Genomic DNA, 144,179 nt, shown 5'->3' with positions numbered 1-144,179 from the left:
AAAGTCTTCAAGAAAGTTGAGGAGAAAGGACTACCTCCCAAATCTATAAGCTCATTATGATCCTGATGCCAAAACCAGATGAAAACATTACAAGGAAACTAAAGATGAATATCCTTTATGAACATGTAAAAATTCCTAACAAAATTTTAGCAGGTCAAATCTGAAAATAAACCAAATAGGGTTTATTCCAGGGATGCCTGCTTAGTTTAAGATTTGAAAATTAACCAGCGTAATTCTCCTTATTCACAGCTCAAAAAGGCAAAACCACATGATCATCTGAATTGGTGCAGAAAAAATGTTTAGTAAAATACATCATCCATTTCTGATAAAAACTTCCAGTAATCTAAGAATAGAAGTGAACTTCAAAGGAGATGATGAGTTGGTTTACTACTGGACTAGGAAAGCTCTTTATCTCTAGGGATACCTGGATGTCTGGTTTGTGACTTTTAGATCATATAAAGGCATCCAGAGATTATTGCATGTTGTTTTAAGGTCTGAAACTCTCCTGATGACCCTAACGGTCAGTTGCTTTAGTGATGTTTGCAACTGGTATAACCACTTTGACAAGACTGCTTGACCAGTTAAATGGCCAACAAAAGGTTCTGAGGGAACTGTCCTGAAGCCAAAATTCCTTGCACAAATGAGCTTGTTCCAGAGAGAGACATAGGATGGTACATGTGTGGTATATGCATATGAATAGTAGCCCTGGGGAACTCCCTTGTGGAATATCTTTCAGACACCTGCTGCTTGCCTGCAGTCTCTTCTTGCTTTTATACCTTATCCTTTGCCTCTAAGAAATAGTTTCACATCCGTGTTCTCTGTTGAGTCTGGTTGAATCTTTCAAATACCAAAATGGGCAAAATCTTTGAAACTGGAAAAAGGGCATTTATGAAAAGCTAGTAGCTTATACCTGATAGTGAAAGACTGAATGCTTTACCTCTAAGATTAGAAACAAAGCAAGGTGGCACATTATCATTATTTGTAATCAACATTCTACTGGATATTCTAGCCTGTGCACTCAATAGAAAAAGAAATGAAAGGCAATCATCTTTGTAGGAAACCCTACAAAATCTACAAAGAAAGCTATCAGAACTAGTAAATGAATTTAACAAAAATGCAAGGATACAGATGAATTTACAAAATTAATTATATTTTTATTAGTGAACAATTGGAAATTGAAATTATGAAAATAATGCCACTTACAATAATATCAAATATATGGAATATTTAGGTAGAAATTTGACAAAAGAGGTGCGAGTTCTATACACAAAAATTACAAAACCCACCTGGGATAATATATCTGAAAAATGGAGAAATATCTTACATTCATAATTTGGATAACTCAGTTATTGTTAAGACATCGATTTTCTGCAAATTCTTACTTAGATTCAATGTAATCCCAATCAAAATCTCAGTAGACTTTATTTTAGAAATTAACAATTTGTTTCTAAAATTTATGTGAAATTATAAAACATTTGATTTTCAAAAGACAGTGTTACAGAAACAAAAAGGCAAGAAAAGGCCTGGGGAAAATATATGCAAGACCTATATCTAAGAAAGAATTTTTGTCTTGAATATATAAAAAATTAACCTAATTCAATTAATTAGAAGATAATGCAGCTTAAAAATGGGTAAAAGATTTTAACAGACTTTCTTGTTTTGATTTTTATCTTTTCATGTGGGTGAGCCCTGCATAGCCTACATTTATTTGAGCTACCAGCACCAATCATAGTTAGTAAAGATGTTTTACATATGTCTAAACCTATTGAGAAGAATTTAAATGAAAACTGCTGCCATAAAATTTGAACTTTTTTCTGCAGTCTTTATGAAAGTTATCAATGGAATAAACTTATGTGAATATTCAGACTACTGAATACAGCAGTTATGAAATGCTGTAACATTCTTCCTGTTCAATTTTGGTGCCTTTTTTGTTTGATAGTCTAGACATAGCCTGTGTTTCTTAGACATGTTTATAAATGGATTGGAAAGGTGGTCTAAATAAAGGCATTACTGAAATACAAAGCATCTTTTTGTTATACATTGTTGTTATTAAGAAAAGATTCCAAAAGAGCGCTTCTGGCAATGAGTCATATATTCTGACAGATGTTTTCTACAGATGAGAGGTCAGCTCCACCTTTCCCAAAAATGTAAGTTTTAGGAGAGGTCTTTCTTACAGAGCCCTTGGGAAATAAGTTGTAGTGTGGACTGTGTTTCTTAAAACAACTTCTATTGTGTTTGAAATCTAATGGCAAAGGTTTTTTCTGGTAAATAAATGATTTTGAAACTTTAAAACTTTCAACATATTTTGCTCCTTGATTCCAAACTACAGCCTTGCAAGAGAACTTAAAAATAAAGGAATGAGAGAACACTAAGAAAGCTAATTTTACCTTATGAATGTGACACTGAGTGTGAAGACAAAGATTCTTTGTGTCTTAAAATATGGAAGAGGCTTAAGAAATTTCCTGATTAAATCTCCTTTTTTCATAGATAAGGAAACTGAAGCCTGGAGTGGGTAGGTATATGGAGCTAGGAGTGGAAACCAAGCCATAATGCTACTTCTAGTCCAGTGTTCTTCCCATTATACTTTCTGGAATGACAGAAGGAAATAATCTCTGACAACATAATTAAGAGGTCAAATAACTTGCCCAAGGTTAGAGAGCTAGTAAGTGGCAATGCTGGGACAAGAACTTAGCTATCTGAGAACCCAAAGCCCATTATTTATACTATACAATTATATTCTTTATATATTGTTATAAAACCAATTGAAATGTGTTTTTGTTAAAATATATTTGAGTTTCATGAAAGAAGCTTTCTGGTTTGGCTCATCATTGTATTTAGCATATTATAAATATTCAATAAATATTGGATATTCATTCATCAATTCACATATATTGATTCTAATGTACATAATGTTTAACCTGATTGTATACCAACTATTCACTTAGAAGACAATGGACATTTGTGTTGGCTATAATTCTCTGACACCAAGAATTATCTCCTCTGAAACTCTCTTAGAGATACCTTTTTTATGACCCAAGATGCTCTGGACTAGTGAAAGAAGTATCTAGCTCATCTAATTTACTCATAGAAAAAAATAATAAAAGAATGGTATAGATTCCTATTAATATATGCAGATAGACCTATTCAACTCTATTTACTGATTTCATTTTCCTAGAGGAATGAAGAGAGATTGGGCTGAAAGAAAGATGAGAAAATGAGTGAAGGAAATTTTCCCTGTATAAATACATTTATCTTGATTCACTTAGTAATTCGGGATTTGCTCCTTGAACATCTGTCTCCAACTACAATTTCTCATTTCCTATTCATTTTTTTTTAATTCCTCAGTTCTGATTTTTAAAAATATGTTCACTGCAATCTGATTATTGCCTATAAATCTAGTCCTAAGCTCCCATTATAACTATCATATTTAATATCAATATAAAGTTTTGAAAAAGTATTTTGTAGGGAGAGAACATAGCGGATATACTTGTTCATACATGTCTCCCATAAATATACTAAAAATCAGCTGTGCCTTAAAAATATAGCATATGAAGAACTGCATAAAACAGTACTTTTGGCAATTTTTAAATTCTTTGTAAGTACTTCAATTATGTCTGCCAAGTACTTTTAAAATTTCCTTTAGCATACTGCAGTGATTAAGAGCAGACAGTACAAGGCTGACATATTTTACATGTTTTTAAAGTCTAGCATGTGTGTGTTGTAAGTTCATTGTAATTGTATGTGCATTTGGATAAATGAAGTCTAATTCTCTATGTAGTCTTTGCTTAATTACAATCCAAAAAAGAAAATCGACTGTGGCTGCTTTAATATATTTTTAATCATTCCAAGAACAATTACTTAAGACATAAAGTTTAAAAAATATATTCAAACAGAAGAATAAATTTTATCTTAATAAATTATACCAAAGATGTCAGCAACATATTAATAAATAGCTCTTACATATAATATTTAATAAAATCTGTGACATAAAACTTAGTAATTTCCAAAATAATTTAGTAAAATTAAGTAAATAAAATGACAAAGGAAATGAAGTTGCAAATTAATGTAATATGAAATGTAAATAGCCAGCAAACAGTTTCAGTTTGTTTCAGTGTCAGTAAACAATAAAATGAGGGAAAAATATCATAGTACCTCCATTCAAAGTTTAGTAAAACAACTAAATAGAATTAGGTATTGAACTTTAAATCTACACATTATAATTTTTTAAGCGGAAAAAAAGACCCAAACCAATGTGCGCAGTGTGATTCCAATTTGTAAACTAAGAAACTAATCAATGAATATAATAAATGTATCAAAGTGAATATGTGCATATGTGTAACTATATGGAAGCCAGAAAAACATATTTAGCAAATTCAGTAGTGGTTACTTATGAGGGATGGATTTGACCAAGTCAAACATAAGAATAACTTTCCTGTGTAAATTAGAAAGAAAAATTGTGAAGTAATTGGTGATTTCCTTTTTTCTGACTCCCAGTTTAAAATGTAAGAGAAAGGAAAGATGATGGTACACTGGCTATTAATGTATAGATTTATAGCAATAAATATCATCTGCTCTATTAAATAAAATCAAGGAATTCTGTATATGTGGGGGAACCAAAGAAAATAAGTATTTGGACTACGGCCCAGGTAGAATTAGCCCTACTGGAAACTGCTAGTCTCTGGAAACTAGTTAGATATCTATGATGATATTTCTTTGGAATCAAGCTTACTAGGCAAAGTTTTCAACACGATATATTAAGTGATAGGCAAAATACGGCACCCGAGAGTTAAGAATATCAGTCAGTAAGCAAAGATGTAAGTATTTACAGAGTTAGCACCAAAGAGCTACTGCTAGTTAGAAACTCTAACCACTGGGTTAAGTTATTTTACAGGTCTCCATGACCTTGGATATGAGTGGGAAACAAGACAGGATATCAGGGTATAACATAGTGTACTACCCAGCTATTGAAATAAGGATAAGGGATGAGAAGACACAGTCCCAAAGAACAAGACAAAGACCACAGTAAGACCAGGTAAAGTATTAATTTGATGTTGAGATTCTGAGCTCCATACTCAGAAGGCCTGTCTGGAACAGAACAGGTAGATAATGCACTTGAATAAGATCTAGCTTACATCTTTCCTCACAATTTGACTTTACCACCAATAAAATATGAATTATTTTTCTTTCTGTCATCAAAAAATGGACACTTCCATTTTCCTATTATTCCCAATGGCACCATAATTTTTTAGTCCACTAGTCTCAAAATTTAGGGTTGTCTATAACTTTTTCTCCTCTACCGACTTCTACATATCTTGAAACCATAACCGAAGTCCACATGTCTTTATTTCATTCTAATTACTAAAAGAGTCTTCTATCCTTTTCCTGATCAACCCTCCACAGAAGTGTCAAGAAAATTTTTTTCATGTTAAATCTTTCTTACAAAGTCTCTATTAGGGTTCCCAAGAATACTAGCTGTGATGAAATATTGTTTCTCAGAAAGCCACACTCCCTGACTCTCCCTTCTCGGATGGTTTGCATTGCCACTAGTTTGGATAATTTTCCACTTTAACTCCAGAAACTGAGAAAAGTTTTCCTCAAAGCATAACAAAACAGAGTGGTTAAGATCATAGACTCTAAAACAGGACTCAATTGGTTTTGCAATTCGCATCTACCACATTTCAGCTATATGACTTTAGACATGTGATTTAATCAATGAAGCCTAGGTTTACTTATTCATATGACAAGCATGATAATATTTTATGAAATTTTTACAATTCAATGTTATCTTCCATATAACATTTGTTGTTATTGCTTTGGCACATAAATATTAACAATCATCATTATAATTCCTCAAAATGACAGCATTTTTTTCTTTTGTTTTTTTACCAGTGTATGCATGAAGCCTTTTAAAAGTACACAGAATATTTTTGTTCATGGGAAGAATATTCTGATCTATACTATATAAAAAGAAATAACCGACTGATACGAAGTATCAGTAACTTTTAAAATGCTTTCCTCCTCTTTAAGCTCTTCTTGCTTTTCCAGCGTCCCATAAACCTGTGGTTCTTTCCACAGTCTGGTCTTTTTGGTGAAAAGCCTTCCTTGGAAACTTGTCCATCCAAGAGTACACCTCTTTCTTACCAAAAGAAAATCAAAGTACATAGATATCTATCTATATTCTGGAACTCTTTATTATTCTTCCTAATTAAGGACAGTGTTATTTTAGTGAACCCAAACTAGCTAAGGTAAATGAACGTTTCGGATAAATACAGGGGAATCTCCCCAACTAATTCGAACGGAATTTAGCAAGGACTCCCAGAAATTAGAGAGTCACCAGGATCCTGCCCATGGGTTGCTCCTTCAACTCCAGGCTGTTGAGGCTGTGCTCATTAAACCGAACTTCTTTAAGTGACAAGGGTCCAGGCGGGGGCTGCAGTGGGCAGCACTGAAGTTGCCTCTGCTTGGTGAGGTTCCTAGGACTAAGAGCTACCAACAGCCTGGGCCTGAGGGTTGTCCCGTCTCTTCAAAGGTGGGTAAGCCGGCCTTCGCTTCTGCACAGAGCAGCTGGCGCAGGAAAACTGGTCTTCAGGACGTAGTGCGTCGACTGGCTCACTTCACATGTTCGGCGGCCTGAGAGGAACAGTAATACTCCTTGTGGGCGATGAGGGTGGACAGACAGCAGTACTTGTGGTCCCCTCGTTGGTAGTCTGGACGCCTTTGTCCAAACGGAAAGGGGGCGTCGTCAGCAAGGACGGCAGCGCGTTCGGGCGCTGGTGAGATGCTGTGGGCTGAGTTGGTGGCGGCAGACCCGGGTAGACAGGACGTGGGCTGCCATCTACCAGGCCCAGGGGCCACTCCTTCAGCGCTTGGTCTTTGAGGTTGTCCCAGGGGCCGCCAAGCCCGGCGCGTGAGGGTGGGCCGCAGAGAACGGCTTCCGGCGGGGGGGATTTTCCCCGACCCCAGCAGGCAGCGCGCCAGGCGGAAGTGACCCCTGAGGTCTCCGGGCCATGCCAGTCCGGGGCTGTAGGAGCACTCAAAGCCTGCCAAGATGTGGGTGAAGGCGCGCAGAGGCTGCGGCGGGGAGGAGCATGAGAACTTCTTGTGCGCCAGGTAGGCCTCTGGGCTGTGGAAGTTGGTGCAGTCGTGGTAGTCGGACAGGGCAAGCAGGCCACGCGCGGTCACCGAGGCGAGGCCGGCGTGCGGCAGTTACCTGCTCCGGTGGATTAGGTCCGCTTCCGCCTCCAGGCTGCGGCGACCGGAATCACCCTGGTCAGTCTCTCTTACCTTTTAGTCACTCATTCTAGCGTATGCTCATTAAGCCAAATAGTACATTTAATTTGCAGCCAGATTTCTCTGTTTAATTATCAGCTTCCACATTGCTGAAATTGGCCGCCAGCCCTCAGAATAGATAGCCTTAGGTTTCAGTGTCCAACACCCTCTGAATATCAGTGGCACATTAGCAGCAGTCTCTTTTCCCTTAACCCCCACTAACACCAAAGTTAACGTCTCAAGAGAAGCGTCACTAATTACGCAGTCATAAGGCACTAAAGTGCTATTATCTGTTATTGTTACTGAAGTGCTATTATCTCTTCTATTGTTGTAGTATCTTTTTAACATTTAACATGGATATAGGGCCTATTTCAGATCACATATTCTATGCAAGGGAGAGTTGAGTTTAGAGCAATGGGAATTTAGTAAGAAAATACCAGGAATTAAAAAAAAATTAGGGGAATTGGTTATCTGTTCTGTACTCATTTTCTTTGACCACATGCCTCAGCCTCCAGGGGTGGAGGGAAGGCTTTCCAAAATAAAGACTGAATAGGATTCCGGTATTCTTTTCAAGACAGAGTCACACATTGATGGTAAGAATACAATGATTTCGTCTCTTCCACTTGGTCCTCATAGGCATAATTGACTAGCCGCATTCCCAAACTAAAACAGAAGGAAAGAATAATCTTCAAATGCATCATTCTTTCCACATTTGACTAGTCAGTATGTATTGAGCATGCAGCATCCCCTTGCCTTGCAAGTTGTGTGCAGAAATGATGTTGCAGAGCAAATAAAGGGTCAGGCCATTCTGGTATTTCACCTGAAAAGGTGGAAAGTAGAGATGGTCAGGTCCAGCCACACATTAGAATCAGATGGGAGGTTTTATAACCTACTGTGGCCCAAGATCCACCCCTGACCAATTTAATCAGAATCTTTGGTTATGGGTTCACACATTGGTATTTTTTTCAAAAGTTACCCTGGTGATTCTCATGTGTAGCCAGGTTTGAGAAGCATAGGCTAGCCCTTAGGGAAATAAAAGTTATTAAGAACACATGGGAAGCAGAGTCTAGCCAGCTGGATATACTTCTCCAACCTTAAATTTTTTTTTTTTCCAGAAAAACCCAAGTATTTAAGAAACCATGGAAAATAGGGCTAAGTGGGCAGCCTGGTTACTTCATAGGTAGGGCTATCACTCAATCGTAGTTCCCAAAGCTGTGTTCTCTACCTCAGGCATGGGGCAGAAGCTACTAAATTCAAACTTCACTGTTCTAGATTACACACTTTGTTTAGATAAAAAGAAAAAAGCAAAGCATGTTATTCTTACGAGGCCATTGTATGTAGCTAGATTTAGTTATAAACTAATGTTATTGATACTAAGAATTTTTAGGAACTGCTATCAAGATATAAGAAGGGGAAGGAACACTGAATGATAATTGTCATCTGAGTTATAATGCTATTTTTTTTTTCAAAGAGTGGACTTAGGTCTCTTAAACTACCTCTCAGTTTCCTTGTTTCTAAAGTTACTGAGTTGATTTCTTTTTTTTTTTTTTTTTTAAAGATTTTATTTATTTATTTGAGAGAGCGAGAATGAGAGAGAGTACATGAGAGGGGGGAGGGTCAGAGAGAGAAGCAGGCTCCTCGCCGAGCAGGGAGCCCGATGCGGGACTCGATCCCGGGACTCCAGGATCATGACCTGAGCCGAAGGCAGTCGCTTAACCAACTGAGCCACCCAGGCGCCCCTGAGTTGATTTCTTTTTTTTTTTGTTCTATCATCCAGTCCATTCACTTACTCAGTGAACTTATACTGATCAACAGTCTCTAGTCCAGTGCTAGGGTTACTAAATGGATCAGGTATGCATTCTGATAGAGGGGTTCAAGAGATCAAGAAAGAGTTCTCATAGGAGTGTCATTTTAGTATTTACTAAAAAATGAGTGAGGATGCTCTAAGCCTATGAGTTTGGGGGATTGGAGTGTGTGGGGGAGGGAGCGAGAGAGCAGGAAGGAGAGAGAGTGCAAGTGAGCTCAAGATCTTTAAAATAACTGTCCTCTGTTCAGTGTAGCTGAATTTCAAGTTTGGGTAGAGAAGTAGGGTTATGAAGTCTTGTCATGAGGGAGTGTTGTTGAGGACCAGTGTGTATTTTTATGCAGCAATGGAGAGGTAAACCCCTTACAAAGATCAATCTGATAACTGTGGGAAGGATGTATTGAAGAATGGTGAGACTGAAGTTAGGAGGATAGGGAGGGGAGCCATACCCAGAGGATAAATTATGAAAGTCAAATTCTAAGTTACAGAGAGAATGAAAAAATTGAACAGAGAACCTCCAAAAAAAAAAAATACCTACAAAGTTTTTTAATGGCAAATTCAGAGCACAATTAATACATACATATATAAATATTTAGAACTTTGAAGCCAAATTTCCATTACCGTCTTTTAATTACCAGTGGAAAGATTATATTAATGTGAGAATGAATAGACCTATAGGAAGGTTGACTAATAGTACTGGGTTTGAAGATACCCACAAATTTTTAAACAGCTCTATACATCTTTACTTATCTCATCTCTAACATAGCCCTGGGGATTTTTGGAAAAATAGCATGTAATGTCAACTCTGTACTTAAACTGTAACAATCAAACCCTTGGGAACTATCAAGTTATCAGTCTTTACTACTGAAAACATAACACAGTTTAAGTAGAGCTACTCTAAATGGTTCAGATTACATTTAAGTAATATTTTGAGTGAGATGAAGACAGAGAGATTTTCACCCAAACGACTAGTTTGAATTGCCTACATTTGTGTCCCAGATTGTTTTTTGTGAAGTCAACCAAGGGTATAAAAAGCTTCCTTTCCCAAAAAGGAAAAGGCCTTTATATTGCTGAGGTCTGGACAAGTGCAAACTGAATACTTTTTCTTGCTAAAAGCAAAAAAATTGGAACATTATTTGTGGGGCTTTAAACTTCTTTGTAAAGTTTTTAAAGAAGTCAACCAAATAGAGCTTTATGATCCAACAAATATTCTTTTCATTCATTTCATTTGTAATACATAATGGAGATTATATATGAAAGAAGAAATACCTTGAGGCAAATGACAAATGTGTACAACTTTTTGTTGTTTATGCATATAAGCAAATTATCTTTTTCAATCTTTAGAATAGATTCAAGTACCAAAGCCGATTTGATTACCCATGGGGAAGCATTTGTGTTTCACCTTGAAAACTTGCTCACCCTTCAGCCTCACAGTTTGGGGTGGTTCTAGAGTTTGCATAGCCTCTTCTGCTTTTCTAATTGTGTAGTGAAAAGAGAGACATGTTGGGCCCCAGAAGGACATTTATTTCAAAATGCTCAAATAATTTCTCTGCTTCTGTCAGAAGAGGAGGAGAAAGAGGAAGAAGAAGACAAGGAGAGAAGGAAATGAGAAGGGAGCCAGCTGTTAGTTTTGGAAAGAGAAGGTTATATATACCACATACCAGCGACAGATTTTAATGTCTTTTAACTAAAGCAAGGGCTCCAACGCAAAATGTAGCATAGCGTGCTTCCCATTCTATAGGCTCGAAACCAAATAACTGTATGAAAACATCTTGTGATAATGCTTTAATGATTTAGTAATAAGTTTTATTTCATTTATTTTCAAGTATCACAAGAGAAAAATAAAGACTAACTTTCTAGGCCTTTAAATGTCCAGCTCATATCTGTACTAGCATAAAAGATAGGATTTTTCTGGATCCTAGAGAAGGCCAATGATACGTAAAATATTTACTGCATGACATACCATCATACTTAGAAAGACATGGACAAACTCTGAGCATAGTATATTGTCCTGGAGAAATGTTGGTTGTGATAAAAATAACTGAATTTTCAAATATTAATTGATCTAGGAAACTATTTTTGTATGACATGTAGATCTCTACATATTCATGGATTATGTGACTACATATTTTCAACTAACTGGAAACCACCTACATCATTTATTATGAGGCCATAGAGAAAATATAAAATGGTGAGTTCAAAATAAAATGTTTCATATTAGACACAACTGCATATTACATGATTTAAGAAATTATTTTGGTTATTTATAGTCAAGAGACTTTTAGAATCTCTTTTTCATTGCAGTTTAAACTGCAACTGATAGATGGCGCTGACAGGATGTGATTCAGTGTCACAGATGAACACGCTGCAGTTTTTTTCTCAGAATTTCAAAAGCTAGTTTCATATTAGCAGAATCTGTCAGAGGAATGTTCTTAGGTTTTAAACATACTGAGAATCGATTTTCCAAGTAATTCTCAGAAACGTCATTGTATTTTGTGAAGTACTTTTGGTGGGCTGTTATTCCTGGTACTTAAGATACCTAAATCTGGTGTTCCTGATAGACTTTTAACTTCTCCAACACTTAAGCATATTTTCCAGTTTTTCCTTTTTTTTAAGTTCTGTTTTGTTTTTGTATTGTCCCTACATCTGGGTTTCAGTGGTGTACCATATAGGTGTGGATCATATAGTAGTCTCCTTAGGAAACATGGCCTTTCTTGTGTGTAAGTCTATTTTGTTCCCAGTACAACTTTTTCATTCCAGAACATCTAAACCTTTAAAATCATGCAGGGCTAAATAATAATAATAATAATAATAATAATAATAAACTCTGGTACAGCATTCTTTTTTTTATCACCTTTCAGCCACATAACTGCTTAAGACTATCTTGCTCACTTGCTTGAGAGGTTAATAAATAATTTTAAAGTATAAGTGAAGGGAATCTGAAGTTTGTGGCAAAAGCAGGTAATTCAGAGGGAAAAAAAAAAGAAGAGGAACAAAACAAGGAAATATATCTTTCAGGTTTAATTTCCTTAGTGGTAGAGTGGTAGAGTCAGCCATTTTTATGGTTCAGTCAACACAAGTTCAAAACATCTGGCCACTGGAAAAATAGGGATTTTCCACATCTGCATATTATGGGTCATTTCATAACAACAACAACAATAATAAGACACTCCTTAGAAGTTTTTTCCTAGATATACTGTTAATATAAATTAAGATGTAATTATCTGCAGAAGTTATACCCTGTTGTTTTTTATTCTCTATTTAAAATATAATTTTAAAATAATGTACATGTATAATTAGCAAAATGTCTTTGTTCAAAGGATTACAAAGTTAAGAGGGCTCTTCTCTCACCTAAGAATGACCATTTTCTAGTAATTATGGCTGAAAAATTTCACAAAGTCTAAAATGTGTAGTTTTTAGATTGATACTCCATATTAAAAGCAAATAAGGAATATTCTTAAAGATAGTATCTCCAGCTTCTCTTTTTTCTATAAAGATTACATGGTATTTAATATAGGCTGTGTATAAATTGGGCACCCAAGAAGCATTCTAAGTTTGAGGCATTAAAATCTATACCATTTTAATGTAAATTTTAGTATTTTTAATTTAAAAAATAGAGTTTAACATCTTGACTTTTTAGATTTTAAAATTCAGCTCTGGGAGATTTCTAAGTATTTATTTCTTGCCAAAAATATGAAAATAGAAAAAGGAGCAATGTTTAAAAAAAATTTTATCATTTAAATTAAGTATGTCATTAGAATATTTTCTTTGCCTCTGTAGATTACTTTAATTTCCAGCTATAACCCAAATACTCAAAATGCATTGTATCATGTGGAAGTGTGACTCAGTTAAATATGTCATCTTTAGCATCTGCTACATTGAAAGAAATGTTGTATGGTGTGAAGTGATGGGTCATATTCACTACTGAGAACTGTATGGAAATTAAAATTCCCTTAGGGAGGCAAGAATTCGGGAATCCAAATATATGTCCTCCTGACATCAGGATACAAGTGTGGGAAAGAATGAGACAGTAGTCCTAGAGCCTGTGCTGCTTTGATGACAGAGAAGCATGATCATTTTGACTGGATTTAATCAAGTCAGTGGCTTTTAGTCACTCATGAGGTTTTTACTTTTTTTCTGTTATAATACAGTTTATTTGGGGGAAAATATCTATATGCATATGTATGTATTGAGTATATACATATATATTTACATATGTATTTAGAGTATTTATTTAGAGTTCTAGAATATCAGAGGTCTAAATTATTCCAAGACTATTTGAAGATTTTGTCATCATGGTGATGGTATTTGTAAACTATGAACATTGAGATTATCCTGACTGTCAGATGCCATGTCACAAACCTGAATGAGCTTTTTTTGTCCAATAATGAACATTTTACAACTCCAGGATTGGGTCTTTTTAAGATAATTTGTCTTTCTAGAAATACTGTTTAAAACAGTGAATATTCTACTTATAGAAAACTAGAAGTAAGTATCTGAATAAATGAAATTATATGGGAAAATGCAATTGTTTAGAAACTGGTTCTCAAAGTAAATATTTTCAAGAGCCATATGTTACTATATGAAAATAGCTAAGATTGGATGATAGCCAGATTATTACTTTGTAAACAATAGGCTGGTATCATATTGTTAAATACCTCCAATTTTGATGATAATTTTTTTAGATAGAAGTTGCCAAAATAAAAGCTTTTATGCTCACCTAATGAGGTCAAGAAAATACTTCTCTGTAGTATCAAGTACAATATTACAGATATAAATGTTGAATTTTTATTTTTTGTTTTTTTAAAGATTTTATTTATTTCAGAGAGAGAGAGAAAGTGCATGCACAAGTGTGGGGGGGGGGGCGAGTGGCAGAGGGAGAGGGAAAAGCAGACTCCCTGCTAAATAGGGAGCCCAATGTCGGACTCGAACCTGGGACCCTGGGATCATGACCTGAGCCAAAGGCAGATGCTTAACTGACTGAGCCACCCAGGCGCCCCTATATAAATGTTAAATTTTTAAGGTGTTATGAGAAATGCCAAACATTTTTAAACCAAACTCTTTCATATTAAAATATTGTATATTCAGATATGTAAATTTAAAGTCAAAACAATTAGAATTTGACAAAACGTCAGAAATTCAGCTTATTGCTTCCAGCTGTGCACTGTAGTTCTTCTACTATATCCTATTATTTTGCCTTAAATCATTCCTTTCTTAAAATAAACTAAACCTTTATGAGTGTTTTCAATTAAAATATGCATTGACAAAAATTAAATCTTAATAGTATAGATAACATTAAATATTATAACATTCTATTTCTGTGGTATTATAGAGATTTTTAAATATGTATTTTTTATTGATGTGAAAATTAAATTTGTGTGATAGCAGTAAAATGTCTCTTAACATTTCCCTGTATCTAAAGCTGGACTCAGAAATAATTTTTTTGGTATAGTGTCTTTTTCAAATACAGGCTTGCTTCAAATTAGGAAGGCATCTTATGAATTTAAAATAAATCTTATGAAAATTGCATAGGAAGAAAGTCCCTTTCAGATCATGTCATTTTCTATTTATTATTCTTTTGGCAAAAATCTTTAGTACTCTTCCAGTTTATATTCTACTTTGAGGTATAGGTGTGTATACTCCCTACACCTTTATTAGTAAGGAAGAGTGTGTGTGTGTGTGTGTGTGTGTGCGTGCAACCTAATTCTTAAGAAAAATGAAAGGTTCTTGGTTTCTATCTCTAGAAAGACAGATATCTCTAGATGTGAGATATAAGACATGTATTAGATACAAGATATGTATCAGTTACAAGATATAGATATCTCTGTCTCTTCTCTATATGTGTAAGCATGTATCTATAGAGAGATCTCTGTGTGTATTCATAACTGTCTAGGTAGAGAATATTTGTTTTAATAATTAAGATATAAGTTATCTATGTCTCAAAAGTAAGAAAACCTTACCCCACTACATGTAATTGGAGAAGTCATAGTAAGTCAATAGTGGTGATTAAAAGAATTAAAATTCATTCTTTGCCATTTTATGGGAAGCGAACATTTTATCTAAGTTGAAAAATGAGTAATTCCGACATACATAATTTAATCCCACCCCTATTCAAATAATCACCAATTTAAGAAGCTTGTGGTCCTTTAAGGAACCTTTTATTCTCCTTTGCTTGCAAATTGGAATACATCCTTATAGTGTTTTAATGAATATCTGTTGAACAAATGAATAAAAGCAATGTTGTCAGTGGTGGTTGTATTTCTATACTGACCCACAATGTTCTTTTTAGCCTCGGTATTGTGCATAAAGAATAACATTGCAAAAAAATTAAAAGGAATATCCAGTCAAAATTTTATGTTCAGTGGCCCCAGTCACACCCCAGCCCTGACACTGGAATAAGAACACTCTGCCTGGTTGCAGTATTTGGCATTTCATGAGCTCTAAGCTACTGCTGGTGGCGCTACATCTGGGACAAGGGGTATGGAGGGGCTGGGGAAGAAGTGGAGATGTGGATTGGGGATAAAGGCTCTAGTAGGAGCACACTTCTCGGTCCAGGAGTCTTTCTTTCATCCTTTTTGTGTTCCTTTGAGGCATGAATTTGGCTGCATGATTACCCTCTGTTGGTTTTGCCTGTTCACACCAGACTCTTTAATTCTGTCTCCTTCCATGAACAGAATGAAGTCAGCTGTGTCTTTTTTTTCTCTCTTGTTTTTGAAGAACACAGAAGCCCACTGATGTTTTGAAAATCTTCATACTTACTGATTAACAAATGGAGAAAAAGGGCTGTGTAGGAAGGGCTCCATTTTTATCTTCTACTCTCCCCCTTTTTTTCGTTTGTCTTACTCATTAAGAATATAGAGACATGCAAGCACATGGAAATAATAATTATAAATGGTGCAGAAACTTGAGATGAGGTTCCTGTGGAGGATCCTGTGTTCTCAGAGGCACTCTGACTGGCAGCAAACCCGATTGCTTCTTTTTGTCTCTTGGAGCATCACCTCTGAAGCAAGAATGATGGAATGAGATCCATATTCTCATGGGCATGCTCTCCTCACCTTCATTCTGCCCTTTGTCACTCTCAGTCCTTACATGGTAAATTCTGCCCTTTCCCAGAATTGGAGGAAAATAAATGTGACCATCCAGAAATTAGATGAAGTGAGAAATGTAACTGGGGTAAAAGGAAGCACAACGTAGATATAATAGTGTGTTTGTGTAGAAGTATATAGATATTCTAGGAAATATCAGAACTTGAGGTGATAAGATAGAAAGCTGTCAAGTATAATAGGGAAGAAAGGTCTGGAAATCCCCTGGAATATCATTTTGGAAGGGGAAAAGATTTTCCAAATCCCTAGGCTAGAATGCTATTAATTCTTTATGACATTTAGCTTTAAGGGACATATTTAAATTGGATTGATGCAAATTGAGAATGCGTCTCCACTTTTAATTGTGCACCGATTTCCTTTATCAAAATCACCTTTGTTTTCAGGCACATTAGATCCAAATATGTTCACAGAAAGTTTCGAAAGTGTGTGAACTCCCAAAAATAACACAAAAATTAGAACATAACGTGTCAGCATAAAGTGATGAATCTGCACATTGGCAGAACCGCGATATTACAATAGTCAAACATTCTTACTTGAAAAGTTAATGATTTTTCCCATGTGACAAATTTGAGTTTTACTTCTAAAAATATTTATTTTCATCTTCATTTGTCCATACCTTTAGCACTACCCCTGCCACCAAATTCAAAGTTACTTTAGTAAAAGAAATTTGTCAAATTAATGCTTATAGTTAATCTCAGAAGTACAGAATCCCTGTATGCATTGAAAGTGTGAGACTTTTCTTCTCCTTGAAATAAGTTCTGGGATGTAGTTTAAGGAACACACGTCCTATATTACTAACTTTCCAATGCATATCAGTTTGTACCTAAGAAGTAACATCAGTCCCTTCTCATTTTAGAATGACTGCAATCCAGTTCATTCTCATTGTTACAACTGTAATAAATATCATTTTTAATGTTATCACCATGATACAATGTGGATAAAAGGAATATTAAGATAACATTATGTGAAAAAGTTTCACAGATCAATGGTCTGACTAATTCTTACTAGAGTTTATACCATACACACAGTGTGTGTGTGTGTGTGTGTGTGTGTGTAAAATAAAGGCTGGTTCTCCACCTCAAATTTATCTCATAGTACAATGGCTCCCCTAAGAGGGTTATAATATTCCATTGACTGCTTTGTGGATTCATTTTCTGTGAGTTATTTCTGGCCAGTGGAAAGCACGCAGTTAACTTTTGGGTATTATTCAAGCAGACACTCTACGATTTTACCAGAGATTGTTTCTGTAGGAATAAATCTGTGTACTATTTGTCTAGTCAAAAACAGAGTATGCTGACATGGAATCACTGGGGGACTGGAAAATGGATCGGGTTGAAGGGAAAGAGAAAGGGGAAATCTGCTTATTTTAATAATATACCTAGGATAGAAAAAAATTGTTCTTTTATGCCCCCAAAAAGGAAAAGTTATTGAAATAATGTGTGCGCATGGAGCTCTATCCACCAAAACTGTAATCAGTGTAACTTCTCCACACACATATTTAACTCTCTTTTCTATATCACATAAGTTTTTTGTCAGTGATATTTGTTCCTCTAATTTCTGGGTGTATTTCATCATTTTAAATACTACCTTATGCTTGATTTCGGAAGATAAATAAATATGCAGTTCTCAAAGTCCTGGAAAAAAAAAATTCTTTAACTCCTCATCACTTACATGGAAAAAGATCATGTGTATGCACATAGGCATGTATGCACCTAGGTGCCCACACACACGCATACGCACACACACTCTCATCAGAGCTTTTGACTTTTCGTCCTAAGAACGCGCAGTGAAAAGAATGTTACTTGGTTACTGAGGAAAAGACATTTAATGTATTACAGTATCAGACAATGACTCTTAATCCTTCACACCACACATCTTTTTATGATAAATGTGCATTTTTCACATTTAAATGTTTACCTTCTAAGAGAAGCCCCTAGCCTTAGAACTTTTTTAGCAGTAATGCTTAAAGTTAGTATATAGAGATTGATATATAAATTATTAAAATTAGAGGCTGAGGGGCGCCTGGGTGGCTCAGTTGGTTAGGCGACTGCCTTCGGCTCAGGTCATGATCCCGGAGTCCCGGGATCGAGTCCCGCATCGGGCTCCCTGCTCAGCAGGGAGTCTGCTTCTCCCTCTGACCCTCCTCCCTCTCATGCTCTCTGTCTCTCATTCTCTCTCTCGCAAATAAATAAAATCTTAAAAAAAAAAAATTAGAGGCTGAATGAGCATAGTAGGTATTTCTTTTCCATGTTTTCCTTTCTCTCAGCATTTCTGTAAACCAGTGGCTTGGGCTTTTATGCCATCCTATTGACAGACAGCATTTTGTTTGTTCAGGTGTAGGTGTGAATTTGTCTAATTAATAATTACTAATACTACTCGAGTTAATAGTCACTATTTTTCCAGTAAGATATAATTTAAAATGTAATAGGGAAATGTTTCTTCTGGTTCCTATAAAAGTGTTCTCTTGTATATTTGTCTGATGTCTTTATAAAGGGTATTCTTTTCATGAACATTCTTGATTATTTGGCCTTGATAGCTGTTGCTAATGTTAACTTTGCTTTGCATTTTAAAAATAAATGTAATGAAACTTTAAAAGTGTTTATCACAAAAGACACAGGTCACAAAAGGAACATTAAAACCTTAATATAACTGAACCTCCATATACAAAAAAATGAATCTAGATATAGACCTTACATCCCTCACAAAAATTAACTCAAAATGGATCACAGTACTAAATCTAAAATGCAGAATTGGATGATGAGCTTGGGTCCAGGGATGGCTTTTTAGCTACAACACCAAGGGCACAGTCCAGGAAAGGAAGTTTTGATATGCTGGACCTCACTGAAATGAAAAAAACTTCTGCTCTTTGAACAAGAATGTTAAGAGAATGAGAAGGCAAGCCACAGACAGGGAGAAAACATTTGTAAAAAGACAAATCAGGTAAAGCACTGTTGTCCAAAATATACAAAGAATCTTAAAACTCAACAATAAGAAAATAAACTAATTAATGAGCCAGAGACCTAAACAAACACCTGACCAAAGAAGATGGCAAATAGGCATAGAAAAAGATGAAAAGAAACTCTGCATCATAAATCACTAGGGAATTAGAAAACCAACAATGAGATCCCACTGCACAGTTATTGGAATGGCCAAAGTACCAAATGCTGGCAAGAATATGAAACAACAGAAACTCTCATCACAAAATGGTATAGCCACTTGGGAAGACAGTTTGGCAGCTTCTTTCACAACTAAACATAGTCTTACTGTGTGATCCAGCAATCACACTCGTTGGTATTTACTAAGAGGAAAATTTATGTCCACACAGAAACCTGCACACAGATGTTTATAGCATTTTTATTTGTAACTGCCAAAACTTGGAAGCAACCAAGATGTCCTTCAGAAAATGAACAAACTGTGATACATCCAAACAATGGAATATTATTTTATTCAGTGCTAAAAATAAATGAGCTATCAAGCCATGAAAAGACATGGAGGAACTTTATGTATTACTAAGTCAAATTCAATCTGAAAAGTTTGCATATAGAATAATTCCACCTGTATAATATTCTAGAAAAGGTGAAACAGATGATTTTTAGGGCAGTGAAACTGTTCTGTATGATATCGTAATGGTGGATACATGCCATTGTACATTTGTCAAAACTCACAGAATATGCAACACCAAGAGAGAGCCTTAAGGTAAGCTATGGACTTTGGGTGATGACGTGTTAATGTAGGTTCCTCATTGTACCAACCTGGTGGGGGTCGTTGTTAGTGGGGAAGGCTGTGTGTTATGGAGGCAGGGATTTAATGGGAACTCTATACTTGTTGCTCAGTTTTCTACGAACCTAAAAAATAAAGTCTGTTTAAAAACCAGAACAAAACAAAACCTTAGTACTGTGTTTTATTTAAGAAACCAGGTGAACCTACTAAATCATTTTTCAAAGCTGATAACCAGGATAGGGCAAATTCTGTTTGATTTGTAATGCTTTCTTTCGCTGTCCCTTCCTTTTCATTTTGGAAACTGCTAATCAACAAGGAAAAAAGGCATAAAAGAAAATCAGTGAGTTTAGATTTTTCAAAATTAGGTGGTTGACATTTAGCTGAAATAAGCACAAATTTAAAAGTTAGAAGTTTACAGGCCTCAAAACTGTCTAATACTGAGATACAGGAGATGTATCTGATATCTAAATGTGGTTGAAGTCCATTTATCTTTTCATAACGATTTTCCATAACAGGTTTTGAATTTTAAAAATTCACCAGTTGATTTATTTTGATTCTTTTCCTTTTTTTTGTTTTTGTTTTGATTTGTTTTTTGCAGGGTAGAGACAGCTAGCTATTCAGCATATAAACTTCTTCTTCTATTTCAGAATCTCTAATACTGCAACCTCTAATCATTAATATCCATTCATAGACTTCCCAAACAGAGTTCAAAATCCATGACTAATATAAATGAAACTTGGACGGATGACTAGGCAAACCCCTTCCATCATGAGAAACAATAATAGCAAGGATTCAATACATTTCAGTTAAATTAATATGTGAATGTCCTAGAGGAATTATGAATGGATATTCCCAAAGGGTTTCCTTAAATTAACCTGAGAATCTTCATTTAACATATAAAGTTTTTTTAACCTGTAAGATGAAAAAATAATGACATTTTCTTATTATTAATGGTGAATTTTATGATGGTAAAATTTATATTAATAATACTCAACATGCAATATTCTAGGAACGATTCCATTTGTAATTCTTTTAAAAATCCCGCTGCTGAATGAAATGGGAACTGTTATAACCACAATTTTCCTGCAGCACTGTAGTATGAATGGTCTTTTTCTAAGTAGCATTTCCATTACATGGATTGAATTTTAAACAGTTTTTTTCAGTGACCAATCAGACATTATAAAATAGTTATGCTACTGACTTGGTATGTGTTCAATGTCAAGCCACTTTTTTCCATTGAAAGCTTGAGAAGATTGTAAAACCATTAAAAAATTTAAACTTGTGGCTCAAAGGGACTTTCTACAGTTAGACTGCTTTTAATTTTCTTATTCTATTTGGTGAACGCCTGCCTTTCCTTGAATACTGAACCAGAGTAAAACTTACTGCTGGATTCTTTTAGCATTTTTATATTAGAGCTCAGATAAAATAGTAACTCTTTTATATTTTAAATATTTGTATAAAGAAAAGAACTATTTACAGTTAGGCTTTACATATTCATAAATATATACCGTGAGACCCTATTAAAAAAAATACGCATTCAGTTACTTACGGTAAAGGAGTATTATTTAAAGAAGACATGACCTTGGGCAGAAGACATGAACAGACATTTTTCCAAAGAAGACATCCAAATGGCCAACAGACACATGAAAAAGTACTCAATATCGCTCGGCATCAGGGAAATCCAAATCAAAACCTCAATGAGATACCACCTCACACCAGTCAGAATGGCTAAAATTAACAAGTCAGGAAACGACAGATGTTGGCGGAGATGCGGAGAAAGGGGAACCCTCCTACACTGTTGGTGGGAATGCAAGCTGGTGCAGCCACTCTGGAAAACTGTATGGAGGTTCCTCAAAAAGTTGAAAACAGAGCTACCATATGATCCAGCAATTGCACTACTGGGTATTTATCCCAAAGATACAAAAGTAGGGATCCGAAGGGGTACGTGCACCCCGATGTTTATAGCAGCAATGTCTACAATAGCCAAACTGTGGAAAGAGCCAAGATGTCCATCGACTGATGAATGGATAAAGAAGAAGTGGTATATATATACAGTGGAATATTATGCAGCCATCAAAAGGAATGAGATCTTGCCATTTGCAACGACGTGGATGGAACTGGAGGGTATTATGTTGAGTGAAATAAGTCAAACAGAGAAAGACATGTATCATATGATCTCACTGATATGAGGAATTCTTAATCTCAGGCAACAAACTGAGGGTTGCTGGAGTGGGGGGTGGGGTGGGAAGGATGGGGTGACTAGGTGATAGACACTGGGGAGGGTATGTGCTCTGGTAAGCGCTGTGAATTGTGCAAGACTTGAATCTCAGATCTGTACCTCTGAAACAAATAATGCAATATATGTTAAGAAAAAAAAAAATAAGAAGAAGGTAGCGGGAGGGGAAGAATGAAGCGGGGGAAATCGGAGGGGTAGACGAACCATGAGAGACGATGGACTCTGAAAAACAAACGGAGGGTTCTAGGGGGGGGGGTGGGAGGATGGGTTAGCCTGGTGGTGGGTATTGAGGAGGGCACATTCTGCATGGAGCACTGGGTGTTATGCACAAACAATGAATCATGGAACACTTCATCTAAAACTAATGATGTAATGTATGGGGATTAACATAAGAATAAAAAAAAAAAAAAAGACATGACTTGCCCTATTCATTGAAAATGTCAGAAGTTCTGGAAGAGTAATTTAAGATGTAGTAGCCTGATACTACTATCAGTATGCTCACTTTTGAGCACTGCATTGGATAAAAATTCCTGTAAAGGCTGACACTATTATTTACCTTTGTATAGCAACACCTCCTATAGAGTTCAGCACACAGTAGGCAATTAATAGCTATTGAATTGAAATAACCATCCTTTGAAACAGCCTTTTTCGTCAACTAATTCTGAGTACTGACTGTATCAGACACTCTTTTTAGGTGCTTAGCATTCAGAGGTGAAAAACATAGTCTCATCTTCAAAAACTCACAACTTAGTAGAAGAGAAAGACATGTAATAGATGTGGCAAGTGATATGCTAGAGGATTCTCAGCTCAGACTTCACATTGGAATCACCTGAGAAATTTTAAAAAGTTCCCTTTTCCAGACTTCATTCCAGACCAACTGAATCCGGATATTTGGGAGCGGTTTCAGGTCATTAGTTTTTTGAAATGCTCTACCAAGTAATCCAGTGTTCAGGAGGTTGAGAGGTACTGTGCTTGAAGTAAGCAAGGTCATAAGAAAGTGTTCCTAATTCAGCCTGGTAGAATCAGGAACATTTATTAAGAAAAGTTTAAGGAATACTTAAGATGAGTCAAATAGAGACATGGTGGAGGGCATTCTTGGAAAGGTGAAAATACGGCTAATGGGGAGAAAGAGCATGACACATTTAGGAAACGAGGTAGTTTGTCATGATTAGTATTTAGAGTATGTGTATATGAATCTGGGGCTATAACATGCAAAAATTAGATATGTTACGTGAAGGGAACATGTGTTGACTCTTACTATTCCTTATATTCCAGATAATTATTCCCCACATATCAGTAAGCCTATTGTAGTAATTTCATTCCTTCTGTAATAATTGGCTCAGGAGTAAGTAGATGTAAACAAGTCGAAATCAGTGAGAAACTTACTCTAGCTCCATGGAAAAGAAAAATAGTTTTTCTCCAACTAGATGAATGGTGGGAATTATGTTCCACAGTTACTGCTGGAAGTCTCTTGCAACTGTGAAAGGAGCCAGATTGAGAATCATTAGCTGATACAAGGCGGAGTCAAAAACCTGAAAAGTGGAGCTGGAACCCGAGCCAGAGCCCACCGTGTCTCTAAACTGGTATGTGAAATTTAAAATGTCTTCTTATTAAGCCACTTTAAGTCTAGGTTTCTTGTGCCAAGTTCATCCAATTAATTCATCAAGGCAAAAGATTTTCATTTTGAAGATAAAAAGGAGATAATATGCCAATTTAGGGAGAGAATTTTTAAAGGAGAGGAAAACAACATTGTTCTACCTTAAAATGAAATGGTATTTTTCTATATATGCCAGGCATTGTGTGTGTTCCTCACACATGCATAAAAAATTTACAAACAGATTTGGGTTTTATTCTTCTGACAACAGTACATAGGTTGGACTTGATAAGGCATACACTAGAAACAAAAGAACTTAGAAGTTATTTTATAAACTATGCAATATAGATGATTTTCAAGGGAAGGCGAAAGTCCAAACTATTTAGGAGATAGAATTGGTAAGATTTGACAGTTACTAGAACTTTATGGCTCAGAGAAATGGAAAATTCTAGAATAAATTATCTCCTGGAAATACTTGACTATGTCTAAGTGAGAATGGATTGAACTGAATGTGAAACACTGTCCGATTGGCCCTGGTTTTTGTCATGAACTTAAGTTGGACAAAGCAAATGCTACAGGAATGAAGTAACTCAAATTTTCTCCTTACTCTGTTGCATAAAGTGAGGGCTCACAATTATACATTGTAATTCAGAAGATTTCATTTAACAAAGAAAATGCATTTTATACAGACTTCATTGGAATTCCAGGGAGACCAGACCCTAAAATCTTCCTATTGAGCAGGTATTGTAAATAAAAGCGAAATGCCTTGTACCTATTTTACTTAAAGTATGTGAGCTCTGGTAGTCTTGTTATATCATGTATTACACTTAGAATTTTATTTCAAAGGGTGTAAAACTATTGTGTATATTTTTCACTAGCCTCAGTCCCCCAGCTTTCATTTTTCACGCACTTTTTGTTTAAATGGGAATTTTCCTTCTGTAGGAATTTTTATTGCCTTCAGTGAATGAGGTACAAATAGTGTACTTCATTGGTATGTATTTCTTCTCATATGTAAGTTTCCGTAGCTGTAATTATATTCTGTACCTTTATATTATACATATCATACATGGTCAAATATCGACTTATTTAGCATTAACAGCACAGAGACATTGGTATTTTTTATCAATATTTTCTCTTCCAAATTCTGTTGGTATTAATGAATGGCATTTTTGAAATCCAGTCCAGGATATTGCATCTATCACATTACTGCATTTTTGAAGTTAATACAATTTAAGTAGCAGAGCTAAAACAGGTACACCTGAAAGAATGTGCCTAAAAGCCAAATTATTTTTTTAAAGATTTTATATGGATTTTCATCTTTTCAAAAGCTAGAAATCAGAGAGTCCTCAAATTCACTAAAGTAACATTTGGAATATACATTTTTCAATTAATTTTCAAGTTAAATTATACTATGACTCAACACTAAGGCAGCTTTTAAACCAAATCAGGTATTTTAAAGAACTGTTAAAAATGAGAAAGTATGCAGATGATGCTTATTGCTTGTTTAATGCTTGAGGGTCTACAGGAGGTACAGAACAATGGTTAACAATTATTGAGCACTTACTCTCTGCCAAATACTGTTCCATTTACCTGACATGGAATAATTCATTAAATCCTCACTCCAGTAATACTTCATGTATTATTATTTTCACTTTGCAGATGAGGAAATTGAAGTGCAAAGAGATGGAGTAGTTTGCCCAAGCTAGAATGCAATAAGGCCATGTTACAAATTTAGACTCTTAAGTCCTTTGCTGCCAAATGTATTAATCTGCTGCTTCCCAGAGGAATCTAAGGAGATAAGACAGCTTAACTGAAACAACTAGGCTGAAACACTTTCCAGTTCCATCATATCAATCATAAATGCTGTAAATACATAGAAAAAGTAAAAATTAGTGAAGGCTTTGCAGAAGGCATGGATTGCAGTTTGAAAGTATTAGGCATTAATGTGGTCCTCGACTCCAAATGCTATGCAAAGTTGTTTGAACTATTAACGTCTCATTGATGCGATGATTCAGAAATAACTATACTCTATGTTAGAGTTTTCTTTTCTTTTCTTTTTTTTTTCTTTTTGAGAAGCAATAGACGATATATGTAGAAGACTAAGTAAATAACATATGATTTAGGTTTCCTGGCAAAAGTGAGTATCGGACTGGGCCTTTAAGGACTTAGAGAGAAAAAGAAAAAAGAAAAGAGGGAGGGGAAAGAGTGAGAAGAAATGGATATATTGCTGTATCTCTGAGCTGTATCCATCTAGGATGATAGACGCATTCTTGTCTTTTAATGGGATAGACACAGAAACTTTGCTAAAACTCCATTTATGGAGATTGAAGTGTATTAAGCTTGATTTGAACTCTCCTTTTGAAAAAAGGATATTTATTTTGTTTTTCCATTGCAAAGTATGCCAGATATAATTATCTCCTTAAAGATTAAGAACAACCTTGTTTCTGTGATGTCAAAAAAAAAGGCGGGGGGAGGGCTTACTAGGTCAAATAAACATTTCTGAGGGGGCAAATAATCAATAAGAAACCATTTGATTCACCAAACTACCATTTATGCCTGACTATAAGGTCATTTTTGCTATAGAAAGATGCAAAATAAAGATTTTGGCCATTTTGGTTATATAAACTGTAGGGAATATAGGCAAATAGTCCTATGTCTATGTTATTTAATGTGTCAGTTTTCAAAAACATTAAATTATGTAGTGTGTAAAATAGTATATGGTTTAGAAATGTTGTTTTTTTCCATTTTCTACTTTTACGGAATACTTTTCATTCACTATATTGGATTGGATATTGTCCCTCCAGAATTCATGTCTGCCCAGAACCTCAGAATGTGACGTTATTTGGAAATAGGGTATTTATAGATGTGGTAATTAAAATGAGGTCATATTAGATTTGAGTGGGCTCTAAATCCAATATAACTGATGTCCTTATAAGAAAAAAAAAAAGACACAGTGAACGAGGCCAGGTAATGATGGAGGCAGGGATAATGCACCTACAAAGAACTCCAAGGATTGCTGGCAACCACCAGAGGGTAGGGAGAAGCAAAAAAGGATCCTTCCCTAGTACTTTCAGAAGGAGCATGGCCCCGCTCTACCTTGATTTTGGACTCTTAGTTTCCAGAACTGTGAGAGAATAAATACCTATTGTTTTAAACTACTCAGTTTTTGGTAATTTGTTATGGCAGTCTAGGAATACATTTGCACTAATACATTTACACTCTTAATACACACTTCACCATTCATGCATTCTTATATACTGGAGTCATGTTTTGAATTTTCCAAAACAGTTGTCAATAGTACATAATCCACACTACGTTCAACACTGTTTGAGACACAGTGCTTTTTAAAACTGTGTTAATTCTTTCATACAAAATTTTGTCTTGTTTGTACCATTTGCAAAATACTAAAACAGATTATTTTATTTTTCCTAGAAGTGTGTATGCTTGATCTCACAACTTAGTTAAATCTTTAAAAGACTTCTTTACAGAAAGATGAAGTATGATTTAAGGTTGACAAAGCATGGTGTAGATTTGTATGAAAGAGAGAATCTTAAAAATTCATAACCGGAAGTGAAGTGCAAAGCACTTTCTTCTGGTAGGTGTCTAAAAATTGCAAGCTTAATGACTTCCTGAGATCTTTTTTTTTTTTTTAAATAAGAGACGGAGGGGGAAGGGACAGAGGGAGAGGAAGAGAGAGAATCTTAAGCAAGCTCCATGCCTGGTGTGGAGCCCGATGTGGGGCTCAATCTCACAACACTGAGATCATGACCTGAGCTGAAATCAAGAGTAGGATGCTTAACGGACTAAGTCACTGGGGTGCCCCAAATTCCTGAGGTATTAATGAGAGTCACTTAGTTGATTTTCTTTACCAAGTTCTTATGGGTCAGAATCGTGATGTCCCTATTTTGATTACACTATTACATCTTATAAAATTAGTAATTGTATTATTTATTACTTATTATAGTATTTATTGTAGAACTCATTGCAGATACTTAAGGAGAATGTTGTATATCAAACACAAGCATCCTAAAATGGTAAAGTTGAGAGAGAAGTATACCTGGAAAAGAGAAACTAAAGCCTCTAATATTCCTTATTATTAATAAATTCTTAATTATGCTTTAATACCAAAGTGAGGGGCGCCCGGGTGGCTCAGTTGTTAAGTGTCTACCTTCAGCTCAGGTCATGATCCCAGGGTCCTGGGATCGAGCCCCTCATTGGGCTCCCTGCTCAGCAGGAAGCTTGCTTCTCCCTCTCCCATTCCCCTGCTTGTGTTCCCTCTCTCGCTATGTCTCTCTGTCCAAAAAATAAATAAAATCTAAAAAAAAAAAAAAAATACCGAAGTGATACTTTATTAAAACTCTGCAATCCCATCCCATTGTATAGAAGAAATATGGTGACTTTTTTTTTTTAAGATTTTATTTATTTATTTGAGAGAGAGAATGAGATAGAGAGCATGAGAAAGGGGAGGGTCAGAAGGAGAAACAGACTCCCTGCTGAGCAGGGAGCCCGATGCGGGACTCGATCCCGGGACTCCAGGATCATGACCTGAGCCGAAGGCAGTCGCTTAACCAACTGAGCCACCCAGGCGCCCCGAAATATGGTGACTTTTAATATGTTTTATAAGTGGCACACTTCTCTCTTTCTTCATTTAAAGTAAACTCATCACCTAGTCACCTTCTCTGACTTCCAAAAATATTCTTGTTTCCAGACAGAGGATCATAGAGGAAGGGAGGGAAAAATGAAACAAGATGAAACCAGAGAGGGAGACAAACCATAAGAGACTCTTAATCTCAGGAAACAAACTGAGTGTTGCTGGAGTGGAGAGGGGTGGGAGGGATGGGGTGGCTGAGTGATGGACATTGGGGAAGGTATGTGTTGGGGTGAGTGCTGTGTATTGTGTAAGACTGATGAATCACAGACCTGTACCCCTGAAACAAATAATACATTATATGTTAATTAAAAAAATTTTTAAAAATGCAAAAGATAAAAAAAATTCTTGTTTCCATAATTTTTGCCTTTTCCAACTAGTTCTCAATTATCCACTCAATACATATTGGTATGTATTGAGTGATGGCAACATAATCAGTTTTCTAACTTTAACTTCTTAGAAGTTGCTTCTTTCTTAGGAAAAAGCAAACAAACACAAACACTTCCTCTATCTTTGCTTCTCCTTTAGGTAACTGCACTTTTTTTTTTTCTGGCTCATATACAGATTTTTGAAAAATACTGCATCCATTTCATCTTTTCCTGTTGCATTCTGGATCCCCTGATACTCTGATGAAGCATTCTCTATGCTGTTAACCATATCTTTCTCTTAGTCTTTTTTTTTTTTCCAAATATTATCTTCCACAATAGCTCTATTCTACTTGAAACTATTCATCACCCATTTATGGAATTTTTCTTTTCTCTTGGCTTTCAGGATAATGTACTTGTTTGCCACTTGCCTCTCTGATAATTCATCTGAAGTCTTTTCAAGCCTTCTTTATGGTTTTCAATCCTTTTCTAAGTACAAGGCTACCACCACAAGGCTGAGCTATTATTTTTATATTGTTACCTTTTATACTACCTTAGAAAGCTCATGCATAATCATAGTTTCAGTGATCACTTGGCAAGCAAGCCTTACTTTTATCCTTCTAATGCAAGCTCCAGTACATCTAATAAAGGGATCTTTTCAATAATGAAACATTAGCTTTTTTCCATGTATTTAATGTAAAACTAACCACCTTCTTCTCTAGATGGAATGTTTCTGATTCTGTCAACTATGACATTCTACTAGTCCCAAAAGGGTGGACACCATGGCTATCAATAACAACTTCTTTTATACTAAAATATATTCAGGTGAAAATTCCTGTCTATCTAACTTGCTGCCCCAAACAATGTATAGACATTCCCTCTAAATGGAATTCTAAGCTCCCTTCAGATTTATGCTACTTCATCTTCTTACAAGGGGGCCTTTGCAAGCCACTCTAATACATAAAGCCTTTTTTCTTTACATTCACAAATTATAGAAGAATATATGTTTTTATATATCCTTATATTATTCCCTATCTGCTTCATCTGTATAAATCTTGTCGTGCTAAAAGTAAGCATGTTTTCACAGGACAGAAATCTTTCTATACTTTGTAATATTTCCTTTATGACTGAGCACTTCTTTGGAGTTATTTGGAATTTTATTATATCCTATTGAATTTATTTGATGGTTAACAATTTTTTAGCTAAACTAGATAAGTGTTTAGTAATTAAAACTGAAATGTTTTAGTACAGAATGAACAATTATTTATATATATTTATTTAAAAGCATAAGATCCAGTGGAAAAAGGTGAAGCAGAAGAATATATCTATAACAGTATTAAAAAAAAAACAAAAAACAAAAACCTAGCTGGTTGTCATTTATTTCAAACAAGAGTTGATAACCAAATGCTGGCAAATGTAAGAATCTGTGTGTCCTTTAGTGCCTATTTAAGCAAGTGTTGATCCCTGTTTTAAAATGTATTAAAAATATATTTTTATTTCAAGGTTTATTTTTTTCTTCTTTTTTTATTATTTAAGTTCTAGTTAGTTAACATACAGTGTAATATTAGTTTCAGGTATACAATATAGTGGGGATTCAATATTTCTGTACAGTGTTTGTTGTCATTTTGAACCTGAGTATTTTTTTTTTACTATAGAATCAAATTATTATGATTAACTTGATGGTTTTCATTTGCACTAAACATGGTAATAGAATATACATGCTTTATATGTACATTATCTCTCAGATGAACCAGTATTACTTGTGCTCACAAATGTAAAAAATGGTTTTCATTTTATTTCAGTTAACAATTCCTGCTCAGTATTGACATTTTCATTAAAAGTGTAATTTGCTCTTTTGGCACATAGTTAATATTGTTTTGCAGATTATATAATTGTTAAAATCTATGATGCTAAGAAAACAACAATTGTGGACATTTGTAGTAAACATGTGCTCTTAAAATGCAAATATCACTTAAGTCTAATCTAAAGTGCCTGAAATAGAAAAATTATTCTTAATAAGAAAATCTTGTACGAGGGGTGCCTGGGTGGCTCAGTCAGTTAAGCATCCCACTCTTAATTTCTGCTCAGGTCATGATGTCAGGGTTGTAAGATGAGCCCTGCCTTGGGCTCTGTGCTGGTTATGGAGATTAAGATTCTCTTAAGATTCTTTCTCTTCCTCTCCCTCTGCCTCCCCACCGCCACTTGCTCACTCACTCTCTAGAAAAAAAATAAAAAATAAAATCTTGTAGCAAATACTGTACAAGTCTTTTATGTGCTCAATCTCATTTAATCCTAACTACAGTGCTTCTATTTACAGAAAAGAAACTGAGGCTCAAAGAAGTTACTTCTCCAAGGTCATTTGATATTAAATAATGGAACAGAAATTCAGTCCTTGTTTTATCTGATTTTACAGCCCATGTAGAACATGTCACACTTGTTCAGATTTTCAGTGAAGACTTATTGACATAATGTTAATTTTTAAAAATAAACATTGTATCATATTCATATTCTTGACACCTCCTTCAGAAATGCCGAGCTGATGGCAAATTTTAGTGTGTAAATTTATTGCAATCAACTTTGGACCCAAGCCATATCTGACCTATTAAAATTGAAATATATGGGCTATTTTAGAGCCAAATATTCCCATCATTGTGTCATGTATATTTAAAAACAAAACAAACAAACAAAAACTATTACCACAGCTGCACTTTGTCAAATATAATAAATTTTTTGAATGGGAGCAAAATAAGTCAAGATAAAAGGAGAGATACACTACTGACATTTATCAGATAAATAAAATGATGTATTTTTTTTCTCCATCTAGCACACATTTTGTAGCTATGGAATCTTGAACCTCTTCTCCTTTAAACCACAGTTTTTCCCACAAACCTTTCTGTTTTATCATTTTATAATGAATAAAATATATATCCACAAGAGATCATGAAACAAACTCTTCTTAGTATACAGGTTAATTATGTTTATAAGAAAATGCTTACTTATGTATGATTTATTTTAACATGAATTAAAATGGTCCTTTAAAGTATTAGATGCTTTAGTAGATTATAGAACTTTGAGGTAATATAATAATTTATAGCCAATGGAAAATATTTGCTATGAAACTTCCTTAAGTATAGGTCATAATAGTGCCTCACTAATACATATTTGCAAGGAGACTTTTATGGACAGTTACTTTTAGTTAACCCTGGTTATACAAAATAAAAGAACAATCTTTTAAAGATTTAAGGGGACAATAAAATATTAACATTTCACAAATACATTTTGATATGAATTAGGGCAGTCCACTTTTCTCAATTTTCAGATTAGTCCTTTGAAGACGCAAACATGTTAGGGGCGCCTGGATGGTGCCGTCTTTAAGCTACCTACTCTTGGTTTCAGTTCAGGTCTGATCACAGCGTCATGAGGTCAGGTTCTGCAGTCAGCACAGAGTCAGCTTGAGTTTCTCTCTCTTTCTCCCTATGCCGCTCCCCACCTGCTCTTTTTCTCTTTCTCTCTCTCAAATAAGTAAATAAATCTTTTTTAAAAAGATGTAAACATGTATTAACTGAGACAACCTAGAAATTCTGAGTCAAATTATTAACAGCAGAATTAACTTTATAATTGAATTAAATATAAAACAAATTTTGCTTTAAAATTTTCAACTGGGAAACCTGCATATTAAAAATGAGCATTTTTTCTTTTTTTTTTTTTTAAAGATTTATTCACTCTAGAGAGAGAAAGCACGAATGGGGAGAGGGGCAGAAGGAGAGGGAGAGAGAATCCTCAAGTAGATCCCCCTGCTGAGCACAGAGCCTGGTGCTGGCTCGATCCCAGGACTCTGAGATCATGACTTGAGCCAAAATCAAGAAGCTTAACTGACTGAGCCACCCAAGTGCCCCCCCCAAAATAAACATTTAAAAATAAAATATGTGTGCAGTAATAGCAATGGGGTAGAAGACAGTCAATTTGGGGCATTTGTATCTGATAATCAAGTGATATGTTGCAGGTGCTTCAATAATTACACTTTTATTATTCCCAGATAAAATTCCTTTTATACACACATCAGATAGCCCTTGTGGTTGTATACATGTGCCCTTATATATGAGCTTGACTATGGTGTCAATACTAAGTGATGTCACAATTTTGGTGGGGGCCAGAGCTATGTGAAAGTCCTCAGCAAAGGCAAGCACCATACAAGGAGTTGCTTTGACTGCCACTTGTGGCCTGGCTGGATACAGATCTGATGGGATTTGGAGGAAAAGTCATGATGAATGAATAATGAACACTTTAGTTGGTATATTTCTTGTTTTTCCATCTGTACATTCAAAGCTAGAGAACAATAGTGGGTCTGTTATCTTAAAGAAATTCTTACAACAATTTTTTCATCAAAATGTAACCATGCCCACTTTTAAAAATATATTTTGTACCTCAGTAAGGAATGTTGGAAAATAAAGAATTGTGCTAACATTTTTGAGGGACATTCATCTAGATTTCGTGAATTCCTATATTTATGAATGCCATTTATATTCATAGTTCCTCCCTCCACAGCTAACAATATATGTAACTAAAAGTGAGAGAAACCTCTTTAGAACCTTAATGATCCTGGGGTGCCTGGGTGGCTCAGTCGTTAGGCGTCTGCCTTCGGCTCGGGTCATGATCCCAGGGTCCTGGGATAGAGCCCTGCATCAGGCTCCTTGCTCCGCGGGTGGCCTGCGTCTCCCTCTCCCACTCCCCCTGCTTGTGTTCCCTCTCTCACTGTGTCTCTCTCTGTCAAATAAATAAAATCTTAAAAAAAAAAAATCCTTAATGAGAGTTTGAAATGGATAATAATGAAATAATAGCAAACATCAGTGTTGCTTTGAAATAGATTTGTTGGCTCTCTGAGATTTAAATTTTCTAACAGCCCATTAACAAATTACTAATTTAATTTAGAACTTTATGGATCATTCATAAGTTGTCAATAGCCTTTTTGTATCCTTTATATAAAGAGATTGAACTAGATGAGCTCTAAAGTCTCTTCCATTTCTAAGATTTGTTTTTAATTTTACATTTCAGTGCATTTCCACCATGGTTTAATCTCTGATAATGCCAAGGGTATTTTGATTTTAAAGATACCAATAATAATATCTAAGTCATGTGCTAGAGAGAGAGGAGGATAAGGATGACGGTGAGCAAGAGAAAGGATGTTTCTTTACTGCCAATGAATGTTAAACTGTGTTTTCTTGTTCAACATTCTCAGTAGCAAGTAAGGAAAGAAATTTTGGTTATATGTTAGAAATGTGCTATTTTGCATTGTTAACCTATTTCCCAAAATGATATTAACCAGGAGAAAAGGTAACATTTTGAAACTCTGTGTGAAAATCTCAAGACATTGAAACTCTGTAAACTTCTGCTTTAACACTGTAGCAACTCATGCTTCTTGGATAATAGAAGGTGTCATATGATACCCTGAACTTTTTCTTGCCATACCTTAATATGAGAACACCTTCTGTTCTGACCTTCACTAAAGATTAAACCTTGCCATTGCCCTCCCCCCCCAAAAAAATTCCCCCACCCAATCTCTACTTTCACACATGGGAGAAGAATCAGTTTCAAATTTACTATAACTCAAACCATTAAGGACTTTATTTGTCCAAGACAACACCTTAGTTTATACTCCAGATACTGCTAAGCCTCCAGCGGAAACTCTGAGCCTTAGGTGTAATGCACTCCATATGCTTCAACATACTGCATAGGCAGACAATTGGATCTTTCACATTTGAGTTGGTTCACATAAGTTGCAAATTGGAGATAGCACAATAATAGAAGTTTAAAGCAATGGATGTTACTTAAGAATAGTAGTTTCTAAGGCAGAGATACAACAAATATAATCTGTGCATTTGACATACACTACTAGCCAATCACTAATTATGGAATGATTATGTCTATACATAATGGAGTTATTTAACATATATATGTTTTATTCAAACCACAAAGGCTTTTTCTACTTCATAGGACACCTTTTAATTATATAGAAATAAAAATGTCATTTTCTTTCTTTCTTTTTTTTCTTTTTAAAGATTTTGTTTGACAGAGAAACAGTGAGAAATGGAACACAAGCAGGGGGAGTGGGAGAGGGAGAACCAGGCTTCCTGCATAGCAGGAACCCAGTGCGGGGCTCGATCCCAGGACCCTGGGATCATGACCTGAGCCGAAGGCAGACGCTTAATAGCTGAGCACCCAGCCACCCAAAATGTCATTTTCTTGACTATAAAATTGATATATATTCATTACTCAAAATTAGAAGACAGCTTTAAGACCAGCTAGAGATAACAGTAAACTGTCATTCTGAGTATGTCTTTTGATATCACATATGTGCAAATCTGTGATCTACGTAACAAATATAGTATAGACATAACAAGATGTATGATGTGATTTATTTGGATCATCTTTTACATGTTTGTAACCTGTTTTTTCTTGCATTATATCATAACTGACTTTCTATACTCTTATTTTAGAACATGATTTTTAATAGTTGCACTGTATTTATCATAATTTGCCATAAAGCATTTAATCAATTTTTATTATTTAATATATATTTTCAATACAGTACATGTTGTTTCAGAGACTTGGCTATACACAAACTTTTTGATATATCTGATTATATATATAAATCTTGAATTAACTTTGAATACATTCATCTGGAAGTGTAGAATCAAAAATTAACATTTTATGTATTGCTAGTTTCATCTTGGCTATCTGTTTTAATTATATAAGTCTATCAGGGAAAGACGTGTATCATATGATCTCACTGATATGAGGAATTCTTAATCTCAGGAAGCAAACTGAGGGTTGCTGGAGTGGTGGGGGGTGGGAAGGATGGGGTGGCTGGGTGATAGACATTGGGGAGGGTATGTGCTATGGTGAGCACTGTGAATTGTGCAAGACTGTTGAATCACAGACCTGTACCTCTGAAACAAATAATATATGTTAAAAAAAAAAAAGTAGGAAGGGACAAAATTCAAGGGGGAGAAATCGGAGGGGGAGACCAACCATGAGAGACTATGGACTCTGAGAAACAAACTGAGGGTTCTAGAGGGGAGGGGGTTGGGGGGGGATGGGTTAGCCTGGTGATGGGTATTAAAGAGGGCACGTATTGAATGGAGCACTGGGTGTTATATGCAAACAATCATGGAACACTACATCAAAAACTAATGATGTAATGTATGGTGATTAACATAATAAAAAAAAGTAAAAAAAAAATTATACTCTTACCAGTAGTGTATGAGATGTATTATTTCTCTAAATTCTTGTCACCATAACCAATTTGTTTTTTAAACTTTGTCATTTTGGTAGGTAGAAAATGCTATCTTTTTTAACGTGTATTTTCATTATAAGTAAACATGTAGTATTTTATATTTCTTGATCATATATATTTCTTCCTTGATAATTTAGCAGTGTGTGTCCTTTCTCCTTTTCCCATTTGATAATCTGTTTTTCTAGCACTGAATTCTCTAGGGGTTAGATCCTTTTAATTTTATTTGTTTGTTTCAAGTTTTTATTTAAATTCTAGTTAGTTAACATATAGTGTAGTATTGGTTTCAGGAGTAGAATTTAGTGATTCATCACTTACATGTAACACCCAGTAGTCATCACAACAAGATCCTTTTTAGATTCTATTAAATAGCATTGTGCTGTTCAGACCTTATGGAGATGTTTCTCACAGCTTTTTTTTTTCTAATTTGGATTCTTGATAAATACGGGATTATAATATTAAAATATTATCCACTAAAAATATTTCTGCAATTATAGTTTTTGGCAATCTAACCTTACATGTTTTTTAAAAAATTAGAAAATCTGAAGAAATTGAAAACTAGACACTTGAAGACTGAAATAAAAGAAAGTAATGTGGCTCAAATATTTGCCCCTGGAATATGACTCTCAAATGAATTAATGGACCAGGGAAACACAGGTATGGTATTTCACGGGACATTTTATCAGACTGATTGTATGTATTAAAGATGAGTGGTTTTTCAGGTTGTCTCCCTAGAACCCTTTGTTTCTTTGTAGGTGCCACACACACAGTGGTAGGTGAGAAGAGAAAACACTAGGCAGGGGGTACCAGGTCCCCTTTACCTGTATATGCCATAACTGTTGTGCTTCTCACTGGTCACTTTATAGAGCTGTATTTTTGTAATGAGTCCTTTTTTAAAAAGAGAATTTATCTGGTAATTAAGATTTACTGCTCCAGAAAGTTTTCATATCTTTATGTGAAATTATCTTGTTATATCAGGTTTTACTATAAATCACCACAAAACCTTTCAAGAACTAGGAAGAGATTCAGTTCTAAAATAAAATGGATTTTATTTTTTATTTTTTTTTAAGATTTAATTTATTTACTTGACAGAGAGAGAGAGAGAGATCACAAGTAGGCAGACAGGCAGGCAGAGGGAGAGGGAGAAGCAGGCTACCTGCTGAGCATGGAGCCCGATACGGGGCTCGATCCCAGGACGGTGGGATCATGACCTGAGCTGAAGGCAGACACTTTACCGGCTGAGCCAGCCAGGTGCCCCTAAAATAAAATGGAATTCAATCAGCATAATAAGAGATAGCATTCATATATGTTTCCTAAGCTATATCAGATTATTCAGGTATAGATGATATAGCAGTATCTGGACATTACCCATGTAACAATTAACTTTTAGCATAGTTTATATATACCAAATATTTGAATCAAGCATAAGTACATAGATATTAAATTTTAAGTTCTAGGTGTTACTTGTTTCAGGGATATTGTTTCATTGTTATTATGTCTTATTGTTTGGAGTTGAGAAAATTACATATTTCAACAGAATTGAGAGTAGGATTAATTCAATTGTTACTATACCACTAAAAATTTCTTATTAAAGAAGTGTTCATTACCTCTGAAACAAATGTTAGATCCAATAAAGCCTAAAATAAAAGATGCCAAATAAATTTACTCCAAGGTACTATAATTAAGCAGTGTCATTAGCTTCTTTCTTATTTCTTAATAGTCCTTTTGGCCATAATGAAGAATTTCTGTCACTCATCCCAGTATGAGTTTTAATCATATTTTGAAGGAAATAGAAGAATCAGGTGAAAAGTGTACAGCCTGAATGTATGACCATTATTTACAAAATGTTGAGATAATTAAGGTGCAGTTATCATTAGCATGGTTTTTACTCATTCAACGAACATTTATGGAATTTTGTTCTAGGATAAGATGTCAGATATTATTAAAGTGTTAATTGGGGGAAAAGTGGAATGAATGGCTAGATATAAGTAAATACTCCCAAATTTTCTTACAGGGACTCCTTTTTAGACAGTGCAAGATCCTCAAGACAGATGATAATGAAAATTATCATAATAATATTTGTCATTTGTAGACATACTTAATAGACTTAGGTTGATTTGCTGGATTATATCATTTGTCAGTGTGAAACTATAGAAATAAATATCTTTATTTAGAGATGAGGAAACCTAGGTACAAAAAAGTTAATCTTGCCATGATCAAAGTGCTATTAAGTGACAAAAACAAAACACAACCCAGGGTATCATCTTCAGAGTCTATTCTGTGAACCATTACAGAATGGACAGTATTGATTGAAAATAACAATATCTGACAGTGAATGAATCTCATTTACACAGAGATTTGTGTCACATTATGACTGTAGACATTTGAAGGCAAATTGCCCCAAAGAATTTGAACTGTTGTCATTACATATGGACATGAATGTTCTAATTCCAATGAAAATTAGTAATAGATCTCTGCTCTAGAGCAAAAATCAGAGCAAAATATACAAAAAACAAAACTGAAGCTGGGTTGAGCATTTATCAGTTAAATTTTCTTTGCAGTTATATTGCAGATATACTTTTCTGATAGCAACTTCATGGGTACTAAAGCCTAATGATAAAGTGAAACTTACAGATCTAAGTGCTCTGGTGAGTAGAATTATTGAGTGTTTACTCTGTGCCAGATACTTTGTTGGAAAACACCAACATAATATGCCAAGAAGACTCCAGGAATATATTGTTTAGTGGTGTGAATTAGGCCTATTAGGAGCAAATTGAAGTTTGCTAACTCCTGATGTGGCCGAAACATTTACTGCTCACAAAAGAGCCATATGCTTTAGAATATTTCCCAGTCCCCTTACAGGTCTATCAGGCTTGGTTCTGGCCTACAAGCTATTCACATGTATTATCTCTGCATCAAAGTATGTAAGACCACGTATATAATCCTCCACATCTCTTTTCCCCTGCTGTGGTATTTTGGAGAAACATGTTGAGGTGACTAATTCACAAAATCACTTGCTAAGTGGAGAGCCAACCATCTTGTATCAGAATTTGTAGGAATAAGAAATAAACTTTTGTTAAGGTTTAAGATATAGAGCTTAACCCATTGTGACTGCATCATCTAGTCCATCATGGATAATACACATGGCTCTTCTTTTTTTGCAAAGACTATTGCTAAATGAACTCTTCCAAGCTTATCAACAGTTAGTTAATAATGATGCTCCTGATGCACAAAGGAATAGCTGAATGTCTTCAAATAGGATGTTTTGCCACTCCAGGAATTTCCTGTGTTTCCTTGAGATTTTGTTCGGGAGGTTTCCATGTGTGGTACCACATTGTGAAATTCCTAATCAGGGGGTCAAGAGGATCAATTTACAGAGATATTTCAGATCCTACATCATTTTGACAGATAGATATGTAATTTGGTACCTATTTGCAAGGAGGTGGGGAATGAGAGAAAAATTTAGGTAGCATCCTCTAGATCAGTGCTATTCAAGAGAAATACAATGCAAGTCACATATGTAATTTTATTTTTTTTACATATGTAATTTTAAATGTTCTAGTAGCTACATTTAAAAAGTAGAAAGAAAATTAACTTCAGTAACATACTTTTAGTCCAGTGTATCCAACAATTATTTTAATTGCAAACAGTTATTAATTTCACATGAAGTCTTTGAAATCATGTGAATTAATCTCACGTGAAGTCTTTTAATCTTAAAGCACATCTTAATTTGGATGAGTTACATTTCAGATGCTCAACAGCCACATGATGATGTATTCAACACTGCAGCTGTAGATGCATTTTAAATTTATTCCACTTTTTGTTAGGCATCTTATTAGGTACACTCACAACCTTGTCATATTTGTTCATTATAATATTCTTTTGCATTAGTAAATAAATGAATGCACTCACAGAGTTAGAAAGTGACAGAACTAAGGTTCAAAGCAGCCCTCCCTCCTGCCTCTGGAGATAGAGCAGTGCGCAGGGCGAGTAGAGTACCATTGGGAGTCCTGTGTAATCCAAGCAACAAGGGCGAGAGCCCCAGTTAAAGTAATGGCATTGGTGATGTAGAGAAGGATGGAGTTAATGAATATTCAAGTAGAATTGGGACTACTCTACTTGATGATTGATTGCATATTGGGGAGGGGTAGAGAGGGAGGTGCTTGTTGGGGGTGGGTTCTTCTAACTTAAACAACCAATTTGTCAGATGCTGTTTAGAGAGGGACTGACATGAGCCTTTTAATCTGAAGTAGGATTTAGCAATTTTTGATCACTGAAATTGCCTGTACAGTGCAAGGATTACCCACTTTTTTTTTGTTTTAACCATGTCTATATTACGTTTGGTCACAAATGCCAGAAGATAATGGCATCTGCTAACTATTTTTTTTAAAAATGAGTCTACATAAGGAACTACACATGGATTGGCGAGTCTTTAACATTATTATAGAAAGAGGAACACCAACAGCTAATTCAACAACCTCAGATATACAGAGTGTAACATTTACTAGCTTTTGTGTGCTTCTTTATGTCTTTTAAAAAGATATTCAGCTTTGTCACCACACATAAAACAGTGGAGATTTTTACAGAGTTTTCTAATTATGTGTTTATCTTTGGGCCTGAAAGAACGATTCCAAGTGTTGCTACCTGGGCATTTGTCTTGGCAAAGTCTATCAGATGATGATATGTCACATACTTTGGAAAATCTGATCTTAAAAATGCAAAGGGACTCAGCTTTTTACTCTGATCCAATCATATTTTCACTTAAACAGTATAGGATACAAGATTTGACTAAGAACAAAACTTGTAGGTATCCGGGCATTACATAAGCTATTGACAGGTAATGCTGGTCCACAGATGAGAACTGTTATGAAACAAAATGTAACAATTATCCTGAAAACTCATAATTGTGCCATTTTTATTTCTCTGTATTTACTACATCATGGAAATATTAAAGTTGTTTTCAATAAGTAGAGGTGTTACTATATTTGATTATGGGTGAAATTTATTTAAATTGACTTTGATATGTCTTCATAGAAACATTAACCTCACTGCACCCAGCACACATAATCATAATCAGATCACTACAGATGCTCTAAATTAGAGGAAAGAACTGTCAGGTTTCCCATTACTGTGTAGCCTACTTTCAAGATCAGTAGTAAGTTTTACTGTATTTTATCATAAAGTATTCCAAGATTGTTTTGACTTTTTTAGTCATAGCTCTGTGTCCCTATTCATGATTTATCCCTCAAGAGTTCGTCATTAGAAACATGGAGTTGGACCAAGGTGGTTCCTGCCTCTCTGAGATTATTAGGCAAGAATCATGCAAAAGAATAGGTCAAGTAGGAGGAAAGAATCTTCTGAGGTCACTCTGTGTTGAAGAAGTTGCATCTACTATTTATACATTCTTGCCTAATACAGAGAAAGCTTCACTTTGATCACACGTCTCCTTAGTTGGTGACAATTGTTAGCTGATGGTATGAGTAAATGCCTTATGCTGGGCCCTTGGGCTCAGAACTGATACTCCTTTTGAGTTCTGGTTAGTTTTTGATTCTGTTGGATTCCCTTGTACTTTGAAGTGCTCAAAAATGCAGTTGGCCCAATAGGTTTCTTTTTTTTTTCTTTTTTCTCAGCCACTGAAAGCTTTTGAAAACCAGTTTATTCTCTTCCCATATACTGTTACCCCAACTTAGCAGGATTCATTCTCTAAAAATAAATAAAATTTAGAAAAACAATTGACTACAATGAGTTTCAGATTACAGATTTGTAAGAAGGCAGTGATTCAGAATTTCAGACACTCAGTAGCTTGCACATGTCCAAGCATTGACCCCATCTTTACCTAACTTTCACATTATGCTTATGTGATTACTTGAAACTTTCTCAGAACAGTATTTTGTTAGTATTTCTTTTATCAAAAATATGTATGTCCATTTAAACATAAACCTATGTGATTACTTATTTTTTTAAAATTCCAGTTAAACTAAAACATGTACCTGGGATCTTTTTACCATTATTATAAGTGAATGTGGCTTATGACTTACATATTTGTATTATCAAATATAGAACTGTTTTTCATATATTTCAGCTTGTCTTATTTCTTTATCTTTTCATCTACTAAACCTTCTTCTGGTTTTCCCTTGGCCTATTTTGTGCTTCTATCATCATTTAAATTCCTTAGTCAAGTGAGACATAAGCAGATAGTTGTCATTTAATCATTTTCATTGTCATTTTGATCCATTTTCATGTGGCCATTTCCTTGTATAAAAATACTCTATATTCTCAAAATCCTTTATAAATCTGAGTTTATCGAGGTACTAATATTAAATCCTTAAAATATTTTATTATAAGAGAGCATGTGTTTCACCTTAACTTTCTATTTTGTTTGGTACACAAGCACATTTTTCCTTTATTCCTACAAACAGAAGTGTTGATATCAAAGGCAGCTGGTGTTTCTTTGCTGAGTCAATCATATAAAACTAGAATGTGACATTAAATATTTTGGGAGAGCTATACCAACCCAGCTAAAACACAGAGATTTTTTAGTGATTCAAATCATAAACCCAAGCTCAAAATGAAAGAACCACCTTAAGAATAAAACATGCTACAAATTGATGAGGCATGAAAAATAAAAACACATAAGAATAACCTACCATAGTGCCAAAATTACATTAGTCATGTTAAACCCTTAAAGTTGGAAAATTTAAAACAGAAGACTAAGGTTTTACCTATAATTCCTGTGTTTAGTTTCGATTGAATGTTTTTTCTCTGAGATTTATGAACTTGTTCGAAATTCAGTCCACTTAAAAGTGTAACGTTGCTTTTTATGACATGGGAGAAATAAATGGTTTATTTCCCTTAAACTGTGGATAGAAATTTAATGCTTATGAATTTGATGGTATAAAATATATAATGTAATATATAGCATTTTATTATGGAACTGTCTTGCATTAGTTTGCCTATACTTCTTACAGGTAGATACATAAGGGGGGCAATTTGAGATGCATACATTTATCAACAAAAGGAATATAGAAGGTGAATGCAAATGAGAATGTAGAAACTGAATGTAATTATTTCCCATGTTCATTGTAAGGAAACTTGAAAATTCTGGTTTTAAAACAGGTGGACAAAAGGAAGTTCATTTAGAAGTTTTTGAAACTTGAGAAGGTAGTCAGTGTCTCTTAATTTTAGCACTCACTACATACACACCAAAGGATAATTAGAATTTTGTAAAATGTATGTGTTAAGGAATTGGAGTAATGAAAGATTGCATATATTTTGAACTTTTAATTAAATTTTATAAATTTAATCAGTCATAATCTATATTCCATGCTAGTTTTCTGAACATTATTTACTATATGATACTTGAAGAAAATCACCAATTTCTGAAAGAAATCATAAGACTATGTAGGAAGAGACAGAAATTAGGAGAACAGTATATTGGGTATTTACACTTTTTTGAAGTAATGTTTAAATATTCATTTAGTAATGTAGAAACAACAAATTTTATTGTGAAAGCATCAATTAATGTTAGATAAAAATAGCAACTTATTTTAAAAATCAGTAAAAGTATATAGAATCACCAAATAACATGCATTAGCCATAGCAGAATTGCTCTTGAAATATTACAATGCATAATTCCTGGAGAAAGTCAGTTCCGTAGTTTTAAATATGGAGTGCATCATAAATCACATAAATTACCATTAGCTGTTTAGCATATTTTAATATATTTTCAAAATTTTTCAGAAGAATCAACTGAGGACATAACTTATTTCTTGGAAAAATGTAGCAGAAAGAATATTTTTTTGTGCAACAAAACTTTGAAAGACAAATTCCAATTTTGGCTTAATTTTCCATACTTAAATTCATATATCATGACTATATGCTACCAAGATAAATTTGTCTGGCAGATAAAATGCAAGGCAAAGTTTATAATTATCTCTAGCTAAAGATCATATTTAATTTTAAATATTTTTCCCATCATACCTCATGTCACAAATGTACAGAAGAATAGCAACTCTTAAAAGAAGCATTGTGATTCTTAAAATTTAAAGACATTTTTCAGATTGCTTAATTTAAGTTGTAGTCTCTGTAAAATAATCTTAATTAAAAAAATTTCTGCCTTTACTATTGAATATTGTTTTGTGCAGCAAGAGGAATAATAGATGTACACATTTACCAAATTTAATGAGCCTAGCACGTGCTTAAAATAATTTTGATTATGTTTTCTAGAAAAGACTGGCAGCTTACATTATTCATATATTCAAGCTCTTGTTATAATGCACTGCTTGGTATCAAAACCTTGCATGAAATATTGGTATTAATAGAATGTTCTTCAGGAAAATTCAAGTATATTATAAATATAGGATAAACACTATACTATTTATAGTTTAAAATGAAAGCTATAAAAATTCTATAATAAATTTTGTAATTTTTATCATGCTTCATAATATAATTAGCCATTAAGTGTAAAAAGGTATCTTTCAATATTGGGATATAGTTGTGGACACCAAAGTAGCTGTTATAGGAATGTTAGGACTTTTTCTTGGTATGACATTTAAAAATTTTTTCCTAAGGCCTAGAAAATAAAATTCAGTATTTTTTTCTTATTCCAAATATTCTAGGAAATGAAAATTTTGAAAAAAAAAAAACTTTATGGAATAATATATTTTTGGAAAATCAGAGAAAATAAAATATTTAATTCTGGAATGCATCAAGAGCATTTTTGTTTCTTCTTTGAATCACACTTTTTCAAATAACATTTTTCTTGTATTATGCTTTCTATTAGAAATCTAGACTTCATCCTTTTTACTGATATTGTGTATTTTGGGTCTTCAATTAAAAGACCTATTCTGCTAGCTTTGTTTTAATTGTGTGCTTTTCAAAGAGACTCCTTCTTTTTCTAATCTTTTCTGACTTTTCTTTCCCGGTCTTCTAGTCTCATAGTTCTAGAGGCAGACTGAGGCAGGTTGTAGAGAAATTTCTGGACATGTTGTTAACATCTGACACAGTAAGTGAGAAAAAACCAGCACAATCACTGGGCAGGTTCAAGGAGAATTGACAGCTCCTGGAGATGAAAAGTTTGTGTTTGCTAGTTGCTAGTTACCTGAAGCACACTGGTTAAATTCAAATCCATTCATTTCTCAGTTGCTTTGCTCCCTCTAAACCACTGTAATGCAAACCAAAAGGGGACCTTTATGGATGTTTTCTGTTGATCTGTGTAGATCGAGTGAGTGTATCTTTCATTAGCCTGGTCTGACATTTTCCACAATGCTTTTAGTAGACAGTATTATATTATGTAAATATTTCTGGTTACTGTTTATGGAGATGGTTGCCTAAATTTCTCTTTCGATAAAGCCTTTAATGCATTCACCCATAATCCCTATAGAGGAGCTACTCAAGTTTGGGAAGTTTTGTGTTGCTCTTTGTACTTCAACTTTTAATATCGGAACACATATTGAAACCATAAACACAATGAAAATTCAAAAAATATTCTGACTATATTAGAAGAATATACCCCCTCCTTTTTTTTTTTTTTTTTTTTTTTTTTTATCCTTAAAGAGCCAAGGGCGTGGGGAGTGGCGGAAGAAACATTCTTAAGATCTAAGCCCTGGACGCCATCCTGGGAGTGCTTAAAACCCTTAGAAACATGCAACCTGAAGAACACCCCCTTTCGAAGTCTAAAACAATATTAGATTCCCAAAACATACCGGCAAAGAAAGTCTTACCGTCAAACGCTTGCAGCAGGTTCCAGCTCAGACCCAGACTGAAAAGCTGAGCAGCTGGTGAACAAAAGTTTTAGCTTTTTTTTTTTTTAACGAAGTCTGCAAAACTAATTTCCCTCAAAATAGGGCTCAATTTCCGTTAAAGAAAGCAGCGCTTACAAATCTCAGAATTCCTGATCACCCCCACCCCATCCCACCTCTAAGCAATGGAAAACAATTCAAACTTTCACACGAATGTAAAGGTTTATTGAGAGGCCACTCTTCTGCAGTAGGGCTTAAAAAACAAGGGAGATAGGCTGAAACCTGAGGGATTGGTTGAGGGAAAGGTTCTGCCTTGGGGACACTTCTCAAAGATTAATCAATACTTTTTCCTAATTCAAACCAGATGGCTGGCCCGGTTTGCTGTCCTCATTAATCCCATTAACAACTTCAAAGACTTGGTCCCCATCCTCTGGACACGTGAGACAATGAAAATAACGGGGTTACACAGCTGGTGGCATGTTTGGGGTCCTGGGCTGGAATAGGTGAGCGCCCATCTTCTGATGCGACACGTCCCAGGCAGGACTTGACTGTTCCTGTAGCTAATTATGTGCCGCTTGCTTGCCTTGTGTAAACGACTCTGCCCTAGCAGACAGTGTCACCCCTCAAGCAAGTGGCAGTATTAAAGCCCAGCCGCCGCTCATACTGATTCACTGGTGGCAAGTTTTCTAACTCATTTTGTATGATGCAAGAGTGTAACCAGGGAGATCTGAAGCAGTACCCATGTTTAGTGAACTTTGGGGGATACTGAAGTGTAATATTTCCCAGTAAATGGAACCATGGCGGCAGGCGTGGGGGAGTGGGGAGGCAAAAGGGGTGCCATTAGCTGATTTATTTTTGAGCGGAAGAGAGGGTGGATTTCTGGAGGGAGATGAGGGGACATGGGTTGAGGTTCTGGAGGTTTGGAAAGACTGGAAATGTGCTTGCAATATACACATCACATGTGACCAGGACGATATCGCTTCGGGTTTTCCTGACCGAAAAGTTTTGCGTTGACAAATGGCTAGGAATTTGACGTGGACCAGGCGAGCAAGAGGAAGGACATTGTGCAAAGCAGGAAAGGTATATACGGAAAGCCAAAGAAGAAAGACCCCACCTGACACCGCAGGTGAGGATGCCCGCGTCTCTGGGCATCTGCAACTATCGCCGCCCCACGCTTTTCTCCCACCTACCCCACCAGGTCTGTCTCTTTTTGGCGCTGAGAATGGCCCTTTCCTACCCGTGGGGCACTTCCCAGAAACCTCGGATGCCAGGTCCAAGCCCATTAACAGCCCACAGGGAAAAAACAGCTGCAAAAAACTAGATGCGCCACTTAGCCCAGGGCACGAGTTGATACTGAGTTTGAAAAACTTGGCTGAGCGCGCGCCAAACTAGCTGATCTTTTTCCTTAATCCTTCTTCCTCTTTCGTGCTCCTCAAGAGCTAGGCGTAACCCTAGCTTTCCTGCAGGTGACAGTGCCCAAGTGGCACTGATAAGACAGCTTTCTTAAGAGAAGTGAGCGGGTCGGACACTGGGTGCAGAGTTGCGGCTGGCGTGCGCGGAGGAGCACCTTGGCGGACCGGGCCAGGAGAGGAGAGCCGCTGTCCGTTCCGGCTCGGGTTTAGGCGCCAGGCGCGCCGCTTGCCGCCTCGGCTGCTGGCAAGGGCGGGCGGGCGTGGACGCACTGCGTACGTCCAGCCCGAGATAGGAAGTGGAACTGGGAGCGCGTGGAGCAGACTGAGCGGGAGTTTTGGAGGGAGTTCGCATGTGGTCAGCTCCGGGCTCCTAAGCCAGCCCCCAGCTCACATTACACTCTGTTTATAACCTCTCAGAGCCGTTTCCCCCTGAAAGCAGTTCTCTGGGACCACCTTCTTTTGGCTTCAACCTCTCCTACTCTTGACATCTGAGTAGCTCGAAGGGAAGCTTCTCCAGGTCCGAGTGTTTATATGTAAAGGAGACTGGCCGCTAGGGCTCAGGACCGGGATTATCCGAGCTCTGCAGAAACGGCTGCTATTTGTTTGGGAGGGGGAAAACACACGATTTCCAGTGAAAAGTGACAGAGGGTGGTAGCGTTTGGAACCATCGTGAAGTCTTCTGCTTGGAACCCGAGACTTGCATGCTATGGAACACCCGCTCTTTGGCTGCCTGCGCAGCCCTCACGCCACCGCGCAAGGCTTGCACCCGTTTTCCCAGTCCTCTCTCGCCCTCCATGGAAGATCTGACCATATGTCCTACCCCGAGCTCTCCACTTCTTCCTCGTCTTGCATAATCGCGGGATACCCCAACGAGGAGGGCATGTTTGCCAGCCAGCATCACAGGGGGCACCACCATCACCACCATCATCACCACCACCACCACCAGCAGCAGCAGCACCAAGCTCTGCAAACCAACTGGCACCTTCCGCAGATGTCCTCCCCCCCCGAGTGCGGCTCGTCACAGCCTCTGCCTCCAGCCGGATTCGGGAGGGCCCCCGGAGCTGGGGAGCAGCCCGCCGGTCCTGTGTTCCAATTCTTCCACCTTGGGCTCCAGCACCCCGACCGGGGCCGCGTGCGCGCCAGGGGACTACGGCCGCCAGGCGCTGTCACCCGCGGAGGCAGAGAAGAGAAGTGGCGGCAAAAGGAAAAGCGATAGCTCAGGTAAGCGCGCACCGGGCATTGTCGGCGAAAGGGGGCGGGGAGATGACAGAGAAGATTCTCGCACTATAGTGAGGCAGCAGGGATAAGGTATGTCTTGCCCTCTCTGGCTCCCCGCCGGCAAATTCGGTGGGGCTGCTTTGGTCCTGTTATTTGGGGGCACGTGTTTCTCCAAGGGCAGCACTGCAGTCAACAGCGCTAAGCTCTCCGAGGTTCAAACTAGTTTACCAGAGGGTTAAGAAAAAAGGGCAAGTGACAGTATGTGAAATCGATTGCGAAGCGTGACCTTCCATCTGAGCGGTGAGGAGGGGAGTGCAGCCTGGGATGCAGCGTCCGCTGGGCGTGCGTGCGGGTGCTGCTCCTTGACTTTTCACTTGCAAGTTCCCGACTCCGAGTGGCTCGATTTTTCCCATCGTTAACTGGGTTTCCAAATTATTGCACAATATTTGGAACTTGCAGTGGAACTTGGCAGAACGTATGAGAAAAAAAAAGTTTTAGGTTGTCGTTTTTTTTTTTCTTCCTTTTTCTGATTTCAGAGTTCTTTAAATAGCACCGTATTCCAAATGGTAAAAATTTCCCTTTCTTGGGGAAGAAGACAATCTAGGAATTCAGAGGATTTTAAGGAATGTATCAAAGAATGGTAAATAAATACATGTTCAGACTCTTGAAGAAAAACGATTTTTAGAAATAGTTGTATTTGTGTGGTGCTAATCTAAATAGATAATCTGAGTTTCAAAAGTGGAAAGTAAAATCTCCTTCGGTTCAGTATTATTAGAGGCAAGTATTTGGAAACAAACAGCAGCCCGGAGTAGTGCTGGTTCTCTACGTGCTTGAGGCTAGTATGCGAGGGTGTGCGCAGGAGGCGCTGATCTACGTGGGGATAACTTGAGTAGCCACGCAAAAGGGAACCTTATAAAACGCAGATGCTTGAAAGTCCAGACAGCCAAGTAAACTGTAGCAATCCTGAGAAACTAGTTTTTCGGGCAGCTCCTTAAAGCCGTTAACAATCTGTATCATCATTAAATTGTTAAAAGATACTTTACAATTAAGGGAGTTGTGCATTTGTTTTCTGTAGCTCTAGCGTATCCTGCGTTCCATCTTTTTGGAAAGTGTCATTTTTTAAATATAGTATTTACGTATTTTTCTTTCTTTGCGGAATTGGTTTAACACTCCTAGAACGTAATTACAGATATTGATGTGAAGGATTGGAAAGTGTTTGTTTTTCACAATGCTTTAGGTAAGATCCCACGTAAATGGCAATGATTGAGCCGCATATTTCATGTTCCTTTGCAGCGATGGTATCAGTTGTTCTTCAGCGTTAGTATGAGGTGGATTCTTCTATCACACACTTAAAATCTAACTTTTACTTTCCAAGGTCAGGGGTGAACTTTTAATGCTCCATCACAAATTAGTTTATATCTAAGAAAGTTACCAGCAGTATCATTCATTTTTAATGGTTTTTACTAACAATACATGAAACTCTCTTAAGACAGAGTTGAAAGGTTAACCATAGCAAGAAGGTTTCCATCTTAATTTCTTTAAAAAAAAGTCACTTAAATGCAGTGTTCATTTCCTGGTTCAGCATTTGGTATCAATGTAACTTTTTTGGAAGCAGATCCCAATTCAGGTTGGTCACTCCAATTTTTGCAATTAACAGAGGCTCTTACTGTTCATTTTACTTTCTGCAGTGAAAAACCTGTGATAGACTGTTCCTTTTGCTTCTGAACTGAATCAATGCACCTAAGCTTCGTAGGGTAAACTGAATTTTCATTTAAGCACATTTTATTTTGGTTAGGGGGAAACAAAAAAAGTGGGATCCAAGAACTGCTTCCCTTAAATTATTTTGATAACAAGTTTCTTAAGAAAACTGGTAATACTAATAGTGCTATCCTCTTTTGGTGGGAAATAACCATATAACGAAATAAGTTTATATTGACATGTTGAAACTAATTAGAATACTGGAAAAACAAACACAAAAATTTGCATCAGCTACATAAAGTCTTAATCAATTAGATCTTGAGTGGGAAATACAATTAGCCATCATCAAGGATAAAATCACTGGGGAGTTAGAATGAGCGTTTTCTATTCATGATGGGATATTTTGAAAGAACTTTTTGACTAACTAAAAGGAAATATCATGATGGATTCCAGTTAAATATATGTGTACTCATAAATTTAATTTGTCAATTTCACTATTTGAGTTAATATATGTTAGATCTTTAGATAGATTTAGATTCAAGATATCTTTCTCCTGGGATATTTCAGTTGGTCTTCCACACTTATGTTTATTTCATTTCATAGTATTATAAGGGCATCCTGATCTAGCGGGAACTAAAGCAATGTAGAAAATCATATAATTGCTTACTGCACAATTTTAATATTTCAATATTTCAAAAAATTAGATTAATTTCTGAACTCTCAAAAGTTTAAAATTGTATTAGATGAAAGTTATATCATGCTTAGTAGAGTTTACTTATATTTTGTTAGGAAGTTTATAATTACTATGTATTTATAATCGAAAATAAATATAGTACACAAATCCAGGACAAAGTCAGAACCAAAATTCTTTATCCTTGCATATAATACCCAGATTGTCTGTGTATGTATATGTGTGCATGACCCTGTGAAATTCAAATAGAATTTTAAGCAACAGAAAATACTGAAAAATGACCCAAATTTTTATCCATCGTAGTGATGCTAAAGCTACAATGTGTAACATTTTCCAGTATGCCTTTACATGTATTTCTCCTCCCAAACACACATATATGCAAACTCAAGAAGCTTAAGGGTCTAGAAACAAATATTTACGGACTTTGGGCTTCCATTATAGTTTATTGACAATTGAAAATAGCCAAGTTTAATGGAAAAGCACACTGTTATTTTTATATGTGTTAAACCTTTTTGCAACTTTGAACCTGCTATGCTTTCCAGCATTATTAGCAAAGCCAGCATCTGCGATGTCTTCAAAGGAACTCTTAAAAATCAAAACTTTACAACTGCACTTAAAACCATCTATACAAAGCAGGTGATTCTGAAAAAAAAGTCTGTAAATAGTGTGAATTACTTGGCTTCAATTACATTTGATTGTTCTTCAAGCAATGTAGTAATAGGTATAAACTGTCCAGATTTAGCTAAAATAACCAAAACAGATTAGTCAATCTAACTTTAGTTTTTATGCAGGTAAAATACAGTTATAAACATGTAAATATTTCTTATTCATATTAGTTGAATGAATGTAAGTATACATTTTATAAAAAAATCAAAATTATATTAAAAAGGAAGGAAATGATTTGGGAATGTGGATTTTACAAGGTTTTGAATAATATTAGATTCTTGTAAAATTACAAATATTTATAGCTACAATATCATAAAATATCTGTTGTCAAATTATATCTGTCTATATGCTTGGCTATGCAGAATAACAAGCAAGTATTACCTTAATAAGCTGGAACTTAAATACAGAGGAATGTCTTCTCCACCCTAACTCTGGTATTATAGTGTAATTTTTTCTAGATATTTCAATCATCATGTTTTCTGAAAGGAAAAAAATACTTTATTATTCATCTCTGTGTTACTGGATTATGACTTTTCAGCATTTGCTTTAGAATTTAAAAAAAGAGTCTATTGGATCTTGATAATTATAGAGCAATACTAAACAAATTAAATGTCTCAAATCTAAGGAATAAAAGAAAAATGTCATTTAAGTCTTTTTCTTGGAGTGGTAGATTAATTTTAGGTGTGAACATTTTTAAATGGTGACCTGACATAAAAAAATTCTAAGTACCATTGACCTACATGAGTGTTTTCAAATGATTACACTCAAAGAAGTCAAGAGCAGCAGTCCCTTTAGAATTAAGGTGCTTTATTGTTGAAAGTTAGCAATGAATGGAAGGAAGAATGCAAATAAAAATAGAAATGGTTTCAAGATCTTTGTAAATATCTTTATTTATAGTTCCTTTGAAAAGGAAAAGCATTAAATGCAAGGCATGGCACTGCTAAAACTTTCATTTTGGTGGAAAACCCAGTAATGAATATTTAAAATTTTAATCTTTATTTATAGTAGCTATCAATGGAAACCATTATGTTGGCACCCTGTAAGCTGATTTCTACTAATAAACTAAAAAAACATTTTAAGTATTACCCTGTTTTCCCTCTGTGTGATGTGAAACATCGACCCTTCATTACAACAGTGGTATTTATAATAACATAATGTTTATTATAAGACCTCTAAGAAATTAATTTTAAACAAAAATGAAATGACAAATGTGGATAAACTTTTTCATCAGATTCAGGGAAATTTGGGAGACTAATTCCATATTTAATAGAAAAATTAACTTTTTTTCATTTGAGAAATAACTTGTCCATGACTAATAGCTGAATAATGTAAAAATTTACCACATATAAATCTATTTCATATACCTGGCCTGGTAATGGTGCCAATTTTATTCATTTCCTATAGTAAGATATATATATATATGCTGGGCAGTTTTATTAACTATATTAAAAATGGCAGCCAGAAACAAAGATGTGAGGGCTTTTTAGATTTTCATTTCAAATGGGAAAGACCAATATAATACAATAATATATTTTCATTTTTAGGACTTGTTCACTTAAGTAGTTTATAAAATTTCAGATCATGTCTCTTTTCTAAGCATTGCTATAATGATTATGAACATCTATAAATGATACATGCTAAGGATAGGAAATTATTAGAAAACAAAATATATTCAGGAATTCCTTAATATTTGTTGAGTTAATAGTTATAGATGGTTTATCTCTCTCAAATTTTCTATATTTTTGCTATAATGTTTTTTATAATAATAAAACATTTTCTGGGAAAATATATTAGCACATGAAGTGAGACTATCAGGAGTAGCATTTTTTCCACCTTGATTGAAATCATAAAATAAGAAGGATTAATTCTTGAGTGGCCAGTTAAATTACATTTCCTGCGTTATGGTACTGGTGACTGATTCTAGTGGTTAAAATAAAAAGAAAATTAAAAAAAGATGAAATACAAACCAAGACCAAAGTTCACAAATTAGAAATTGAGGTAGGTATGATGTATTTCCTATTTAATGTATTTAAGCAATAAAACACATTTTATTGTCACAGCTTATTTTTCTGGATTATGTGTTTTAGTCATTAATATGGCTTAGTTATCAATGACAAGCCTTCTTTCTGTAAAGAAAATGAAGCACTAACAACTTTCCTATTTTTGTTATGATGCTCTTATGATTATTTGTTGGAATAGCTGTATTAAACTGAAACCTCTAAGTAGGGATGGAGGAACACAGTCAAGAAAAGTTACTTGTAGCACTCTGCGTGACTCCTAAATCATAGTCATCGGTGAGGTTCAAAATCCAACTGGAGAAAATCTTGCAGAATATTTTATTGCTCTCATGGAATAAAACTTAAAATGGTAAAGGTCATTTAGGTCTCAGCCTTTAATTTGCCATTATCTATGTTGAAGCAGAATTAATTTAAATCTAATGTCCTTTTCTTTGATGGTTTTCCATTTACATTATAAAACTGTAGGGAATTTATTATTCCTTTAAGTAAGTTGTGTTAGATAGTATTTTAAGATACAAAATAACCAGTAATATATCTATTGATCCATCTGTATAAATTTCAGACATAGTTTTTATATTTCAGAGTAAGCATTTCTATTTGAAACCTTTTGACATTTATTACTAAATTAACAGAAAGTTACTTAGTAAGAGTATACATTCATATGTGGTTGAGTGGGTCAATTATTAATTTTCCCTGTATTTGGAATTTTAAATATGCAATAAAAAAGTTTCCAACTATTCACGAAACTTTCATTTATATGTGACATTTTCCACAGCAATATAATACTTCTGAATTTACATGTTACTCTCTGTAAATTTTGTACAGTGTATTGGAATTCTGGTTTTCATAGGGTTCTAAAAATATTTTATGATATGTTTTTTGATCTCTTACATGTGCATATGAACAAGACTCATCAGGTTAAAATCTGTACTATATGCACACATTCTTGGAAAGAGTTTGTGTGAAAGAGAGGAAAATGCTTTCAGAAATAATCAGTTCTCTCTATACTATATAGATTTAAAAATGAACAAATTGGATCTTTAACCTACATGATATTATTGCTATGCTTCTTTAAAAAGTTAGTATTTCCTAAAAGTTTAATGATTCTAAAATACTTGTGTATTTTGGTGACTCAATTCTTACATCCTTGGAGTTTTCCTTTTACTGTAAATATAACAAGTTTACAAGGTAGTAAGTCATAGTGGTAAAAACATTAGGGTTTTTTTTAAAGATTTAAATTAAAAAATTATTGCTCTTCAAAATTTCATAGAATCCACTCATATTCGAATATTTCAAATGTATTTAAATGTTCTCTTTGCTTTCATAAGTTTTCTAAGATGTTTCAGGTATGTTTCTTGAATTTTGGATAAACTAGATTGGCTGAAATTATGAATATGAAGAGTTTATTCTTCATAGTTTTCAGTTCCTACTGCATTTTAGTAGAAAGGTTAGTGGTGAGAAGAAAACAGGGAAGGAGCTAAATTAACTAGGACATGGCAGCTATTCTTAAAGCACGCTCTAAAATAATCTGTTTATATAAAGATACACACGGATACACATATGCAATAATAGAATTCCAAACTTAATCTCTTGATAAAAGATCATCGGAAGTAGACCATTCACATTAGAGACCTCAGTATGACGTTACATGTTCTGGTGAGAAAATAAAATATTAGGTTTGAAGCATATACAGCTGTGTGGAGAGTCCACCAGGCTGAGGCTGGTAATCAATGATAGTCATTAAAGTCAAATCTGCCAACTCCCTGCAGTTTTTGTTTTCTTTTGTTTTTCTCTTCCTCTCGCTCATTATTCTCCACACACTTTGAGAGATCCCATAATGCTCTAAGAGAAGAAAAACCCTCAGGTATCTTACATGACTATAGGCAAGAAAATGATTAAGATGAAGTCATCTCTCTCTCAGGCTCTGGGGAAACGTAGAGGAGGGTCCAGCTTAGGTGGGTGGATGCCAGTAGAATTTCAAAGGCCTTGAATTTTGCTCTTTGAAAATGTAGCCTTAAAGCTTTGCCAGAAATGACACCCAAACAAAAACTTATTTTTGCAAAGTGATAGTTATTTGCAAATGTAGTGGTGAGATGTATTCAGTGTCCGTAGAGGCGGCTTCTTCTATTGTCTAGGCTGCATAGTAAACTTGTAGGTGATCATTCTTAGCATCCTGAAAAACTAGCAGACTAAACTGAAGTGTATTCTTGTTAGTCAAAAAAGAAAACAGTACAATGGGCAATGACTCTTAACAAATGAACAGTGAACACCAAGCAAATTTCACAAATGACTGGTTTTATTTTGGGAGCTAAAACATGAAGTTCAGGAAAATAGAACTGTGTCATCAGAAACTTAGTGGGAACTAAACAGATAAAATGTAGTTTTGATTTTGTAGGACACCAATACTTTAGCAAATGGCTTTCACATTTTAAGAACCATGTGAAGAGGACTCTACGGTTAACTGGGTAGATTGAAATTAAGTGACATCTCTCCTTATTTAATATTTTTCAAATGTAAAATGAGCTCTCAGTGTGTTTACTGCCCTTAACAATTAAAATCTGTCCAACTACAGGCTACGTTTACTTTGGGATTTTTTTTTTAAATTTGAAATACAAACAGATCTGGGTGCGTTAAACTAGACAGCATCTAGAAGTAAACTTTTGAGACAGATTGAAATGACAGGAAAGCCTGTGGCTAGGCATTCAGATCTAGGGTCCTGCTGCTGCCCACATTTCCAGGATTATCATCTTTTGGATGCCCACCTTCAGAATGCAGGGAATTACATATATCTTTTCTTCTAGAACTGTTCTTTGCTCTTGGAAGTTGGCCTTTACCAAATTTATTCTTGTACACTCAGATATTTGGGAAAATAAAAAGTAACAGAGACACTGTGTGTGTGTAATTGGCTTACTTAGCCATTAGTTGATAAATCCTGAAGGATCTACCTTATTTCTTAGTCATCCTATCAGACAAGGAAATAGGTGTCACACTCAAAAGGATAACTGAAGATAGAGTTTGATGATGACTGTTTGATGGTGAGCAGTATGTAGGGGAGTAACAGGAAATGGTCAATCATCCAGGGTCGGCCCACATTTGGAAAACATTAGGTCCTCTAAACCTGAGGTGGCAAATAAAGGGAGCTATTACAAGAATCCAGAATCTAACGAGAGCAGCAGGACAGAAGCCTTCTGGCAAAGTGGGGACCTCAGGTGGAGGATTGCAGCTGATATCAAATATCATCCAGTAAACTATCTCCATGCCTTCCAATCTCCTTTTGTTTCCTCCCATTGGCCAAATATAATCAGAAGACAGTGAAGAGACCACACTAGTCTTGGTAGTTAAAGCCGTGGAAGTCATAAAAGGAATGCAGGCTACAGGGGAGAAATGTCAGTAGTAAATCCAGGAGAACCCAAGGTCTTGCTTTGTCTCTTGCTAGCTGTTATTCAAATTCCCTGTTAGTTTCCTAAACATCAAAGCAAGTTAATAAGCATAAAGCACTTAGAACAACATCTGGGTCAGTAAGTGTTGCTATTTTTATCATATATCAGTGTAGGTGCAATTATGTCATGGGTGTGCCCCATCTGAAAACAATCTCTGTCTTATGTTGCCTATTTATTTGTATTTTACTACTAATATTGCTATAGGAAATGTTGCTTGCCTAAAAGATTGCTGAAGATTTAAAATATTCTGCCACTGTCGCTAGTATTGTAAATCTCATGTCATTTTCCTGAAATGTAGAGTGAGTTAGAGACCAAGTTGTATAAGAGACTCAAGTTTCTTTCACTTAATCACCCTTAAGATTCCCATCCCTTCCGTAGCCTCTTTCGCTTGGGCATCTCCTAACCTCCTTTTTCAGGTGTCTCCTGCCACTTTTCCATCAAACACTTCCTTTCAAGAAGAACATACAGAGGAGCATTTAGTCAAAAGGGAGCAGAACTTAAACCAAAGGGATTTGAATATTATAGTGAAATTTCAGGTCTCTGTTTTCAGCTATTAACTAGGAGAATATATGTATGACATTTTTTCTGCCATGTTTTGAAGTTTATTGCAGAACGAATTTACATATTGTAGCTCCTTGTTATTTTTTGTGGTTTCATTTGGAGACCTTTAGGAATGGTAAATATGCAGATACCACTAAAAGCTAAGAATGTATTATATCCCTCATAAAATGCATAGAAACAGTTTTACTTGATACTTTTGTTTTTCATAGGAAAAGACAATATTTTTACTTATTTGTCTATTTATTTATATTTAATAAATTTTTGATAATTACAGACTACTCGCCTTTACTTAGTAACCAGTCCTAGATGATTGGCTGATTTCGCTCTGGTAAGCTTAATCACCTCTCCTACACCCACAGTTCAATGTGAGGAATTCAGTCAAGTACTTTAGGGAATTTTTATTATATTTGATGATCTGAGGCAGTTGCTTTTGAATAAATAGTAGAATCAAATACTGTATTAAAATTCTAAATACCAGAGTTAATGCTTCAAAGTTCCTAGATTCAAAGCAATATAAATCCTTAAAATTAGAGAAGTTCAAATCACTAGTGATTGCTTCTCTGCTGGATAATGGAAGGGCTGGGAGGGAGTAGGGAGAGGGGTACAGGAAGAAGAACAGATGATTAAATGTTTCATACTACACTGCAATGACAAGAAAGGGCAATTATATAGTCTAGTTTATTATTCTTTGGTATCAAGGTAGGCTTGATTGGTCGATTTTCTTAATGAGTTGTGATCTTTAATGTTTAAATGGATCATTAGAATCTGAATTATCAAGACACTAGAAGACTCCCAAGGCATCACCCAGTGCAATGAATGTATTTCCTAGATGAGAGAGTGTGCCCAGAGAAATTAAGTAATGTCTGTCCATTCAGCCAAGTAGTGGAAGCTGAACTTCCATATCCTGACTTCAGCCTAGTGCCCTTAAAAGGAAAATCTCATAAAATATTTTGAAACCTTAAGTTTTTAGTCTTCCCAATAAAAATAAATTTCAGCATCATTTAAAATGTTGGCTACTGCTTTTGAGTGAATAAAATGGAATTTGACAAAGTGCTTCTCTTGGGTGTAAACTACCTCTCTCTAAATCTGGTTTTATGGTTACCTCAGTCACTTTTCATTCTTGTTTTACGAATATAAACACTGTTATACTTTCTTAGCTTCAGTTTTCTAATGACATGGTTCTTGTTATCAATTACAACTTTACCTGCATATTTTTGATACCTTCTACAATAAACCATAGCATTTTAAAGTTCAGTATTTGGTAATGTGCAGGTGGACTTTGCTGTATTATATCTATAAATAATAAATATTTAGGTAACAATCATACTTTGGATAGCCATTTGTGAATTGAAGAATCTGTTTTCTGTTTTAAAATTTTAAATTTAACTCATGAATTTTGCTAAGTTGAGCTTTACTTAAAAAGTGTTTGCTTTTTTATGTTCAAAGTAATGAATAGCCACAAGTAGACACCAAGCAACGCTCCCTTGTCTTAAGTCATTAACTTTATCTCCATTCTTAGAAAAGTATTGATCTTAGTTTTGATTTGAATGCAGTCTTCTTGCATAGAAGATACTCAGAAATATTAGTGGTTGGCCATTTAGCCTTGGCTAACGAGCTATACCTTTCTTGTATGGCGTCCTTTCCTGCTCACATCCATCTACCCCACAATCTGTAAACACCAGACCCATCTGCTCCTCCCCAATACATTGAATCATACAACCTCTGGATCACTCTAACACCAACCTTTCGTGATGATTCCAGATCCTTGGTTTTTACTGGACCCTTAAAACACAAAATTTAAACATCAAAAATACAGTTGGTTCATTCAAGAAATTTTCTTTTCCTTTTTATCTCTAAACACAACACCATTTCCAAAATAATAAAACGTGATCCCTCTTTTATGTAGTTAATTTTAATTTATATTCAGAATGCTTTCACATTAATGGTCTCAACTGATAATTTCTCCTTTTCTACTAGACTTATATTCAGGACTCAGCCATGCAGCCTCTTCCTACACAGCTTGGCCCAAATCCATTCTATTTCACATTCTTCTGTATTTTTTTTTTCTTATTTGTACTTTGTCTCTTGCACTTAATTTCATTTTCTTTCTTGGACTCCTGATATAGCTCTCTTCTGAGTATCTTTTTTTTTTTTTAAAGATTTTATTTATTTATTTGACAGAGAGAGACACAGCGAGAGAGGGAACACAAGCAGGGGGAGTGGGAGAGGGAGAAGCAGGCTCCCCGCAGAGCAGGGAACCCGATGCGGGACTCGATCCCAGGACCCTGGGATCATGACCTGAGCTGAAGGCAGTCGCTTAACCAACTGAGCCACCCAGGCGCCCCTGAGTATCTTTTTTAAATCTCTTTTCACCTTTCCCTAATGGAATCCTATATTCAGCATATAGTAATATTTTGATTCTCATTCCTCTTCTTAGAATTCTACATTAAACTGAAATTATTTCATACTTACAGTATGAATGTTTAATTATAGGCTTTGATGCATAAGGCCCATGGAGTGGCTAATACCTATCAATGATGTACTACTAGATTTTACTTGTAGTGTTTTTTGTGTGCACCCAAATTTTGTTTAATATCATATGTACATAACATATAATTAGATCTACTATAACATATAATAATATGTCTTATAATCTCATATATATTATATATAAAACCACATAGATAGATAATTAAAGTAGTGCTTTTCTGGCAAAGTGATCTTTTCATTTAGTCTTTGGAACACAATGCTTAGCATTTGTGTTAGTTTAAAACAGTGTTCTGATATTTCTTATATGGGTACCTAAATATATATCATCATAGCTGAATTCAAGAAGTTTTCCACAAGATTTTCTGTATCTCATATTTAGTCAAGATCTCCTCATGATATGCAACGTATTACTTACTGCCTAACTTCCTTTGGTAAGAATTTAGGGCTATATATTAATGGGCTTCCAGCTGAACTCTCCCAACACAATCATTACAGGCTTTATCGATGAGCTGGGTCAGTTTTGTTGTTATTGGTTTTTCTTTTATTTTAACCAATATTTCTTCATAAACTTATTTATGCCTACCCCCTTAAAAAAACCTTTTTATTTTGAGAAAACTGTAAATTCACATGCCATTGTAAGAAATAATATAGAGATCTCATATACCCTTCACCCAGTTTCCCCCAGTGGTAATATCTTGCGTAATTATAATACGCTAGCTTAACCAGAAAACTGATACTGATACATCCACTAATCTTACTCACATTTCACTAGTTTTACATGCACTTATGTCTGTGTATATTCATCTCTATGCTGCCTGCCAGGTTTATTTTGTATTTTGATTCCATAGCCTGTAATACCTTTTATCAATACATATTCATTATTTTCATTAAAAGCTGGCTTATGACACCTTCTCAGGTCACTACCACCTTACGCTAATCATTGCATTTTCCTTACCACATTAATGTCCAAATACTGTATAATAATAATACACTTAAATTTTGCCTTGAGGTTCTCTTTGCTGTTCCTATTTCATATATCTCCAGTCTTGAATTTGAATTGCATGCACTCCTAAGGAAAAGTCAGTGTCGTCTTTTTCTTTTCATGTGATATCCAGCATCAGTTTAGGTATGTAGAAGTGCTTAGTAAATCCTATTTGTGGCATAGAAAATGCTTCACTAATGATGAATGAATTATCTGTATTAGGGTTTTTTTTTTTAATTCTTGGTTCCAGGCTTTCAGTAGTAGGGCAAATTTGGAAGATTCTTGGGCAGTCCATGGGAGAGTTTAATGAATATACAACCTAAGTAATGATCTGTGCTTGTTTCTGATTGACTTTTATGGATGCTTTCTAAGGTCAAATACCAGTAAGTGTGTGGTATATAGTTACCACTTGTGAATAAATCAAGACAAAAATTAATATGCATTTATTAACAACTTTATCATAAATCAGTAAAAAGAAACCCCTACATTTTAAAAGTTAAAGTGTCTATATTTTCAACAGTTCAGTGATTGTTAAACCTAACTTCCTGTTAATTAAGGTATAGGAATGCCTCATTCCATTATTTTTGGGTGAAACATGAGATTCTACAAACATTCTGTGTAGTTATGCCATGCATTGTTGAGCTTTTGAACATTACATACAACCAAGTAATGGTAGTATTTAAAATGTCTGTCCAACAAAGTCCCCCAAAATAAACTAAACTTGAAATCATTGAGCAGTTGGGAAAAATATGGAATATTAATTGATCTGCATTGTTGTGTTGGGTAGTGGCACAAATGGTAATGCGAAAAAGAAAAATGGGTTATTTTCATAATGCCTTTTTATGAGGACATTGTTACAATGATGCTGATTCAGTCCACAATGCCTTGGCTTCTGCTTTGAACATGATTGACTTAACCATATTCAAACAATGCTACACGATGAGAAAGTGTGAATCTAAGACACTGATAAGTGGCCTGGCTAGTAAGGAAAGAGCAATGATAGTGAGGGGTGGGCAAGTTAAATAAATCATCTCACTTGTGGTTCTGAGCTTAGTCACATATCATATAAACTAATGAAGGGAAAGTTTGCAGTAAGCCTCCCTGTAGAGTGAGTTAGCTTTTATTTCTGTAAAAGAGTTAAAATTAATCCATATTGTGATTCATTTTGATGATTCTTAAAAATTATGTTATCCATGACTCTGACTGTGATATTGATTCTATTTCAACAATTCCCTCATTTCATAATGAAAAATAACTTGCAATGTCTCCATGCTTCTGGCCTTTTTTATTAACATTTTTATTCACAACAGTAACTCAACACTGATATTACATTGGAATGATTAGGGCAGTCTTAAAAAATACTGATGCTTCATAGATTATGATTAAGTTAATCTAGAGTAGAGCTGGAATTTTTTTAAATTTTATAATAGAAAATTACAACATTTAAAGAATAGAGAAAATCATATAACAAACACTCATGTGTCCATTGTGTTCAATATTTATCAACACATGGCAATCTTATCTCATTTATATCATCCCACTCCTCCTTCACCTTGTTTTAATTATTATTTTTTTAATGTTTTATTTGTTTATTTGGGAGAGAGCAAGAGAGAGCACAAGTGGGCTGAGGGGCAGAGGGAGAAGCAGACTCCCCACTGAGCAGGGAGCTGGTCATGGAGCTCCATCCCAGGATCCTGGGATCATGACCTAAGCCGAAGGCAGACGCTTAACCGACTAAGCCACCCAGGCACCCTTACTTATTTTGAAACAAATCTCAGATATCTTATTTCATCTGGACATTGGTATTTTTAAAAACTCCCAAGTGATTCTGGATTGAGATTGAGAATTACTGGTTTAGAATATTGTTATTAGGTTGAATAGTTCTGAGAAGCTTGGACTTTATATTCTAAATCTTATCTTTTTCTGGACATGGAGAGCAATGTTAGACCTGGTTGCTCAATAAAAAATTATAGATTTACTAGAAATGGCCATTTGTGTGACTGTGTGTATCACCAAGAATCATAATACTCTTCTATGCTGTGTAGTGTGGTAATCACTAACCACATATAGCTATTTAAATTTTAATTAAAATTACATAAAATTTTAAAATCAGTTCTCAGTATCACTAACCACATTCCACATACTTACCAGCCATATGTGGCGCTGTGGCTAATGTATTAACGAGTACAGATAGAGAACATTTCCATTTGTTAGAAAGTTCAACTGAACAGGGCCTTTAGACAAAAAGACAAACTTCCTTACTCTTCAGCTACTATAAGAGTCACCAAGGATGGGAATCCCTTCAAGTGGAGAAAGAGATTATGCAAATTTAAATACCACACTAAGCTAAATGCAGTTAAAAGTTTAACTGTAAAGTTGAAGCATATCTAAAAGTAAAATGTAAAGAGCATTACTTTGTTCAAAGACTTTTTGGATAAATGCTTGCTTGCTTAGTCAACCAAGTGTTTACTAAAAAAAAATACATTCACGATTTTAAAGAGACCAAGATGTATCCTAAAATAATTATTAATGAAACATAATGGATAAGCCTGGGATTTGGACAGTTACCAACATAAAAGCAAAGTCAGAGATATTACATGGTTGAGTTATAAATACAGAATTCAAATAAAATAAAACACAATATAACAATGGATGTAAATATAAAAAAAACACAAAAACCAGAATTTTGGAAGAGGGAAGGCAAACAAAGCATATTCAAAAATGTAAGGTCAACTAGGGAGATTCTTCTAGGCCTCTTGAGGAATAGGGAGGAGAACATTTTTCTGGGAAAGGGTGGGGAACATGCCAGGAATTAGGCTAGATTTTCCAGGGGGAAAGTATGAAAACTTAATAGAATCAGACAGTGGCAATTAATGACAAAGAATTGTTAACTTTTAAAGCCTCTCAAAAGATTTGGTCTTTCACAGTCCCTGGTGTGATTTCTGGAATTACAAGTCAGGTAGCTGACAGAGGAGCCTATTTGAGGAGATTTTTAACATTTTAGGGGGAAAATGAGGATAAAGCATTCATTTTGGCATTAGAAAGGAACAAATGCAATGAAGAGTGGAGTATAGGGAGTATCACATCTGTACTGTGAAACATCTGGGCATGTTTGGCTGTGGCCATACATTACACAATTAAGTTGCCACAACTGCAGACTTTTTAATATGTGGGAAGCAGGAGGACTATTCATCAGTGGATTCATTTTTAATAGGATTAATTGGTAATTGATGACTGAACTGCTAGCGATTTGTGGGAGAAAAGGCAATACTAACACTACATATTAAGCAAAGATATCACTGTATACTTTCATGTTAGAATTTATAAGTTGAGAGAGTACATTCAAGTATGAAAATGTGGAAAAATGTTAATGATTCCGTACAGGCTATCTTAACACAAAAAACAAATTTACACATTACAGCTCTGGGGCAAGCATATGCAAGTGTCCAGGTAGCTCTCATTGTTTTTAAGATGTTTTGGAGCAGAATCAGGACAGATCAATTATAATTTGTAATAAACTTTTATTGTCAGTGTAGCAGAAGAGTAGGGAAAACATGTTAGTAGTTCTCAGTGAGTGAAATTTGTTAAGTTTACTTTATTTTGAAAATTTGCTTATATGATATTGGTGGCCTTTGGTGCAAAAATGTGTGGATATGGTAATCTGTATTACTAACGGCAATTATTATTTTTTCTTTTTTTAAAGATTTTATTTATTTATTTGAGAGAGAGAATGAGAGAGAGCAAGCACATGAGAGGGGGGAGGGTCAGAGGGAGAAGCAGACTCCCCCGCCGAGCAGGGAACCCGATGCGGGACTCGATTCAGGGACTCCAGGATCATGACCTGAGCCGAAGGCAGTCGCTCAACCAACTGAGCCACCCAGGCGCCTGGCAATTATTTTTTTATTTTAGATGAATAAATCTTAGTTTTTCTCAATTAACAAAAGTGTGCTTTTCCATGGACATAGTAAGCAGAGATAAGAGGGTTTCTTGTGTTTTTTTTTTTAATAGAAACCACTTAGAAGAAATAGTCTCCATATGCAAAGCATTTGTATAAAAATAATCATCACTAATTAAAATATGTTAATTACAATCAATAAAGTAGTTAAATGCATGTTAGCAGACAGTAGAAATAGTTGACTTCCAAACTGAGTGGTTTTACCTTGAAAACTCAGAATGTGAGAAAGCCAAACTAAACCAATAAGAAATTTAAATATGTTATTCAAGGTGGATGGAAAAAAGTGGATCCATAATTTAACTATGTCCCTAAGAGGTGCTGAACTGAGGTAGGGAGAGCTACTTAATACAAATTACAAACAGAAATATTATTAGGGAATTTTCTTCATGAGGTGGTTGTGCTGTTCTCAGGTCAGATATAAATACTTTCTCACATTTTCTCTATGCTTTTCCTAATATTGAAAAAAAAAAACCCAAAACCTCATTTTAGACTTTCTAATAGCATTTCACTTCACTCTGAATCACCTAACTGTTAATGTTAGGAAGCAGCATTAGAATTTTAAATCAAATTGAATTCCTTAAAAATAAGTAACTGAGAGATGAACTAATTAGATAAATAGTTATTAGTGTCAGATTGTAGCCCATCCTCCCTTTGGCCCCAGACACACACACCAATGCCATAGGTGTTTCAGTAGGATCCTAATTCACAAACTTATACTTACTTCACTAAATGCCTGCTATATGCCAGGGTCTTTATTCTGTGCGGTGGGTACACCAAGATGAATAGAACACCTTGAGGTTTCTGGAAGGGTCCAGAATACGGTAGTGAAGGCAAAGATGGAAACAACTGGATGCAACACTATCATAGAGTATATAATAATGTAGCAAAGATGATGAAAATATCCAGAGAAATCCAGGAAGGTTTTAGGAAATATATGTCAACTGCGTCAATTCCTCTCACTTCATATTTTTTACTTTGGAAGTTATGAATGCATGAAAATCTATTAGACCGCAACTGGACCAAATCACCATTGGTGAAAAATATAAAGATCCTTGTTGAATCATGAAGATATGAAATGGAGAGTACGTTTTTGGGTTCCTGGACTCATGCACAAAATGCATTCCTAGGGCATTCTTGTTCATATCCTTGGTTTTCAGATTTAAGCTTTCCTTTGTCTTCTGCACCAAGGTTTGTGGGTAGTAATTGATCATAGATAGCTAAACTTTACAATTCAAAAATATTATTTCCGGGATGTCATTTGATAAAATCAGAGTGGAAGGTAAGAGATTTTGCTAGGTAATTAAGTATATATGCTGCATCATTTTTGGCATGAAATCAATATCATCTTGATAAGGCAAGGAAGAATTAAGCCCATGGAAGACATTGTGGAATACATTTACCAATGTGACTGTGATATTATTAGCTCTCCCATATTTCAAGGGTTGACTGTAGATGAATACTGTGAAACAAGTGAAATGACTTTTAGTCCTTCCTAGTTTCCCTTCTTCAGTCTTCTTAGCATTTCTTTCCATCTTTATCTTAAGAGTTGTTAGGACTTTCCTGCAGGCCATATTCAAGCACCTTCAAAGAATGTTAGAATTGGAAAGGATTCTAGATTCATCAAAACCATCTCTTTAATCTTAAAGATGAAAAAATTGAGGCTCGGAGAGTGGCATCCCTAAAATAATGTATGCAGTGCTGGGACTAATAACTTCCAATTTAGTATCTTTCTTTTAGTTCTACAATTTGGAATTCTCATTTCATTTATTTATTAAGATGTCAGATCGTTGAAATTTTCCTTTTGAAGATTGCTCAACTGTACTTTCTACAATAGGAGTTATGATAGCATGTGAATCTACTTTTATAGACTGACAATGTTGTCACTGAGTTATCACGCTCCATTTGACTGGAATGAATCCTCAACATTAGTTAGTTGATTTTTTAAAAATCTGGAAGAGATAGAATTTCCATTGATGAGATCCCAGTGTCTGCCTTGCATGACATTTCTTTCCAGGTAAAATTGGTCATTCATTGAGGAGCAATAATTTGGGCCATTCTGGAGTTGATGTCTGTTTTTCAAATTTACTCTGAAAATTTCACAAAATATTATTGAAAATTAACAAATATTTTATAATTAAATCTATAATGTTGTTACACTTGCAATTACTTAATGATCTGAGTTTGAGGGTTTTTCTGTGTTGCAAGTACTCTTTCTGAATCCCAGGCATCTTACTTGAATCCTTGCAATTCATGACTGTTTTAATATTCTTTTGGTGATTTTCCAAAAGATACTCGGTGTCACCAATTCTTTAGGATGTCTTTTTTTCTCTTAATTTAGGATAATAATTTGTTTTCTTTGCTCATTTGCTCTTCTCTGAGTTATTGTGGAAATGTATGTGGAGATGGTCATATTAATTCACAAATTTGACTATATTGAATCACACAGGTTTGATTTGGCAAATACATGACATTGTCTTGAACATTTAGAGTGTGGCTAGAAGGAAGCCTGAACTGTAAGAAAAGGTTTTTGTGTGTGTGATGTCCACTTAACTAATAAATCTGTCATCACTGACTGGTCTCCATTTCCTCTGAAATAAACAAATCACTATTAAGTCCTTTGAAGCAAGAGACTGCCAGGAAACACGAAAGTCACTTTTGCTTCATCCTCCAAGATAAAGTATTAATAAGTGGAAATGAGATGCAGCAGAAGGAGCCGTGGGGTCTTCACACCTGCTCGAAAGTCCAGGAGATATTCACATAGCAGGAATTCAAACAAACCTCAAACCTTGACATTCAGCACAAGTGCAGAGATGAAGCCAAGAATGAACTTTTGTAGGGCCCTTGGAAACTTCCTAAGTAGAAAGCCTGAATTGTGGGAACATATGAAATTTGAAGAGAAAAGGCTAGAAATCTGGAGGCCTGTGGCCCTTAACTGAATTGGTCCTACAGTTTTTTTTATCTTTAGATTATTTCATATTCTACTTTAAATCAAATGGTAATTGACCCATAAATAAGAACTTTTATTAGAAAGGCAGGGATTTGGTTAAGGAGTAAACATCAAGCATCCACTGTCAAGGACTTTTTTTGTTTGCTTGCTTTTTTAATCTCTGAATTCCAGATATATGTTTATTTTTATTTATCTAAACCAAAATAAATGAGTTATTTTAAAGTAAATTCACATTCAAACTCTCAGTCCATTAGGGAAATACAAGCTCACATAAGAGGCAGGACTAAAAGAGAAGACAAATGCTAACACTCCTAGAAAGACCAAAAAACAAGATACAAAGGAAATAAAAAACAGCCATTAAAAGAAAAACTGAAAGTATATCCCAAAATTAAATTTAAAGGGGGGGATTCTTTGCTATTCTTTTCTAAATTTTGTCTGCATCCTTTATTTTTGGTTAAGGAATTTGTTTGTCTCAACAACAGAGCCAATCTCTCAACCTATGTCTTTTCTTTGTAGTTATTAGCTCTTTGAGCACATGTAACTGTGGTTGATACTTGTTTCAACAATCATAATACTAAAAACAAAAAGAAAAAACAATTGGCCCAAACTAAAATTTTCATTTGAACTAAATATTCTCTTCACTCAAGTTTTGATAAACTTCTTAACTCAGGTGTGTGTGTGTGTATGTGTGTGTGTGCGTGCATGTGTGTGTGTGTGTATTTTATTTTTTTACCCTCAAATACAAGATGTTGAAAGGCCTAGGAGTATAATTTGGGAGACCAAAACTGCAAGTTGTTTTGTATTTTCCAGTAGCTCAGTGACTGGAATGTTGCTACTATTATACCTATGCTTCTCACTGCCTGCTTTATACTAGTCTGTTCTTATTTTAAGGATGCCTGCAAAAAGCACATTTTTGTTGTTTTAAAAATAAATTTAGTGCTATGCCATTCAGACATTTTAAATATTATTTTCTTAGCAACATTCAAATTTGCAATACAATATTATTGGCTCTAGTCACCATGCTGTATATTACATCCCCATGACTTACTTATTTTATAATTGGAAGCTTGTACCTCTGGATCAGTTTCACCTGTTTTGCCCAACCCACACTGCCTTCCCCTCTGGCAACTAGCAAACTATTCTTTGTATCTGTGAGTTGTATTTTGTTTTGTTTGTTCATTTGTTTTGTTTTTTAGATTCCACATACAAGTGAACTCATGTGATATTTGTCTTTGATTTATTTCACTTAGCATAATACCCTCAAGGTCCATCCATGTTGTCACAAATGGCAAGATTTCATTCTTTTTTATGGCGGAATAGTATCCCATTGTATGTGGTACATTGTATGTACCATATCTTCTTTTTTTTTTTTTAAAGATTTTATTTATTTATTTGAGACAGAGAGAATGAGAGAGAGAGCACATGAGAGGGGGGAGGGTCAGAGGGAGAAGCAGGCTCCCTGCCGAGCAGGGAGCCCGATGCGGGACTCGATCCAGGGACTCCAGGATCATGACCTGAGCCGAAAGCAGTCGCTTAACCAACTGAGCCACCCAGGCGCCCTGTACCATATCTTCTTTATCCATTCATCCATTTATAGACACTTAGGTTGTTTCCACATCTTAGCTATTGTAAATAATGCTACAGTGAACATGGGGGTGCATATATCTTTCCAAATTAGTGTTTTTGTTTTCTTTGGGTAAAAATCCAGAAGTGGAATTACTGAATCAAATGGTATTTCTACTTTTAGTTTTATGAAGAACCCCCATACTATTTTCCGTAGTGGCTGCATCAGTTTACTTTCCCAACAGTGCACAAGGGTTTTCTTTTCTCCACAACTTCACCAGCTTTTGTTATATTTTCTTTATGATAATTGCTATCGCAATAGGCATGAGGTAGGATCTCATTGTGATTTTGATTTGCATTTCCCTGATGATTAGTGATCATCATTACATGGGGATGTAGTGTACAGCATGTTGACTATACTCAATAATATTGTATTTCAAATATGAAAGTTGTTAAGAAAGTAAATCTTAAAAAACTTCTCGTCGCAAGCAAAAGAAAAATTGTAGCTTTGTATAGTGACAGATGGTAACGACTTATTGTGGTGATCATTCTGCAGTGTATACAAAGGTCGAGTCATTATGTGGAACACCTGAAACTAATATAGTGTATGTCAGTTATGCTTCAATAAAATATTTTTAAAATATGGATTACTGTAGAAATTTCTCTCACTTGACAGTAACAGATTTGTCCACAATATGAAAGTTCTTATTTCATTCTGCCTTTCTGAAAATTAAATCATTCCATTCATCACCTTTTCATCAATAGATTTATAATTATATTGTTTTTAGAGATTCCTGATACTTTTAAAACAACATGCAGTTTGTGGCTGTGAAAGAGTATGTTCTGTGTGGCCCTAGTCATTCGGAGATGCAATGGAAAAGTTGATTTTCTATCCATAGGTATAGCTTTGGCTATGTACAGATGTGGGAATGACCACTCTGTTAGTTTATTTGTGGATTGAGTAATGTACATCTCTGAGTTATTTGATAAAAAGGTACAGAGGCCTTTTAATTCTAGGATTTCTGTTCCTACCACATTGATAATCCAGAACATGAAGAATACATTGTCTTTGAGGTTATTGATTTCTAATTATGGGAAACGTTTATTGGTTTAATGGAACTTTGTTTTTAAATTTTATATGCACTACATGCAATCATAAATCTTTTGGAGTGGCTTCATTCTTTATAAATATCAAGGTGAAATACAGATAATTACCAAAAATATCAGTCACTGCTCTGTGCTCCTTGTGAATATTAAAGAGGATTGGAAAGTTTTGAAGGAACGGGGGATTGCTCCATTTTTCCAAGCCAAAAATATCAAAATTTGGCTTATAAGACTATGGAAACTAACAGTCTGCATATTCCTAGAGGGGATTAATACATTACTTAACCTTGAAAAATATTATTGCCTGGCAACTACAAGGTATGTTTAATTTTCTCAGCCCTATCTTTATTCCTTTATTTTGAGTCCATTTCATTCAAAAGTTCTGATCTGGAGGCATCTGGGTGGCTCAGTCGGTTAAGTGTCTGCCTTCAGCTCAGGTCATGATCCCAGGGTCCCGAGATCGAGTCCGGCATCGGGCTCCCTGCTCAGCGGGGAGCGTGCTTCTCCCTCTCCCTCTGCCTGCCGCTCCCCTGTTTGTGCTCTCTCTCTCTGTCAAATAAATAAATAAAATCTTAAAAAAAAAATTTCTGATCTACCGGTAGTAAAAACCTCATTAGAATATTGTACAGCTGTTAATCTCCTCATGCTATGGGAGCCATTTGATATATACACCTTTTTGTTGATGGTAAGTACAGTCAATTTGAAATTTTTTTCCAAATATACTTAATTGTTTTTTAGGAAAGTGGAGAACTAAAAAAACACTAAAACCCAAACACTTCCCTAAAGAAGAAGTTTTATGTGTTGCATTAAGATGGTACCCTTCTTTGAAGACCTCAAAGCTGCTAAATATAGAGCAACTGATTTGCTCTATATTTACACAAAGCTGATTTTATTTTTTCTCCAAAGTAATCCAGAAGGCAAAGAGCAGTAGCAGTATTGCTTTTCTGTTCTAGATTTCCTTAGTCAACACCCAAAAAGAGAATAAACTGTAATGTGGGGGGAGCACTGATCTTGTCCTTTTTAATTCCAGAGCATAAGGATGGTCTTGCCTAAAATAAAAAGAAATGGTTACCTTTGCATAGCTCTAACTATAAAATTATTTTCATCTTACCCTATTTAACTTGATTCTTTCCATTTCATAATGCTATCTCATGGGATTAAATATAACTGTGATAGTAGGAGAATCTGTATCTGTTACCTCAGCCAGTCATTATCTGTTCCGGAAATTTGTCAGTTAGCTTAAGCCATTAGAGTGGTGCTAATAATGCCCAAATCATAGGCTTAGGTTTTGTGTCATTAGCGTCTTTCAGAGAATGACTTTCCTTTGTGGCTATACAGAGCGCTGCCCTAATCACTGCCAGCCGTATAATAAATGCATTCTGTGTTACACAGGGAACTGTGTGTGTTTGCCCAGCCATAAATGGAAAACCCGTTTAAGAATTCCAGTTTGAGATGGTTGATCATATTTTTAGGATGATTGATTCATCTCTCCCACTCCTGCAGTCATTCAATCATTTATGATGTGCATATTGAGTGCCTCTTATTGGCAAAGTGCTGTACTTTTTAAAAAATGTGTGGTTAACTCAAAAAGCTGAAAGTGTCTAAAAACTCAGACCCCATATATTATGTAGGTGCCCATTTAACCCAATCAATTAATGAATGTTAATGTATTCATCAATTAAGAGGAAAATTGAAATAATTTGAATATTACTCTCTCAAACCACGCTCATTAGCTTAGCTCTAAGATCTCAGCTACAGATCATGACAAGTTGGATAAGGAAAGAAAGCCACTTACCAGTAGTAGAACTATTCATGTATTTAGTTACTTACCAAAAACTACCAATTTTCCATTCTGAATCACTTTTTCATATTCCCCATGCCCTAATCTCTTAGTTTAGAATCTAGTTTTTCACCTGTATAATTACAAGAGTTCCTCTCCAGTTTATCCCGATGCTTCTTTCTTTTTTTTTTTTTTTTTTTAAAGATTTTATTTATTTATTCATGAGAGAGAGAGAGGCAGAGCGAGAAGCAGGCTCCCAAGGAGCAGGGAACCCGATGCGGGACTCGATCCCAGGACCCTGAGATCATGACCTGAGCCGAAGGCAGATGCTTAACCATCTGAGCCACCCAGGCGCCCTCCCGATGCTTCTTTCTTCCTCATTTTTTTTTTTAATGCAAGTGTGACTGCCAATTTAAACATCTTTCATTGACCACTGACTATGTGTCAAGCTTAGTGCTGGAGCTCAAAGGCAGCCTCAGTTTTCTCAAACCAGGAGACATTTGGCAGTATCTAGAGACAAATAATCTTCATGCGTGGAATGCTATTTGTAACTAGTGCTTAGGGGTCAAGGATGCTGCTAAATATCTTCCAGTGTACATGACAGTCCCCACAAGAAAGGATTATTGGGTCTAACATGTTAGTTGTGCCGAATTCAGAAAGTCTTGTGGGGCGATATAGATGGAGAGGTTCTAAAGAATAGTCAGGTTTTGGCTCTTCAGGCACGCCTATCTAATCCTACCCTGATTAAAGTCCTCAAATTAATATGTCCCATGTAGTTTATAGCCCACACTCTCTTCCAATTTTTTTTCTCCAATTCTCCATCTTTCTGCACGTGCTGGCTTTCAATCCCAGAAGAGTATTGCTTTCCAAAGGGAAGGGCATTCTGTGCCCTTCGGTTTGTAAGATTTTGTTCTTGCTTTTTTCTTTGTCTGGAATGCCCTTCTTTCTGCATCTACAAAAAATTCATTCATTCTTTAAATCTCACTCCACATGTCACTTCCTCCTTGCAGCCATCATTGAAACAAAAAAGAAAAGGTATTCACTGCCTTCCTCACATAAGTCTTGTAGCTTATCGTGTATCCTTTTATTTTTGAATGAGTCATTTTGCATTAAAATTATTTATTAACCCCTATCTCCTAAATTTGGTAGCAGGGATTGAGTCTTTAGCTCCAAGTACATATGACAATGTCTGGCAAAAAGTTTCTGTTCAGGTATTTGATAAAAGAATGAAATAAGTATCTGAATAATTATAGGAGAATGAAGGATCTAAATTGCATGAAACTTTAAAAATAAACGTATTTGATCTACTCTACTCTCAGGTGTTTAGGCATTAGGCATCCTTTGACGTAAAACAGACACAGGTATGAAATTTGCATTCTTTTTTTTTAAAGATTATTTATTTATTTATTTGAGAGAGAGAGAGAGTATGAACAGGGTGGGGAAGAGCAGAGGTAAAGGGAGAAGCAGACTCCCCACTGAGCAGAGAGCCCGATGCGGGGCTCGATCCCAGGACCCTGGGATCATGACCTGAGCTGAAGGCAGACGCTTAACAGACTGAGCCACCCCAGCGCCCCGAAATTTGCATTCTTTATACACACATGAGAGTGTAAGATCATTTCCTTTTCTCCTACTAATAATCCCTATACTTGCAAATAAATGCATAGAGGTTGCTTGCAAAAAAAAAAAAAAAAACGCACTCATATTTTAAAATAACCTTGCATAGTCTATAAATAAGTTGATATATTAAAGTAGAATTGGGGGTTTCTGCTTCCAGGAAGAATAAATCTTTCTGGAAAACTTTTCCCGATTCTTTTCACTAAGTACAACTGAAAACACTGGATGTTATATATAAAATGAACCTAAGAAGATTCTGAAAGGTAGACAGGAAAGCAGAATGGGTAGTGATTTTGAGACCCGAGAAGTGATGTGGTGGTGAATTGCCTGGGTTTACTTTTGCCTATATGTTCCAGACTTGGAGCTGAAGCAACCAGCCACCTCAAAACACCAACAAACACAAACATAAAAAGCTCCAACAGAAGTCTGCTGTCTTTAGGCAAAGGTCCAGGAAAGGGGTAAGCTTCACAAAGCAAGATACTTTGCGACAAAACTGCTCTACTCAAGCAAAACAACTTCTGCTCTGTGCAAGACCCTGCTAAGAGGGGCGGGAATTAAAGAGGAGGGAACTGTCCATGACTCTCAGCAACTTAGATGAATCTCCAAAGAATTATGGTCAGTGAGAAGAGCCAATCCCCAAGGTTAGGCACTGTATTATCCCATTTACAGAACATCCTTGAAAGGACAAAAATTATAAAAATAGAGAACAGAGTAGTGGTTGCTAAGGGTTAAAGAAGTGGTGGGGCCCATAGGGAATTGGATGTGGCTATAAAAGAGTAGCATGAGGCATCTTTATGGTGATGGAAACGTTCTGTATCCTGTCTGTTTCAATGCCAATATCCTGCGTGATATTGTGCTCTAGTTTAGCTAGATTACTACTGGGAACACTGAGTAAAGCGTCCCTGGAATCTCCTTGTGTTATTTATGGATTGCATGTGAATCAAGAATTATCTCAAAAAGGTTCATTTAATTAAAAAAATATGATGGCTTAGTAGTTCTTTAGAATGTCTTTATATATACTCTAGTATAATAAAGTTTATTTAACTCTTTATATGGGCCATGAAACTATTCATACTCATAGTAGATCTTTTCTCTTCCCATGTGGAGATGTTAGTGCTGCTTTCAAATAGGAACAACATCTTCTGGCTGAGAATAGAAGATCTGCTTACATGACTGGTGTTTACAAAAGATAACACAAGGGGCGCCTGGGTGGCTCAGTCGTTAAGTGTCTGCCTTCGGCTCAGGTCATGATCCCAGGGTCCTGGGATCGAGCCCCGCATCGGGCTCTCTGCTCGGCGGGAAGCCTGCTTCTCTCTCTCCCACTCCCTCTGCTTGTGTTCCCTCTTTTGCTGTGTCTCTGTCTGTCAAATAGATAAAATCTTAAAAAAAAAAAAAAACCCAAAAGATATCACAACACATGTTCCATGCTTTTATGTCATATTATTTTGTTGAAAATATTGTAAATTAATTAAGTGAGAGTATTCAGGAAGCATGAGTTAATTACATAGTAGTTTTACACTTTGTGACAGGGTTCTTTTTTTTTTTTTTTTTTTTTAAATTTTTTTTTATTTTATTTATTTATTTTTTTTTAAAGATTTCATTTATTTATTTGACACAGAGAGACACAGCGAGAGAGGGAACACAAGCAGGGGGAATGGGAGAGGGAGAAGCAGACCCCCCGCCGAGCAGGGAGCCCGATGCGGGGCTCGATCCCAGGACCCTGGGATCACGACCTGAGCCGAAGGCAGACGCTTAACGACTGAGCCACCCAGGCACCCTGTGACAGGGTTCTAAAGAGACATCCTAAGAATATCCTACTTGCAACTAGTTCACCTATTCATCTAACATAATTTCTTTTGAGCAGAATAATAATAAAAAACATAACTGCACTTGAAACAAATTTTCAGAAAAGTCAAAAGAAAATGAATTTATTGCTGAAATGCCCATAGGTTCAAAGCAGTTGACACCTAATACCCTACCATTATATTCAATATTGAATATCAAAATAATATTCAATAATACTATCAAAGATAGTATTTTGCAAGCTCTTTCAATCCCTTGTTGGTAGAGTGTAGGGCTGAGAAGAAGATGAGTTAATCCTTGGATGGGTTCTAGATATTTCCTTCTTCCTAAGATACGCTTGCTAATGTCCAGTGGTTGTATGTTGGGGGAGTAAAATTACAAAGTAATCATGTATGTTTATTAATGATGTGGTTACCTATGTAATTAAAGGCCTTGAGAATTTTAAAATCACTTATGACTTTAGAGTTTTTAGATTGGGAAAGGTACAAGCCATTAGTACAAGGGAGGTACAAACCATAGTGGTCTTTTCTCCTTATTTTGCATTTCTTTCAGTAGGATGTCTTGTGCAATGATTAAGAGCTTAGACTTTGATTGAAGATTCCTCAGGATTAAAGTCTAGCTAGTTCTGTGCCTTGCAGGCCATGTGACCTTGCATCTGTTGCTGAATCCCTCTGTGTCTCAGTTTCCTTATTCCTGAAATGAAAGATTACTTGAGTCATTAAATGTAAGTGCTTACAATACAGCCTGGCACATAATAAGCACTACGTAGGGATTAGCCATTATTATTATGCCAACGTTAAGAACACTGTCGAAATAATATATTCTTAAAGAATTCCCCCCCCCCCCTTTTTTAGTGATTAGAATGGTATTCCATTGGAACTGCACCAGAGACAATAGCTTATTATCTTTACCATCAAGATTATGCTAGAATTAATTGATTGGTTTTTGTCCAGTGCCTGCCATGCAGTGTTACTGGTGATGCTATATTAAGTGATCCCTGCCTCTAACCGCTCTGGATAGGAGCATGAAGATTTTCATAGCGGTAACGAGGGGGGCATGTATCATACTTTATTGACAGATATCAAAATTAGGCATTCAAAATCAATCTTTTACTCCCTGTTTTAAAACCGTCAGTGGCAGGTGTGATATGCAACTGATGAATCACTAAATTCTACCCCGAAACTAATAATGCACTATCTGCTAACTAACTTGAATTTAAACTAAAAAAATAAAATAAATAAAACCATCAGTGGCTTCCTATTATCAAGAGAAAACACTTGGCATGGAAATCAAAGGCTCTCATGGGCTTGCCCTGGCCTCTTCTCCCATCTTTCCCCACATCCTTGTTTCTAGTACTTTGAGGGAACGCAAGCAGGAGGAGTGGGAGAGGGAGAAGCAGGCTTCTGGCCAAGCAGGGAGCCCAATGCGGGGCTCGATTCCAGGACTCTGGGATCATTACCTGAGCGGAAGGTAACGATTGAGACACCCAGGCGCCCAGTTTGAGATATTCTTGAGATACAGTAATGAGACCAGCATCATTTGGACATACCATGCCTTCCTTGATACAATAGGAACATACTTTTAAAAAAAGCAGCGTGAGAGCAATTTCAGAAGTACCTAGAAAGCAGGCAAACAAGTGTGGTTTGGGCTAAGCGATTATTATAGTAATCTTAGCACAAGATGCTGAAACTGACTCAGGTGTTGTTTCCTATCTCAAAGGAAAATGACACAGAACATTGTGACTACAAGTTGTGGGGGATGGAGACAAGTAGAAAGAATCAAAATCCTTTAAGATTAACTCGTACCACTGATAGGTTGGAAAAGGAAGTTAGTTTAGTTTGGGGACAGAATTTAACTCAAAATGGATTGCCTCATAGGGGCAGGCAGGACAACCACGTGGGAATGCCCAGTAGGCAGTTGGAAGGGTGGGGCTGGTGAGAGCTCTCCACCCCTTCTTTGTTGTTGATTTTCAAAACCTTTGATCTTTAGCTTTAGGCTAATCTGGTTACAAATTTCGAGAGGTTAGGGATGAATTGTTTTGCAAAATATACAGGTCCATCCCACCCTTTAATCTCTATGGTGTTGTCTAAATTTGAAGGTCTTCTGTTTTACTTTTCTATAGGATATCACGCTCTCTGCTAAACTAGAGCCCTGCCCTGAGAACAGTTTTTTCCTGCTCAAAAACATATTAATTCCCTCAGTCTATCATTCAAGGCACCACGTGGCTTCAGCCTATCTTTCTGGGATGATCCCAATCATCTCTTCCATCTGTACTTATTAACTGTTTTCTGTACCCATTACTCCATCTCTAACCTTAATTTCCCTGTCACCTGGAAAGCCCTCTAATGCTCTCTCCCACTGTAGAAGCTTTGCCTTTTCTTTCAGAACCATCATAAATGTAATCTGTTCATGAAACTTTTAATCCTTCAATTTCATGTAATTTTTTTTTTTAATCCTTCTTCGATTATCCATAGGTGTTTGTATCTCTCTTCTGGCACGAAGCTGTTCTTTGATGTTTTGAGCTATTTTTGAGATTAAAAAAAAAAAAATCTCTGATATCTACACCAAACACAAAAGCACGTGGACGCATGCGCGAGTGCACACACACACATACTCAATTTTTATAAGCTCCTTAATGAAGTTACATATTACTTACCGATGTGTTTGTACGTATTCAATAAATATTTGTGGAGTGGAATTCATATGGTAATTGACACCTTGAAAATTGTGAACAGTTTAGTTATGGAAGTTCTTTACAGAAGCACAGCCCTTGGAGAATTCCCCATTTTGAGAGGGAAGAGTAAGGAGAGCAGATATGGGGCAGCCCAGAGATGGTGACTTGCTTTGGTTATCCAGGGAGTTGTGGGAGGGCCTCCCTGGAACCCAGGTCAACTGTGGCTTAGCCAGTGAACAACTTAATTTCATGTAAATCAGCTATATTAATCATTTACAGAGTGAGACATTTCTGCTCCTCTTTTATAGCTGTGCTGGCAAGTGGGTGCCAGAGGAAAAGGGAATTCCCTGGGTAACTAGACTCCAACCTCAAAGCTCTTTACTTCCTCTGGATGATTAATTATGTTGCAAGGTTCTTAACAAAGGACCCTTGATTCCGATCTCCAAGCACTAGGGTATTAATGCTGCAGCACTTTCGCTGCATCCTAGGTCAGTTAAATTTTTCTCAAAGCTGGTTCCTATTTCTGGCAGTAACTCTTCAGTTCTGGAACTTTAGTTCCAGCCAAAATAAACTATTGTCTCAGGTCTGTATTTTTCCTGAAGCACCATGGCATTTTTATGGAATGTGGAGACAGTTTTATGTAAGACTTTAATGGTAACAATAAAGGACCCAGATCCCCTTCTCTGGCTTGCTATCCTTTCCTCTGTATCACAGCAGTGATTATACAACTTCCAACGAGAGAGCCATGTTCAAACTTCCAAAAGAAATCTGTCATTTATTTACCGTGTGATGTGATCCTCACTTCCTGTTTTTTTCCTTCATCCACAACAGCATAAAATCATTTTTTTATATGTAGCTATATTTTTCAAGAAAAAGGAGGCATTCTCCTACATCATGATTAAATGTTCAAAATTGTTTTGTTTTTCAGTGAAATAATGCTAATAAAGTCTTATCTTTTAAAGTATCTATGCTTTATCTGTAAACATTTATTATTCATACTGCTAATGATAATAAATCAAAGAAGACAATATGACATTAAATCTTAAAGACTTTTTAAATGTAAAAAAGACAAAGCTTGCTTATTCTTATATTAGTTTCCCAATGTGTATTAATGTAATTTAAAAAACACATGTCATAAGGATGAATTTGAATGCTGTGGGAATATCACTAGCCTGATAGGGTCAACATGTTAATATTTAGCATTTTGAAGACCAGATTTTCCCACTTCAATGAGTGAATAAAGGAAATTCTTTTGAGATTATGATGTTTCCATTATCCGAGCTTGTCTTAGGAGCTCTCCAAAACAGGGTTTGTAAATTGAGGAGTTTAAAAGTAAACTAGAGTTCTGAAGTGATATCTTTGTAAGAAGATGAGCTAATGCATACATGGTAATCCTAGAAAAGGTGAAGTTAATTAACTTTTAAATATCTTACTGTTTTGTTAAATGATTATCTTTTAAAATGAGAGATTATGTTCTAGCAATTTAAGGAAATGTACAATAATAAACTTTTTGTGATTTGTTGTTGTTGGCTATTAGAAACAATTATAAAGTTTCCGTTTTGTGGAATTGCCACTAGTATATAATAACTATTCACAGCAGCTTTAGTTTCATGTTCCGTAAAATTGAGCTTCCTGTCTTTACATTTTAGAACCTCGATCGTGATCCTTGAGATTTTGCTATGTTAATGCATACAATTACTAAGGAAAGGAAGTGGTGTAATATGAGAAGACAAAGAAATCAAGCCATCAAAGTAGACTTTTGCATAACAAGCAGAATCTTAGTGCTTGTTGAACTTAGCTATAGAATTTACTAAAACATATCTTTGAGCCATATGTCTGGAAGTGTCTTACCATTTTAATGTGAGAAGCACAGAGACCTCACTGAGATAATGTTATGGTGGGCTCATGAGGCAAACCTGGATTATTGGTTAAAATGAGCATTGACAGTGTTCTCCCAACATTCATTGTATGCATGTTTAAGTATCATAGGTTTGTGGGAATTGCATGATGATTTCTTCTTCTCAACAGAAACCTCAATTGATATTTTTAGAGCATAATCATAATCAGAAAAGACCTTACTTAAGCTTTTAAAAACTTTCTTCTTACAGAACTGTTGAAAGACCTAAATTAAGGAATTTTTCCAATATTTGAGTCTTATTTATAAATGTTAGGTAAAGTATAAGCTTTAAGTATGGCTTGTTTAACATATAACAAATATATTTGTTATATTTGTTTCTTGGTGTGTATCCACATGTATATAAACACAGAATATGTGGCTAAATTGCATTTGGTGTGGCAAATACATTTTTATTTTTTTATTTTTATTTTTTTTAAATTTTATTATGTTATGTTAGTCACCATACAATATGTGGCAAATACATTTTGACGTACAAACAACATTCTATATATATATATAGTACCTTGAGGATAATGAGGTAGCAATAAAGAGAAAACACTTATTGAAATCAGTTATTATCTTAGGAAAGGTTAACACGGATTCACTAAATCATTATTCTTTCATACTTTGGATATTAATTTTATGTCAGTGTGATTTATTTAAGTGTAAAATAGTAGAGCTCTTCTCAAATTGGTGATTTAATATAATTAGGAATTATAGAGCTTTCTCTTTTCATTATGAAAACCTTCTCAAGTTCCACCGAGTACTTTTAATAAGACATTGCTTGATAGCCAGCTAAGTGCGTGATGGAGATCTCTTTGTAATATAATAAGCATTTAAAACATAATCACTTAAATACAGTATTTCTAGTAGCCCAAGATCTTTAATAGCATGGATTTTACTGTTTCATATACTTTATCAAACTGAGTTCAAAACTTTCCTATGTTGCAAAGATAGCCTGTTCTTCAGTTGAGAAATGGTATATTCCAGAGTGGAAAGAGGTAAATGTGTAGGTATGTGAGAGAGATGGTAATAGAAAGCCAATGTCACTTCATCCGAGGTCTGGAGAGAAAAAAAAAAATGCAATTATATCATGAAAACATATCTCAAAGTGCTTTAGAAACTTTATCTCTGGTAAACTATTTATTTATGGGGAAGTTTATGGAGCACTTTTATGTGTATTATCTCACTTGTCTGTTTAAGAAATCTGTGAGGCTGGCAGTAAACTGAGAATAAATGGATTACAACTGTTAGGTCACGAATAGAGACTAGCCCTGAGGTTTTATGCCACGCCTGTTTCATTTCCACAGCTATCCCCAGAAAGCTTAGTGTTTCAGGATAGATTAATTAACATTTATTTTGGGGCTTCTAACATGGAGCTTAATTATAAACACATTCTTTTTCATTTCCAGTGTTTCATAGTAAGTACCCATTATAGAAGATTCCCTGATGTAATTCAATGTAAGCTTAGAAATAGGAAACCTTCCCTTTTATTCCTGCCACATGTACATACACACATGCACACCCTTAAATGCGTGTGACACCAAACTACTCATACACATTCCTCAGAATATAAGGTTTATGTCCGTTTCTGTGTGATTTCCCTCTGTTTACTAATTGTAAGCCAGCTTCTTCCTAGAGACCAGGTGCTTTGTATTTTTTACTTACTTTGTGTGGTACTTAAAATAGCATGATAGTCCAGAGACCATCTGAGAAATCCTTTTTTCTTTGCTGACAATCCCGACAATTCAGGTACTCTAATGTCTTTTTCCAAACAATTTTTTACATTTTTCTTTGTTTTAAGTCATAAGTGCCTTAAGTAATTTCAATGTAGAAAAATTTTCAAGAGAAAATAAGTCCAATTTCCATCTTAAAAGGAAAATATTACTGCAGCTGTGGGAAGTTTGGAGTTTCTTTTCACTGGTATGAGACCACATCTATACTTTTAGTTTCCAGTATTTGGATATTGAAGGGTGGTCCCTTTCTTCTTGATGTGTTTTATACTATGCTTTAGGTTTGGCACAGTATTTCATTTAAACAACAAAACACTTAGATGTGGTGATTATTGCTGGATACCCCAATAATCTATGATTGGCGGTGGTTTACTCTGTGTTGCATAAAATAAAAATAAATCTTCATCACTTATTTAAGCAACTCCTAGCCTTTCTTTGCCCACAATGGCATGAGCATAGCCTTTGTGATTTACCCATTTTGGTGAATTGATTATCAGATCAACACAACAATAAGGGTTATTAATGAATCATAGAAAATTGTTAGTTTTATAGATGAACTTTAGAATACTGCTGTAAATACTATTGTCTAGTCCTTGAGATCATTTCCAAATTAGCTAAGCATGCACTTATTAGCCTGATTGATCTTTCTTTCATTTCTAAGACTTTATTACTGTAGACATTGTTATTCATGATTTTATGATAGTTTCTGAATACCAGAATTTAGTTTGTGACATAGTAAGGTGTTACTGCTCTGCTGAGGCCATTTAAGTAGGGACTCTTGGGGGCCAATTGTTAAAATTTTCGGGAAGTTTGAGAACCAGTTGACATCACCTTAGTGGCTTGAAATTCACTAAGGTGGGAGTATTTACATCATGGAAAGTGGCAACTTGTACAAACCAGGGCATTTTTCCCTTCCTACCAGTACACAACTGGTTGTAATTCATTCCAAATCATTCAAAAAGAGGAATCAAATATTGCACAAGTGATTGAAAATTTAAAAATCTACAAATGTTTTAAATACATACCAGAAATGTGCATGAATTTGACTACATGCATATGTGACCAATGGTGATTGAAGAAAATAAAATATTTTAAATGTTTCAAATATAAATATATATGTATATATACTTACATACATACAGACATACACTTTTTATTTAGTTTACTTTGAAAATAAAAGATAGTGCCATTTAATTATACTCAGAAGAATATATATACTTTAATTTTGACTCCACTTTTTAGTAGCAAAGCTGTAAAAAGAAAACATGAAAGAAATAAAATCAATAAAATCATACAGACTTGCAAAACCCATTTATTTTTTTAAAGGAAACATAATTAAATCTTGCTGATTGGCCAAAGAAATTATGAGCACAGCTGGGTATTTTAAAATATGTACTGGTAGAAAGAGCTAAAAAATATATATAATCAGCTCCTTTTTAAAATCAATTTCATTTTTTACAAAACACATCAAGATGTATTTCACTAAAGGCTAGGTGTGATATGACAGTTAAGTGACTCATATAAAATTAAAAGTCTAATAAATATGATTTAGTAAAAATTTCAGTTAATTAAGTCTGATTCACGATACATCTTTAGTTTAATAATATTATTAATAATAGCTATCTATTACTGCATCGGTTCTACATCTTAGATATACACACTTTAAATTCCCTAATATTCCTCTTCATAACAATCCCATGTGGATTCTGTAAATGGGGTATCTGAATTTCAGAATACAGGCTCAGAAGACCACACAGTAAGTAGCAACAGTGGATTTCCAGCTCAGGTTGGCTGGCTTCAAAGCTCCTGCTACTTCCCCCCCCAAGTCATTCTTGCCTTCCAGATATGTAAAAGTTTTAAGCAGTATGTAAAGTTGTAAACTTATACAGCTTTAATTGTAATCACAGTTCTGTTTAGTCAATGCAAAACTTTAAAAAATGTGTACTAAGATCATTTCCACTGATTGAAAATTATTATAAGATAAGCGGAGGATATGCTATCTGTGTGTGTGTGTGTGTGCGCGTGTGCGTGCATGCGCCCGTATGTGTTTGTTTGTGTCTGTGTTGGAAAATTACATTTTAGGAGCAAACTGTACATGTCTTCTGCACAAGACAGGTGTTAACTCCCAGGTGTTACATACAACAAAAATGTTGATACTTCAAGCCCCTTTCCTTCCACGGTGTAGTGGAATACTAAATGCTACTTAATATCTAAACTTCATAAGCTTTTTTTTAAATAATAAAATGATAATTTATCTATCTATTTATTTATTTATTTTTATTATGTTAGTCACCTACAGTACATCATTAGTTTTTGATGTAGTGTTCCATGATTCATTGTTTGCGCGTAACACCCAGTGCTCCATTCAGTATGTGCCCTCTTTAATACCCATCACCAGGCTAACCCATCCCCCTACCCCCTCCCTTCTAGAACCCTCAGTTTGTTTCTCAGAGTCCATAGTCTCTCATGGTTCGTCTCCTCCTCTGAAGCTTTTGAAACATTTCAAAAGCTATAGACTGTGATCTATGACGTGTGAAAAAATCATTAAGTTGTGAGTTCTGGTGGAGTGCCTCAATTTGATGTAAAATTACAAGCCATGAATTGTCTGCCAAACCTAGATGAAAACTTCTCTCTCTCATTAACCTAACTCCGTACCATTTGTATACTGTCTTGGTAGAGATTAGAAATAGGTGTAGAGGTTTTTTCACACGTAGTATAATATAAAAGATATTATGATAATTTTTATATTTTAGACTTCAGTAAAAGTTATCTTCCAAGTGTACATTCAAGTTAGCCTCTAAAATATTATGGATGCACAGATAATAATTGCGCTTAAGTTCTTGAGTTTCTATATCAAATGTATAATTGCCTGTAAGGCTTTCAAAAATGTCTTTTAGAAGTTTCCTGTATAGCAATTCTTAAGACTTTATAGAATGTTTCATACCATATGTGGGATTAAAGGAAGGCTTCGTGGGTAGATGGTTAGAATCTGTTATATATGCAAATATATATATGTGTATCTTTCTACAGTTGCCCGTCACCCCAAGAAATTTAGTAATAGCGATATTACTCAGGTATTTCCCACAAAATGGTCTGACAAAAACACAGGTTATACATCCCCAAACACTAAATTTTAATAAACAGCTGCAGTGATGTTACACCCCAAATAGCTACTTATAATTATTTGTGGATTTATCTTTAGCAGCTTTTATTCCCACCTTGATTGTAAGCTACTTTAGGATAGGTGTTATGTTGAGTTGATTCATTTGATAGCACATGACACAGTAAATTATTCATGTGTATATATATATATATATATATATATATATATATATATATATATAGCACACCACACTCTCAGTGTAGAGTATAGGCCATAGATACCTGGTTCAAAGATGGATTATAGCATAAACTGGTGTGTAAATGACAATTATTGAGCCTCACAGTTCAACAATATTGTCAGTTCCTAATACGCCTTTCTCTATAGACAGATTCCGGACTCGAGTATCATTCATACCTTCCTTTGTCCAAGAAATAGAACTCTAGAATCAGTCTCTCTGACCTCAACCTCTTCCTCCATCTCTCAGAATAATATTTATGAACTAAATGGAGACCCCATCTTTTCCTCCGTTATTCATAATCTTTTAGACTCTTGCAACCATTTGGGCTTCCCAGTCTCTGCCACCAGCCACCTTTGCTTGCACATTCTTTATGGCACAGGCCAGCGGTCCTTAACATTTTATGGTCAAAAATCCTTCTCAGTTATCATTTGATCCCTGTACTCAGATCTCATGTTTCAGATTCTTTCCAAGTGAATTTCATTGCAGTTTTTCCCAACTCAGAATATATGTAAGTAGTAGTAATAATGATGAGGAGAAAGAGGGTAGTATGACTTGTACATTTTGAGATCCGTCAGCACATGTTTGTCATTTTCATATTATGCCCAAACATATTTACATCACACGTAGTCTTTATTATTTAGGGAAATTATCTAATCACACAAGTAGTTGATTTAATCACAGCGAACTGATTATTTATTTATTTCTCTATTTAATAGAAAGCAAGTGTTCCCTAGTCAGTGTGAACAGAATTCCATTTGTGGAGGGGATTTAAGTAGTGTTCCATAAATGTAAGTTCTAAATTCTTCCAGTTCTTCCAGTTGGGAAAATCCCTTTATAAAAGTAATCACAGATTGCCTTTAATGCAGATGAGTCACCCCGAGACTGTTTTCCTTCTTGCTGGTAAAGCCGCAATAAAGAAATAGATCACAGGTGGCACCTGGGTGGCTCAGTCATTAAGCGTCTGCCTTCGGCTCAGGTCATGATCCCAGGGTCCTGGGATCGAGCCCCGCATCGGGCTTCCTGCTCTGCAGGAGGCCTGCTTCTCCCTCTCCCACTCCCCCTCCTTGTGTTCTCTCTCTCGCTGTGTATCTCGCTCTGTCAAATAAATAAAATCTTTAAAAAAAAAAAAGAAATAGATCACAAAGCATTTAACTCAGAAGGAAGCTAACTGCTGCTCGGTTCCTGGGCCAGAACCCCAGCTTGGTTGGGATTTTATGATTGTTTTTATTTTATTACTTTAATATCTTATTTATTATCTTTGTAATTTCTTTTCTACTATGAAATTAAGGCAAAATAAACTTATAAATTATTTGCCATTAATCTTCTAATATGATTATTTCTGAGGTTAAAAAATAACTAAGTGATTTACTTCTCAAACCTTTCTATGTGAAGAAAATTATTAGTAGACAATATTTCCAAGCAAACAAATAAGTGCACAGAATTTAAGAGAGTATGTTTATTTGTTTGGTAAATAACCCTGACCTGATTTTTTTTAATCCAGTTAGTAGTGTTTGCTAAACATTTTGTATGCTCTAACATCAAAACAGAATGTGACTCCTACCTACCTAAACTATCTAAATCCATGTAGATGGCTGTCAGGATTCTTTAAAGGAGAAGAAACACACACACACACACACACACACACACATAACCTGACTCTAGTTTATTGGATTGCCGGGTTTAGTTGAGTTTTATCAAATTTTTAAATAAAAACGTTCAGAGAAACCAGAAATCCACACATTGTTCCCACGGGACGTATAAACTGTCACCTCAACAGTTTCACTGGAAAATCATAATTAAACCTTAAGCTTAATTTTATCTGTAGACTAATCAAAAGTAACACACAGATATTTTTAGGGATTCATTAATTTTCGGTGTAAAATAGAAGTTTGCTAATTAGTGTGTAAATTCTAAATTTCTTAGGTTTTAGGTTGAGTTCTATTTTCAGAATGAAATTTTCCTACAGTTTAAAGAATTATTTATTTATTTATTTGAGAGAGAGAGAGCTGGGACTGGGAGGGGCAGAGGGAGAGGGAGAGGGAGAGAGAAACCCAAGCAGACTCTGCCCAGCGAGGAGCCTGACTAGGAGCTCCATCTCAGAACCCCGAGATCGTGATCAGAATGGAAACCAAGAGTCAGATGCTTAAACAGCTGTGCCACCCAGGTGCCCCCCCCCTTTTAAGATTTATTTATCTATTTTAGAGAGAGGAAATTTTCCTACAGTTAAAAAAAAAAAGCCTTCTAAAACCTGATTCTATCAGTCTATCATTGTCAATTACTGAGGTCCTGGGATGCAATGTTAGGGTCCTTCCTTAATGGCTAGAACTTGCAACTGATTATTGAGTGCCCACAATATGCAGGCACTGTGCCGAATGATTTACTTAATTTAATCCATTTTACTTTAATTCTGTGTTAAAGATGAGAAAAAGGGATGGTTAGTGATTGAATAAGCAAGTGGCAGAGACTGTGCTCTTAACATCTGTGCATTTGGCATCTTGGGTAATAAAGATTCTGTGTGGATTTTAGCTTTCATAGCCATACTCAGTATCACAGTTAAATAGTGGTGTTTCTCAAATCTTTGTTCTTATGAAAAGGCCATGCAAGATGTAAAGGATATTTAGGGAGTTCTGACAATGTATTTATGTCTGTTTCTGTAACTGACACTGGAGGCCAGAAACATTGTATGACAGTTTGGGACCTTTAGTGAGCCCCTTAGTCACTCTGAGTCTCATTTTTCTCATATATAAATAGAGTAGGTTTACAAATTGATGATTTGTAGGGACTGTTCAGATTCTAAAATCCATGCATATCAAGATGCTCCAGATTTATTAATTAAATAATATATTTAATAGAATAATTAAATTAGTATTAGTGCTTATGTGCTTTGATGTATTATAGAAACATAATGCTCTCATCTGAAATCTATTGACACTTAACACATCTCTGAAAGTATAGCTTAGGGAAATGGCAAAAAAAAATGTATCAATTTCATATGCACCATTTTGCTGTCTTGTCTGGATAATTCTCTGAAGTTGTTAGAGACACTTACTCTGCAGTTACATATTTGGATAAATTAGCATTGACAAAAACACTTGTTGAGCAATTTTTATCATCAGACAATCCAGTCAGTGGCTTGAAGGAGACAAGGATTGGCCATAGTGTAAAGAAGGTATTATTTACACCTAAGAAATTCACCTTGACTTCTGAATCAGTCTGGTCACTCCCAGAGAGAGTTGTGTAACTTGGAGTTACGATGTCTTGTCTCAGGTATTACCTGTGTGCAGTGGGGCTCAACTGGGAGAGATTTTTTCCCCTTAGGAGACTTTGGCAATATTTGGAAACATTTTTGAATGCCACAACCAGGACAGGATTGCCAGGATTTAGCCAATATAAATACATCATGCCCACTTCAGTTTGAATTTCTGATCAACTTTTGATAGTTTTAATATAAGTATGTTCCATGCAATATTTGGGATATACTTATACTAAAAATATTCATTGTTTATCTTGATTTTTGTTGTTGTTATATATCTGGATTTTAAATTGAACTGGGAGTCCTGTATAGTATTTGACAATGCTAAAATGGGCTTGAGGGTTGCTAAGGCATCTAGTGAGTACAAACCTGAATGCTCCTAAACATTCTACAATGCCCAGGCCAGCCATCACCACCATTTTATCTTGAATATGTTCATATTTCACTGAATATAAATGTAACAAGAACTGTGCAGTCCAGCATGTCAATCAATAGCACTAAGGGTGGTAATTATAATCTGTGTGCAGTCTGTTTCACTTGTATAACATTTAGTCTCCTCATTTTTTGAAATATTTTATTTATTTATTTATTTATTTATTTACTTACTTACTTACTTACTTACTTTAGAGAGAGAGCATGCGTGCACCTGCACAAACAGCAAACAGCAGGGGATTGGGGAAGGGGAGGAGCAGAGGGGGAAGGAGAGAGAGAGAGAGAGACAATCTTAATCAGGCTCCACCTAACAGGAGATCCCTATGCGTGGGGCCCCATCTCAGGGCCCTGAGGCCAAAACCAAGAGTCAGACACTTAACTGACTGAGCCACCCAGAGCCCCCAGTCTCCTTGGTTTTAAATTTTATAATAGTGACACTGATTTGGTGCTTTCCTACCTCAACATCTTTAGAGATATCATTATAGATAAAAATGTAAGTAATATTCCTTGTCCCCATCTGCTATTAATTGATGCGTATAAGTGCTTTGAAAAGTTAATATAAAGCAACATTGCTGTGATGCTTTCTCTTTTTTTAAGCTGAAGGTTATTTAAATTCTGATAACAGAACAAAACCCCTTAGGATTATCACTGGAATCATAATCCACAACCAGAGCATGAAAATCAAAGTTCCAGCAGAGATTCAGAGCTAGGTGCTTAATATTGGGAATATGAAGATGAATAAAGCACATTTTTAAATCTTAGATTAGCTGGAGTCTAGAGTTCAGAGAAGTAAAGCAGACATGGAGATGAATAACAAGCTCAATAATTTATTATAAGAGATACTGCTATAAAAATATGTAAGAGTCACTATGGTGACTTGACAAAAAAGGCTCAGAACCATGGCATAAATGCAAGCCCTCACACTCTTAGAAGATGTAGGCTTGTCTTCCAGAAGAAAAACAAAACAAAACAAAACAAAACAAAACAAAACAAAAAACCTTTATGGAAGCTCTCCTTTTACATGTTCAAGGAATTTACCAAGCTGCTAGCAGAATTGATACTGAGTTTTTTGGTGCCTCACTGCAAAATCTGTAATGGTGTTTTCTGAAGTCATAAGAGATCAAAATCCTTTGCCCTTTTGACGGCTGTAAATTAGAAATGTCACCATTCTTCAGGCACTGCCAAGTTACTTATTGTCCCTAATTTCCGAAAAGAGTTTCTTTCCCTCCTTATTCTCTCAAGGATACAGTAACACCGTGTAACTCCAAGCCATTTCTTGATCTAAGAGCTAATAGGAGGTGGATGGGGGTGGGAGTGCCTATGCAAGTTTGCATCCTCTTCAGGCCCTTATCTATTGCTTCTGCATGTATTGGGATGTAAACGTCATTGCCAGGATTATCTTTATGTTTGCCTCCAACTACTGAATAGATGAGAACAGTAGTATGCATCAAACATTTATATCCTAGTTGAGGAAACAAAGAATATATATAGTGACAGAATGTGGTAAGCATTGGAAGAAAGAAACAAAGATCATTTGATGAGATCTCAGAGGAAGGGTACATTCTTTAAACTAATAGGATCAGAAAAATGGAATGGAATGCTGTATGTCAAAAGCTCTTCACTAGGGGTTCCATTGGAGGTGCAAATGGTGATTGTTGTGAAGTCCTTTGCTAGCAGGCACAGTTCAAACATGTACGTGTGCCTTCTTTTGATAGACAGATAGTCATGGTATTTCTGTAGTTTGTGTTTTCTCTCTGGGATATAGCAAGAGGCTTAAAGTCAATTCTGGGCATCTGTAACCAGTTTCTAATCCTAGAAGTATGTAGCAAGATTGAAGAAGTTTACATTTACCCAGAAGACATATGCTGGTTTTGTTTTTGTGTTAAATACTTTGAACTTGGTAGTGGGAACTAAAACTATGCTAAATTTAACTCAAGTAAGTTGTAATGTGTTCCCATTTTGTGTGTCTTTGTCTCTTTTTAAATTTTTAACAAAAATACTGTTTTATTAAATATATTTGGAATTATGCAATATTAATTTCATCAAAATAGTTAGTTCTTTGTGTATTTTACTTTGTATTTATGGCATAGAGGAAGAACTATTAGGTTGACATCCTCTCACTATCAGAAAGAACTACATAGTAAATAAATAATAAGAAGGGCAAGGTAATGGGGCGCCTGGGTGGCTCAGTTGATTGAGCGCTGCCTTTGGCACAGGTCATGATCCCAGGATTCTGGGACAGAGCCCAGCATTGGGCTCCCTGCTTGGCGGGGAGCCTCCTTCTCCCTCTCCCTCTGCTGCTCCCCCTGCTTGCGCCCTCACACACTCTCTCTCTCTCAAATAAAGAAATAAAATCTAAAAAAAAAAAAAAAGAAGAAGGGCAAGGTAATGAAATTAAAATCAATTGTTAATGTGTCATTCTTTAAGAATAAAGGGACTCCATTAAGAAGAGGCTGTAAGGTAAAAATGGACTCATACATTGATGGGCACAAAAAGTAGGGAATTGAAATAAATGATTGACTAATAATCAGAGAGGCAATGAGCAAGGAACTCCATAGAATGATTTTTGAATGTTGAATACAACTATTACCATTACTGGTACTATTACTAAACTATAAAATGGCCTTTGAAATTTGGGTTTGCTTTATAAGTAAAGAGAAACTATTATTGTAACTGTATGTTTTTCACATCAAAGGTGCAAGAAATAGCGGATGTTTTCAGTGCCTGTTCCTATTCTATATAGAGTATAGTGGTTTTCAGTCGCATTTTTCCTGTACCATCATGACTTATTCATTAGTAATAGTAGCTCACTATGGCTATGGTTCTCAAATCTGGAGAGTGGATCATGGATTGGCAAAAGGATTTAAGAACCCCTGGGGGAAAGTTGTTTATTCTGGGAAAAAAAAAATCTGGAGAGGCTGAAATTCCTACTCATTAAGAAGCTGGAGTAGCAAGTTGGATAAATTTCCCATAGGGTAGGCTATTTCCCACTTAAATGTGAAAATACTAGCATCTATAGGATTATTTATAGATTTCCCTGCCTCCATCCATAATCCTTATTCCACGTAAAGATAATTATTAGCTTCCTATACTAACTATTCAGCTTTGTTAATAATAACAGAATATCTGTCATTTTGAATAGATTACAAAACATTGATACAAGAAGTTGCAAAGGACGAAAATAGACAATGGCTTAGTATTTATTCTTCCTTCAGAATATGGAATAAATATTCATTGTTGTCTAAGCTATAGAGACATTCCTTTACATTTTGATATTTTACAGACATAGGTAAATTATGTTCTTCATTTAAACAAGTTAATAAGCTTACCCAGGATAGCCAAAAAATATACTCCATCATACTTTAATATTTCTCTTTTGCTAAAAAGCATTCTATGCCACTAGTGAACAGACCAAGCCCTTACATTACTTGTCTTCAATAAAACATTATTATCTTTTGGCATCCTCTTGCACTAGGGGAAATAAAAAGTCACATGTGGAGAAGTTCTAAATGCTAGACAGAAATGATCCTTGGAGGGCAATTTTTATCCTCCACGGAAGTATTGCAGACTTCTTCCATTAGCATAGTCCCAGGGAGCAAAAGGTTAGGGAACTGGGACTGCCAACTCTACCTGAACACATAAGTCAACATTTCCTCCAAGCAGCGAGGGAGTGTGAGAGTGCACCCACATGTGCATTAAAGTATCTGAGACGAGAAACAACAATTGTAATATTTTACTTTGGAATATACTGTACAGATGGTGACATTTTGTTTGTGGTTGTAGGGAAGAAAGTAAGGCAGTTTCCAGATTCCCCCCTCAACACCTACCATTTGGCATAGGATATGGGAGGTTGAAGAAAACGGAGGGATTTTTGCCTCAGTTGAAACAGCTGGAAAACAGATGGAAGCTGGTGTGCAATTTGCCAAAAGCCTTGTCCAAGTCTCCCACCCATTTTCCACCAAAGAAAAACTAGTCAGGTGATAGCAGTGGAGGCCTTAGGGTCAGCAAATGATGGGCTTCAGGACATGTTGGGGAAATAAAAAGAAAAAGAAAATTTAAAAATCCGAGTTTATAGGAAATACAAGTCCAGAAATGTAGTTCCAAGGAGCATGTTTTCAATAGGAAAGAAAATATGGGAGCAACATGGGTGAAAACCACAACAGAATCACGAATACACGGATGAAAGTGTACACAGAATTAATTGACATTGGTGCTACCTCAACTGTTGCCTTTCTCTCTCTTAGGTGATGAATTCAGGAAGCACACACCCACTCTTTGTCAAGTTAGGTACAATGTCATTATTCCACGTGCAATTATGTTAAGTGTAAGTGTGCACAGTTCACATTGTTTTAGTCACTGGATTTTACTCGCTGAGCTACTTTGGTTTGGAATTCAGGCATTCAATAAATTGCTTTTGGATTTAAATGTTGAATTATAGCCAGACTTTTGTTTAAATTCAGTCACTGGATATATAAACCTCCTGTTGTATATTTCTAGTTACAATGGGCATGTATATAGATCCACTCCAAGTGACCGTTCTTACAAGCCTTGGCCCAAGTTCTGTGCGCTTGTGTATTTGTGTGTGTATGTATGTATTGATTTTGAAGTACTTTTGAATACTACAAAAGTTAAAGTATTTCAAAAATAACAAAGTAATAGACTTTCCTCAATGTGAATTTGTTCATTCATGCTTATATAAGGGAATGTGTTGACCATGAATCATTCAAATTGAATTGCTCATAAGAAAAAATGCTCTGGCTTTGCTGTCAGTTTCCAGAGTTGCTTTACAGAAAGGAAAAGAGTATTGTCCCCATATAAAGAATAATCATCTGCAGATTTCAGACTGAGCATGGCTCCAGATTGGCAATAATACTTTTGATTCACATGGGAATATAGATCCTGTGAGAGGTACTTATCTGAGTATTCTAGGCTGTGACTGCATTTGCAGTCTGCCAGGACGGCCAATGGAAACATTAAATGAAAAAAAATTCAATCATCAGGAAGGTTTGCTCACGCAGAATAGCTAAATGCTGTAAAGATGTAGAGGTTGGCAGATCTGTAGCTAAAAAAAATAAGTGGTTGATGACTGGAGGTTCCACTTTGAGTCAGGCAAGTTGGCATCGTGTGAGCACAGCCTATCTGAGAGCTTCCACGTCATCTATTACAGAACTTCTCTTGTCCTAGTCCATGGCTTAGTATACAGTAAAGCCCGTGTGTGTCATATCACAAGCCACTTTTGCCCTGAATTGAGCCCTGCCTGCTCTGCCAAGGTGGGGAGCCAGTCAACACGGGTAAGTGTGACAAGCCCAGAAATGTGCTCAGTGAAATCTGAGAAATTTGCAACTGTGCCACGACATCAGTGAATCCTCCTGTGATCCCTCAGAGGAAAAGTAATGGCCAGTGCACCAAAATTTCGATGCAGACTGTTTGTAGTTGCTGCTGCTGCTGGACCTGCACAACTTTGCATCGGGCCAACGGAGATTCAGTAAGAGTCAGAACATAACTGTTTACATTGGAGTGCCTTGTCTGGTGGATTCCCATTATGCAGGGCCCTCTTGACTTCAGTGGGACTGTCCCCGCCAGACAGAAAAGAACATATATATATACTAAATACTAATGTATCTATATGTATTACTTAGCATATTTAAGCATCATTGGATGAAAAAACAGATGTTGCCCAAAAAGGTCTTTTCTAAAGTATACCATATTTGTCAATTAAAAAAAATTAAAATGTCATTCTGTATAACCTTTTCTTTAAGAGATGGGGGAGGGGCAGAGGAAAAGAAAGAGAGAGAATCTCAAGCAGGCTCCATGTCCAGTGCAGAGCCCAGTGTGGGGGCTCGATCTCACAACCCTGAGATCATGACCTGAGCCAGAATCAGGAGTAAGACGCTTAACTGACTGAGCCACCCAGGTGCCCCACACTTTGTAACCTTTGATTAACCATCATTTTTCCTATTTCGCTTCTCTCATTTGGGCTCATAGAAGACTTCATTGTACTCCCACCTGCTAAAGATGTCACAGTTTATGTGCACATGCTCAAAAATAGAGAATTGAAGTAAATTTTCAGAGAGCACAAACACACCACTTACCTTGATCATGTTGCTATTTCCGTGAAGATAGATTCAACATGAACTAGTAGAGCTGGTATGATTACCTGTTACTGGTTTATGTGGATTTTTTTTCCATTATAGGCTCACATTCTGTTCTTCAGTATATTAAGAATGTCTTCTAACCTACATCTCAGGGATATGATAAGGATACGTGAAATACTATATGTTAATTATGTCTTAAACGCATACGAAAAAAGATGGAACAATATGCTCCAAATTATTATTATTTGTAAATGGCATTATGAGATTTGATGTTTGGGTAGCTTTTGTTAGGTGTTGTTCATCTTTTTTTTTTTTTTTTTTGAGATTTGTTTACTTATTTTAGGGTGCCTGGGTGGCTCAGTCGTTAAGTATCTGCCTTCGGCTCAGGTCATGATCCCAGGACCCTGAGATCATGACCTGAGCTGAAATCAAGAGTCTGTGGCTTAACTCATTCAGCCACCCAGGCACCCTAGTATTGTGCATCTTCTGTTTATTTCACATGTAATGAAAATACATTTAAAAACTTTTTCATAGTTTGAATTATATGAACACAATTTTATTTATAGATTCCACATTGGAATACGTATTATACAAAATAAAAGAATCGCATTGCTATTGCCCTCAAAGAGACTGAACTTAAACAGAAATTAAAAGGTCAGTAAATAACGCACACACTCTTATGTATGCTTGTCTGAGTTTGAACTGACTTTTGTGGTCCAGTTGCTAAACATTCGAATTGCTTAAATATTCATATACTAAGTCAATGCTTTTTTTTTTTTTTTAGGAATTAAAAAGTTCAATCCTACTTAGATTACTTAGATCCCAAGTATACATGTTAAACAAGTTATAAAACACAATTTTACATCTAAAATTGTGTTCCAGAGGCGGTTTATTTATCTTTTTATCATATTAAGAGCAGTTACGTTTTTTGTTCATATTTTGAAAGAATAGTAGACAATTTGCAAGTTAGGCTGTGAGTCACATGAGAGGAGATCAAAAAAAAAGAAAAGGAAAAGAAAAAGAAATGTATCTTATTCTGTTGTGAGATCAGTCTTACTGCTCTCTATTTTTCCCATGTCTAACACAGTATCTGAAAAAGTAGTTAGTAAATGCTCCTGGTATGAATGATGTGATTGAATGCATTTGAATGAATGAAGTAAATCTAATTCTCTCTTACTTTTTTTTTTTTCTTTTTTCCAGACTCCCAGGAAGGAAATTACAAGTCAGAAGTCAATAGTAAACCCAGGAAGGAAAGGACAGCTTTTACCAAAGAGCAAATCAGAGAACTTGAAGCAGAATTTGCCCATCATAATTATCTGACCAGACTGAGGCGATATGAGATAGCAGTGAATCTGGATCTCACTGAAAGACAGGTAAAGTTGGACATTGTTGTGATATGGTAGTTTTAATTGTGTTGAGTCAACAGTCTTCTCTCACCATTTCTGAAATATTTAGATCTGTGGTTCTTAGATACCATTTGGAAGACAGGTATTCTATTCCATGATGAAGTTTTGGCCCAGCAAAATGACAAAATTAAGGATAAGATAGCATTGTTTTAAGGAAAACTACATTTATTCAGTTTAAGGAATCATCCTTTATTCTGTAATTGTGTCCTTCCTATATATTTTGGTTTAAAAATAATTATTTCTTGTATATAATGATGGCATACAGTGAGCAATCTTGTTTGCTTGTATTTTAAAATCTCCTTATTTTGGTGTAATAGAAAGCTGCAACCCCATGTTAGTTTCCTCTTGCTCAGACAGGGTTTGCTATGTAACACATTAACCCCCAAACCTCAGTGACATAACAAAAAAGTTCACTATTTGCTCACTCTCCATACTAACTTTACAAGTCCAGCATTGCAGACAATCACTCACTCACGGACACAGTCTGACTCTCTGGCATCTCGACATGTGGTGTCCTCGGTAACCACAGGAGGTAAGAAAGAGTTGGAGGTTCATGCATTGACCTTTAAATGTTTTCACCTGGAAATGACCCATGTCACTTCCATTTATACTCTAAGGTCCGGAAATCATCAGTGGTGCCGCTTAAGTTCAAGGGGGCTGGGAAATGATGGGAGCAAGGGCATATAGATCATTGGTAAATATTTCCCAAAGATTTTTGAAATTATATTGTTCTCAAAAATTTTAAATTCTGGCGTCGACTCACTTAGAGAACACTTTGAAATTATTGATGATCCGTGGACCCCAGTTGATAAAACCTAAAAAATGCTTTTTAATTAATTACATTTTAGGTCCTTTCTTGGATTTTATTTGCTCCAATAGTGCTCCCAGTGCATTCTTTTTATGGATTCTGATTTGCCCTGGGAGAATCTAGCCTACTGATGGTTAACAGTCGCTAATCTTTGGAAAAACATTCCTGAAAGGCAAATCCAAACATCTTTATGGACAGTGCAGTTATGATTGGCACTCCTAGGACTGGAGTCTCATTTCCTCTTTCACTGTATGCACCTTCTCCAGGGATCCCATTGGAACCAAAGAAATACCAACAGGGTGTGGACAAATGAATATTATCGTAGGAGAGCAAGTTATTTTATCCAATTTCTTAAATCATCTGCTTTCCTTCTTTTAATTTCTGGATTTCAGCTTTTGGTAGGATATTTCTGGGTAGTGGGAATATATCAAGAAACACTTTTATGTGGTTTTATTTATTGGCAGCTTATATTTTATTAAATATTATGGCTAGTACCTAAGTTATAAAGCACAACATTTTCCTTCCCTTGAACTTCACATACAAAGTTCCCTCCGTAAGTGTACAACATTTGGCATGCTGGAAAGAAGAATCCAAAATCTACATTATTGGACATCTGTTTTATTTTCATTTTTTTAAAAACTGGGAGCAGATAAAGAAAAGAAGGGTGGGGAGGAATTACATGTTAATGTCCTTATATATATCAGTGAATTCTAGGAAATGCAATCATGTTTTATATGATACATAAAGGAAACAAACTAGGATTTGCTTCCAAGCTACAGAAATAATGGGATGCAGTACTATACTCTTGAAGTCAAGAGAAAAGTGAAGATTCTGTGCTTGCTATCCTGGGGATGGCTTTGGTTACCTGTGATTATCTGATTATAAGGCAGAGGTTTCACTTTTGGTTTAGAGTAATTTATTTTTATAAGCAATTCTAGAAATTTGGTCTGGGAATTTTTTAGGTATTTTCGATATGTATTTTTCTTCCTGAGTTGCCATTTATAGAAAATAATGATATGCAATTTTAAGCAAAATTATACACACACACACACAATTTTAATCTTGTTTTTGTTTTTTAAAGGTCCCTTTTCAGTTTTGTATCAGTTAGCCTTTGCTATGTAACAAACCATTCAAAAATCTTAGTGGTTTTAACCAATAACCAACGTTCAGTTTGCTCACAATTTTGTAGGTCAGTGATTTTGACGAGGCTCAACTGGATAGTTACACTGCTGGACTTACCTAAATCCCTCATAGAGCTGTAGTCACCTGGTGGGTTTGAAGAGCTGGTTGGTCTAGATAGCCTCAGCTGGGACACTTGTCTCTGTTGTGTGTGGTTTCATCTTCTTCTGATAGGTTCCCTGGGACTTTTCAAATGGGGATAGAAGCATTGCCAGAAGTAGAAGAAAAACTCCAATGTACAAGGGCTTTCAAAGACTCTGCTTACCTCACATTTATTATGCCTCACTGTCTAAAGCAAGTCATATGACCAAGCACAGTGTCGACGTAGAAGGGGACCATCTAAAGGAATGGATACACGGAAGGAAGGCAACATTTGTTGGAGGCCATTACTGAAATGATCTAACCAAAGTGTCATAGGGGAAAAAACAAACAAACAAAAATCCTTGAGATATAATTGGATTTTCAAAGAACTGAAATTTTGTTTTGTGCAGATTTTTTTATCCTATAAATCTTTATTTCCAATTTTGCAAGTTAATATGAAAAGGAGATTCATTTATATGGAATCCAAATTCCCACAATCAAAATTAAGTCTTTAGAGGGCCACTATGTGTTAGTAAGAAAAAAGTGAATTATTATGATAAAAATTTGAACAAAACGACTAGATTTTCCAATTGGAATTGTGTATTCTTAGGCCAGTAACAATCTCCCTAAGGCATAAAATGGAAATTAAAACTACCTTCTCTTGCTTCTACTCAGGTTTATATGTCATAATGGGTATGAAAGGATTTCTAGCATAAACTATAAAACACAGTTGTCAACCAAAGGGGGGAAATGTCTACCGTTCAAGGTATAGTGAATTAATTATTTTGTAACACAAATATTTGTTGAGTTAGATGCTAGAAGTAAAACCTTGCTAAAATAAGCTAGACAAGTTTTTGCTAGAACATGGGAGAGGCAAAGATTGATGAAGTACTAACAATCGTGATGAGTGTTGAATATTACAAGAGAGGAATGACAGGGTTGTATAGGAGAATGTTCCTGATTCTGCCAGATTTCATTTTATTCCTAGACTTCTGTGTACACGCAGTATCTTAAATTGAGTATCTGAAGGCTTTATTTATATCTTCTGGGATGAATTTTACTATGCTAAATTTATCAGAAAAATATTGTATGCTGTCAGTCATCAATTTTACTCTTCTTAAAGGTCTGAAAGCATATTCCTTCAAGATGCAAGAGCTTTTGTCCCAGTGAGATATTTTCAGTTTATTTTCTCAAGCTTGGGCTTTTAAATTTATAAATATAGAATTATAAAATGAACCCATTTCATTCATCTTCTTTTAATTGTGACACAACAATTCCATCACTTTAATTTTGCACTAATGCTATACCTACTTATCTATGTAATCTATATCCTAACCCTATATATTCTTAAATAACACCCCTTGTATAGGATTTCCTGATGTAAAATATTCTAATTATAGACATGTACTTTTTTCATTTCCATTCTGCAAGATTTATCTTTCCATACTTTAAAATAGCCTGAGACTTATATCCAACTCCATATTTTACAGTGTTTTCCTTATCTTTAATAGAATTTTCAATCCCCTACAATGTTTTTTCTTGACTTTGTAAAAGCTTTTCAAGACTCAAATGCAAAGGTAGAATTCATATGTGTATAATGTAAAAAGAAAAAAATAAATATTAAATAATCTATAATAATTTATGGTGGAATTGTTTCACAGAAATAACTTTCTCCTAAATGAAAATTTAATTTATAATCAGAAGTAGTCTTTAGATGTACTTTCATCTAGGAATTTTATATAATTGCCTATTAAATATGCCTATGTATAACTTATATGTTATTTGTACATACCCCTACTTTGTTTATATCATGAATCAACATACTTGCTACATTTTATTATAGGCCACGTACATGTCATTATAAAGACTTACTATAAAAAAACAGATTTGCTAGGATGATTAGGTTTCCTTTAAGGAAAAAAGTAAGATTAAATCCTTAAATATCACTCAGGACCTGAATTTTCAAATCCCTACCTGAAGAATAGTTCTGCAATTTTGCAAAGAAGTCAGATTCTTAATGCTTGTGTCTCCCATAATGCAATGCCTTTACAGGTCAGGGAAGTCTATAATCCCCTTTGAACTCCATCAGGTCAAAGAAGAAGAAGAAGAAAAAAAAAGAGGCTCATTCTGCAAAGTAATTCCACATTAGCACATAGGTATTAAAGAAAATTATGTTAAATAAAAATGGAGATACTAGAACACAGTTGAGCTTCAAATATTTTTAATTACATAATGCTGTTGTGTGGAAGTTACCATTCTAGTATCTCCCAGCTTCTAACGTAGAGTTTCCATTTTACAACATATTCTCACATACCCTCCTCAATCAACAGCTAATAAGCCTCAGTTGGCAGAGCCACTTGGAATATTTTGAAGAGCCAGTCTAAAGACCCTCCTGTCCCAAGGTATTTTTACATTTGACATGCTTATTCTGGCCTTTTCATCCGTCCAGACACACTTGGAGAAAGCTGCTGCCAATTTTGTAATATCTCACAGTGGGAAGAAGAGAGAAGGCAGCTGCATGAAACTGTAACAGGAGTGACAAAATGGACATTTTTATACAGCTAAAGCTGCCAAATATAGGAAGAATGGGAGAGATCCTTTCATTTCACAAAGCTAATCAAAGGTGCAATGTTGCAGATTTGTAAACTAGCAAAGATTACTGGAATAAACAGACCGAATTCATGATTCCTCTGCCAAGATAAATGGAAAATCCCACCTACTTGGATCATATTCCATTAGTGGAAATGAGAGGGATTATGCTTTGTTTGTTACTCCTAAATCATTAAATGGCTCAATGCCAAGTATTTTCAAAATAGGCATCCGTTTTTTGGATCACTATGAAGGAGAATTTTCCATGGGCCAAATAAACAGTGGTTTTGTCTTTTGCTCATCAATTTACACAATCCCTGTCCTTTGAAAGTTTATTTCTATAAATTCATATGAATACTTCTAGTTATTTAGCTAATAAATTATTCTCCATGACCAGACATACTGTGTGTTTAAGGTAATTCAAGACTACCTCTGAAGCCAATGATGTTAGAGTATTTCCTCATTTTCTTTAGAGTAGTATTTAACAGTCACCTGAAGTCACAGTAAGATGTTTCTTTGCTTAAGTCATGGTGTGTCTGCTATTTTAAAAGATTAAACATGAGGGGTGCGTGGGTGGCTCAGTCGGTTGGGCATTGACTTTTGGTTTTGGCAAAGGTCGTGATCTCAGGGTAGTGGGTTAGAGCCCCTCCTGGCCTCGGGCTCTGTGTTCAGTGGGGGAGCCTGCTTGAGATTCTCCCTCTGCCCCTCCCCCCTGCTCACTCTCTGTCTCAAATAGATGAATAAAATCTTAAAAGAAATAAAAATAAAAATAAAAAAATAAAAGATTAAACATGAGTTGACCCCTACTAGAAAAATGGTGGTTAGCATAAGGTGGAGGAGTTGATGGTGGCATATGATGGAATCTTCAATTGTAATGGAAAGAGGTATTGCCTGGGTGCTGCTGTTTTTTTTTTTTTTTTTTTAAAGAAATGCATATGGACAATGCACAATCTTGACTTTTTTTTTTAAAGATTTATTTATTTTAGAGAGAGAGTGCGAGCAGGAGGAGGGGCAGAGGGAGAGGAAGAGAGAGAGAAGCAGACTCCCCACTGAGCAGGGAGCCCGACTCAGGGATCGATCCCACAACCTCCAGATCACCACCCCAGCCAAAATCAACAGTCGGAGGCTTAACCAACTGAGCCACCCAGGGGCCCTGAGACAATGTACAATCAAAAAGCAGATTCAGAACTATCTTACATACTACAAAACAAAGGCTATGAAGTAAGATGAGTAATGTAAGACAATCAATTATAAAGCAAGATCTATAAAGAAAAGTTCAATGATTTAACTCTCTCCTAAGTCAATTTTTAGAAATATTACCTGTATAATGTAGAAGGCTGAGAAATAAGCAATTGATTGATCTCTAATAATTTACAAATTTAGATATCCAAACATGAAATAATGTAGAAAAAAATCTCAGAAAAATAAGGCCTTACCCTTATTGAAACAGCCTTGAGAATATATAACAAATCAATTTTTTTAAATATTAGGTGGATAGAGATAGTAATATACAGATATGTATCTATATGTATATATACATATACACACATATATATACACATACACACACATATATACACACATATATATACATATATACACAGACATATATATGAATGTATGTGTATATATACATATAGATACATATCTGTATATTGCTATCTCTATATCTATATATATATATACACACACACACCTATAAAATGAGCCTTTATTTTAGAAACTTTATTAAAATTTGCTCTACAGATTCTTGCTATGAGCATTCATCAAATTGATATAATGAAAGGATAAGGATAATTCTTTTTAATCTCAGAATTGCCACATTTTATTTCCCGATTTCTTCAAAAAGGAAACAAATATATTAATTGATACTTAATCAGTAAACCAACAATAACATTCTGAAACATAACGTGCATTGTATCACAGGATCACCTTCTTATTTTATTTTATTTTATTTTTTTAAGATTTTATTTATTTATTTGTCAGAGAGAGAGCACGCGTAGTGGAGAGGGGCAGAGGGAGAGGGAGAAGCAGGCTTCCCGCCGAGCAGGGAGCCCGCTGCGGGGCTCGATTCCAGGACCCCGGGATCATGACCTGAGCCGAAGGCAGACGCTCAACCGACTGAGCCACCCAGGCGCCCCTGGACAGTTTTGGTTTTTTGTTTTGTTTTGTTTTTAAATTTTTGAACTTTTTCCAGATATTTAGGTTATTGACTATTTTTTGTGGTCAGTGCATTTGAATACGATAGTAATGATTACTATTACGCTTTCTTAAAATAATCCTAGGTCTAAGGAAGGATCCCTAAATCTAGTAAATGAAATGATGAGTGTAGTGAAGTTTCATATATATTATAATAATGAAGTTAAGCTTGTCTAGAAGTAATCAGAATATTAATTTCATTGGGTTGAACCATAGGAAGTTGCCTATTATTCTACTGTACTGATAAAAATAGTGTGTTCCTATGTTTCAACCACATACTTATATTTGATGGGTTTCACTTAATTAGATCATGACTAGAAGAGTCTGTTAGTCAAAATGGTATATACTGACTGTGATATGCTGCTAACTCTTGTTAAACATCATTCCAGAGATTAGTCAAAATGTTGAGAACAAAGGCCATCATTCTAGTTGATCTAGGGGTGTGAACAAAATAAGTACGGGTAGTGGCTCAGAATACACAAATTCTATGTATTAAAGATTTGCTAGTCAGGGATTTTTTTAACACAATAAAGGATAAAGTTTCCTAATTTAGTTTTGGTGTGTCCACACAAATTTACTGAAGTCATATGTTCATACTACGCTTAGGTAACCAGTATTTCACTTAAAATAACTAAAAGGCACACCTATTTTTTAATTGTGTAAGAAATAGCATTAGGAATAATGAATTTTCACTGTAAATTAGTATTATTGAAATAAGCCATTTGAGTTGAATTTCCTCAGGTATGACAGAAAGAGGTATTGTTGTTAGCATCCATTATTAGTGTGACATTTCTAAAAAGTCAACTAAAAGGAATCACTCCTCTGAAAATTTTGCCCATCATGTGAATGACTACTTTGGTTGCATTTTTGGAAAGGAGAAATGTGCTATTGGCTTGTAATTATACCCATGACATATGATTTATTATGGAGAATTTCATTTGTTGCCTCAAAAAAGTTATTTTTTTTGAAATATATAATTTGCCTAGGGCTCCCAGTAGCTAATGTGTATTCAGTTTGTTTAAAAATATGCAAAATAGTAAATATTTTATGACTACATTGGTGAGCCTAATTCTCAAGCATTCTAAATAGGAAAAAAAAAAAAGAGGCTTCAAAACTGAAAATTATAGAGGTGAGGAAATGATTCATTGGTCATAAACATTGTGCTAAAATAGAGGATAATCATGAAAGGCAGCCCTCTAAACAAGAATTCAGGCTTTAGTAATGGAATATGTCGTAACACCCTTCATCCTCCTAAACATACACCCTGTACCTCCCAACCCCAAGTCGCATGGCTATGGAAACAGCACAGTCAGCTGGTTGCTGCTTCTGTGCACTTCTTGAAAATAGCTAAGGGATTCCTTCTCTTAATCAGATATAAATCTATTCAGGCAGGAAGAGTATTTCTTTTCCACATTTTTCATCCTTACCTTATGGAGCATTGGTTCTAATTCTTCAGTTCAACTGCTGACTTTGCCACTGAATTACTTGGTTAAGTCTTTCCAGGGCCTGTTTACCTTGGCTTACCAGATAGCTGCTGTGACCAAATTTAATCACAGGGCATGTGATTAAATCTGCAAATTGTACTTAATGAAATTATTCTTCGCATGTTTTCACGTGGTAAAGATGTGAATAAATATTTGTTAGATAATGTCTACAGTATTTCAAGCGCCCAGATACAAATGAAAACAGAGTATTAAATCTACAAATTCCAGATGTTTAGAAACCTCTAGATATGTCACTGAAATATTCAGTTTTCGTCCAGATGTTTGGTGTTAACGATTGTTTCTTCAAAAGACAGACATTTATGGTGTTATATAAATATGGGTCATGGCCTTATGTAGTCTAACATCCTATCAATCTGTTTGCCTCTGGTCATCTTAGGAAATTGTGTGGCAGTTGCAGATGCATGTTTCATTTGTGTTCTCCTGTGATATATTGTGAGCCCTAAAAGGACAGGTATTATGGACTTTTATATGGAAGGCTGTAATGTGAATGACTAAATAAATTAAATAAAAAGATAAAACGAATGTTTAGCAAATGGCAGTGATGATTCTCACAGGACAAAATATGATTTCTAAATTCTGAAATACGTCACTCAAACAAATTAATCACAGCAAAAATCACTTGGCTGCTTTCTTCAGTAAAAACAGTCAAGATGTGAACAAATGATTTTCTGTTTATTTAAACAGTAGTTTGATCATCCAGGAAATGTAAATACTAAGGGATAACAAGTGAGACTTCTTCATAATAAGCAAATGTTCTGAAAAGTAAGGTGTCAAACTGAGCAAAATATTCACTACCATAATATAGCAGGCTGTTATATATTTGTTACTTTTTAATATGAATATTTTTGAAAGCTATCTGTATGCGTAGATGTTAGGAGTCTATAAGGTTTGGTTCATATTGCTTTGATTTCATGAATAATAGTATTTTTTCATAACTCAAATTCTTGGGATAAAGAATTTATTTTTATCTGAGCTGGTAATCATACTGTGTAACAAAACAAAATGCACTTTATATGGAATCTTGCCTTAGATCCAAGCTTGAAAAAGGAAATATTTGTAAACAAAAACAAAAACCTCATTTATCTAGCACTTTCCAGAGAAATTGTATACTAGAAACTAAAATTGGCTTTAGGACCCTGTTAAAAATAATGAAAGTTCACAAAATTTATATATTATGCTCCAAGATGGACAGATTTGTTTTAATTATCTGCAAAATGTTTGATGACCCAATTTCCTGCAACCTATGGTATTGCTCTAGGTTGCTAGGACAAAAATTTCGGATGCCAATAATATCAAGAGCATGAGATTCCCAGAGGAAAGAAATAATTTGCTATAATAATTATGTGGCAGTATAGCCGTGTGGAACAGTGACCATAGGGGTAGAGTTCTTTACTATATCATGGACCATTGGGAGAATCTCTTAATGGTGGATTAACAACGATACCAACTAGAACAACAAACAGTTTAAGGATATTCTATAAAATATGAAGCTAATCTTTATATCAAAGGCTTTCATATACAGTCAGTAAACTGTTCCTTACGTGTTTCTTTTCTTGACTCTGAATGTCTTGAGGGCAGGGACTTTGTCTTATTCATTTGTACATTCCCTCCCTCTAATCCCTCCCATTTTTGATCTAACACAGTAGCTGTTGCTAGACATTCACTAATATCAAGTATATGAATGAATAAATGGAGCTTGAAAGTCACCAAGGAAATGTGAGATTGATTTTACTCTGTCTAGTTTATAAATGCAGATTAATATATAAAATGCACGTGTAAACTTTAATTAAAATAAATAGCATATTTATTTTTTAAAAATGAAGTGTCAGGCATTTGAATGATTATACTTTAGCTAACTTATAAACAAAACAAAAAGCTGTTTTTTTCAATTCAACCAATGAAGCTGGATTATAAAATGATACTAAATTAGACTATAGTTTGTTTATTTATAAAACCTTGGTGTTAATAATCTAGTGGAAATATTGATTTATAATCTGGGATTACGTTTATAGATTTGTTTTTAATACTGTGATGCTAGTAGAAAAACATATGCTTTTCCCTAAAATCTTTCTCATTTCAATTCACCTCAATATTTTATAGTATATTTGAAAATAAATCTGGACACACTGACTTTTGATATTTTTCCATTTTTATATGTATCCATCATGTATTTGTTGCTGTTTTTTGTTCTGTTATTAATTTCATGGCATTCTGGTATCAAATACGTAATTTAATCTCTAAAGGAAAATAGTATATAATTACTGTATAATTATCAAATGCTTTCACATCCATATACATGTGTGTGTCTTTATTCATATATCCATACATGTATGTAGGCGTATATAGCTACCATTGAAAATTATGAAAGCCTTTTATCAGTCTGTTTTAAAAAAAAAGTGAAGTGGCAAATTTTCACATGGTCACAGAAAACAACACAAAATAGCCTCTACAACTTCTAAAATCAATACCATATTCTTACATTTTTCTCATTTAGAATTGCACATAACAGGTTTTATACTGTTATTATAGAATTACTGTACCCCTTCTCCCAGAAAAGGAAATAAGTGTAGATTTTAAAAGAAATCTATTCCTCCCATTTTCTGCTAAGATTATTTTGACTGAATATTTCAGCTCTTGGTGACAATGATGATGATGTGTTTCTTCCATCTGGAATTGTCCACGGAGAAAATGTCCCTATGGAGAATCTTGAAAGGCTCATTATTCCAATATTACAAATATGAAAATTGGGGTAGAGAGAAGTATAATTTTCTCAAATTCACACAGAAACTCAGAAGTGAAGCCAGGAGTAGAGCCCAACTCATGTGGAAAAGATCTAATGCAACATGCAATGTCAAGCTTGCAAAGGTAATTAAATTGAGTAGTATAATTACCTAAATTATAGTACAGGAAATAGTGTCATATTTACGAACCTAATTATATCGAGTGGGAGAATTACATGAATGATAGTAATCATATGGATGGAGTTCACATACTTTATATGCTTTACTTCTCTAGTCTAAATACTTAAAAAGTAGGAGTTTGAAACATAACAGGAACAACAACAACAAAAGCCCAGTCTGAATCCAAACCACCCCCAGGTTTAAATTCTGGCACCCCATTTTCCCCTCTGTGTAATCCTAAACAAGTTACTTAACCTTTGAGTCTCAACTTCCTCATCTAAAAATCGGAGTAATGTCAAAGGTATCTGGAGAAAATCATGACTATTAGAAATAGTTCATAAACAACACCTATAGTATAGTTGCCCAGCCTTAAATAGGTATATAATAAAAGGCAACTACTGATCGTTTCACTATTAAGTAACAGTAACACATGAACACCCATCAGCTAGTTTTTGTTGTTGTTGTTTTTAAAGTTTACTTATTTATTTTTTAGTAATCTCTACACTCAACATGGGGCTCGAACTCACAACCCTGAGATCAAGAGTCGCATGCTCCACTGACTGAGGTAGCCATGCAGCCCAATCAGCTAGTTTTTAACCAATCTTCTTTTATTACATTTTCTGAGTTTTTAATCAATCTTTTTCAACATTTTCTTATTTTTTAAAATTGTCAAATGGATTAATATATATTTAGAGTAATGTATATTTATAAGAGTTCAATTATGGCCTCATAGGCCAATGAAAATCCAGAGTTGAGAAATGTCTTATTTATTTATTTATTTATTTATTTATTTATTTATTTATTTATTTATTTTTGATGCAAACATCTGAGGAAACTGTACTACTTTTGATGGAGTATTGTGATTTGAAGACCACTAAAATAAATACATTTTTGGAAATTTAATAGATTCCTCGTCACCTTCTCTTTAGCACTGTGCATTTACAGAAACTGATACTGGTTTTTAAATGAAAATGGAGGATATTCAAAATATTCCTGAAGTAGACTAAAACAGAACTATGTCTACCAGATATAAAGACTTATTATGAAATTTAATAATTAAGACTGTGATTTTGTCATAGTGTTAGAAAAATTGAGTGCATCAATAAAGCTGTACATACATGGAAACTTGATTTATGACGGAGTTGAAAGAGTGATCACTGGAGAAACGGTGGACTCTTTAATAAATAGTTTTGGGCAACTTGTTATACATATGGAATAAAGAAAATTTAGGTCTTTTCTTTGAATTTCATGAATTATTTCATGAATTAAGCACTTCAATTTGAAATGCAAACCTCAAAACTCTTAGAAGAAGACATAGAAGAATATCTTAATGACCTTGAGAGAAAGAGGGTTCTTAATGAAGATGTAAAAGTGATAGCAATTGATAAATTTGAGTATATTAAATTTTAGGGTTTCCAATCATCAAAAGGCACTTTAAGGAAAGGAAAAAGACTATAAATTGAGAGAATATAGTAGCAGCCATATAAGTGCAAAGCATTAATTTAGCATTCAGAACATTTTCTAAAGGTCTGTAAAGAAAAAATTAAAAAGAATTCAATGCAAACAAGACATACCAGAGGCATTTCACAAAAGAAGATTTAAGCATCATTTTAAAGAAGTTTTACTTCAGGGACGCCTGGGTCGCTCAGTTGGTTAAGCGGCTGCCTTTGGCTCAGGTCATGATCCCGGGGTCCTGGGATTCAGCCCCACCTCTGGCTTCCTGCTCAGCCGGGAGCCTGCTTCTCCCTCTCCCTCTGCTGCTCCCCCTGCTTGTGCTTTCTCTCTCAAATAAATAAATAATATTTTTTTAAAAAGATATTTTACTTCATTAGTAATCAGGAAATGCAAAGTAGGAACATGGTAAGATAACATTTTTAGTCACATTGGAAAAAAATTGGTAACTCCAAATAACTCCAAATGTTGATGTAGATGTGGATCAATAACAACTCTTACACAGTGGACTGTATGTATGTATGTGGGGGGTAAATTGATGCAGCTTTGGAAAACAGTTTTTCTGTATTATCATGTTAAGTTGAATGTTCATATACTCTGCGACCCATTGATGCAATCCCTGGATATACACTTAGAGAAGTTCTATCATATTTTATCAGAACACAAATGTGAAAATGTTTATAGCAGCATCATTTATAAAAGGGGGAAAAAAAAGAATTCAAGTGCCCACAGACAGAAGAATGGATAAACTGTGGTATATTCAGACAATTGAATAGTATATGATCATAAAGAATGAATGATTGAAGTCTCTTGAATCAATATGGGTAGGTCAAGAAGACTGTAGTTAGACAGTCCATTTTGATAAGCCTAAAAGACAAGCAAAATTAAACAGTACTTTTTCAGGTTACATGTGCACAAACTGTTGTCTATGTTTGTTTGCTTGTTTTATATAAAGGTTTAGAGATGATAAGCACAAAATTCAGGCTTGTGGTAACTTTGAGTGGAGTAGACAGATCAATGCAATGTAAAAGCACCACTTAGCTTAATAAGAATAAACAATGATGAGAAATACAATGTGAAAGGAACATAAAGTTCCTCCAAAACAAGAAGATGAAATGATGCCAATTTTATTCTGGTTCTGAAAATAAATGGTCATTTAATGCTTATTTATTTATTTTTGTTTTATTATATATACACTTTAGTGTATTAGGCAAATTCAATTAAATTTTAGAAGGAAAACTTATGTCTACAAAGCTTAAGTGAAATATATATATATATATAATTGGAAATATAAAGTTTCTGAGGTGAACTCACACCGAGGTGGTGTGGTCATATAAAGCTTTGTGAATGCAATGGCACAGAATGGTCCTTCAAGATGTAGCTTCCCCAACAGCTGAGTATGTTTTAAATTGGTTCAGGTATTGACAGCTAGATGTCAAGTCAAAGAACTTGAGAGGGAGAAATGTTTGACCAAGATAATTATTAAAATGTTAGCTGATCTTCATAGAAACTCTTTATAAAGCCAAGTACCTTTGAGCAACCCAAAATGACAGAGTTCTTTCCCATCTATTCTTTTTATATTGCAAGTCATAAAATATGAAATATAGTACTGTGTATGCATCTTCTGAAAGTTTAAATCACTATCATAAATATGGGATCTGGTTAAATTCAGTGCTGGTTTATTTTCATATTCACTCCTTCACAGTGTCCTTGCCTGTCTTCGAGGGGCTGTTTGTACATTGGCGACCCAAAAGGAGGGAAAAAATGCCATTTCATTTTCTTTCTTTCTTTCTTTCTTTTATTTGTTCCTTTTCTTCATTAAAGGTGAAAGTCTGGTTCCAGAACCGGCGAATGAAATGGAAGAGAGTAAAAGGAGGACAGCAGGGAGCTGCCGCTCGAGAAAAGGAACTGGTGAATGTGAAAAAAGGAACACTTCTCCCTTCGGAGCTCTCGGGGATTGGTGCAGCCACCCTCCAGCAGACAGGGGACTCTCTAGCAAATGAAGACAGCCACGACAGTGACCACAGCTCAGAGCACGCACACTTATGATGCATAACGAGGCTCAGCTCTCTTCTCAGGAAAGAAATGGTGTGATGGCAAGCCTTACTCAAACATCGTTTACACAGAGAGAGGACTATGACAGTGATTTTTTAATATTATTAAATTCAGCCATCTCCAGTCTGTTTTTCATTTTCTGATTTATAGAGGGTTTACACTAAGTGCCACTTATGAAAGATGCTTCCGCAGTGAAGATGGAGGTGAACTTGCTTTGACTATTCCAGATATGTTGGTCGTGTGTGTGACAGTAAGCAGGTATGTTTGCTTTTGCTTGCACTGAAAATTAAATTGCTATCAAGAGCAAACTATGAGACATTTTAATTCAAGATGCCTCCAGAGTGAAGATGCAGAAGATGAACTTGCTTTGAACATTCCAGATGTACGAGGTCATGAGTATGACAGTGGGCAGGTATTTGCTTTTGCTTGCACTGACAATTAAATTGCTATCAAGAATAAACCATGAAACATTTTATCCTGAATAGCCACAGTGCCTGAAATCACTCTTAAGTGGATAAAAAATGTATTTTAACTCTGTATATATTACCCTTAAGTCATTTTCCTGTCTTCACTAAGTTTAGCGATGCATTCATATTAGCTGATGAAAACAGGCACTCACGATGACAACCAGAACCAGCTTCCTGTCTGTTTATACACTTTGTCATCCCAGAAACAATCAGCACGTGCTTACTTGTGTTCAAGTAGAGGAAAATACATTAGCGTCTGATAGGACATATTCTTGTACCACAGACAAAACAAATCTTATGTTGCATTTTCTATCAACTGCTGCTAATACATTATTATAAAACTTACCTAGCTCCTCAATTCTTCCTATCTTATAGCTTGACAAAAAATTTAGGATCATAGGCAAATCAGTTAACTTACAGAAAGAGCTTTGTTTGACAGACTTTGTCTGATTTTATTTCTTTAAAATGCTAGCTATTATATGATTTAATTAACAAGAAAAAGGTTTCCCCTTGATTGGTGATGGCATTAGACAAGTTGCAAAGCAAAATTGATTCCTCAAGTTGGTAGAAGATAAAATTCTGAAAGTCTTCAGATGAGATTCAGTAAAAGCATTATTTTTTTCATATATGATGTATTCATGCAGAACAACAATCTTTGTATTTTGTAAAAAAAAAAGTGTTTAATAAATGATCCTTTGCAAATAATTTTGGTCTCCCTGCTGTGATTTCCTAAATTTTTACAGGTTTTAATGTAAATACTTAAAGTCCCAAATTCATCTGCACTTGTGTATATCCAGATGATCATAATAAATGAATCATCTACATTTTTTCTCTGGTTTCTGAATTTTTTAACTGTGAAAAAAAAATAAATCCTTGGGTAATCAAAGAGCATCTAAGAACACATATGTATTAAACCATTTTCCTGATTTGAAGAATATGCCAAGTAGATTTTTGTGTGTGTTTTATGAAATTGAAAATAAAAGGAGAAAAAGTAATACTATTTGCCACGATGAGGTAAAGGGAACAGTTACACATTTTGAAACTTCCATATAATAGATATGAATCCATTGATTGTTCCTAAGTTAAAACATCCAGAGTTTTTGATGTGAAAATAAGCTAAATAGGCTAATCCAAATTCTCAGTCCTAATGGAAATTACCAATGTAAGAAGTTAAGGATTATACTAATGTATTTTGTTTCATGCATGGTTGCACATGCATTAGAGATCTAAGTCCTACTGATAACTTTATAACACTTTTTCATTTGTTCCATATTGTAACCTAAAATGTTTAGAAATACCCAGAAGCTCCCTCTCCCCCCTAAGTAATCCAAAATAGAAACAGAGAAAACTAATCAGTAAAAATTTCCAAAACCTCATTATTTAATTTCAATTGCTTTAGAATGGTGAGATTGACCAAAAAAAAAAAAAATAGATTTGAATGATCTCAATTTACTTAGTCTAGCATGATAGAGTATTCAATAAATTTTAAAAATTAGATTTTTTATAACACTTTTTTTCCTTTGTGTAATAAATTTTATCACAGCAGTTAGCAACATTTCTAAATTAACTTTGGGGGTGAAGACCATTTACACTGACACCTTCCAGGCAAAAAACAAACACTCTTCTATCAATCACTTGAATGAATACAAAGTATATTTGTACTGATGACATCTACTTGGGTGGACTGACTTTCTTTATTGTAAGATTTAAATTCAAAACATCTTGACAAATTGGAGAAGTGGGAAGATATAAATCGAATTGAGTTCAATAGGGACAAAGTGGAGGATAATTCATTGCGGCAGGTAAATAATTTCCAGAAATAAGAGGAAAAGACTGCTTAGGAGTAGCTAAAGAGAGAGCTAAGGGTTGTGGCCAAAGAGAAAGATATAAGAATTACAATTTTGTATGATAAATGAAGTAGGAAAAAGTGATTCTGAATAGATATGACAGTTAGGAAATGTGAGGCATTTGTATTGTGGACTTTATTAGAGAATTGTGAGCTCTTCTAAAATGATGTAATGAAATTTGACTCCAGAGACCATGAAGAATCACTAGGCAGGAAGGACCACTGGCTGACCAAAAGGGGGCATCATTTTATTCATAATAGATTAAAATGATCACCATATTAAATGCTGGAACATGTTAGCACAATGATAACACATCGACAAGTAAACAAGCAGGCTAGATTAATTTTAATTAGAACTTGCTATCTTTCTGGAGTATTTTTGTATTCTTCTATCTAAAAAGTGGTACACAGGTTTGCTAGATAATACCTTAACATCATTCTAGAATTAAAATCCTCTGAGGAAATTTAAGATATTCTTATGTGCTATCAAGTTTAATTTACTCCAGATATGGCAAAATCTGAAAGAATTCTACTTGTTTTTATTCTACACTAGGACCCTGGCTTGCCATGGTATCTTTTCACATAATGCCCTTTTCATGTATTTCTGTCTCAGACTTGTAGCTCTGTGGAAATTTGTAATATCATGAAAGTACCTTTCTCTGAAAATAGTATGGAATCATGGTGAGAGCGATTTTTCCAGCAGGATTCAGAAGGATGAACACTACGAAGTTTTTCCAAAAGCTGATCCACATATTTTTAACTCATTATTAACACGACCCCAATTACCCCTTATTTCCCATATTTACCTAGGGTTGTCAGCATATGTTTTCCCTTTCAGAGACCTAAGACCTAAGTCCCAGCCCCCTCCTTTTTTTTAAAAGAACTACATGCACTCAAAATAACACCAACACAGTTTTAATACACTCTTGAATGATTACATAAAATAAATGTAGTAATGACTCATAAAATTCAGTAACAGCTTTTCTTAGGATAATGGGATGAGATTAAAGGGCAGATAGAAAAAGTAAATTATAAGAATAAATACTTTACGTTTTTAATACTACTTGTTTCCAATAACCTTTTTAAAAATTACTAGCTACTGGTTTCCAATAACCTTTTTAAAAATTACTAGCATAATTATAATGGCAAATGCTAATTTTCTTCTTAGGGAAGTTGAGAAGAAACTATGGAACTAAAATAAAAACAGTAGCAAGACAGTAGAGTATCAGGTTAGTGACTAGAAATATTTATTATAATATGTTTTCACCTTAATTTCTAAATATACTTAGGCTGATGATTTTTAAGAATAAGTCACTTATAAGTCACTTATGCCATGACTTATTTTCTAATAAATTTCTAATAAAGTGTCATTAAGAAAATTCAGTTAATATTTAAGGTCAGTGGTAGGTAGTTTACAATGCTATCAAGCATGAATACTTAATTGGTGTAGTTCTTTGAACCATTTGGGTTCTGTAATTATATTTTCTGTATATACTGTAATTATATTTTCTTGGCAGCTCCTTTTGTTTTATTTTTTCAGTAAAAAGCAATCTATAAATAAAAATAAATTCATAGCTATTTAGAACTTAACATTTAGTTTGATATTCAAAACATTCCAAGTCATATATGCATATTAGGAATGTGCAGCATTGATTTGCAAGAACAAAGTGTTATAAGAGTATTTATAAAAGTTTTATAAAAGTGGGGTTTCTCATTATGTTTCCCTATTTCCTACCTAAAGCTGACGAGAATATTGAAGAACAGCCGTTCTCATGGATACCTCAACATTTCTGCTTTCAGTTCTTGCAAAATAATGCTAGAGGTAGTAGACAAAGGAATAAAATGACTCCAGAAAAAAGATCTGCAAACCTATAAATACGTATTTCAGGATTTAAATATGGTTTTTCTTTAGGTAATTCTCTATTATATATTTTTATAATATTCTCATTTTAACATTTAAAATGGTTAAATATTTTAAGGGTACAGTTTTTCTTTTATAGCTTATTTTTCTCCTCAATAGCTTTTATTCAAATCCAGTTTCAAACCACAGAAAAGAAAACAATCAGAAAAATTTTGATTGTATCACAATGTATCCAACTAGTTCAGTAAATTCCCATTAAAATATTGTTTACTTTTGTTAAAGATGGTTTCCAGGGGCACTAGGGTGGCTCGGTCAGTTAAGCTTCCAACTCTTGATTTCCGCTCAGGTCATGGTCTTAGGGTCCTGAAATTGAGCCCCATATCTGGCTCCCTGCTCAGCAGGAAGTCTTCTTGAGATTCTCTCTCTCCCTCCACCCCTCCCCCCTCTCTTGTGTGTGCACACCCTCTCTCTCTCTCAAATAAATAAATAAATAATAAAATCTTTTTAAAAAATATGATTTCCAGCAAAAACTTCCAAAAAGAATGAATTTGCAACTACAAATTATTATCATACCCACTTCATATAAGGAGAGATACAGTGATTTGAGTAAATAGTAATATCAGGTTTGGGCTGTACTTCATATTTCTGTCCATTATGAGCAAATGAACTGCTGTAAACAGATTTAAATGAAAAAGAAATCACGTGGCTTAGGAATAATTACACTATCCTAAAATTATTTAAACATAGATTGTGTTTTTTCATATGTGTGATATTGATAGTTGAAAACATTAAATATTATTTCGTTTTTTATGTTTAGTACAAATGTTAATTTTGAAAATATATCACTACTTGACCAGTTTGATGAAATGTCACACCTACATTATGTATTTAAAATCAAACTACTAATGCTGGTAAATTATTTGCATGGCTTTCACTTTCTTGAGGGCACGGTTTAACTTTCTTTGGATTTGCCAACATTGTATTGTACGTTAATATTCTGATATTACAGAATTAGTACAGTAGGCCCCCCTTATGCGGTTTTGCTTTCCGCAGTTTCCAGAACATCCCGGCGGCTTCGGGTCTGGAAGCAGATGATCCTCCTTCTGACGAATCATCAGAAGGTCAATAGTAGCCTAACTTTACCTCAGAGTGCCTACGTCACTCACCCCGCTTGTCTCGTTACGTAGGCGTCTTATCATCTCACAACGTGGCAAGAAGGGTAAGTACACTATAGTAAGATATTTTGAGAGACACTACATTCACATAACTTTTATTACAGTATACTGTTAAAATTCTTCTATTTTATTATTACTTAGTGTTAATCGCTTGTCAGGCCTAACTGAGAAGGCTGAAATTTACCACAGTTGCGTATGCATAGGAAGAAACATAGTATATGTATAGGGTTTGATACGGCAGTTTCAGACATTTACTGGGTGTCTTGGAATGCAGCCCCTGTGGCTAAAGGGAGACGTCTGTAAATAAAAGTACTTATTCAAGATAATTTTACCTTAAGTTTTCTTTCTTTCTTTCTCTCTCTCTCTCTCTTTCTTTCTTTCTTCTTTCTTTCAGATTTTATTTATTTATTTGACAGAGAGAGACACAGCGAGAGAGGAAACACAAGCAGGGGGAGTGGGAGAGGGAGAAGCAAGCTCTCCTGAGCAGGGAACCCAATGCAGGGCTCGATCCCAGGACCCTGGGATCATGACCTGAGCCGAATGCAAATGCTTAACAACTGAGCCACCCAGGTGCCCCTACCTTAAATTTTCTTTAAATGATTTTTCCAGATTACCTTAGCAAATATTTGGTTAATGTCGATTCAGTTCAGTTCACTAATTCAGTCAACAAATATTTGCATACTAATTATATGTAATGCTCTGCTCCATCATTTTATTTACAGCGTTACTGATTTTTGTTAGCATATTTCTAAACCTTAAATCACATTTGGATTGATTGTGTATTCAGCATTTTTGTGTACTTATTCCATTTGGTCAATGCAGAAACTCACTTATAGCCCCTGAGTGCTGGGTAGGGGCAGACATAGCTGCACCTGGGTCATCTTAAAGAGAGGGAGCACTTAACAAGGCCTGGCTGACATTTATGACCCACCATTTCTGTGTTTTCAACTATCATTTTATTTCTGCCAGCAGATTTTCAAGGTACTGTAGCAAAACCCATGATTCTTACCATTTACACTCCATATTTGGAAATTTATTTTGATCACGGATGGAGGAAACAAAGGCAAAAGAAAAATTTCCTTACTACTTATGCCCCACTGACAAGTCCTTGAAACAGGCAGACTGTCATTCTTCTAGGGACTCAGCTGCTTCAATGTTAATACTTTGCTAAGGGCAAGAGGCAATCCTAGCCCTCCTCCCAGGATCCTGTTAGGCTACCCTAACATATAAAAATTCCTTTGGAAAATCCCTTTATCTCTCTCCCCCAAGATACATTTTGGCAATCATCCCCCAAGCATATGACCCACCGATATACATCGAAAGGGTCTCATGCCTCAGGGTTTATTAAACAGTAATAAATGACCTTTTCCCAACAATAGCTAGCTCTGTCAAGGTCCTGGAAACCTTACTTCCAAAATTTCTTAGAGACTTACTCTATCCCTAACTCTTCCCAACTTGAAAGTATATAATGGGCCACTCCTCATGACCCCGGGGCACCTCTTTCTGTCCATGGGTCCTGTCCCCGTGCCTTAATAAAATCACCTTTTTGCCCCAAAGATGTTTCAAGAGTTCTTTCTTGGCCATTGGCTTCAAACCCTAACATCTTTCCTACATCACTAGTTATTATTTTATTGCTGTTTCTTTGAAAATACGTATATTTTAAAAGTTTGTTAGACAATTACATGGAATTTTACTGGGTCGTAAAAGTTTCTCGTAAGTCATTCTTTTAGAAATTTGAGTACACCTCTAGTTTTCTGTGTCATTCTTGCTAATCAATTTTATAAAAGATAATTTTAAAGGTGTTCAAAATAATTTTGATGAACATGTTCCAGGTTAAAGAAAGGTCATCTGCAGTTAAAAAAAAAAAATTTCGTGAATAAAGCCATACAAAACAGTGATTCTTTGTCAAACAACATTTGACATTGTAGGTGATTCCTTGGGCAGGAGGATAGAAGAATTGGTCTTGTACAGAGCCCACTTAAGCCTCTAGGGAATCCTGACTCATGAAAATAGCTGTCCTCCTTGTTCCCTTTCTTCTGCTGTAATCAATTCTTCACACAGAAGGAACCAGAGTGGTTCCTTTAAAATGCAAATCAGATTAATAATCGGTTCATGGTGACTTTGCAAATGTAACATTTCAGGTGAAAGCTGTTGTCCATAATGAAACACTTGTAGACATTTTAAAAAGGCAATCAGATCATGTCCCTCCTTTACGCAAAACACTCCAGTGGCTTAGAATATGTGCTGCCAAAGCGAGCACTCCAGTGGCTTAGAATAAACATCAAAACCCTTACCTGGGCTTCAAGACAGTCAGATCAGACCACAAACTGGTGACCCCTCTTGTCTGCCAATAATTCCTCTGCATGGCCTCAGCTCCCGTCACTCTTGCTTCCTGCCTACCCTTGGCCACGCTGAGTACTCTTCTCAGTTAGGTCTTGCATTCCCTCGTCCCTCTGCCTGGAATGCTTTTCCATCATATTATTATCTTGGACTTATTCCCTCATTTCTTTTAGGTCTCTACTTCCTCTTAGGCAACCCTTGATCTTCTTAAATAAAATGGCACTACTTGTCACATTCTACCCCTTTAAGTAATACTGTTTTTTCTTGTTAACTTTAGGTAACTTTCTTCTTAGCTCCTCTGTTTATTGATTTCAGCCTTCATGAGAGCAGGAACTTTGTCTGCTGTGTTCATTGCTGTGTCTCTAACATCTTGAACAGTCCCTGTATGCCCCACCACCAGCCTCTATCTTGAATTTTTGTGAATTAGAAAATGGCACTCCTGCCTCAAAATATTAGGATGCTAACACCTGGTGACCATAGAGATCATTGTAAAATTATATGGTTCTTGTGAAGCGAAGGACACCCCCTGGAGATATGCAGTGCATAATGTGCACAGTTATGAACAATGACTCTGCTCTTGACAGGTTGTAGCAATAAGTAAATATTTGTTGAATAAATCTCTTCAAAGAAATACCTGTAAATCTCAATTACTTGGAAAATGTAGCTCTGAAATATGTTTTTAATGGCCATTATCAGGGTGTCACAAGCCAAAACAAGTTTGGTTGTAGTCTTTGAAATTGCGCAAAAAATGTATCAAGTCAGATGAGACTAAATAGAAAAGTTAAGGAGAATAGGCTTTAACAGACGTTCATTTATGGGTTGAGAGAAAAGGGAAATTTTTCCTTTTGCTCAGATGCCTGTCTTGAAATTCTCACAATTTTTTGCAGACAGTTTGGCTGGCTTCCAAACATACATTGTTGCTTGTCTGGTATGAGGAATGCCATCTGTGCAGTATGGAAGTCCTTTTTCAGAAACGGACTGCTAATTATGCTCTGGGCAGGTGCTGTTAAAATGAAATCAGGTGTCAAGCTTACAGTGGTCTAAAATGAATATGTTTCGCTGAAAAAGAATGGCATAATATTGTAAACTGGAATTTAAGCATGGCATATAAGCATTCCATTTTGGGGGTGTTGCAAAGGTCAGATTGCATAGCAAAATTTTAAGATCTTCCAACTACTTCTACCATCAATAGTGAAATAAAGCTTTACATTAAATCAGTGATATAGGCTACATCAAAGTTATAATTTTCCTACTATCTTCCCAGTTATTTTTTCTGAAAAGTCCATGAAAGAACAGTGAGATGAAAAGTATAGCCACCAATTCCAAAATACATAAAGTAATTTTGCAAAATTAGTCAAAATTAGGTTTAAATAATTATTAAATGGAACCCATTTATTATCAGGATAAACAGGCCTCAGTGGAGGTTTTTAGCTTCCTCCAGGGCAAAATGACCAATTTATTTCCTTTAAATACATTAATTAAAAGGAAGTTTTACAGGCTTTCAGAGTTTTACCACAGACTCATGATGACACATTCATTTGATACAGTGCTAACTCATAAAGCAAGGTAGAAAAACCTCAGACAATTTTTAAAGTATGCGTATAGGGATGTCTACTACAATAAAAAGTCTTCATTAGCATTATAAGAATCTAAATTTGTTATTGCTTATTGTGTGTGACCTATCTGCTATTTGGCAGTATAATTAATACGTTATATTATTTAATCCTTACAGCATCTCTATTAGAGTCAATTATCTCTGTCCTAGGCTACAGATGAGATAATTGTGTTCAGTAAATTGAAGTGTCTTGCCTAAACTCACATGCCACTAAATGGCAGAACTGGAGCTCATAATTAAGGCTTTTGAACCCCAAAGACTATGTTTTAACTATTTCAGAAGTAGCCCCTCCTCAAGGCAAGTATATTAGGTAGAAGGATTTCCCTTATTAGCTCATCTAGTCTCAAAGGAAATGACATTAGCATAGTAAAATCTCATAGTTTACATACTACTTGGTTTCAGCTAGAATTTCAGCCTCTGTAACCATGACAAACAGTGCCACAAACAGGAAGTTTAAAAGGCTTCTCCTTCATCATGAATTTAGTGGATCTGTTAAAGCCAAGGAACTTAAAAGCAAGAAGCTTATTCTAACCAATTCAATTGCTCAGTTATCTTGTTTCTCCTCCCACAGTGGATTAGGATTACCAAATAAGATATGGGAAAGATTATTGCCAGACACAGGGCTATGAACCGGAAGCTTACATATCAAAGGAAAGTGCAGAAAAATAATAAAAAGTAATTTGGAGCTGTTAAAAGATACACGGAGGCACATTAAGAATTATAAGGGTTTATTTGAGCAAGAAGTGATTCAAATGGGGTAATTGCAAACTGAAAGTGGTTAGGAGCACTCTCCTTACAGGAGCTGGGGGGAGACACTTTTACAGAGAAGAGAAGGAAATAAGGAAATTATTGATTAGTTATCGGTTAAATTCCAGTTGGCTGTTTGTGATTGGATGGCCAGAGCATTTTGATTTCGTAACCAGGGGGCACTTACAGGCTTAGGTTTTCATTTGCTTACTTATGTAGGCTGCCCCAGGATCGGAACCACATCAGTCTAATGGCCTCGAAGTTTAAGTAATTTAACAGAGCTAATTGCAGTTAGATGAAAAAAATCTGTGTTATGGTATGATTTGGTTATTAAGGTGTGTTAAGACAACAGGCCCAAAATGAAGTGCTAAGCCCTCTGTCACCACACTGAGATTTAATTACAGTTTCAGTTTTCCCAGAAATGAAATCTTAAACCGGTCAAAAAGGAATCACTGGACGGGCACTAGTTAGGTAACCTGCCTGATAGATCCCTGCCATCTCCTGAAAGAAAGTAACTTTGCAATAACCAACCTGCTTTTTCACCTCATGTAACTTCCTTATTCCTGCTCCCTTCTGCCTATAAAAGTCTTTGATTTTATATGGCTCCGCAGAGCTCTTTTCTGTCTGCTAGATTGAATGCTGCCGGATTTGAATTAAATTTTGATCAAATAAACTCTTACAAATTTTAATGTGCTCAGTTTATTTTTTTAATAGCCCTAGGGTCAGAGGAGGAAACCGAAGGAGACCCCCAGTGGGCTTCCAGGAGCAATGGGCATCTAGAGGCAGGTAGCCGCTGAGCCCCCTGAGCTCACTACTCTCTCAGCCCCTGGAGGGCTGGGTAGGTCTCTTTCAGGTCCTGGCTCCTCACCTTTTGCATTTAGTGCTTTCGGACCTTGAGTATTTCTTTTTCTGGACTGGGTGCATAAGCTGGCCAGAGTCAGCATGGGTCCAGCTTAGAAACCACATGGGGTCTGGTGTCAGACTGGGTCCAACTTAAGCTGGAATTGGGTTCAATATGAGGCCTCTGATAAGTAATATTTTGTTTTAAGGCTGAACAAGCAGTTTAACCTTAACAAAGGTAATCTTGAATTACAGTAGCCACAGTGGAGAACTTTTTACCTAGATATGCTTATCCATTTGTAAGGTGCCCTAGAGAAAAAAGGGGTCTTAGCCAAGCACTCACTATGAAGGGTAGAGGGGAAATTATTTTTCCTTCTGTACAGTTTTTGGTGACCAGGATGAGACCCACTGAGACACCCTACTTGCTCCAGAGCTTGCCAAGGGCATCCTGGGAAAACTGTAAAAATCAGCAAAGGGTGAGAATTCTTATCAAAGCCAGTTCTCCCAGATCTCTATCTGTGGTGCCAGGTCAAGAGAGAAAGGTAAAATTTTACATTGTTCCTTTCATATTGGCGGGCAAAAAAACATTAGATCTTTGAATTGTGACTTGTGATTTTGCTTTCTGGTACTCATCGGTTGTTCATCCTTTCTTTGTCTTCTCATTTGTCTCATTTCGTGTCCTAAGAACTTGATCTTGCTGCCTAATTAGGGTATATGGGTTCTTGCCTGTGCAGGCAAATCAACCATCAGGTTGGTGGCTCCCAAAATATGGGCAGATAGAGTTTTGGGTTGTACTCCGTTTGTGGTGAGGATCTAAGTGACTGCTGGTGGGGTGGAGGAGGTGGCAGTTGTCTAAATCTTTCTTTCTTTTGGTTATCTTTGGGTGTAGCTCCGGATATTAGAAGGGTAGCATCGTTTGCACCTCTTTGGGGATGCCTCTTGTTTATGTTGGATTTTTCAATACTGACAGGAATATTTACTCTTTGTCTCAGCTGAAATTGGACAAAATACTTGAAAGAATTTTTTTTTTTAAGTTTTTATTATTTGACAGAGAGAGACACAGCAAGAGAGAGAACACAAGCAGGGGGAGTGGGAGAGGGAGAAGCAGGCTTCCCGCTGAGCAGGGAGCCCGATGTGGGGTTCGATCCCAGGGCCCTGGTATCATGACCTGAGCTGAAAGCAGACGCCCAGCACCCGAGCCACCCAGGTGCCCCTTGAAAGAATTTTTTGAAGTAGCTCTATGGTCAGAAGTTGGCCAAATTGGAAGCTTATATTCAGAACGTGATAGGAACTTTTTTTTTTAGTTCTTTTCCCCTAAACTTCGATGAAATTATGGACCTAGAGAAAAAGAAAAATATTCTGAAGCCTTTGTGGAAGGATTTACTAAAACATTACAAAGACACAGAGTTCTAAATCTAGAATATAGGAATCTTTCGACTTCCATCTTAGTTGAAGTTCTCCCTGATACAAAGAAGCAAACTGAGGATAATATAGTTGGATAGGTGGGTTAGCCAAAATATCATTCAGATTGCAACACAGTTCTTTGAGGAATTAAAAATAACTGTACTTGTCTAACAAATTGAGTCTTTATAAGGACAAATGCAGCTCTAGAAACAATTCAAAGTCCACCTGTCCTTTTTACCAGTCCCCAAACCTCTGCACTCATCTTAAAAGGCTTACAGATATTATAAAAGATCTGGATTTATGTATGTATGTATGTATGTATGTATTATTTAAATTCAAGTTAGATAACATATGATGGACTGTTGGTTTTAGGAGTAGAATTTAGTGATTCTTCACTTACATAGAACACTCAGTGCTCATCCCAACAAGTGCACTCCTTAATACCCATAATACCCATCACTCATTTAGTCCATCCCCCGCTCACCACCCCTCCAGCAACCCTCAGTTTGTTCTCTTAACTATAGAGTCTTGTGTGGTTTGTCTCCCTCTCTGTATTTTATTTTTCCTTCCCTTCCCTATGTTCATCTGTTTTGTTTCTTAAATTTCACATAGGAGGAAAATCATATGGTATTTCTCTTTCTCTGACTGACTTATTTCACTTAGCATTAATACACTCTAGTTCCATCCATGTTGTTGCAAATGGCAAGATTTCATTCTTTTTGATGGCACACCCCCCCCCCCACATCTTCTTTATCCATTCATCAGTCGATGGGCATTTGGGCTCTTCCCATAATTGGTCTATTGTTGATAGTGCTGCTATAAACATTGGGGTGCATGTGCCCCTTCAAATCAGTATTTTTGTATCCTTTGGATAAATACCTAGTAGTGCAATTGCTGGGTCATAGGGTAGTTCTATTTTTAACTTTTTGAGAAACCTCCATACTGTTTTCCACAGTGGCTGCCCAAGTTTGCATTCCCACCAACAATGTAAGAGGGCTCCTTTTTCTCTACCTCCTCACCATTACTTGGTGTTTCTTGTGTTGTTGATTTTAGCCATTCTGACAGGTGTGAGGTGGTATCTCATTGTGGTTTTCATTCATATTTCCCTGATGATGAATGATGTTGAGCATTTTTTCATGTGTCTGTTGGCCATTTGGATGTCTTCTTTGGAAAAATGTCTGTTCATGTCTTCTGCCCATTTCCTTATTGGATTATTTATTTTTGGGGTGTTGATTTTTGTGAGTTCTTTATAGATTTTGGATACTAGCCCTTTGTCTGATAAGTCTTTTGCAAATATCTTCTCCTATTCTCTCAATTGCCTTTTAGTTTTATGGATTGTTTCCTTCGCTGGGCAGAAGTTTTTTTTTTTTTTTAATCTTGATAAAGTCCCAATCATTCATTTTTGCTTTTGTTTCCCTTTCCTCTGGAGACGTGTCTAACAAGAAGTTGCTGCAGCAGAGGTCAAAGAGGTTGCTGCTTGCTTTCTTCTCTATAATTTTGATGGTTTCCTGTCTTACATTTAAGCCTTTCGTCCATTTTGAATTTATTTTTGCATATGGTATAAGAAAGTGGTCCAGTTTCATTCTTTTGCAGGTAGCTGTCCAGTTTTCCCAACAACATTTGTTGAAGAGACTGTCTTTTTTTTTTTTTTTCCATTGGATATTCTTTCCTGCTTTGTTGAAAATTAGTTGACCATATAGTTGTGGGTCCATTTCTGGGTTCTATTCTGTTCCATCGATCTATGTGTCTTTTTTTTTCACCAGTATCATACTGTCCTCATGATTACAGCTTTGTAAATACAGCTTGAAGTCTGGGATTGTGATGCCTCCCACTTTGCTTTTCTTTTTCAAGGTTGCTTTGGCTATGCTGGGTCTTTTGTGATTCCATACAAATTTTATGATTGTTCTAGCTCTGTGAAAAAAATTGATTGTATTTTGATAGGGATTGCATTAAATGTGTAGATTGCTATACATTCCTTTGACTACTAGGGGTCTTTTCTGATTCCACACAAATTTTAGGATTGTTTGTTCTACTTCTGCGAAAAATGCTGGTGTTATTTTGGTAGGGATTGCAAAGAACGTGTAGATTGCTTTGGGTAGTATAGACATTTTAACAATACTTGTTCTTCCAATCCATGAGCATGAGATGTTTTTCCATTTCTTTGTGTCTTCTTCAGTTTCTTTCATAAGTGTTCTATCGTTTTCAGAGTATAGATCTTTACCTCTTTAGTTAGGTTTATTCCTAGTATCTTATGATTTTATAGAAGATCTGGAGTTAGATAACAAAGCCCTTCTTGGAGAAACTTGCATCCTTTCTCTGTGCCTCTGAGGTGGTCTCCTCAGGGAAGCCGCAGCCATAAGATCTATGTTTCTGTCTATATATTTATGTATGTCTATGTATGTAAAACATGTGATTTTTTTTTAACCTCCAGATTGTATTGCCAAAACTAATTTATAAAGAACTCGATTTAATTGGCTTAAAGAAAGTAATTAAGAATACTCTCAGGGTGCCTGGGTGGCTCAGTCATTTGAGCATCTGACTCTTGATTTCGGCTCAGGTCATGATCTCAGGGTTGTGAGATCGAGCCTTGCTTGAGTGGAGTCTGCTTGGGATTCTCTCTCTTCCTCTCCCCCTGCCCCTCCCACTCCTGCTTTCTATCTCTCTCTCTCTCTGTCTCTCTAAAATAAATAAATAAATAAATCTTAAAAAAAAAGAATACTCTCAGAAATATAGAAACTAACCCAAATGTTTTTCAACTTCATATAGGCCAGGATAATCTTCAGTAAATAAAAGTTAAAGTTTGTTGTTTTAATTAAAACAGGCATATCTTTAGAACTATCAGTATTGAATATAATGTAGGCATACAACTTTTATTCTACTTAAGTTTACTGAAAGTCAAATAAGTTCACGTTATCTCTGTTACAGAATTTCTCAGCAAGAAAGAGAACTTAAGGGACGCCTGGGTGGCTCAGTCGGTTAAGCGGCTGCCTTTGGCTCAGGTCATGATCCCGGGTCCTGGGATCGAGTTCCAAATCAGGCTCCTTGCTCGGCGGGGAGCCTGCTTCTCCTCTGCCTGCCTCTCCCCCTGCTTGTGTTCTGTCCCTCTCTCTCTGACAAATAAATAAGTAAATAAATCTTAAAAAAAAAAAAAAAGAAAGAGAACTTAAGATGATGGTAAACATTTAGTGTCTCATAAAATTTTCATGAGTAATCTAAGCATTGTATTAAGAACAAGTAAGTCAGGTCACCTGGGTGGCTCAGTAGGTTAAGTGGCAGCCTTTGGCTTAGGTCATGATCTCAGAGTCTCTCCATAGAGCCCTGCATCCATCAGGCTCCCTGCTCAGCTGGGAGTCTGCTTCTCCCTCTGCCTCTGCTCCTACCCCCGCTCATGCTTGCACTCTCTCTCACTCACTCTCTCTCAAATAAATACATAAAATCTTAAAAGAAAAGAACAACTAAGTAGACAATAAGTAAAAGTTTATTGATAAGCTTTTCAACAATCATTATGTTTTATATCTACTTAAACATAGTTTCTGGAACCTTTTTGCTAACTTGAAACGTTACTGTTATACTGACATAAGTTAAATGATGAATATTCATTGAGTGTCTAGATCATTTCCAAATAAGATAAAATGCTGAAACATTAACTTTGGACTACTTTTTGCTAAGGAACTAAAGATACCAGGGCCTAGTAGTAGACATGTTTTGTGTCACATTGGAAAATTTACTATGAAGAATATACTTCCAGAAATTATAAAATGCATTTATAAATTTGCCAGTCAACAGAATGCTAGTGTACCAAACAGTCCACAATTGCTTACTTCTTAGTTTTCATTAGGAATTATGGTTCTACTGGCTAAAATTCTACTCAGTATATGTAATTAAAACTACTTAGAAATAATAAGAGTGAAAGGAAACAACTGTGTACAAAAAGTAGGTAAGGAAAGTAAAATTACTGGTTGTTCCAGAATGAGAAAAAGGAAAAAAAAAAACCAAAAAACTTTAGGAAAAAAACTGAATGGATATAAAAAAGTTGTAGAAGGTTTTTGGGAAAGGAATTTTATGTGGTCAAGCTGGCTAAGATTGGAATAGACTTATTCAAGTTTTTTAAAAATGAGTTTTAATATCAAAAATACACTGGTGCGAAACTAGAATCTGGTTTTCTCTCTGTTAAAAGAACAAAGTATTCTTAGATTATTGGCCTGCTCTTAATAAGAAATTGTAAACAAAGATTTTTCTTTACCTTTTGTGTTTTACCAAAATAATTTACTACACTTCCCATTGTCTTTATCAGGCCTCCAACTACTTAAGAAAACCCAGTCTTCTCCCTATTAGAAGAGCTAAATTTCATTCACAACTGTGTAATCTGCTCTTGTCTTTGACATCTCCTATTGTCATTTGGGTTAGGTAGAAAATTAAGTATTATTTCATAATGATTGTGAATTCTTCTGCATGTAATTTAAAATTTTAATAGCAAAATGAAACTATTGTATAGCTATATAATTTTAGTGAGTGATTCAGTAGCAAATAAACCATAATACATTTTTAACTAACGTAACCATTAAAATATGCAATTCAACAAAACTATGTAGGATAAAAAACATTGGATTTTACCCAGCATTCATTAATGAGTGATTACTTTTATGATAACATAGGACTCTTTCCTTATCCTGACCCTGTCGTGTAATTATCTGTCTAGAGCTCTAGTTCAATGACTTGTTATGTGTGTTCCTTAGCTTATAACTGAATATTTAAATTAATTTATATTAATCTACTTTTGCTCACTGATAAATGTTTTTTTTTTTTATTTTTAATTTCTTCTAGAAGTTTAGATCAAACACAGTACCCTAGGGTCCTGCTTTTACAGCTTCAATTGATTCCAAATGCCAGTGGATTTACCCAGGCTTCTATCTGAGTATATGATTTAGGAGCATTCCCACCTGTGACATCATAGTAAGTTGTTGCAGGGACTACTTTCAGTAATCCAGGACTTTTAATGTTCTGGGTAAGCTTTAAAAGAGACAGAGACTAATTTGAATTATAATATAATTTATCATTCTTCTGTATCCAAGGAGGTAATACAGTGTCTGAAACCTGTCTCACAGTTTTAAGTTTTTGTCTACACTTAACATAGTTATAAAACAGCTTCCCCTAGCAGAGTGTAGTTTTTTTTCCCATTTAGCGACCTCCCCCCCCCCAAAATTTTATCATCCACATCACATGACAGAGACCGGAAAGAACATTATCAAGAGAGAAGGATTCTTTTTTTTTTTAGATTTTATTTATTTATTTGACAGAGAGAGACACAGCGAGAGAGGAACACAAGCAAGGGGAGTGGGAGAGGGAGAAGCAGGCTCCCTGTGGAGCAGAGAGCCCGATGTGGGGCTCGATCCCAGGACCCTGGGATCATGACCTGAGCCGAAGGCAGGCGCTTAACGACTGAGCCACCCAGGTGCCCCAAGAAAGAAGGATTCAATCAGTTTCTACTGAAATCCTTACCCTTTGTCTGGGAACCCCACCCACTCTCCTTACAAACATTTGGCAATTTGTGACATATGAAGGGAAGATTTCACGTCCCATTAAATACCAACACCATATTTTTCCTATGTATCCAATAGAGAAAAAAGGAAAAAAAAATCTAAGAAAATAAGAACAAATCCAAAAGGTAAGGAAAGGAGTGTTGTAGTATTGCTAAATGCACAATGACCAATGCTGAAGTATTGGCTGATCCTGGGGCAGTCAGTACTCTAAATCCCCTGTGGTAATGAGGGGCTCCTGGATGCCTACAAACTAGTGTGAAGCAAACCTTATGAATATATAGTATATCAAGAATATAATCAAATACTCATCTGCTGTCAATAGCAAAAAATGTTATTTCTTCCTTTTGCCTTTTATTAGTTTTTTTTTTTTTTTTAACTTTGTATTTTGAATTCTCTTAAGGACCCTTAGGGAAAAAAGGAGCTCCCTTATTATTTGATTTTCTTTTTCATTTTGGTGACTCTTTCTCCTTCCAAAATTCCATTTAACAAAAATATTTCTGGAGCAAGGCAGTGTATAAACAATAAATATATGCCAATTGGTTAACATTTTCTCACCTTCAGGCTCAGTAGTAAATATGATATTTTATACACTTCTGTCATGGCTTTCCATTCTGAAACTGCTCGCTGAACTTGATATTGTGATTGCATCTAGACTCCACTCTACCTTGTCCTTCGGAAATCTCAGTGGGTGAAAAGGTGTGAGGTGGGTTTTTCAAATGTCAGTATTGGTGGATATATTCTCTGACCCACAGAATCTGTTAAGGCTGAAGGAACCAGAATCTGCTGATGGTCAGAGTCAGTTTTCAATACACATCCTTGATGTGGGAGCTTAGACTGAAGTTGGAGGGACACAGGCAGGTTGGCCCCCCATTTTCCCAAGTATTTATTTATTTATTTATTTTTAAGATTTTATTTATTTATTTCAGAGGGGGAGAGAGAGAGTGCAAGAGAGAGCACTAGCGGGGTGAGGGGCAGAGGCAGAGGGAGAAACAGACTTCCTGCTGAGCAGGGAGACCAACCAAGGGACTCGATTCCAGGACCCTGGGATCATGACCTGAGCGAAGCCCGAGGCTTAACTGACTGAGCCACCCAGGCGTCCCTCCTCAAGTATTTAAATTGCTCTTTTTCAAAACTATCACTTTAAGTTCTAGCCTTTGAGAATACATTTTTTCCTAGGATATTACCATATTATAAATCACTCAGAGTGATAATTTTTCCTTGTTGAACAGGAAATAAGAGAATACAAATTATTTATTTTCATAAGTATTGGAAACATAGCAAGAAAGGAGGAGGATTTGAATAAAGACAAATGATGAAAATTCTTAATTAAGCTGTACTTTGTAATTTTGTCATATGGCTGAACAAGACCAATACAAATAGTGCTTTATAAACACAGAATTTCATCTGACACACTCTTAATTTATATTTTTAATTCAAGCATAATTTCTTATTTTCCAATATCATACCCCTGGCTTTCTACTAGAAATTCATAATATGCCTTACACTGGATTTAATGTTAGGTTCCCTGTTCTTTGGGGAGCATGTTTGCTCCCCGTTTCTTCTTCTGTCTGGTGTCTATATTTCAATTACTACTACCTCATTAGTCAGTGAATTGCCTTTGATTGTTGGTAGTAGGTCTTTTTCTAAAATGTCTATAAATCCAGTTCCTGGAAATTCAGTATAATGTTAAGTATTTTTAGTCTTACATGGAAAATACTTGCGCAAAATTGACAACTAAAATGGTATCTCTTTCACAGTCAAAGTGACATTTCACAAAGTAGTCATACTTAATATTTAACAATTATGATGGCCTTGTATTAAGAATTCTTTGATGTAATTCAAAATATAATCCAGTGTACATTTCCCATTAATCAGTTTTATATAAAACATTTAAAGGGTTATTTATGGCTACAGGTCTAAGCCTCAATGAGTTTTTTTTGGAGGAAAATGATTTCCCCTTCTGTCTAGCTAAATTGCCATATAGAAGATGTTAACATATCATTGTGGCTTACCTCCAGCCTCCCAGTGGCACCAGACCCTGAAGTCATGCTCTACTTTTTCCACATGTATATCCAGATCTTTAAACCCTCGGTTATGGTTTTGCTCTGTTGCTAACATTTTAGCTCATGCACCACAGTGGGTTTTGTTTGTTTGTTTGCTTTTGTACTTTTCAGGAACACTTTCCTGGCAGAATACATTCCTTCTTTTGCTTGAACCCCCTTTCCTGTCAGTGTTTTCCGAGACTACGTCTGGTCCTCTTTGAGATTCTCACTCAGGCTCTGCTGAGTTTCATGGTTTTGCTCTGCATCAGGGAGCTAGCTCTCTGAGAGGATGACATATGTATGGGTTGAAATCAAAGCAGTTGAACTGAGGGGCTCCTGGGTGGCTCAGACGGTTAAGCGTCTGCCTTCGGCTCAGGTCATGATCCCAGGGTCCTGGGATCGAGTGTCGCATCGGGCTCCCTGCTCGTTGGGAGCCTGCTTCTCCCTCTGCTTCTCTCTCTCTCTGTCTCTCATGAATAAATAAATAAACTCTTAAAAAAAAAAAAAAGCAGTTGAACTGAAATTCAGGAACAGTTGTTATTGACTCTTATTCTCTTTTACCACTTTCCTGAAAATGGACATATTTAATTAGAAAAAAAAAAATTGCCCATGGGCGCCTGGGTGGCTCAGTTGGTTAAGCGACTGCCTTCGGCTCAGGTCATGATCCTGGAGTCCCAGGATCGAGTCCCGCATTGGGCTCCCTGCTCGGCAGGGAGTCTGCTTCTCCCTCTGACCCTCCCCCCTCTCATGTGCTTGCTCTCTCTCATTCTCTCTCTCTCAAATAAATAAATAAAATCTTTAAAAAAAAAAAAAAAGAAAGAAAAAAAAATTGCCCAAATTAAACTATTGGCTTTTCTTCCAAAACCAAGGGGAAACCTTTCGCCTTATGAAATGTTTTATAACCCCATTCTTACTCATTCTTTAGTGTATTCAATATAAACACTATTTTTAGATCTTTGCCATACTTTATTTACTATTTTGAATGAAATAATATATTTATAAGGTGTATGTTTGTATTTAGGGTGAAAAATGAATATTTTACTTTAGCTAATCTGTTTCTAAATGAATTAATTATTTTCACCAGTTGTTTGCTTCCTTATATGGTTCAGGGCTGCTTCGTAAATCACTTTTTCTCAATGGAAAGAGTTAAAATTCCCTGGAAAGGGATTTTCACGTAAATATGCGGAGACAGAAAAAGAAAGAAAATAACAGAATTTAATGTGTTTAGGTAAACATAAACTAGGTAAGAGCTTGCAAACAATTGAAAATGTAATTTTTTTAGGTATGATGTTTTTAGTTTTCAATTATTATTAGAACTTTGTATAAAACTTGAAATTGAGATAGGAATGTCTTCTGTAAAGTTGCAAACTGAAGAGGGGAATATATTTCCAGTATATACTGACATTCCAGTAGTGCCATGTTTCCATATGAATGTGATAACTATAGTGAGGTACAATTTTTTTAATTGACTGAGTTTTGTTAATTCTACTTCAAATATGTAAAGTTATGCTTCCATTTCACTTTTATAAATTTGTTTTTCCTTTATGTACTTAGAGAATTCATGACCAACATGACTATTTTGTGCATTTTAGGCTTTCACTACATAAGCTATTTCCCATGAACTTTAACAGGTGGCATTCACATCATGCGTATTCAGGCTGCCCAGTGATGGCAAATGCAAAGTGTCAGGTCCAGACATATAAAAAATATTGTTTTCCTAGACACTTTTCCTGTAATAGGACACATCTCCACCTGGAACAAATCCACTGATACTTCAAAGTGTAATAAATCCCATCCAAACTTATTAGCTCTTTCATTACCTAGACTGACTTCTCCTGTGTTATGTCCTACTCAAATTATACCACTGCATGTTACAATTCTAAGTCAAAATTGCATCTTCCTTCTGACTCCTTTCCTTGCTTCACACTCAAACTGATGGTAGATAGTTCAGTTAACTCCACTGTAATCTTTGCTCTGCGACTCCATCTTTGTTCTTATTACCTTGACAAAGACACTCATTATTATTAGACAACTGGGTGATTTTATCATTCTCCAGAAAGAATTCAAGTTTGCTTCTGGCATTCTTTTAGGCTAGGAGCACATAACCTTCATCCAGTTAGGAATGAGTTAATTTGTAGCTGAGTTTGTCTGTTTGAGGATGATATATTTCTAATTTATCCTTATTCCAGGGTATTACTCTGTGAGCTTCTCTTTATTGGAAACAGAACTCTTATGTTTTTTCCATATTCCACACCTACTCGCTTAGCCCCTTCAGATTATAGAAAGATTGCTGAGCTTCTGATCCTGTCAGTTACTTCATTCAGCTCAGTCATTTAGTTTCCAAGCTGATGCTTAGAATCAGCAAATGGTTTGATTACTTTCTTTCTCCTCAAGACTGAGGCTTATCAAGTCCTACCTTTCTTACTTTCTAATGTCTTCAAACTTAATTTTTTTTTTTGATGAGAAGTGCACATAACATAAAATGTGCCCTTTTAAAGTGAACAATACAGTGTCATTTTAGTACATTCATAAGGTTGTGCCACCATTCCTTCTACCTTATTCCCAAACATTTAATGATCCCAAAAGAAAATCCCATAACCACAAAGCAGTTACTTTCCATTACTGCCCTCACCCTCCAGCTCCTACAAACCATCAATTTTAAGTGTCTATGAATTTACCTATTTTGGGTATTTCATATGCATGGAATCATATAATATGCAACCTTTTTGTCTGACTTCTTTCACTTAATAGGTTTTTAAGATTCATTTATTTTAACCATGTATTCATACTTCATTCATTTTTATGGCTGGATAATATTCCACTGTATGTATAGATGACATTTTGTTGATCCAGTCATCTGTTGATAGACATTTGGGATGTTTTCACCTTTTGGTTATTGCAAATAGTGTTGCTATAAACACACATGTCCAAGTATTTGTTAAATACCTGTTTTCAGTTCTTTTGGGTATATACCTAGAAATGGAATTCTGGGTCACATGGGAATTCTATGTTTATTTTTTTGAAGAACTACATACTGTTTTTTACAGTAGCGGAACGATTTTACATTCTTACCAGCAATGTATGAAATTCTGATTTCTCTACATCCTTGCTAATAGTTATTATGTGCTGTTTTGTTTTCGTTGTTGTATTTTTTAAAATAGTAGCCATTCTCATCTCTAATGACTAATATTGAGCTTCTTTTCACGTGATTGTTGGTCATTTGTGTATTCTCCCTTATTTGGAGAAATAGCTATTTAAGCCTTTGACTTATTTTTAAATTGGGCAGTTTGACTTTTTTGTTGTTGTTGAGTTGTAAGAGCTCTCTGTATATTCTGGATATTATACATTTATAAGATAATATGATTTGCAAATATTTTCTCACATTCTATGAGTTGTCTTTTCATTTCTTAGCAGTGTCCTTTGATGAATGAAAGTTTTTCATTTTTATAAAGTCCAATTTAACTATTTTTTCTTCTTTCATTCATGTTTTCGGTGTCATATCTAAGAATCCACTGCCAAATTCAAGGTCATGAAGAAACAATCCTATATTTTCCTATAACAGTCTTATGGTTTTAGTTCTTATGTTTAGGTTGTTAGTTCATTTTGAGTTATTTTTTTAATATGGTGTAAGGTAGGGATTCAACTTTACTCTTATATATGAAGTATCTAATTATCTTAGCATAGTTTTTTTTTTTTTTTGTAGTTTCAAGTTTTTATTTAAATTCCAGTTAACATACAGTGTAATTTTAGTTTCAGGAGTAGAATTTAGTGATTCATTACTTACATCAGCACAGTTTTTGAAAAGGCTGTTGGAGTGCCTGGGTGGCTCAGTAAGCTAAACATCCAATTCTTGGTTTAGGCTCAGGTCATGATCTCACGGTCGTGAGATTGAACTCCACGTAGGGCTCTGCACTCAGTGTGGACTCTGCTTCGGATTCTCTCTTCCTCTCCCTCCCACTCACACACTCTCTCTCTCTTAAATAAATACATACATAAATAAAAACTTTTAGAAAAAGAAAAGACTGTTCTTTTCCTATTGAATGACCTTGGCACTCTTGTCAAAAATCATTTGGATATAGATGTACATATGGGTTTATTTCTGAACTCTCAATTCTATTCCATTGGTTTGTATTTCTAGCCTATGGTAGTACTACACTATTTTGATTACTGTAGCTTTGTAGTAAATGTTACCAATTAGAATATGAGTCCTCCAACTTTTTTTTTCTTCTGTATTGTTTTAGCTCTTCAGGGCCCTTGTAATTCCATATGAATGTGAGGATTAGCTTTCCCATTTCTGCAAAAAAGACCATTCAAATTTTGATATAGATAATGTTAAATCTGTAGATCACTTTGAGTAGTATTGCAATCTTTTTTTAATTTTATTTTTTTATTATGTTCAGTTAGCCAGCATATAGTACATCATTAGTTTTCGATGTAGTGTTCAACGATTCATTAGTTGTGTATAACACCCAGTGCTCATCCCAACACATGTCCTCATTAATATCATCACCCTGTTGTCCCATCCCCCCACCCCCCTCCCCTCTGAAATCCTCAGTTTGGTTCCCAGAGTCCACAGTCTCTCATGGTTTTTCTCCCTCCCTGATTTCTTCCTCTTTCCCTCTTTCCCCTCCCTTCCCCTGTGGTCCTCCCCGCTATTCCTTATGTTCCACATATGAGTGAAACCATATGATAATTGTCTTTCTCTGTGTGACTTATTTCACTTAGCATAATCCTCTCCAGTTCCATCCATGTCGATGCAAATGGTAGGTATAAATCTTTTCTTACGGCTGAGTAATATTCCATTGTATATATGAACAGGTATATAGTAGTATCTTGTTTTAACTTTCAAGTACATTGAGTCTGCTTACGGTACTTGCTCACTCTTTCCACTAGATAATAAGCTACTCAATAGTAAGCTTATATCATTATAGTAATATGTAGTAAGCTTTATATTGTTAAATATTATTTACCTTTGTATCAGTTATATACTGCATGTGTGTGGTGTTTGGCTTCAACAAGAAAACAAAATTTTGAAAAGAAAATGGTACTTATTTTGCCTTTCTAATCAACATTTTCTTAGTGTTAATTATGAGTTTACCAAAGCAAAGCTAAGCATATGGCAATGTCAAGTCTAAGCTGTAAGAACAGCCTGAATGATATTATAATGTATCTGAAAAATATAAGAAATAAACAGATGATCCTTAAAGATTTTATTGTCAGGCATCTATTATAATGCTTTATATTAGGGAATGGACTGCATTAAACCAACCCTAAAATATAGTGCCAGCTTTCTAAAACTACAATGTTTTCTAGACACATAGAAACTGTTGGGGGTGATGGATATATTTATTATGTCGATTGTAGTGATGGTCTCATGGATATGTACATATGTCAAAACTTATCAAATTGTGTGTTTTAAAAAAGTGCAGCTCAACTGGGTGTTATATGTAAGTGATCAGTCACTAAATTCTACTCCTGAAATCTATTACACTGTATGTTAATGAACTAGAATTTAAATATTTGGGAAAAAATTAAAAAGTACCTCTCATTATATATTAATTTCACCTCAAAAAGCTGTTAATAAAAGTAACTTAAAAACTGAGTTAGATTTGTTCCACTCTAGCCATTTCTTTTTGTTTTCTTCTTAGATACCCTAATTGTCAAAAATACAGTTTTTCAAAATGATAGACCAGAGGTAAAAGTAGAAGCTATTTTTTTCACATCAAAACCAATTGTATCAGATGCATTCTAATTTTTAACATTAGCTTAATTTGATCATTTTTCTAATCAGGCTGAACTAGCTAGCCTGCAAGGAGGCACTTTGAAATGAAGGTATTGAATGCTAGAAATATGAATATATAAGCAATCAGATTGGTTAAAAAATCATTGTGGTCTCCTACGGAAACCAGTACATGTGCAGATGGACAGGTGCACTTGAATATAATCATACAGCCCAGTCCTAAATTTAGAGAATTATTCATGAATCATTTAGTAGAATCCTAAGTATGAGTGTAAAATAAAGCTGGAAAATAGAGCAGAACTATATGCACTTGATAAAGAATGCCTGTAAGAAAAATCTACAGTTAATATAGTATTTAATGTTGGGAAACCAGATACTTTTCCCCTAAGATCAGAAATAAGATAAGGATGTCCCCTCCCTCCACTCCTACTCAATATTGTCTGAAAATCTTAGCTAATACAGTAATACAATGAAAAATGCGTGCAAAATGGGAAGGAAGACATAAACCTTTCTTTTCACAAATGACATGATTGTCTATGTAGAAACTTTCAAAGAATCAACAAAAAACCTTGTAGAATTAATAAGCTATTATAGCAAGTTTTCAGGATAATAGGCTAGTTTACAAAGTCATTTAATTTCCTATATACCAGCAATGAAAAACTGGAATTTGAAATTCAAAACATAATACCATTTACGTTAACGCCACAAAAATAAAATAACAAAATAAGTACCGGTATTTATGAGGAAAAGTATAAAACTTGGAGAAAAGAAGTAAAAGAAGTTCAAAATAAAATGAGAGGTATTCCATGTTCTTGGATAGAAAGACTCAATATTGCTAAGATTGCAAATCTTGCCAAAGCATCCTATTTAACATAATCTCAGTCAAAATTCTGGTAAGTTATTTTGATTCTGAAGTTTATATGGAAGTCAAAAGACCTAAAATAGCCAATATGGTTCAGAAGAAGAAAAATGAAGTCAGAGGACTGACACTATCCAACTTCAAGACTTAATATAAAGCTAGCCATAATCAAGAGAGTGTGGTATTGATAAAAGAATATAAAACTGTATCAATCGATCAGAACAGACAGCCCAGAAATAGACTCACAGAAATATAGTAAATTGATCTTTGACCCAGGGCAATGGCAATTCAAAGGAGAAAGGATAGTCTTTTTAACATATGGTGCTGGAGCAACTGGGGCATCCATATGAAATTGAAAAAAAATGAATCTAGGTGTAGACCTATACCTTTTACAAAGATTAACTCAAAATGAATCGTAGACCTAAATATAAGGTGCAAAACTATAAAGTTTCTGGAAGATAAGCTAGAAAAATATCTATTTGATGTTGGGTTTGGCAATGATTTTTTAAATGGAACCAAAAGTGCCTCCATGAAAGAAAAATGTGATAGGTTGGTCTTCTTAAAATTAAAAACTTCTGCTCTGCAGAAGCTGTTAAGAGAATGAAAATACAAGCCAAAGATGGAAAGAAAAATATTTGCAAAACACATATCTAACAAAGAACTTGTATCCAGAATATACAAAGAAACAAAGTTCAACAACAAGAAAGCAAACAACTGAATTTAAAAAATGGATAAAAGATCTGAACAGATACCTAAACAACAAGATATACAGGTGACAAGCGTATGAAAAGATGCTCAACATCATATATCATTAGGAAATTGAAAGTTAAAACAGTGAGATACTACTATTCGGTGTAGTATACACTTATTAGAATGACTGACTCTAAGAAACTGCAAATAAATTCTGACAGGTATACAGAGGAACAGGAATTTATTATTTATTTATTGCTGGTGAAATGCAGAAATACTATAGCCACTTTGAAAGATAGTTCGGCATTTTTTTAATGTAAATGTAAACATAGGCTAATCATAGAATCCTACAATCATGCTCCTAGATATTTACCCAGCTAAAGTGAAAACTTTTGTCTACACAAAAAGCTGCATATAAATGTTTATAGCAGTTTTATTCATAGTTGCCAAAACTTAGAAGTAACCGAGGTGTCCTTCAGTAGCTGAATGAATAAACAAACTATGGTTCATCCATACAACAGAAGGTTATTCAGTGATAAATGAGCTGTCAAGACACCAAAAAAAAAGGAAGAAAGAAAGAAAAAGAAATGGAAGAATCTTAAATTCATATTGGTAAGTGAAAGAAACCTTTCTGAAAAGGCTGCCACTGTAAGATTCCAGCCATATGACATCCTCAAAGAGGCAAAACAACGATAGAGGCAGTAAAATGATCAGGGGTTGCCACCAGGAGGGGAGAGGAGGGAGGAATGCATAGGTAGAATGGGGTTTTAAGCCTGTGAAACTATTTTGTATGATGCTCTAATGGTGGATCTATAACATTATACATTTTTTAAAACTCATAGAACTGCAGAGCACAAAGTGAATTTTAATATAAACTATGGATATCAGTTAATTAAAAGAAGTGAATAATAAATAAAACAAAGCCAGATATAATTTTGCATTAGTACTAATCCATATTCAAAGAATTTTGTTTTCATTTGTTTTATTTTGTGCTTTTAATTAGGTCCTAGTTTGTAATCTAATATTTGCATCTTTCTCCCCTGCTTGTTTACCAGCGTCCAGCTAATTGCTAATCTAATGCCCTATCTCAAGTTGTATTTTCCTCCTACACTCTGTAACAGTATATACAGGGCAGAAATTTGGGTATCATTATTTGCTTTACATTATATGAAAGTGTTCTAGTTTTCCAGTCATCTCTCCAACATATTCCCATGGTCTCTACTTTGTCCCTGACCACATAAATACAGTCCTGTACTTAACTCATGCTCCTTCTCTCTCTTTATCAACCCGACTCTTGTGATTTTATTTGCCAGTTTATATAGTTCAGTGTTCATCATTGTCTTATGTTTAAATTTCTGATTTGGATGTTTGAAAACTTGCTATAAAATTAGTCCTATCTGACCTTTCCCTTCAAAATTCAACATATTTTTTTTTAAAGATTTTATTTATTTATTTGACAGAGAGAGAGACAGCGAGAGAGGGAACACAAGCAGGGGGAGTGGGAGAGGGAGAAGCAGGCTTCCCGCTGAGCAGGGAGCCCGATGTGGGGCTCGATCCCAGGATCCTGGGACCATGACCTGAGCCTAAGGCAGATGCCCAACAACTGAGCCACGTGGGCACCCCAAAATTCAACATATTTATTTATTTATTTATTTATTTATTTATTTATTTATTTATTTAAGATTTTATTTATTTATTTGACAGGAAGAGACACAGCGAGAGAGGGAACACAAGCAGGGGGAGTGGGAGAGGGAGAAGCAGGCTTCCCGCAGAGCAGGGAGCCCGATGCGGGGCTCGATCCCAGGACCCTGGGACCATGAGCCGAAGGCAGACGCTTAACGACTGAGCCACCCAGGTGCCACCAAAATTCAACATATTTAAAGCTAATATTTAAAAATGGTGAACTTATCATCATTTTTCAAAATGATTACCTTCTAATTCCAGTGAAATGTAAGAACTTGAGTGTGAATTGTTGGAATAATTATTTCAAATTTCCTCTTTCCTCGTAGCTAAACTTTCATTTTTTTTACCTTTCATCCATTCCTTTCATCTGATTCCCATCATCACTACCAGATTCTGACTACCTCATATCTGAGGCCATTGTTGAAGTCTGCTGATTGTCACTCTGCTTCTACCATTTATTCCTTCCAATCCAACTATCAAATTCTGCTGAACTGATTTCCTTTTAGTACCGTTTTCACACAACAATTTTGCTTCAAAATATAGAGTTCATTTGTCCATAGGTTGGCATTCATAGTCTTTCGTAATTCAACACTTACATACTTTTCTGATTTAGCTCCAGCACACAAGCGCACCAGCCCCACCCAGCAAAATGCAGCTATTGATTTGTTCATAAAACTTGCCTCTAGGACTTTAAGACACACATTCCCAATTAATATATTTTGTTCCCATTCTTATTCTCACCCATATTCAACATCCTACTCGTATATTGCCTTCTCTCTGGTCACTTTTCTCAATTTCTGTAGCTCTTACTAATTTTACTCTTATATTTTACTGTAAGTCATCTTTTTATGTCCTTTTCCCACAACACTATTGCAGGTTCTTGTCTGGGGTGTGAGGGGTTTACTATCCCAGCCCAGATAATGGCTATGATATATACAATGGGGTACAATGTTTCCTACTTGGAATGGTAACCTTTCAGATAGGAAAAGTCCATAAGAGAAAATACCATGGAGAAATTTTCTCTTCTAAAGGAAAGGTGGCATGTTTTGACATTTATTTATTCAAAAATGCTTACTGAGATCTTACTCTTTGTAAGAACCAGGATTAGGTCCCAAGATACCCACAATGAAGAAAACACTTTAAGGTTTTTATTAATTATTGTTCTAGGCATACTGCATTATGCTTTTTTAATATTCTGGGGCCTCTGCCTTTATCAAGCATATGCTTTATAAATATTTGCATGGTTGGGAGGGGGGAAATCATAGTACCTCAAAGCAGCAAGAACATTCATTATGGAAAAACACTACTTAAACTAGAGCCATATGTGTCCTTCTCTTTGTGGCCATATTATGCCAAGGAGACAGGCCTTTAACTCTGCTTTATACATCAACACAAAGGCGTTTTTCCAGGCAGGCCACTGTCCGTGCCAAATTTGCCACAGTGAAATCTAGAGAACAGGCCTTCCTATGTTTAGAATTTATAAGCCATAAGGAAAGAAGTCATCCAACTATCTCCATTTTCAGAGGTCATAATGTCAATATTTCTTTCTGCTTCCTCTAACTGACTTTGAAATAGGTTTGCACTTTGTGGTGATTCCTAAAAATTAATGAATTGTGTAAAATCATACTGCATTGTATCAGTTCATCCAAAATTTCTTGGGATTTTTCATTTGAATCAACCAGAAACCAGATATGCAATACAGTACTTGTTTTCAGCAAGAGTTATAAAAAAAAAAATGCCCTTTAGATTTTTGTTGGAAATTAGCAATTAGTTCATTTTGAATTTTTTATATCAATACCTACACCCTAGTAATTTAATAAGGATTGCAAAAATTCAGAATGAATTGATTGGCAACCTTAATGATTACATGGGATCATTGTCTGCAAAAATGGTAGTATCAACCTCTGCTATAATCACTATAATCACAATTATGTCAAACGTAACTACAGAACTAGGGAGAAAAAGAAGAAAAGAATAAAAGCCCTTACCTGGCTGGCTCAGTTGGTTGACCATCCGACTCTTGATTTCAGCTCAGATCATGATCTCAGGCTCCTGGGATTGAGCCTTGTGTCAGGCTCACACTCAGCACAGAATCTTCTTGTCCCTCTCCCTCTGCTTCTGCCCCTGCTCTCTCTCTGTCCCTCAAATAAATAAATAAATAAATAAATAAATAAATAAATAAATAAATAAATAAATAAAATCTTTAAAAAAATAAAATTAAAAACAAAAAAACCCCAAACAAACCCTTGAAGAATAGGGAGAACATGCAGAAAATATATTTTAAGATGACAGACTTAAATCTGGCTATATCAATAATTACATTAAATATGAATGTCCTATGTACCACAATTATCAGGAAGCACTTTTCAGATTGAATTTTATAGCAAGGCCAAATAGCAGGGTATGGTTATAGGAAATAACCATTTATTTAATGTTTAAATATAAAGATGCAAATAGATTAAAAGTAAAAGGATAGAAGAAGATATCCAATGTTAGCACTAACCAAAAGAAATCTGGAATGGTTATATTAATATTAGGCACAGTAGGTTTCAGAGCCAAAGTATAACCACTGCTAAAGAAAGCTATTTCCTAATGATAAAGAGCCTGCATTAAGATGAAATAGCAATTCTACATATTTATCACCTAATAACAGAGTGCCAAAATACATGAAGGAAAAACTTAATAGAATTGCAAGAAAGGAAAAAAATCCATATTTATAGTCAGAGACTGTAATACCACCCCTCCCAAAAATAAATTGAACAAGCAGAAATCAGTAAGGATATAAAAACTTAAATACTGTCAACTAAGTTTGTTTGTTTGGCATTTACACACCATTTCACCGAACAACAGCAGAAGACACTCCTTTTGTATTTTTTCCCTAGTGCATAGGGAACATTTAGATAGAGGATCTCTTTGGGGTTATAAAACAAGTCTCAATAAATGTAAAAGGTTTCAAGTCTAACAAAATGCATCCTTTAAACACACTGTAACTAAATTAGAAATCAATAGTGGATTTCTAGAAAACACTCAGGTATTTGGAAAATAAATAACACACAGCAATAACCATGTGTCAAAGAATAAATCATGAAAGGAATAAAAAATCTTTTAAACTAAATAAAAACAAAAATGTAACATCAAAATTTATCTTTATTCTTAGATGACATCGTCATATATACGTATATACATATATATACATATACATGTATGTATATATACATATATATGTATATATATGTATATATAATATCTACAAAATGCCTACTAGAACTAGTTAGTGTTTAACAAGGTTTTGGGATGTAAAACAAGATTAATTGCACTTTTAAAGGCTAGCAGCAACACCTAGAAACTGAAAGTAAAAAAGGAGTACCATTTACAATAGCATCAGAAATTATGAAATAAGGATAAATTTGACAAAATTTATGCAACAACCGTATGCAAAAGGCTATAATACAGAGTGAGAAAAAAAGAAGTCCTAAATAAGTGGAAAGACGTATCAAATTCATAGATCAGAAGGCTGAAAACTTTTAAGATACTAATTCTATCCAAATTGATCTATAGATTCCATATAATACCAATTAAAATCCTATTAGGTTTTTTGTAGAAATTGGCATACAAATTCTAAAACTTATATTGAAATTCAAATAATCTAGAACAGGCAAAATAAATTTGAATAAGAACAAATATTTTGAGAATTAATACTATCTGATTTCAATACTTAACTATAAAGCTACAATAATCAAGAAAATATGTTATTGTAAAGGTAGAAAAATACAATAGTGAACAGAGTACAGGCTCCAGAAATAAGTTTACACATATATGGACAACTGTTTTTTAACAAAGAAGACTGTATTTTCTCCACTGAAAAGGCTATATTTTCTCCACTGAATTGCTTTTGCTTTAAGGCAAGTATAGTCTTTACAGTATTGCTGGAACAATTGGTTATCCAAATCCAAAAAAAAAAAAAAAAGAACTTTGATCTATATCTTTCACAATAAACAAAAATAATGAAACATTTTGTG

The 144,179-nt window shown here is 35.3% G+C and overlaps 1 protein-coding gene across 1 annotated transcript; it reads left to right on the top strand.

Moving 5' to 3' along the window:
* Positions 1–47,619: 47,619 nt before the first annotated feature.
* MEOX2 (mesenchyme homeobox 2) lies at positions 47,620–111,305 on the top strand. Its single transcript, XM_021689716.1, is given in 4 exon segments — positions 47,620–48,182; positions 48,184–48,403; positions 96,338–96,510; positions 111,081–111,305. Coding segments are annotated over 4 exon segments (912 nt in total). The 5' UTR covers positions 47,620–47,888.
* The last annotated feature ends 32,874 nt before the right edge of the window (positions 111,306–144,179 follow it).

Source organism: Neomonachus schauinslandi, chromosome 12 (assembly GCF_002201575.2).
Source record: "Neomonachus schauinslandi chromosome 12, ASM220157v2, whole genome shotgun sequence".
In the NCBI taxonomy this organism is placed as follows: Eukaryota; Metazoa; Chordata; class Mammalia; order Carnivora; family Phocidae; genus Neomonachus; species Neomonachus schauinslandi.
This window is presented reverse-complemented; position numbering and strand designations above follow the sequence as displayed.